Source organism: Lepisosteus platostomus, chromosome 7 (assembly GCF_059453375.1).
Source record: "Lepisosteus platostomus isolate fLepPlt1 chromosome 7, fLepPlt1.hap1, whole genome shotgun sequence".
Lineage (NCBI taxonomy): Eukaryota > Metazoa > Chordata > Actinopteri > Semionotiformes > Lepisosteidae > Lepisosteus > Lepisosteus platostomus.
In genome coordinates, this window is record NC_142617.1 from 13,626,981 (window position 1) to 13,771,159 (window position 144,179).

The window sequence follows — 144,179 nt, forward strand, 5'->3', positions numbered from 1 at the left end:
TTGTTTTACTTCAACGGGGCATAAAAACTTCCTTGCTTTTAACAGGGCGTTTCATAATTTCTAGCTACGAAAATGATTTAAAATGCGACACCTATCATTCAACTAGAGCTTAAAATATCGCAAGGAAAAATACACACCGGTATTCCATTTCTCCCTAAACATTGTAAGCTTCGAAGTCTTTAACTAACGTGATACCGGAGTCAACAAGCATACTTTTAGAATTTGATTAAAAGGGAATATAATATGGAATCGCGTATCTAAAGAATTTAATAACGGTATAATTATATTCATGTTGCAAAAGAACTGCAACGGACATAAAAACTCCCTTGCATGGTTTCATTACGACCAGAATCGGTCTTGAGATATTTTTAACTTGATTTACAGTATTTGAGAGGTATGTCTTAACACCGATACTACAGTGCTTAAGTACTGCTCACGTATATGTTTCTAGGTTTATATTATGCATTTCATACGGTCAAATTACTTTTGAGCAATAAGAAGCGAGAAACGGTATGCGTTTTACTTTCGTTTTGTGCTGGGACCCGTGGATTGATTAGAGATATCAAGTACATACAAGTCATTTTTTAAATGTTGTAGTTCGTCTTGAAAAAATGTTACGAGTACATCATCTATCAACAATTACACAGGTTCTGTTTCCATATTGCGGATTTTGGTTACGTAATATTATTTTCTAGATTTCACGTTGTGAATATGATGGGATGTCTAATGGGATGTTTCTAAAAATCCATCCTCTGTAAAACGTCTTCTCTAGTTGTCCTGCATATGTATTCGCTAATGAAGCTGTGTGTTCTGAGCCTAGATCTCTACATTTCTGTATGAACCAGCTTAGAGGGCTAAAGACAGCTTGTGTTTAAATTGAGTGTAAGGCAATTTATGCTTCTAAAGTCATGGTCAGCATTTATCTTTGCACTGTGCTGTAAACTTGTTCTGTGCCAAGTCACATTATTTTATAGCGTTTTTAAAGCGTTATCAAATACGGTGTTACTGTAGTTTACTGAGTCCCATGTCACATGGTCTGTGATTGAAACCTGTAAAACCGGTTTAATTCGTCACAGCCAGCACTCTTCAGGTGTGAGGGTCTTCTGCTCAGAATGAAACGATAAAATGTTTGTGTATATTCTAATGGTAGTGGGGGCGGGGTGTGTGGGAACAGGTTTGGTTGAAACATTTTCTCTGAAAGCATTTTCTTCTTGTAACCGATCTTGTTACAGCATGTTACAGTTTACTATTATTAACCATATTAATTTTAAGTTCTTAATGTAAAATCTTGTAAAAATATATTTTCATTGTTCAAATATACATTAAGTCTGACTATCATATAATAAGTTAAATACAAAACTAAAGAAAAAATTGGGTTAAATATAATTCAAAATATTTTGCTAACAATGTTAACTGTTTATGAATAATAAAATATATTAACTAAGGAGTAGGATGGCACAGTTGTTAGTATGTTTTTTGTTTTTTTTTAACCCAATCTCCGGGAAACCATTAGTACGATGGTGAATCGGAGATTCTCAACCCTTGCTGCGTACGACTGGAAAAGAATTCGTGATCGGATCAACGAAATGCTTTGTAGGAGGAGGCGGTCTTTTCCTCTTGTCTAACAGTCTGTCCACAAACAAAACATTCCTGTTAGACAAGAGGAATTGAAAAAAAAACAATGTTGTCAATGAAAACCGGTGTGTGTGTCTCTCCCTGCTGGATGTCCCTCTCACAAACTGCTGAATGAATAAAATAATTTTATTGAAAACGAGTTTGCGATTGTCTGGTCTTTAAATTCTGGAGATACGAGATTCCATATTATATTCCCTTTTAATCAAATTCTAAAAGTATGCTTGTTGACTCCGGTATCGCGTTAGTTAAAGACTTCGATGCTTAAAATGTTTAGGGAGAAATGGAATACTGGTGTGTATGTTTTCTTTAAAGTACCGAGACCAGCCATATACTGTATGTTTAAGTTCCAAAATTAATATAGTTTATGGGCTTCACACGCGTTGCAGTATGCTCAGGCACTAAGTAAAAGGAGATGCTTCGTATTGCTTGACTAATTTTAAAAACTAAGTTATAAATATAAAAATTGCAGGCGCTGCTCTGGTGCTTCGGCTCCTACACAGTGCCTGTCTGCCGTAAGCGTTACAATATACATACAGTACCCAACACTGCTTGTACCCATCTGTCATGCAAATAAAACACCTTGAATTGAATTGAATTGAGGGGAGAAGGGGGGGATACTAAAGCCAATACTGGCTCAATGGGCTTTGACGTGCTAATGCGTTGGTTTAACGGTCCGGGTGTGGCAGGCTTCCAATGTCAACTCGACTCGATTAGAAGACAATGAACGTATTTTAGCCCTAAATGAATTAATAGCAAACATGGTTTACATAAAATACATTTTTCCAAGAAAGTTTATAATAATACGATCTATAGTTGAAATCTGAGCCTACTTTAAAAATAAAGGAAAAGCATTTTCAGAGAGCAATCACGCTGTGTTTATGTAGAAAAAGTGATTAGGTTTATGAGCAATCTAATTACCTATTCGCTTAAAACGCTATATAAAATAAAGTTTATTTAGAGATGAATGATCAGTGTCGCAGTTTAAATAATGTGAGTCAGGAAACTAACACAGCGCCACCGGATTTAATAACGCAATAAAAACGCTATAAAATAATGTGACACAGTACAGCACAGTACAACAATACTGACCATGACTTTAGAAGCATAAATTACCTTACACTCAATTTAAACACAAGCTGTCTTTCTGTATGAACCTCTAAGCTGGTTCATACAGAAAATGTAGAAATGCATTAGCCTGATCATGATTAAAAAACACATAATTAAACACGCGTTTGCGATTTAAATCAGAACACGATTTAAATCAATATAAATGTTTATATTGTAACGCATACTGTCCAGCCTCCATTTCTCTATAAAAATTTACTGTTGCACACACACACACACAATAGAAGCAGGAACCGCTGTCAGAAGGGAAGATATATTCAAAATATCGCAAATATCGATCATGTTGCGATATTTTGAAATATAAAAGTCAATTGATTGTCCATAATATCGCTTACCTATTTTTTCGAAGAAATGTTTGTTAAAATAAAAGTCCAGCACCAGCTGGATTCGAACACACAACCAGCCAGTTGGTAGTCACGCACCTAGACCAGTAGGCTACAAGACAGCTCGCATGATCAGGTAGGCGAAACAGCCTTACACAGTCCTGCCGCAGTACACGGATATAATCATACCGTTATTAAATTCTTTAGATACGCGATTCCATATTATATTCCCTTTTAATCAAATTCTAAAAGTATGCTTGTTGACTCCGGTATCACGTTAGTTAAAGACTTCGAAGCTTACAATGTTTAGGGAGAAATGGAATACCGGTGTGTATTTTTTTCTTTAAAGTACCGAGACCAGCCATATACTGTATGTTTATGTTAAGATTTCCCTTCAGTGGTAAAATTAGATATGAATATTCAATACTTAAACGGGCACAGTTAAGACATTAAATATACATATACATATTGTATACAGTACAGTTTGCATACGGTAATATGTTTATGTTACGCGATTAAAAAATAAATAAAACTGGAAGGTCCAGCACCACCATTATGTTTATATGGTTGTTTTTGTTGGTTGGTTGTTATTATGGTTATTAATAATACGATCTATAGTTGAAATCTGAGCCTAAATAAAAAGAAAAAGCAAGTGATTAGGTTTATGAGCAATCTAATTACTTATTCGTTTAAAACGCTATATAAAATAAAGTTTATTATTAATTTGCTGGACAGAGCGGTGAACATTATTATGCATAAGACAAAGATAACGATCCTGATCAGTTTAGAAATCTGTGTACGCTGTAAGGTTTTTACTTCTATAACTTTTAAAATACACGTTTTGAATAGAAAGAAATCCTCTTCCTGGTAGTGTGTATAGCACGCCAGCACGTCTTTTTTCTCCAATCAGAGGGGTGTCAGATAGTGTCAGCCAATCACCATTCTGCGTTGGGTAGCAACGGGTGACTGTTCTCAGGCGGAAGATGTAAACAGCTTAATGTTCGTGTTAAATAATTTTTTTTTAATTCAATTAAACGGGCACAGTTAAGAGATCAAATATACATATACATACTGTATACAGTACAGTTTGCATACGGTAATATGTTTATGTTACGCGATTAAAAAATAAATAAATAAAAATGAAAAGTCCAACACCAGCTGGATTCGAACACACAACCAGCCAGTTGGTAGTCACACACCTAGACCAGTAGGCTACAAGACAGCTCGCATGATCAGGTAAGCGAAACAGCCTTACACAGTCCTGCCGCAGTACACGGATATAATCATACCGTTATTAAATTCTTTAGATACGCGATTCCATATTATATTCCCTTTTAATCAAATTCTAAAAGTATGCTTGTTGACTCCGGTATCACGTTAGTTAAAGACTTCGAAGCTTACAATGTTTAGGGAGAAATGGAATACCGGTGTGTATTTTTTTCTTTAAAGTACCGAGACCAGCCATATACTGTATGTTTACGTTCCAAAATTAATATCGTTTATGGCCTTCACACGCGTTACAGTATGCTCCTATTCGTTTTATGCTCAGCTACTAAGATTTCCCTTCAGTGGTAAAATTCAATATCTACAACGGGCACAGTAAAGACGTTTACAGTAAGTCTTTCTACGACAGACCAACGGACCACGAGTGCCCCTGTTGGTCAACCAATCACGCACCGCGGTATCGCGTGTCATCTTACCTGCGGTATCTGTACTGCGGTGTCTGTACCGCGCACTTTGAATGGCTGCATCTGTATATACTGAACATCCAAATATGTGAAACTCTATTTACAATGTTTTCTGAAAAATAGAGTATAATGATTTTGGATATTTGTTGATTTTCCTGACTGGCAGTGATACACTGTACAGTATTGGCTTTATTACATTAACACTAAATCAGCTCATTAATAAGAGAACATAGTAAGCACAGGTGATGGAAGTGATTTCATTTGTTGAATGTGAAGCTTTTGTAAAATTAAGAAGGAAACAGGAAATAAAAGGAACCCATGTGCTCTCTCCTTTCAGTAGAACAATTTCCTCATGCAATTGGTAATGAACTTGAACTTGAACTTTATTGCCATATGTAACCGGTACTGGTACAATGGAATTCTTACTTACAGAAAGTCTCTCGATTGTAAAACAAGTGAAAAAAACAAAACAAAGTGCAAACAGTGCATCAAGACAATGTACAAACAAACAATAGACAATGTGCAAGTAAACATGCAGACAGTTTGAATGTAAACAATACAGACGTGTAAACAATGACTGGAGACGTACAATAAATAAATTACAATGAGGTAGATGGTGATGGTGTAGGTGTCGTCCGAGGGGGATGGCTAAATGTGTTCGCCAGTCTCACTGCTTGTGGATAGAAGCTATTGAAGAATCTAGTGGTAAGTGTCCGTATGCTCTTATATCTCTTGCCTGAGGGCAGTGGGGTGAAGAGCTCATGCCCGGGGTGGTGACTGTCCTCTGTGATGGCCAGAATTCTACCATGGCAGCGGTCCTCATAGAGCTGTTTAATCTCGGTGAGACCGCAGCCGATGATCTTCTGGGCCATATTGACCATTCTCTGCAGTGCCTTTCTTTCTCGCGAAGAGGTGTTGCCATACCACACGGTGATCCCGTTGGTGAGGACGCTCTTGATAGTGCAGCGGTAGAAGTTCACCAACACATGTATTGGCATCCCCCATCGCTTGAGGCACCTCAAGAAATAAAGGCGCTGCTGAGCCTTCTTCATGATAGAGTCAGTGTTCACAGTCCAGGTTAGATCTTTAGAGATGTGAATTCCCAAAAACCTAAAGCTGGTGACTGTTTCCACTTCCGTTCCATCAATACTGAGTGGGCTGTGAGTGTGTGGCCTGTGTCTCCGAAAGTCCACTATTAGCTCTTTCGTTTTCTTTATGTTCAAGTCCAGGTTATTGCTATGACACCACCTAAGCAGCTGTACAACTTCATCCCTGTAAGTGGACTCGTCATCATCACTGATCAGTCCTATTATAGTGGTGTCATCGGCAAACTTGATGATGCCGTTATTGCTGTGTCTTGCTGTGCAGTCGTGAGTAAATAGGGAGTACAACCTTGGACTCAGACAGCAGCCTTGTGGGGTTCCAGTGCTCAGGGTGAGTGGTGTTGATGTTTTATTGCCTATCCGCACCACCTGTGGTCTCTCGATAAGAAAGTCCAGCAGCCAGTTGCAGACAGAGTTGCACAGACCTAATCCCCTGAGCTTTGTCACCAGTTGGCTGGGTATGATGGAATTGAATGCTGAACTGTAGTCCACAAACAGCATTCTCACATACGAGTTTTTAGTGATAATAATATGAGTAGATAATAATATGATAGTAATATGAGGGGTGGATGAAGTCAGTGCTCTTCATCCTTGAATAGAGACAAGATCACCCTTATGAATGTTAGTAAGTGTTGTGCACATTTACATAAAGTTAACATCTAAGAAAAGATCAATCAATAAGAATATCTTAGTGTGGTGGTCTGGGCATGACTGTTTAGTTAAGAACAAGGAGAAGAGTAGGAATCGAGATGATGCCACCTGGCTCATCTAGTCCACCAAGTCCAGCTTTGCATCTTACTGCCAACCACTCTTAATAATGTGAGTTTGAAATTGGAAGGTAAACCTATAAAGAGGCATGTTCCCTTGCTCTAAGTCCAGTAAACGGTTGGTGGGTTCCTCATCCTGTCCAGGCAAATCAAAAAATGAGAGAAAAAGCTTAAGGTCGAAGCTGGTGGGGTCAGGCCCAGGCTCACTCGTGTAAGCCACCTTCACCTCATCATTGGGAAAAGAAGATTGGCAGCACACATTATTTAACATTGTGTCAAAAAGAACTCTTGCACCCCTCTGGATCACTTGAATAAGGCTGAGGGGGCTGAAGATAAGGCTCTTGGCAGCATAATGCAGTGTTGGCATCAGCAGTGGGCGGACTTGAGGAAATGAGTGGGGGCCCTCATTGGCTTTTTTGCCTCGGTGTTGAGACCAAGGCGATTGTTGATAAAAATTAATATCTGTTGTAACAGCCTGCTGGTGTCTTCTAAGACTCCTAACAGCTCCATGGTGTGCTGGTCCTGCACCTGAAGTGCTGCCTCATGCCATGCCAGGAGTTGGGACAGCTCTCTGTCCTCAGCTGAGTTCTCCTTCTGTGGCTCTGTCATTCTGTAATGACGCTCCAAGAGAGCAACAAAAGAAAAAGGGAAGCCAAAATAGAACAGTAAAATACAAAAAATATACCCAACACTCAGGGCTGCAGAGTGGTAGAGGTAAGAACAGGGACAAGGAACAGGGAAAATGCTGTAATAAGTAAGCAAGCACAAAAATAAATTACGTAAATAAATAAATATTACGAGGTAGCAAACACACAATACCTCAGCTAATAACAGAGCCCTGAATGAAGGGAAAGGGAAGTATTTCAGGGAAATTAAACGAAGAAATAACAAGTAAATAATAGGTAAATTGGCCACCAGCTGTGAAAATCTGCCCGAGTGTGCTCCAACTGTGCCAGGAGGTGTGGGACTGATTACCGGTGCCTGCGTGGACATGGACAACAACATTCCAACTGGACAACACATATCGTCTAGATTCCTTTTCCAGGTGCATAGACTAGAGATACCAGAGACCAAGGCATGTGCTTGTCCAAGCTTTACCAGAAGAATGGGACTATACAGTAGTTCTTAAAACTTAACAATCTGGCATTGTGTAATGGTGAAAATGTGATCTGAGAATTTTAGGGTCCATTTACAGGCTAATCAGAACATCAGAATGGCTACAAACAAGAAATTGTACTGTTCATATTGTGAATAATCAAATTATTTATTTATAATCTCTTTCATTTTACTTAGACAATGTGTACACCCATATTGTTCACAATTTTATTCTAGGTCCAGTTTTTATATCATTATATATCATTTTAGTTGCATATCGTTACATTTTTGCATAAGTCCAAAGTGCCTATTACATTACGTTTTTCAGGTGTTTTGTTTTTCTGTTGTGTCATAAACTGTATGAAGGCTTTGTTGTTAGCAGACATTAATGATGAGTTAGAGAACTGTTTAAAAAATTGAGAGAGTAGTACTATAAATCATACAGCATTACCTTAATTGAGCTCTATTGTACTGTAATCCACCAGGGAGGTTTAGCACAGTATCAGTGTGCTGTAGTAATTAGTGAGTTATTCTGAAGCCTAAAGGGCTTCACTGTCACTAAAACATCACAAGAAATATTGAAAATATTTAAAGAAGATAAGATCTCACAGAAAATAAGAATTTACAGCAAAAACATTTAGGTAATTTGCAATAAGACAAAATAATTAAAGCCTATCAGTAGGGGCGATCAAATGGTTTTATTATTTTTAGGTTTAAAGCAATGACCTTGAAGGATAACTGACCTGGTATATAGACAAACAAACAAATATTCTAGAGTTAAAAAAAGGAAAATATGACAGTTTATGATATATATATTCAAAATGTACGTATAAACAAGAATACAATATACGTGTCAAAAAAGGCATTATAGAGTTAAATGCAATTACAGTATCAAAGAAAAAACATTGTAAATTGGCAGATAATTAGCTAAGCTTTATGTAAGAGGGTTTCAGGGAATCTCAACTGTCTAAGGTACTTGTTTGATGAATACTATCCTAGTGGGATTTTCTAAAAATACTGAGCTAATGAGATCTTGTCAACAACTTGATCTGAGTTAATTTTAGTTACCAATTCAAAGATATTAGAACTGTAGTGCTTTACTTCATTTTTGTATTCTTTAAAGGTTTCCATTCATTGAATTGAAAACAGGACTGTTTTTTTAGTTTTAATTTTGTTTTAATCAAACATAACTTAGAAAAATCTTTTTTTTTTCAAAGTTGCACTTACATACTGACACTTGGTAGATCAAACAGTTTTGTATAAGCTGTCTCTTTTCTGCATAACAAGTGTAGCCCCTCTACAAAATGTTTTCAAGGCAACTAAAAATGAACAATATAAGAAAGCATGTCTTCCTGTTTAATCATTTATTATTGTTCTTCTTTCTCTCCTTGAAAGTTATTAGTACATCCTGATAAAAACAAGATTTCACCAAGTGATTCATAATTATGAAGTCTTTTAATTAGTTTTGTAAGTTGCTGTATAGTATAAAGTTATTAAAAAATGTCGGCATACTTTGCAAACAAAACACGGATCCATCACAGAATTGTTTTTACCTTTATTATGTGTTTGAAATACTTTACAAACCTTACTGTATACTGAATGCATTGATATACTGTACAAGTACGGCATTCTACCACACTTAACTCACTTTTAGGTTAACAGTATATTATGTAGGCATGAATCTGGAGTAGTTTCAATTATAATATATGTCCGAACTGGGAGTTGAACCAGAAGTGTAAATTGGAATTGTAAACAAGTAAGAATGCTTCTACATATTATATATTTAGAAACAGGACACAATGAATTAACAAGATGAGCCCATTAATTAATTACATCTTGATTTTTTTAGAAGATTTCAATTTAAAAGACTATATATTTAGCCTCTTAGATTATATATTGGTTATACATCACTGTGCAGACTAGTTATTTAACATAGATTTTTAAAATGCAAACAGATATGGTAAATTAAACAGGACCACATAAAAATGGGCCCTCTATTCAGATGCAAATTCTAAACTCAGCACTTTCTCAATCAGCTGTGTGGTTGCAGGTCTCTTCTTCTACACCAAAAATCTACTACAAGACACTGATTTGTAACTTTGACTTAGCATATGCGTCTAAATATTGGTTGTCTGATGATGTTTTTATAAAGGACACCTTTGTTAACTACTTTCTAAAGGAAAAAAAAATCTTAGTTCCAGATTATGGTTTCGCTATGGGTTTTCTCGGAAAGGGTGTCAGATGCTTTAATTCCCTAAACGGAACAGTGAGCATCATTTGCCACTGTAGCTCCTGTTTGTATGGACAGACCAATCATGAAGAACACAAAATTAATCATAACAGGGTGACTTCTGTAATGTATACTTGTGCATATAAGAAAATATAACATTCAGGTCTAATGAATTTGATCAAATTTTCAAAACAGTGAATGAAATCACAGAAAATGTGTTAGACTATCAAAATTGAAACCTTACAGAATGTCTGCTCTTGAACTTTAACACCATGCAGTCTTTTCTTAGTCTACTGGAAATTTAAAAGTTCCGGATTAGCTTGCTAGAACAGAAAAAAGTTGTTGACTAAGAGACATTTTTCAATGTACAGTATGATGAGCAGTTAGATTGCCTCCAGATGTTGAAAAAGATTCCTTCCTATTTTATTGCACTCTCTTTCACAACACTTCATTTGTTCTCTTCTGCACAGAAATGCACAGAAACACAAAAAAACGTTCATTATTCTAGTAAAAATACAACATAGCATATGAAAAACCCAATGAATATTATGTATGTAACCAATAGGTTATTGATGTAAAAGCTAGACTGTTGTATTTTATTGGACATTATTATTGCCTTTTGTTGACACTGATTAAATTTGTAGTTTTAAATAGTACATGTTGCACTAAGCAGATTAAACATTATACCACATTTTCTGTGCTCATTCTTATGAGTTGTAATAATTATTTAATCAAAGAATGATCTTGTTATTTATCTACTGTATAGTCAAAAGTATCTTGTTCCTTTTATAAAGTTTTCTAATCGCTATCATTATCTCCTCAGTCTTTAATGTATAAATGATGGGATTCAACAGAGGAGGAATGACAGTGGCCAAGGAAGTGTTTATTATCCTGGCATTGGGGTGAATAGTGGCTGTAAATGCAACAAGGTAGGTGGCAGATATTGGAAGATAAAACACAGCCACTAAGATTAGATGAGAGGTGCATGTTTTCATTGCTTTTAAGCGTCCTTCCTTTGATGCAATTTTTAACAAAGCAAATATTATACACAAATAAGATAATGCAATCAGCACCAAAGGGGCAATAAAATATAATGCTGTACAGAATATAGCAATTATGTTATTTGGAGTATAATCATTACAAGCCATACGATATGTTGGTCCATGGTCACAAAAATAACTTTCTATCATAGTTGTTTTACAGAAAGATAGTCTTGTAATTAAAGCTACTAATGAAGTCATTATCCCTGCAGTGAGAATCCATATTATTGTTAGCATGATAAGCATTACAGTATTAGTGACAATGACTTGATATTTCAGGGGAAAACAAATAGCAGCAAATCTGTCATAAGCTAATACACATAGAGTAAGTGACTGCATTAAAGAAAAAAAATGCACAAAAAACATATAGGACAAACAGGCTGCATATGCAATAAACCGAGATTCAAACAGGAAGGTGTCAATCAATTTAGGAATAAGAGCTGTGCTTCCACACATGTCAACAACAGCTAAATTAAAAACAGCCATATATTTTGGGGTGTGAAGGCTTCGCTCCAAGAATATAATGAACATGATGAAAGAGTTTCCTAAAACAGTTAAAGCATACACAAGGCACAAGAAAATGTAATAGTACTTCACGTGTGGAATGTTAGAAAACCCACTGATGTAAAACATCTGAGGTCGAACAAACGTAGCATTTAGCAAAAATGTTGAATTCAGGGAGTTCATGGTAGACTTGCTTCTCTACTTCACTTTTCTGTGACCTGTGAGGAAAAAAATCTAATTCATTCAAGAAATGACCTTTTCCTTACAAGTAACTCTATTATACCTGATAGAGTCATGTCCTGATAGTCTTTTGTTTAGTTAAACTATTGCCTAGACATCTCATCCACTTTTCCCAGGGAAATGGCTAAAACAGCTGTGTTAGGAAACAATATTTAATATCATCTCACAAAAAGAACATGAAATTCAAAATCTATTAGAACAGAGAGGTGAACGCTTTTATAAACTTTACATAGACAGTCCAATTGAACATACACAAAAAAAACCCCAGAGAAGCCAAATTCAGACTTGACAACATTATCAATAATAAAACACAATTCCAAATACAGAGGCCAAGAATGAATATATTATATTATAATATTCTATATTAGCTTCATGTTAAACATCCTGGAAAGGAAGAGGGGAAAGTCATTGTAGTTCTATTAGTTTTGCAGCTTTGTACCACTATACTTCTAAAATATGTAATTGATTTGAACATCTTTTCACAGTTTAGTACAGCTAAAAAGAGTTCATAGCCTTCTTCTAAATTCATTATAAAATGAAATTAAACTATACATTGCATGGTATATGCGCTTACAGTGTTGTTCACGATTGCACTATGTCCATGAAACACCTGATCAAAGATTAGACTAACAAATGACATTTAGAGACAAACCCATTGTATGAAAGTCAGGGTCAATTTTACCTTCTAATGTGTTCATGCGTTTTTGTAATTACAGTAGAACCAGATATTGTCATTTCTTATTATAAATACTTTTTTGTTTCGAGTTAAAACATGTTTTTACTTGCTCAAACTGGATGACAGAATAATCTGCACATGAAACACTGGATTCATAGTAATAATTAAACAATTACTATATACATAAGTAAAAATTGTTGGTCAGGTTTAATATTAAAGTCTGTGTGCTTCTGCTTTGCAATTCTGTGAAATTTATATCTACCAACAAAAGGGTTTAGACAATGTATTTCTAATGTTAATGTTTTTTTGTTTTTTTTTACACTTGTTTTACAACCGAGAGACTTTCTGTAAGTAAGAATTCCATTGTACCAGCACCGGTTACATATGGCAATAAAGTTCAAGTCAAGTCATACAGTATAATGTAATAATAATTAATATGTTAAAATGCTGAATGAATAAGGATTTACAGTATATGTCACATTAATTTGCTTTATGTGTCTTTCATATACCTTTTCATATACTGTACATATATTGAGAAAATTAATAAAGTAATAAAAAGCTACATAGATTTAAAATATTTACTGTATAATACTCACCCAAGGGTTTACAGGGAAAAAATCTAGTTTTCTATCCAGGAACATATAATTATAATATTGTTAACTCACACTGCTTTTTATTTTTTTGAAATAACAATTTACCATAGCATGCTTCAAGTACAATTAACTGTGTGTTTCTGATTGCATTTGCAGCAACAGGCATTTATAAATGTGTAAACTACTGTATATGACGTTTTTCACTGCCATCTACAGGGGCCATACCAAGCACAATTAATTCCACAAAGAGTACACCTCAGAGATTTCACTAAGAAAGTAGTAGATAGTGTATGTTTTGTTTTTGGTTATATGAAAGTTACATCAAAGACTTAATGTTATTTAAAATTGATTATATTTAACATTGAAGATGTAGACAAATAACTCAGTATCAGTTATGCTCTTGTTCAAGTATTGTTGGATGAAGTGCTGCACAAAGCTAGGGAATTAATAGGCCTTAAAACATGTTTACAATCAATACTCCTGTAAGTATGACAGTCATCTCTACCAGTATGTGAGAAGATACTTGCAGAAACTGTCTATTAAAGGCATAAGAAAACTTGTCACTTCCAGTCCACATCAGTCATTTGCTCCTGCCAAAGCTTAATTTGGACCTGGGTTAAAGAATTAAGGATATATTCAGAAATCTTTTGTAAAGTTAAATTTCATGTAATAGCTTAAAAACAATTATGCCCAATTTAGAATTATGTCCAGTATAAATTAATAATATGTATTGTATATTATCCCTTTAATTTTATTGATAAAAAAACTCATGCATCTTAAGTTCTGTTTTACAGTGGCAACGTGAGTATAAGGCTCCAATCCTGGTCCTGGGGGGCTGGTTTGTCTGCAGATTTTCTTTCCATCTCATCTCTCAAGTTAAATTAGCTGCTTACTGGTTTAATGGACCAATTTCCAAGTTTCTCTGAGCAATTCAGATGCTAGTGCTTAAAAGATACATGGAAAACCTGTAGACACACCTTCCCTCCAGAATCAGAATCAGGCATTTCTGCCTTAGAGGATTCTAAAGTTTAGTTGTGTAGGAAACAGGTTGCTGGTTGGAAATTTAGAAAAAAACACAAACGGAAAAAAAGCAAAATGAAGAAAGCCTAGCAGAAGGGAGTTTCTGATTTCAAATGATGTCATTATTTTGAGAAGCAATAACTTGAGAAAAACTGGCTTGATAAATATATTACTATATAAATATACCTCTTCTCTCTTCTTTTGAATGTTGTGCTTTAAAATGTCTGTTCCCCACTCTACCATCATTGCCACGGTTTATAGACCACTCAAACGTAATGAAGCCTTTTTAGGTGAGTTTGTCAATTTACTTTAATTTCTATGCCACAGATTTAAGAGGATTCTTATTCTTAGGGAGTTTAATATACATATTGACGTATGGTCTTCCAGTTTAGCTAAGGATTTTCTAGCTCTGTTGGAATGCTGTGATCTACCCAGTTTGTTCTTAACCCAACACATACCAAAGGACACGCCCTTGATTTAATCATTGGAGACACCTTTTTTCCACCATCAACATCCTGCTAAAGCCAAACTGCCCTAATATTTTCTGTCTCTTCGCAACTTTGCAACACATTTTTAGATTTCCTTAGCTCCAAGATTGACACCATTTGGCATCACATTCTCTCCACAACACATCATTTCCATGCCTCTTCCCTGCTTGCCTAACTTTACTGGTTCCCTTCTCTCTAACTTCTCTCTACTTGACTCTGCATCCTTTTGTAAACTGGTTTGGCATATGAAATCCACCAGCTGTATACCCTGTACAGTATATCCCACCACTTTATTTCAGTCCTGTTTTATTTCTCTCTGCTCCATTGTCCTCAATATAATAAATGAATAAGGGTTTTACCAAAGGTCCTCAAAACTGCTGCCATTACCCCAATGTAAAAAAAAACAAACAGGGCTCTGGAAAATCTAAACAATTTTCGCCCCCATTTCCAACTTACCATTTCTTGCAAAAATTCTAGAACGTCACATTACAATTCAGTTAAATAATCACCTCATTGCAAATAGCTTTTTGATCTGATGTGGTTTCCGACAACTTCACACCACAGAAACCTAGTCAAAGTTACTAGCCTTCTTCTAATTGCTTCTGGTTCTGGTTCTCTTTCTATCCTCATTCTACCTAAGTGCTGCTTTTGACAATGTTAACCATGATATCCTAGTTTCACATCTTGAGACTTTGTTTGGAATTATTGACACTGCACTCAAATGGTTCAAATCTAAACAGGTTCAATAAAACAGACTCACAATCTAACTGCAAATTGTAAACTCAATACTTCCTCAGTCAGCTTGGTGGTTGAAAGACAATTGCTTCTACCTAAAGAAAAAATCAATCAAGCCATTAGTTTGTTGCAATAAATATATGAGATTATAAACTCATTCCCTATTGATAACTTCTTTTAAAGGATTAAAGGACACTTTTGTTAGCTACTGTTAATCCTGACAGTAAAGAAAAAAAATATTGTTTATATACAGTATTATGGTTTCACAATGGGTTTTCTTGAAAAGGGCATCAGATGCTTTCATTCCCTAAAGTGAGCGGTGAGCATCATTTGCCACTGCAGCTCTTGTTTATATGGACAGACCAGTCATGAAGAACAGAAAATGAACCATAACAGGGTGATTTCTGTAAAGTATACCGATGTACAAAGGAAAGAAAACATTCAGGTCTAATAAATTTAATAAAATAATATAAACATAGTAAATTAAATTACAGAAGATTTGACAGACGATCAAAATCGAAACCCTACAGAGTTTCTTTTTTTGAATATTTACACGGTCCCGGCAGTGTTGACGCATAGACCTGATCAACCTCTGCACAGACTGCTGTGGGATACTCCACCACTCTTCTTTTGCAGCTGAAGCCATTTGGCAAAGGTTGGATGTTCTAGATTGTTTCATTTTCATTGACACCAAGATAAGATTTGTACTTAAAAATAAAAAACACACTATCTGTGCAGTATTCCACATTTTGCATGAATATTTGCATTTGAGTTGGTATAAGTATTGCTTCCAAGAATGATCTTGTTATTTATTGTTATTTATAGTTGAAAATATCTTGTTTCTTTTGTAAAGCTTATTAATTGCTACCATTATCTCCTCAGTCTTTAATGTATAAATGATGGGGTTCAACAGAGGAGGAATGACAGTGGCCAAGGAAGTGTTTATTATCCTGGCATTGGGGTGAATAGTGGCTGTAAATGCAACAAGGTAGGTGGCAGATATTGGGAAATAAAACACAGCCACTAAGATTAGATGAGAGGTGCATGTTTTCATTGCTTTTAAGCGTCCTTCCATTGATGCAATTTTTATCAAAGCAAATATTATACACAAATAAGATAATGCAATCAGCACCAAAGGGGCAATAAAATATAATGCTGTACAGAATATAGCAATTATGTTATTTGGAGTATAATCATTACAAGCCGTACGATATGTTGGTCCATGGTCACAAAAATAACTTTCTATCATAGTTGTTTTACAGAAAGATAGTCTGGTAATAAAAATTATAGCTGTAGTCATTAGCCCTCCAGTGAGAATCCATACTACTGTTAACATCGCAAGCATTGCAGTGTTAGTTACAATAATGTGGTATTTTAGGGGAAAACATATAGCAACAAATCTGTCATAAGCTAATACAACCAGAGTAAGTGACTGAATAAAAGAAAAAAAATGCACAAAAAACATATAGGACAAACAGGCTTCATATGAAATAAACCGAGATTCAAACAGGAAGGTGTCAATCAATTTAGGAATAAGAGCTGTGCTGCCACACATGTCAACCACAGCTAAATTAAAAACAGCCATATATTTTGGGGTGTGAAGGCTTCGCTCCAAGAATATAATGAACATGATGAAAGAGTTTCCTAAAACAGTTAAAGCATACACAAGACACAAGAAAATGTAATAGTACTTCACATGTGGAATATTAGAAAACCCACTGATGTAAAACATCTGAGGTCGAACAAACGTAGCATTTAGCAAAAATGTTGAATTCAGGGAGTTCATGGTAGACTTGCTTCTCTACTTCACTTTTCTGTGACCTGTAATTATAAAGGTAGAATTTTATATAGTATTTTTTTTAAATATTTTGAAAGTAAAAATTGTTGTTGTGGCTTTACAGTCCAGAATGTGGTGTATTTATTTAGTATTTATATGCATACTAAGTATACTATAATAAATGTTTTATTTTTTGCTTAATTCCACACATACAGTATGTTACTTTGTGTTGTGTACAGATATATTGTACTTTGATACTTTGTTTTAATCCTAATGACCATTCAGTAAGTTTTGTGCCACATTCAGTTTAAGTAAACGTCTAAAAGACAGCATACAGTATATAATAATATTATATTGGCTTTATGTTAACCTCTCAAAGCACTAAAGGTACATTTCAGTCTCTCTATATTGAAAATGTGTCAAAAGCATTCAAGTAGCTTTTAAAAGCAGAAGATACTGTTAATTGTGATGCTTTGTTCCATAATGGATCTAAAATATGTAATTTTTTTAAACTCCTTTTCATAGTTTTGTATTGCTAAAACAGTGCATTAAGAATTTCATTATATATGTGTTGGAATATATCTCCATCAAACACCTGATTAAGGTTTAGACTTCTATTGACAAACAATGTGCAGATGTCAGGGCGGGTTATGTAGAACTTATCAAATTATTTTTTTATGTGATCATGAGTTTTTGTAATTAGAATAATTTCACAGTATGACCAGATATTGTACTAATCATGGTATGCTGAACATAAATATTTAGTTTTTTAAGCTTTTAAGTCTCTAAAAATTAGCCATTATATAAACTGTGTATAAAAGATTGGATTATTAGTAATAATTAAACAATTATTATACATATGTAAACATTGTTGGTTAATATCAAATTTGATAAAAATTGGATTTGTAATTCACTAACTTTTTCCACATTCTATGAATTTTATATCTGTTGTCAGAGAGAATTTAGACAATGCATTTCTAACAGTATGTTACATAACAATAATGGTGGAATAAGAAGTTAAAAAATGTAAAATGTTTATAACACTCACCCTGATATTTTTACAGGATTTCCAGTTTTCTCTCCAGGATCATGAAATTAGTTTATGGTTAATGCACACTGATTTTTTTTTAAATAACGATTTACCTTATCATGCTTTAAGCACAATAAATTATTTTGCTTGGCAGCAACAAGCTTCTTATATAGCAAATATCTACAGTATATGACGTTTTTCACTGCTATTAACAGGGGGCCATACCAAGAAGAATTATTTCCACAAAGACAGTACAGAACACCCCAGAGATTTCAGTAGGAGAGGAGATGATGTATGCTTTGCATGTAGTTGCATAAACATTTTTAAAGTAGTTTTGTTTTGCTTGAATTTGTTTTGTTTGCAAACAAGTAACTCAGCATCAGTTGTGGTCTTGTTCATGTATTGTAGTATGAAATGCTTGTAAAAAGGTCCTTTAAGATCACTTTATTAGCCATATACAATTTCTTGCATTAGGAATTTGTATTTTTTGCATACCCCAGCTTGCTCTCCATGAGACACACAGATAGGGAGAGAGAAGCCCAGGGTCAGAGTGCAGGGTCAGCCATTTATATGGCGCCCCTGGAGCAGTTGGGCTTTGCTCAGGAGCCCAACAGAGTAGGATTCCTCTGCCGGCCACGTGATTTGAACAGGCGACCTTCCAGCCACAGGCGCTGATCCTTAGCCACAGAGCCTCTGCTCTGCCCTTTGTTGAAACAATTGACCTTAAAACATGTTTGCACTCAAAATCCCTGTGGATATGACAAATATATGACAGTCTGACAATTAATTTTGCTTTTGCAAAATATAGGCGCACAGCATGAAGATTAAGACTATGGTTGTTTAAATCAGTATGCAACAGGAACAACTATGTCCATAAGATAATATTAATTTCCTAGCTATTTGCTGTCTGTTGTAGAGGCAGTCAACTGTGGCATGTTCATTCTATTGCAATATCTTTGGTTCTTAATTTTCCCAATGATCGTCACCACCTGACTTACTTAAACAATTAAGGATTAATTCAGTAATAAAAGTATCAAGGCTGAGTATCTATTAACTATGAACATTTGACACTTATCTATGTATATATACTGATGGAAAAAAGAAACACCTCCTTCTCTATACTCTGGCCCTCCTGTCTGCGTGGAACAGGCTGAAGAGTGACTGCGAAGAGAATCTGATGCCACTGCTGATGAGTCCATCACAGCCTCTGTCTGGCCCAAGCCAGTCGGGTGTGACATCTAAGAGGTGGGAGCAGAGGGCCTCTGACAGGTCGCCTTGCTCTTAGGCCAGCAGCAAGGAGCCTTACTGTCCTGTCACTGATGCAGGCGTTGTATCTGCTGGCAGTTTCAGCAGCAGAATGGGTCGCAGATCTGAAACGATCTCTCAGATCAGACCAGTCTGATGTGTCAGTCCTGCTCTGGTGTGGTCACTCGAGAGCGACCGGATCTTGGATGGTCATCTGTCCTACAAGTCTGCTGAAACCTTCTCTGCAGTCAGGACACAGTGGAGCGGCTTACTCCATAGTGTCTGGCAATGCTGGCACATGACATGCCTGCCTGCAGCATGCCAATGGCCGTCTCCCTTGCTTTTGGTGATATTCAAGGCATTATGGAATTCACATACAAATGACAAAGTGTGGCTTTTTCTTCGCAATGACCTAAGCCTTTTTAAAGGTGACCTGATCAGGCATTGTTCCACCTGGACCTCGTTGGGTAAAAGTGCACCCAACGAGCTTTCATGTGATTGGCAAGTTGCAATGCCTCACTGCACAAACTGTATTGCTGGTCAGACAAACAAATTGACAACTTTTTGTGAAAGTATATAAGTTATTACTATAGTATTCTCATTCCAGAAAATGTTGTGCTTCTTTTTTTCCATCAGTTTATTTAGAAATGGGATACAGTGAATTAACAAGACGAGTACATGAATTAATTCCATCTTAAGATTTAAAATTCAAGGACTATATATTTGGCCTCTTAGATTATACAGGTATATTGTTTATACATCACTCTGCAGACTAGTTATTTCACACAGATTTTTAAAATTCAAATACATACACTGTATGGTAAATTAAACAGGACCACAAAAAAATGGGCTCTCCATCCATCTACAAATTCTAAACTCAGTACTTCCTCAATCAGCTGTGTGGTTGCAAGTCTCTTCTTCTACACCAGAAAAAAAAATACTACAAGGCATTGATTTGTAACTTGGAGTTAACATATGAGTTTAAATATTGGTAGCCTGCTGATGATTTTTTAAAGGCTGCCTTTGTTAGCTAAACTCTGCAAGGAAAATAAATCTTAGTTCCAGATTATGGTTTCAATATGGGTTTTCTTGGATAGGGTGTCAGATGTTGTCATTCCCTAAATGGAGCAGTGAACTTTCTTTTTTCCATCAGTGTACTGTATATATCCCCCTTTTGTGCAGCATCATGGTGCAGTGGTTAGCAGGGCTGCTTTGCAGTACCAAGACCCTGGGTTTAATTCTGAAACTAGGGTGTTATCTGTGTGGAGTAAGTCCTTTGTAAGTCCTCCCCAGTGTTTGAGTGGGTTTACGCAACATGCTCTAGTTTTCGCCTACAGTTCAAAGAAATGTTGGTAGGTTAATTGGCTTCTGGGAAAATTTGAATTGATACAAGTGTACTGTATGTATGTGCACTACAATGGACAGGCATTCCATTCAGAGTTTGTACTGCCCTACTCCCATTGCTTATAAAGGTGGCACTGGCACCCCATGACCCTCTGTTGGATAAAACGATTATAAATGGATATATAACAATAGTACTAATACAACTGTATAATATATTACTATAACATTGTAATATATTCATAATAAAAAAAGTTCTGTTTTAGAGTTGCAGCTTTAGTGTGTTCCATATGTATGTCTACTGTACAGTGTGCAACTCACAACTGGTAATCCACCAACACCAAACAGGTGTGAGCCTGGCCAGTTCATGGATAGACGACCTCCTGGGAAAGTTAACGTTGCTGCTGAAAGAGGTGTTAATGGGAACAGTAGGGTGTTCAACCTGTGGTCTGTGTTCAACACTTTATTGTAAAAAAAGATGCACTTCTTCAGATGAGACATAAAACTGAAGTCCTGACTCCCATTAAAAATCTTAGAGCAGTTTTCAAAAAGCGTAAGGGTGTTACCTTGGTGTCCTAGCTAAATTTCCCCATGGACATTATACATCATGGATTCCTCCATGATGGGAAAGCCAATATAATAGTTGATGTTTGGTGAATATACTGGTGCACTTTGGCTGCCATTGCATCATCTAGGTGGGTGTTACACATTGGTAAAAGTGGAGGGGAGTCCCCTTACCTGTAAAGCTCTTTGAATGCAGTGTCAACAAAAGCACTATATACTGTACATTTAAGTAATTAAATAATTAAAATGACATCGGGTTAAAATCTGACTTTTCTTTACCAAATTACAGTGCAGTTTTGAGAAATAACAGTGTTATACATAGGGGGTTGTGAAAATGATGAATAATCATCAATATGTACAATTTACAATCAATATGTTAATAATCATAATCCTCAATTTGTAAATGATTTTGAGAAGAATATGCCTGAGCTGTTGGTATAGAGGCACATGCATTCTTTTTCTCTGGCACAGCTTTGGTGAATAGAGAATTAATTCAGGCACACTGAGTTAAACAAATATTTATTGACAAGGACAATACACACAATACAACACACATCATAACATACAACACAGAAGTTATATTGTTTACAAATTTACACACAAGGCATCTAACATGTCTAAATCCTCACCACCCAGAAAAAAGACCACTATGTAGCATTTAAACTCTTATACTGTAATGCCTACAGAGGCCAGAATAAAAGGCAATAAATCACCTCATAAATCAAACAGAATATGACCTAATGTTAAATCTCTCTCTGTAAACCCAAATACTACAAAATCAATTTTAAAATGCACTCAATAACTAGAAAAGGCCTGTGAGAGATTCCTTGCAGAGAAAATCCGAGTTAACAAAACAATATCCCTCTTAACAGGGTTTAAATACTTAACTGCAATCTGGTCTTTCTGGAAGATAAGGACAAGGAGCTCTCGTCTTCTGCATTTCTGTCCCCTTGTCATTCCATCTGTCTCTTTCTCATCTCTTTCTTTCCCTGCCTGTTTTAAACCGTCTTCCTCGACTGTTGATTGAAACTTAATCTTTTACTCAGAACATAGTTAACTAAGGTAAATCAAGGTAAACTTTATGATAACTTTGATTTATGAATCTCGTAAAAGCAAAGCAAACATCTCCTTGCTTTGAAACTGGAAATGGTGACACAGGCCAGGTGTTACCACATATCTAGATTCTTCAAGACACTTCAATAGTCACTTACAATATCTGTAACAATACAAACAGTTTTATTTCATTGGGATTTGACACACAATAAAAAAATCTGCTGCTCAGAATCTTCACGTAAAATTAAGATGAATATCAAGAAGAATAAGGAGTGCCTAACAAAATGAATATGTACAATATAGGCATGATCAACCAAAAAGTCCAGAATATGACAAAACACCAGGCTGGCACTATGGAATCCAATACAAAATCAATTGTATGTTTAGCCTGACTTTCTCTGTCTTAATAAGTGATGTTCCACATGGTTTACAATTTCTATCATCTCCCAATAATGAACATTTGCCAATCTACCACCTTTGTTGAGTGGATTTTCACAGGGAATGGATGCTTTACAACATACTGTATACATGTGAATTTATCATAGGTATTTTAAACATTAATGGAAGAAAAGTAAGAGAAAGGATAGATCCTAATCTTGCACACTTCTGCTCGCCTACCAATTTAAGTCTCACACACCTTCCTTCCATTCTCGTACAAATTCCCTGACTCAGTTCTTCTGGCTAGGCTAGTATTCCCTCAGCTAGGTGAGTTACAACGAATACATATCTTGTCTCTCTTTCAAATTCATTAGGATGGAACTACTGAAACATAAGAATTGCCTATAAGAAGGGTTATATAAAGAGGCTTCCATGAAGAACAATTCTACGAGCTACATGAGATCCTGCTAGTAAAAAAAAGGATACAAAGCCCTTCCTTGGAAAAATCAGTAAAAAGCCCTGCTAACTCATTTGGTGACTAACTGCTTTGCAGCTGCTTTGAAAAACTTAATATAGTCGCACAGAGGATGAAGTAATTCATTTCGGTTTGTACACTCTTGGGATAGTTCCTAGCAATTACATGAATTCAGTATTTTTACACTTTGTGTTTAAGTGTAAGCTACCAGTTTACAATAAACTGGATATACTAAAATATATTTACAACCACATATTATTTGGCTATTTGTACTGGCAACTATTCCAGTGTTTTCAAAATTATTCCACAAAAGTATTAACTTTCCATTACTTGGGAAAGTATCTTGTTTCTTTTACAAAACTTTTTAATTGCTTCCATTATCTCGTCTGTTTTTAAAGTATAAATTATAGGATTCAGCATTGGTGGAATGACAGTAGCTAGGGAAGTATTTATTATTCTAGCATTGGGATGAATAGTGGAACTTAATCCAGCTATGTAAGTAGCTGCTATTGGAAGGTAAAACACTGCTACTAGGATTAAATGGGACGTACATGTTTTCATTGCCTTTAAACGTCCTTCTAATGATGCAATCTTTAACAAGGCAAATATTATACACACATATGATAATGCAATCACCACTAATGGAGCACCAAAAAATATTGTTGTACAGAATATAGCCATTCTGTAATTTGGAGAATTGTCATTGCAAGCCAGACGAAACACTGGGCCATGATCACAAAAATAGCTGTTTATCACAGTTGATTTACAGAAGGACAGTCTGATAAATAGAAGGACAACTGTAATTAATATTGCTGCTGTGACAATCCACACTAGTGACAGAATTACAGTTATTGAATTGTTAGTCATAATGATATGATATTTAAGGGGGAAGCATATAGCAACAAACCTGTCATAGGCCAGTACAACCAAAGTAATTGACTGCATAGAAGAAAAGAAATGTACAAAAAACATATTGGCAAAGCAGGCCTCATATGTGATAAACTGAGAATCAAACAAAAAGGTTTCAATCATCTTAGGAATAAGAGCTGTGCTGCCACACAAGTCTACTACAGCCAAATTAAAAATAGCCACATATTTAGGGGTATGAAGACTTCTCTCCATAAATATTATGAACATGATGAAAGAGTTCCCTAAGACAGTAACAGCATAAACAAAGCACATGAAAATGTAATAGGACTTTGCATTAGGTAAGTCTGAAAACCCATTCACATAAAAGAACTGAGGTCGGACAAAAGTATCATTTGGAGAAAATGTTGCATTCAAGGAGCTCATGTCCAATGTTTTCTTCACAGTTGTTTTCTTTGTCCTGCAATTATAGAAGTCATTAACTTATCATTAAATGTTCCGCACCCTGAATGGCATTTACCAAGGTAGGTTTAGGAGACGAAATGTCATTATAGGGATCTATATGGTACTCTTTCCATTTCTCAAAAGCAAATTTCACCAACAGCAACATACAGTCCATCTGTATTCGTACTCTAGCATTAAGGCTTATTTGTAGTTCTTGAATTAAATTATTAGTAGAATACGTGGTAGACTTATTTAATATATATGACACATTGTTAATGACTATAAACTTTTGAAAAACTGATCTGAATGTAGAAAACATTGCACCTTTCAAAAGAAATAAGCTGATCTGCATTTAAATACAACTAGCCTTCTGCTTAAATATTCAAATTCATTAAATACCCAATGGTCAAGAGTAAATATAATTATAAATTATTAACAGAAAAACTGAATTAAACTTTTAAAACAATGCTTCCAACCAGTTAAAAAATAACAACCTATAGGAAACATACACTTCTTAAAGTATTTTAAGATGGTAGATTCAAGAGCTGCACATAATACACTTTGAGGGAGAAATGCCTAAAAAACGTTGTTTTAGATTTATTTCATATATGCCTTTTATTTAAATAATTTTTCATGTATGCCTTTTTACAGTTAATTGTGTAATTGGGTGGCATTATTTAAATGTATTTTGTTAATGATAAAATGCTAACAGATACGCCCGCAAATTGTATTTATCAAAAAAACTTCACAATCTAAAATGATTTATCTTGAGAAAAATCAGGCATGAGTTTAATTAATTCATAAATCCTGCAAATCTTGGAATGCCTTAGTTAGAATATCTTAGACTGCAAACCTTACTTTTCTTCATGTAATTATTTTTCTGTCTGAAAACATTTTTTCACATGAAAAACGTATTTTTTTATATTCTTTGCACATTTGCCAACATTATTCGTAACGTTTCTACAAATTCACGAAATTCGTGTTACTACTGAAACTAGAAAATATTTGTTGGCAATCCATTAGTGAATAAATTATTATAATGTTGTTTTTAATTTATTGTAAATACAAGAATACTAAATAAACATTTAATAATTTATGTCTTATACTTACCCAAGGGATATTAAGATTATTAACTTAGACTTTCAGGTTTCTTTGACATTTAACACAGTCTTCTGAAATAAAATTATTGTATTTGTACAATGAACCTTAACTTGGTAAAGTAGTTGTTTCCATGTTAGGAATCACAAATGTACACAAGAGTAGAGTGCCATCTTTTATAAATGTGGCTTTGTGACGTTTTCTGTTCCCAGCACCTGTGGGCATGATAGTCTGCACTCCAGAGGAAAAATGTCATTTCTTCATTGATCTGGGTTTAGTTTTTTTTAGAACATTAAAAAAATACTAAGAGTCTGCATGTATTTTTCTTGCTGTATTTCCAAGCTCAGTCATGAGATGTCATTAAAGTGCCATTCTAACTTCAGACTTTCTGAAAACATCCTATCTGAACAGAATATGTTCACAAGCAGTAGTTAAGCAGTTCACTGTAAAGCAGGGGTATTATGGGTGTTGAAGGCAAACAATATATTTTCACTGATTGCTCTGATGATCACATAGAGGTTATACCTGGATCTATTTGCTATCTGGAAGGATATAAAAGTGTGCACTGATTACTTTCATAACCAACTCATGGGCCACCAAGATTTCCTAAGACTGCAAGCTAGTCAGAGGGAGAAATAGTACCAGTACCTGTTCCAGTGCTTATAGGGAAAAGATGTTGCCATTTTTAAAATTAGATATATTTTTTAAAGAGAGCTAATATGATAACATCATTAAGGCTGTTGTTAAAATATACTGTAGATGAGGATAACATTAAAAGGAATCAATTTGTAAATGGATGTGCAAAGCTAACAAGCATTTAGGTTTATTGTACAGTACATTATAGTTATATCACTAAATGGCTTATGTGAATAAAGTGAATTTATATTCATTTATTTCTCCAAATGGTGTCATAATTGCAATAACAAAGCCTTCTGCTTGTGCAAACCAGCAGGGATCCAATTTTCTGTCAGATACCACATACAGACTTAATTACCACCTTGCTAAAATAAACTGGGACATTCAGAATCACTGGGACTGCTTTGTTGCTATACATCAATAACAAAAAATAAAAAATAGAATGTATGTTAATAATCAGGAAGTCATATTTTGAGTTGTGGATGTAATAATATTTTTTAAGATACCTAATGCAAGTTGATAGTATCCGGTCAGTTAAAGTGTATTGGAAAACCTCATTTAAGAAACTGATTAATAGGAATAAAAAGGATGATGTCAAGTAAATATTGTATAACTAATAAGTTCTGTATTTATCAAAAGGTAAAAAAGCTCTCCATATTCTCATACCATTTAATTAAAACATACTCTATACTTTACTAAATGTTATGTATTTTACTTTGAGTTATTTAAGCAAAGTATAATAATGTGTACTGTATTGCGCTATTTCTGTCATATTGTACTTTATACATATATAGTTTAATATCAAATAAAATGTAACATTTTATATATAAAAAATACATTTTGAAATGATCTTGCATTTTTTATATCTGGTGATAACTTCCCACACAGAGCAAATGATTTTAATTATTATGTGTATAAAAATAAATGAAAATATTGTTGATGACTTATTTGTTATGTATAATTCTGTTGAATTCTAAAAATAATACAATAAAATACTAACTACAAAATGCAGTTCCCAAATTAAAGCATTTAATGCATGACTTAAATGGATTTTATCATGTTAATGAATCTGAAAATACATTTTCAGAGTAATTTGTTTTCATTAAATAGAAAACATCCCATCATACAATAGAATACAGAAAAGAATTACTGAGTTAAGTAAACCTTCAATGATTGAAATATGCACAATCGACCCTACCAAAGTCTGAGAAAAGCTGCAGTCCACCTAGGAAAACATTATTAAAGAGGTGCTCACCACATTCCTCAAATGAGAATAAAAGAAGCTGGAGATGGCTTTCCATGTGTTGACATCTACCTTTATAACATCCAGACAAACGGGATGAAACACAGTATTTTATGTCAGGAGAGATGATAATTACTCATTCAAGCAATTGCTTGGCTTTTCTCAAAATGACTAATGAACTGTGTAGCAATAAGAAATTCATACTCCTGATCTTTAACTTTTTGTTTCATACTCGGTTCCTTTTGAATATTTTTTTAATTGATTCTTTAATCTCCTCTGTTTTTAATACATGAATAATAGGATTCAGCAGATATGGAATGGAGCGTGACAGTGAAGTACTTAGAATTCTAGCATTTGGATGAAGTGTGCTACTAGATGCTGCAAAGTATATTCCTAATATCGTTAGGTAGAAAACTGCCACCAACATTAGATGGGAAGTACAGGTATTGAATGCTTTCCAGCGTCCTTCTAGTGATGCAATTTTTAATAATGCATATAATATACAAGCATAAGATAATATAATCAGTACTAATGGTACAAAGAGTAATATTGCAATACTAATAAAAGCCATTATTGAATTAGGAAAATTGTCATTGCAAGCAAGACGATACACAGGCCCGTGATCACAGAAGGAGCTCTCTATCACAGTTGATTTACAAAAGGACAGTCTAGTAATTAAAACTACTAGAGTAATTATTATCGCTGTTGCAAAACACCATACTATGGTTATTATCACAATCATCCGATTGTTTGTGATGATGATGTGATAATTCAGTGGAAAACAAATAGCAACAAACCTGTCATAAGCTAGTATAACAAGAGTGAGAGACTGTATGGTAGGAAACAAAAAGGCAAAAAACATATTGGCCAAACAGGCTTCATATGTGATGAACCGAGAATCAAAGAGAAATGTCTCAATCATTTTAGGAATAATAGCTGTGCTGGCACACATGTCAGCTACAGCCAGATTCAAAAGAACCACATACTTAGGGGTGTGAAGACTTCGCTCCATGTATATAATGAATATAATGAAGGAGTTTTCTAATACACATATGACATAAACAAGGCTCAGGAATATATAATAATATCGTATATATGGCATATTAATAACGCCATTTATATAAAACCTCTGAGGCCGAACAAACAGAGAATAAAGTGGAACTGTTGAATTCAAGGAGCTCATGCCAGATTTGTGTCTTGCAGTTGCAGTTGTGTCTCCAGGACCTGTAAATATAAAATTAAATTTAGGTTAATAAAAACTGGGTCCAAATTGAAACCCTATATGTGTAGAATTTTCCCGGGTTTTTCAGTATTGTGGCTTGAATATTTCTTTCATGTTGAAGTTCCCAGATCCTCCTACTTTGAAGGGATATATGTTTAACAGAAAAATAGTCTATTCTTTAAGTGTGACCTCTAATTTTGCTTTAAAATACTAATTTCATGACAAATGTCAGCACAGAAATTTCAAGCCTATGGGTATGTTTTTTTGTTTCTATTGACGAAACAAATGAAAAACATTTTTTGAGGTGCATGGAGCACACTCACACCAGGCCACTTTTTCCTAGAAGCATCACAGCAAGAAATTAAGAACATACAAGCTCAACAAAAACGGGTTGTCCAGGAACTGAACCTAGGGCACCACCACAATAATAATAATAATAATAATAGTAGTGCTGATTTTGATGATGATGATTCAGTGTGGCTTCAGTGCATTTATACATTCAAAAGATAACTAACGTGGTGTCACAGTTCTTAATATTTTAAAGCAAAATCAGGCTACCTTATTGCGTTTCAGCATCTAAATTATTGTACCATTTCTATATGTGCGTATCGTGTTTCTGATTCTTTTCTTTCATGTGTTAAAATATATTTGTTTCTCACTAAAGTTGTAAATTCAGTGCATACTGTACCTAAGAAATTTGAAACATTCGATTTTATATATAGTACTCACCTTAACATGTGTGCAAATATTTCTGAAATTGGGAATCTTCCAGTAAGTTGGAAGCTATATGCATAAACTGTAATTGAGTACAGCCTTTTATAAATGAAGCTCTTTGATGTCTTTGCTATGAGCTGATGGGGGACTGTTGAATCATCTCTATGTCAACATTAATCATACAGTGCTCAAGAGAACTCAATTTCCCAATAGAAAAGCAAGTTGTGTGAAGGAGAAAGTTAGAATGTACAAAAGTAGAAATTAGGGGGAGAAGCCTTACAAAAGGGGCTATCATGTTTATAATGTTTATTTTGTACAACTTTACCTACATAAGACTTGACTGTATTAAAAGTTTATTGAGAGTAGATAGGTACAATGCCTAATTCTCACACTAAAAAGGAGAATTAGATATCAACAATTCATTATGTAGTAAACTATTGAGCAGTGTTCTTTTTATTAAGTATAATTTAGGTCATCCTTTATGCTGAACATGAAAGTAAAGGCTAATTTCACACAAATTAAAAAATGGCCAAGTAGTATTCAAAAGTGATAAACATTTCTTTATAAAAAGAGCTGTTTTGCTGTGCATGTCTCCTTATGTCAATTTAAAAGGAGCCGCATATGTGTGTGAAGACTATTTATTACTTATGTAATGAACATGAGAAAACTGTTCTCTAGACATACTGTAAACAAAGCACAGAGCATATAACAGTGCTTTACATATCGATTGTCAGAAAAGCTATTAATATGAAAGCATTGAGATAGAAGAAATCTATCAGAAGACCAGACTCTTTTGCTAATCATGTATCTGTTGCTGTCTCATTGAAGTGTAATTTAATTAGGCATTGTTCAGTGGCATCAGCACTTCCTTGTGGAGATGTTTTGTGTTTTAAAAGTTAACAGAGCATTTCATAATTTCTAATAATGAAAATTATTTAAACTGCGACACATCATTCAACCAGAGCTCAAAACATCACAAGGATCCTCAAGAGCACAACAAAGACTGTATTAATTAAAAGATACTTGTATCAGATACATTAGAATCCAAGCTTTTTTATCTAGGCTTTCTTATCGATGCTAAGAAAATGTATCACACAGTAAAAAGTCAAATTTCTGGGGCGTCAGTATACCAGAGATTATGGTACCGCTTCGGAAGGGTGTCAACTAGTCAGATTCCAGGACCGGAATTATCTGTTTTAAAATTGAGAATATGTAATCACGTATCTAAAGAAATTAATAATGATATTAATTTAAGGATCTAAATATCTAAATATATGTATCTATATAGCTGGTAGTATTACTGTTTTTCACTTTCTTTGTAAACACGTTTTGGTAACACTCGAATTGCAGGAGGATTCTGTTTTTTGGTCAGTTATGGTCTGTAGCTCAAATCCTGCTTAACTAAAAATTAGACACAAGAGGAGTATTATTGGACAATGTTTTGAGGCTCTAGCGGAATTTCTCTGAAAACTGAAGAGTTATAGAGGAGACAGGTTGTGTATCGCTTCTTTTGATACTTGTAAAAAAAACCATTCCAATGTTAATGCGACACGGAAGATAATGTGGTGTATTGGTCGCTAGTGAAAAGATTTTATCATTTAATCTCTTTACTGTGCACATTTTAATCCGATTATTATTGAATATTTATATGGAATTTTAACACTAAAGGGAAATTTTAGTAGTTAAGCATAAAACGCAGAGGAGCATAACGAAGGTCATAAAGGTCATAAACGATATTAATTTAGGAACATAAACATATTATGTAAACTGTATGTTGCTGTTATTGGTATTTTAAATAAAAAATACACACCAATACTCAATTTCTCCTACAGTATATTGACATTTTTTATATTTCAAAATAACACGTTCGTAATGTACTGTATGTACACAGGTTGAACTGTAGGGCGCAAATCCACCCGAACCCAAAAGCCCAACATATTAATGTGCGGTTTTCATCACTCTCTGTGGGAGTACTGGCTGTGACGAATTAAACCGGTTTCACAGGTATTTTCAAAGTAGAAGGCGGCGAGTCTTCCAGCGAAAGACACCTCCCCCCCTCCAAAACCCAATTTTTTTGCTTAAACTAGTAGTTCTTAAGTACAGTACAGTAAGTACTTATTGTACAGTACTTACGGTAGTGCTTCTCGCGTTAAGAAAGCTAGGTGTTAGCATAAACTATTAATAATCAATAATATTAAATTTAGCACTGTAATAAATTGTGTTAATAATAAATTCTATTCTACTCTGAGGGGGAGGAAGAATGCCCGTGGTCTTTTCACTGATAAACTTATGTCAAGCTTTTTTTTTTTTTAAAAGTCAATTGTGTGTCCATAATATTGCTATTTTGATATTGCTAATTGCTATTGCTACTGAGTCTCTGTGTAATGTAAATACATTTTGTCTCCAAATCCACCACCACTTGTATGAATCATAGCCCTGCCAAACGATGCAAATTCCGCTGCAATGGTTGTGTGCAGGAATTATTCAGTATGGCATCTCCATGTTCAAGTAAACACTGCTCTGTGTGCAAATGCAAATGCATTTTAAAAAAGTTTTTTTTTAAAAGGCGCTATATAAATATAAAGTTTATTATTATTAATATTGATGATATTCTTCCTCCCAGGACTTGTAAAATTGTTGTTGTTATTGTTGTTATCCCGTAAAGCACTTTGAGAAGCATACTGTCAAGCACAAGTGGTGGTGGATTTGGAGACAAAATGTATTTACATTGGGTTGCTGTAAGTGGAGCACTAATAAGCCCAAAGCTCTACTTATTATTTTACAAGAGAATGCACCTGACAAGCTGGACAGTATTCTTCTCAAAGCGCTTTACAGGATAACAACAACAATAACAACAACAATTTACAAGTTCTGGGAGGAAAAATATGATCAATATTAATAATAATAATAAACTTTATTTTATATAGCGCCTTTAAAGGTGGCTCCTCAAAGCGCTTTACAGGATAACAACCAATGAAACAACAGTGGCTGGGGGTTGAAAATACTTATGAAACTGGTTTGTTTACAATGTACTGTAGACACAGAGTGTTACACCAACACATTAGCATGTTAAAGCAATTCCATTGAGGAGCCCGGCGCGATAATTGTTTTGTTCCTTGATATCTGATCTGCAAGGCCATTTGGCTGCAGCGAATGTGAATTCTGTCTGAAAAAATAAAAGTATTTTAATCAAGATTCCCTTTTAAAATTAACGTGAAACAAAACAAAAACTAAAAATAAGATACAATCTACAGACATTCACAGCATATACATATCTTAAAACATTTACATATATTGTTAAATTATTACTAAATATTTACTTTAAGTTACTGAAACAGCCAGTTAATAAAATCGTTGCAATTTTGTTCTCGTTTGGAGGTGGGGATATTCTGACAACAATTGATTTAAAGACAATCTGTCAAAGTGCAATGAAATACAATATTATAGGGGTACCTTTAAAGCGGAGACGACGAAAATAAAGTTTATTATTAATTTGCTGGACAGAGAGGTGAACATTATTATGCAGAAGACAAAGATAACGATTTACATTGCACTGCCAGATTGTGAATCAATAAAAATATTTAATTAAACACAGGTTTGCGATTTAAATGGAAATGGGGGTGACGAGAACTCTTAATCTTCTTCTTCTTCTTTTTCACAGCCTTAGTCCCAGACTGTCCTGGGGTCAGCTGCTCTTCTCCACTTGTCTCTGTCGAGCGCATCTTCCTCACTCACTTCACATACCTCCATATCTTTTCTCACACAATCTATCCATCTCTTTCTAGGCCCGCCTCTTCCTCTGTTACCTTCCACCTCAAATTCCATTACCCTCTTTGTTACTTCTTCAACGTCCCTCCTCATGATATGTCCATACCACCGTAACCTCGCCTCTCGCATCTTCTCAACCACATCCTGTCACAGATTATTCCAGTTATTTCTCTCCACTTGTTCCATCCAGCTTTCACTCTTTGTTTTACTGCCTCCAGTGTTTCTCCTCCCTTTACCATTTTTGATCCAAGGTATTTAAAGCCATCAACTTGTTTCAGTTTTCCTCCATTTGTCTCCTCTTAATCTAAATAAAACTAAAATAAATAAAACAGATTTCGATAGTTAATAACCACTTTTTATGCGCAAAACATTTTTCTTCCTCCTGATCATCTTAGAAATCTGTGTACGCTGTAAGGTTTTTACTTCCTAATTAAATTTTTAAAATACGAGTTTCGAATAGAAGCAGCATATGCTGTTTTCTTCCTCCTATGTAGGACAGATCAGCAAGTTTTTTTTCCCCAGTCAGAGGGGTGTCAGATGGTGTCAGCCAATCACCATTCTGAAGCCTACCGTAATCTCTGGGAAGGGACACCCCAGAATTCTGTCGCATTTTCATTTTAGGAAATTATGAAACGCTCGGTTAAAAGCAAGGGAGATTTTCCATTATAGTGGACATAAAAACAAGAGTTTGCTGCGGCGTTATTGGAAACCCAATTTTAACACAAATCGCCGGCATTATATCCTAGAAGACACAGACTGGCGCCAGACCGGGAGAATGCCCGGAGCATTAAAGGGATTGGACAGTTTCCAAGTGCTTGTACAATCGATGGAAATGTTCAAATAAATGTGCAAAAAAAATAATGTATTCCTTTATCATATTGGCTAGCTAATGTCCTCTCTTTGCTAGTTACCTGTGGCTGTGTTTCTGTCTTGCATAGCAACAAGTGACTATATTCTCAGGCGGAGGAACGTAAACGGCTTAATTTTCATGTTAAATAATTTTTTTAATTAAAATTCATTCTATACAGCAATCGCATATTTGGGGACCGTTTCATAAGACTTTGATGCTTAAAATCTTTAGGGAGAAATGGAAGACTGGTGTGTATTTTCTTTAAACTACCAAGACCAGCCATATACAGTAAAGTTTACATACAGTAATATGTTTATGTTCCTAAATTAATATCGTTTATGACCTTCAGATGCGTGATGCTCCAGATGCATTATGCTCAGCTACTAAAATTTCCCTTTAGTGGTAAAATTCCATATAAATATTCAGTACTAAGCGGATTAAAACTTGCACAGTAAAGAGATTAAATGATTAAATCTTTTCACTACCGACCAATGCACCACGAGTGCCTCTGTCGGTCATTTTGGCCAGCCAATCACTTACTGCGGTAGACTGCGGTGGCTTGTGGGTAGTTGCCCACGGTACGGGTTTGTACCGTGAACTTTGAATGGCTGCATCTGTACTTTACTAAATGTAATGTATTGCACTATTTCTGTTAAATCGTACTTTCAACATATATAGTTTATTTGGATGTTTTAAGTATTTTCTAGCTCAGTAAAAAAAATAAAAAACACAGTTACGAAATATAATTCCAAGATAAGGTACTAAAAAATCATTGATTTTATAACTAAAAATTATTATAAATCTTTTAAAAATATCAAATAAAGTGTAAAATTTTGTAAAAAGACTATGTTTTTTTACGTTTTGCAATTAATTCTGACACAGAGCAAATGATTACCCATAATATGGCTACAGCATACATATTAATATTAAAAACCAGATGTGAAATTATCAGTTAAATAATTATGTGTGTAAAATAAATGAAAATATTGTTGATGATTTACCAAAATATTTGTTATGTATAATGCTGTTGCATTCTAAAAATAATTTAATAAAATACCAACTACAAAATGCAATTCCCACATTAAAGAATTTAATGCATGACTTAAATGGATTTTATCATGTTAATGAATCTGAAAATACATTTTCAGAGTAATTTATTTTCATTAAATAGAAAACATCCCATCATACAATAGAATACAGAAAAGAATTACTGAGTTAAGTAAACCTTCATTGATTGAAATAAATGAATGCAGTTTATCTTGCTGCTAATGCACAATCCACCCTACCAAAGTCTGAGAAAAGCTGCAGTCCACCTAGAAAAAACATTATTTAAGAGGTGCTCACCACATTCCTCAAATGAGAATAAAAGTAGCTGGATATTGCTTTCCACGTGTTGGCATCTAACTTTATAACACCCAGACAAATGGGATGAAATACATTGTCAAGAGAGATACTAATTACTCATTCAAGCAATTGCTTTGGCTTTTGTCAAAATTACTAATGAACTGTGTAATGTAGCAAGAAGAAATGTGTACTCCTCTTGATCTCTAACTTTTTGTTTCATACTCGGTTCCTTTTGAATATGTTTTTAATTGATTCTTTAATCTCCTCTGTTTTTAATGCATGAATAATAGGGTTCAGTAGATATTGAATGGAGCTTGACAGTGAAGTACTTAGAATTCTAGCATTTGGATGAAGTGTGCTGGTAACTGCTACAAAGTATATTCCTAATAGAGGTAGGTAGAAAACTGCCACCAACATTAGATGGGAAGTACAGGTATTGAATGCTTTCCAGCGTCCTTCTAGTGATGTGATTTTTAATAATACAAATAATATACAAACATAAGATAATATAATCAGTATTAATGGTACAAAGAGTAATATTGCAATACCAATAAAAGCCATTATTAAATTTGGAGAATTGTCATTGCAAGCAAGACGATGCACAGGTCCATAATCACAAAAGTAGCTCTCTATCACAGTTGATTTACAAAAGGACAGTCTAGTAATTAAAACTACTAGAGTAATTATTATCACTGTTGCAAAACCCCATACTATGGTTATTATCACAATCATTCGATTGTTTGTGATGATGATGTGATAATTCATTGGAAAACAAATAGCAACAAACCTGTCATAAGCTAGTATAACAAGAGTGAGAGACTGCATGGTAGGAAATAAAAAGGCAAAAAACATATTGGCCAAACAGGCTTCATATGTGATGAACCGAGAATCAAAGAGAAATGTCTCAATCATTTTAGGAATAAGAGCTGTGCTGGCACAAATGTCTGCTACAGCCAGATTAAAAAGAGTCACATACTTAGGGGTGTGAAGACTTCGCTCCATGTATATAATGAATATAATGAAGGAGTTTTCTAACACACATATGACATAAACAAGGCTCAGGAATATATAATAATATCGTATATACGGCATATTGATAATGCCATTGATATAAAACCCCTGAGGCCGGACAAACAGAGAATAAAGAGGAACTGTTGAATTCAAGGAACTCATGCCAGATTTGTGTCTTGCAGTTGTGTCTCCAGGACCTGTAAATATAAAATGAAACGGAGTTTAATAAAAAATGGGTCCAAATCAACACCCTATATATGTAGAATTTTACCAGATTTTTCAACATTGTGGCTTAAATATTTCTTTCATGTTGACATTCCCAGATCCTCCGACTTTGAAGAGACATATTATTTACATAAAAATAGTCTAAACTTTAAGTGTGACCTCAAATTTTCTTTAAAATACTAATTTCATGACCAATGTCAGCACAGAAATTTCAAGCTAATGGGTGTTTTGGATGTTTTTTGGTTTCTATTGCCGAAACAAATAAAAAAACATTTTTTGAAGTGCATGGAGCACACTCACACCAGGCCACTTTTTCCTATAAGCATCACAGCAAGAAAAAAGTAACATACAAACTCAACAAAAATGGCTGTCCAGGAACTGAACCTAGGGCACCACCACAATAATAATAATAATAATAATAATAATAATAATAATAATAATAATAGCGCTGATTTTGATGATGATTGAGTTTGGCTTTAATGCATTTATACTGTACATTCAAAAGATAACTAATGTGGTGTCACAGTTCTTAATATTTTAAGGCAAAATCAGGCTACATTATTGTGCTTCAGCATCTAAATTATTGCACCATTTCTATATGAGCGTATCATGTTTCTGATTCTTTTCTTTCACGTGTTAAAATACATTTGTTTCTTATTAAAGTTGTAAATTCAGTGCATACGGTACCTAAGAAATTTGAAACATTAGATTTTATATACAGTACTCACCTTAACATGTGTGCAAATATTTCTGAAATTGGGAATCTTCCATTAAGTTGGAAGCTATATGCATAAACTGTGATTGAGTACAGCCTTTTATAAATGAAGCTCTTTGATGTTTTTGTTATGAGCTGATGGGGGACTGTTGAATCATCTCTATGTCAACATTAATCATACAGTGCTCAAGAGAACTCAATTTCCCAATAGAAAAGCAAGTTTACTTATGTAATGAACATGAGAAAACTGTTCTCTAGACCAGCTAAGACATAAACAAAGCACAGAGCATATAACAGTGCTTTACATATTGATTGTCAGAAAAGCTATTAATATGAAAGCATTGAGATAGACGAAATCTATCCGAAGACCAGACTCTTTTGCTAATCATGTACTGTATCTGTTGCTGTCCCAATGAGGTGTAATTTAATTAGGCATTGTTCAGTGGCATCAGCACTTCCTTGTGGAGATGTGTTGTGCTTTGAAAGTTAAAAACATTTTACACCTTTTTTTACACATTTTAAACAATAGAAACAACAAAGTAACTTAGAAACTTTTTGTGTTACTCCCTCAGGCATGTCAAATATCATATTCACTTGCTTGTCTCATTACACATTAAGGCATTGTCTCCTACTTTCTAACAAGTAATGTTTGATATAAAGTAGAGAATGTTATTGTCATTTACTTTATTTATACAACCTAGGGCTATGTAAATACAGCCTATTTGAACTAAGAAAATAAAACATTTCATTTTTTTCTGTTGTTGTAATAAACTATAATTCATATAATGTACTGAAGTTCACTGGGTGTTACAAGGTGTATTGTACTTCATAGATGGATAAAGTTTCTCATGCAAATGTGCCTTTTTTGGCACTGACACAACTTATCACAATTGCTATTTTGTTAAATTGTTTCAGTCTAAGATAAATACTTATTTTCATTTGCACAGCAACTTAACTTACAGGTCTTATGACAAATAAGTTTCCATTAGCTCTTCAGCAGCCCACTGAAATGTACTGTACAGTATAGACAAATAACAAGTGAACTGCCAAATGTTGTAGCTTTCTTTTTCTTCATTTTGTTTTATGCACACCTTACTGTGGACTAACAAATGTCCACAACAGGCTAACAATCTCAGGAACAATTCCCAAATACTCCCACAGTTTTGGAGAACCAACAAAGTGCTGCAGAGACACAACAGGACAAAACATAAAGCTGTTATTGAGGCCAAAAAACTGACAAGTATATAATCATTTTTATAATACTTTATAAAAAAAACTTGCCATGTGTGCTTCATTTGATATGAGTATTCAAAACTATCTAATTAATGTGCTCATAAAATTAAATTATATTTTTATTTTAAGGAAACAAAGTGCACCATGTACATTTGAAACAGCCAAATCCACTTTAAATTTTATGGTTCCTCAAAAGTTATTAGTACCTTTTTATTTAAAACTGTATTTTTGCTTTAAAATTCTCCTCAGTTTTTAAACAATAAATGATCTGATTCAGCATCAGTGGATTTGTGGAAGACAAGGATATATTTAAAATTTGGGCTTTTGGAAATATGGTAGAAAATAATGCATTAATGTAGTCACATATTTGAAGGTAAATCAGAGTTACTAAGTCTAGATTGGAAGGTTTTCATTGTTTTTAAATACTCTTTCCATGATGTACAGTAACTTTCAACAGTTCAAATAACAATACACACATACTGTAAGATAATGCAATCAGATTCATTGGTATCAAAGGAAAACTGGAAAACATATTCATACATAAATGTGACATGGAGAATTATTTCAGGCTTTTTGATACACAGGTCCTAAAAGACAAAAATACCATTTAATCTCAATAGAGTTACAGAATGACAGTCTGGTAACTAAACCAACACATCATCCTCAAAAGTTCAGCAGTCAGAGTCCATATTACTGCCAGATTCAAAACCATCTGTCCACTAGAGATAATGCTCTAATAGCTTAATGGAAAGCATACAGTATAGCAACATACCTGTCAAAGGATAGTACAAGAGACAGTGACTGCATGAAAGTAAAAACATACACAAAAATCATACTGACCAAGCTGGCTTCATAATGTAGCGCTCTCAGGTTCACGTGGGTATGTGCCCTCTCCACTGCCGCCTCCTACCACTGGGGACTCGAACCCGGGCCTCTGGCATCAGTCAACAGGGACCCAGCCAGCTGAGCTAAAGGGAAATCTCCCATCAGCCTGGCGGCTGCGGTCCCTGCTATTCACGGGGAAGGGCGGTGACGTCACCGCTCTGGTAAGCCGGCTCGCACAACCTGCAATGTCGGCCTTATGCGTTACAATATCTTATGAACTAGGAATAAAAGAGAAAGGTCTCAATCATCTTATTAGTAAGGGCTGTGCTGCTACATATGTTATCTATGTTATCCACAGGCAAATCAAAACATGGCCACAAACTTTGGCGGATGAAGTCTTTGCTCCATGTACAGTATAGTACATAAAGAGCACAACGAAACAGTTTGCAACACAGTTACAGTACAAGTTTTCCCTAGTTCTCTTTGACAGATATAAATAAACAACAGAACATAGTAATGCTTTACATACAGTATGGTTGCTAATTTTACTTGTTCAGTTTCTATTTTAAAAGAAATTAATTGTAGGAATATCAAATATCAGTCAGGTGATCATTGTTTTGTACTCACCAAAGACATTTGGAGATTTACAAAGAATGAGGAAGAGAAAGTTATCCAAAGTGTTTTTTCAATGTTTAAATCAAAACTCTCTCAGCTTTTTGGATTTGTATGTCACAGGAATCCAGAGTTGTTTGTGAATCACAGTTCTGTGATGTTTTTAGTTTGTGATTTTTGCTTGAAATTTAGCTAAGGAATTTACCTACTATAGAAATATCATGCTCAGTGTTCTGTGTTCTGTTCTTAAAACACATCAGCATTAATAGCAGAATCAAGAAGGTAAAGAGGAACATGTTTGAGTTTCTACTTTGCTTTTAAAACATTGTTTTCATTCAAGGGTCTCATTAAATCTGAAATCTATTTTAACAAGTACATTTTGATGTAAACTTGAGAATTTTAGTGTATTTAAATCCACTTGATCATCTTGGAAGAATGCAGAATAGAGGGATGCAGTTTCACATGCTAAATTTTGCTATACAGTATTTATCACAATTAAAAAGTCTACAAATATCTACAATAACAAATGAATGAAACTTTCAAATCATTTAAAAATTAAATGATTAAACTAAGTTCTTTAGCATTTTATCTTGTTGTTTATGCACACTAGAGAAAAGCTATAGTGTTCCTAGAAAAAACATATCATGTTAAAGAGGTGCTCACCATGTTCCTAGAATGAGAATAAAAGCAACTGGAGACAGCTTTCTGTGTAGTGATATCTAACTATTATTACACCCAAACAAAAGGAATTAACCACAATGTTTTATAACAGACATGATAATACTTACTAATTCAAGCAACGGCTTTAGCTTTTGTCAGAATGAACTGTGTAGCAACAAGAAATTACTACTCCTCTTGATCTCTGACTTTTTGTTTCAATCTCAGCTCCTTTTGATTATTTTTTAAAATGATTCTATAATCTCCTCTGTTTTTAATACATAAATAATAGGGTTCAGTAGATATGGAATGGAGCTTGACAGTGAAGAACTTCTTCTAGCATTTGGATGAACCGTGCTGCTGGATGCTGTAATGTATGTCCCTAATATTGGTAGGTAGAAAACTGCTACCAACATTAGATGGGAAGTACAGGCATTGAATGCTTTCCAGCGTCTTTCTAGTGATGCGATTTTTAATAATGCATATAATATACAAGCATAAGATAATATAATCAGTACTAATGGTACAAAGAGTATCATAGCAATACTATAAAAAGCCATTATTAAATATGGAAAATTGTCATTGCAAGCAAGACGATACAGAGGTCCATGATCACAAAAGTAGCTGTCTATCACAGTTGATTTACAGAACGAGAGTCTGGTAATTAAAACTACTAGAGTCATTATTATCACTGTTGCAAAACCCCATACTATAGCTATTTTCACATGCTATATGGCCTCCTAATAATCATATCACAACCATGTTTCTACATTTTCTTTTCAAGGAGAATTCTTACTCTTGAAGCTTTCAAGTAATTCAGCTATTGCGGTCCTACTTTTTGAGCAGTTGGTGTGGGGGAATCTGCTGTCCCAGAAAGGCTCTAGTGTGCACACGATACATTGCTCAAGTAGTTGACAAGTATTGGAAAATAAAGCATAGTTGCTAAGATCAGGAGGGAAGTGCCAGTTTTCATTGCTTTTAAATACTTTCTACCTCAATTAAATTTTCAACAATGCAAAAACAATATACACATAAGATGATGCAATCAGATTTATTGCTATAAAAAGGAAAACTTAAATACATATTTGTGCATAAATATGACTTGGAGAATTATTACAGGCAATTTAATACACAACTCCATGGACAAAGAAATAGCGTTTTTATCACAATAGAGATACAGAATGACAATCTGGTAACTAAACCAACACCCATCCACAAAAGGGGAGCCGTCAGAATCCATACTACTGCAGGATTCAAAACCATCTTGCCTCTAGTAATGATCTAATAATTTAATGGAAAGCATATACAGTAGCGAAAAGCTGTCAAAGGGTAGTACAAGAGTTAGTGACTGCATGAAGTTCACTAACACAAAAATGATACTGAACAAGTTGGCTTCATATTGAATAGAGTAGGGTTCGAAGGGAAAGGTCTCAATCATTTTAGGATTAAAAGCTGTGCTTCTACCCATCTCAATATAATTGAGCCAAATTAAAACATGACCACATACTTTGGTGTATGAAGGCTTTGTTCCATGCACAGTGTTTAATGAGCATGATGAAAAAGGTTGCAACACAGTTACAGTGTAACAGTATTGTCTAGTTCTTTTGCACAATTACAAAATAAACAAAGAACAAGAAATATTCTAATACTTTACATACGTTAGCTATATTTACCAGATCTAATTCTGTTTAACAAGAAATGCAACTGTGGGAATTTCAAATATGAAGTCACTGCTGTTTTGTACTCACCAAGGTTTCCAACTTGTTTCTTAGCGGTTGAAGACAAAACTGTCAAAGCTCTTAATCATTTATTATGTCACTAGAATCCAGAGTCTTTTATTAATCGTGGCTCTGTGATGTTGCAAAAGTTGAAAAGGAACATGTTTGTGGTTCTGCTTTTAAAACATTTTATTATTTCACAGATCTTGTTAAATATGAAAACATTGGCTCCTACCTCTTTTATCAAGCACATTTTGATATAAACTACAGAATTTCATTGCATTTACTGTAAATCCACTTGTTCTTTTTAGAGATATGCAACATTTTGTAGAATTAAGAAAAATAAGTTTTCCCTGTTGTGTTAATCTAATTAGAATACAATTCAATAACTGAAGTGTACTATGTGTTACAGGGCACATGATGTGTCTCGTGAAAATTACTGACAATTCAAATTTGACAACAAATTAATATCACGATAAAAAATATCTACAATATACTGTAAAACAAATGAAACTTCAAAATAGCAACCAAAACTAAAAGATTAAATGAGATGATTCATCTTGGCTTTGATCAAAATAACGAATAAACTATGTAGCAGCAAGAAATGACTAAATCCTCAGCATCATGTTCGGTTCCTTTTTATTATTTTTTTAAATGATTCTTTGATCTCCTCTGTTTTTAAAGCATGAATAAAAGGGTTCAGTAGAGATGGAATGGAGCACGACAATGAAGTACTTAGAACTCTGATATCTGGATTAATTTTGCTGGTTATTGCTGCAAAGTATATTCCTAATATTGGTAGGTAGAAAACTGCCACCAACATTAGATGGGAAGTACAGGTATTGAATGCTTTCCTACGTTCTTCTTGTGATGCAATTTTTAATAATGCAAATAATATACAAATATAAGATAATATAATCAGTACTAATGGTACTAAGAGAACTGTTGTAATATTGAAAAATGCCATTACTAAATTTGGATATTTATCATTGCAAGCAAGATAATACACAGGTCCGTGATCACAAAAATAGCTCTCTATCAAAGTTGATTTACAAAAGGATAGTCTGGTAATTAAAACTACAGTTATAAGTATTATTGTTACTGCAACACCCCATACTGTGGTTATTATTACAATCATCCTATTGATTGTGATGATTATATGATAATTCAGTGGAAAACAGATAGCAACAAACCTGTCATAAGCTAGTATAACAAGAGTGAGAGACTGCATGGTAGGAAATAAAAAGGCAAAAAACATATTGGCCAAACAGGCTTCATACGTGATGAACCGAGCATCAAAGAGAAATGTCTCAATCATTTTAGGAATAATAGCTGTGCTGGTACACATGTCAGCCACAGCAAGATTAAAAAGAGCCACATACTTAGGGGTGTGAAGACTTCGCTCCATGGATGTAATAAATAAAATTAATGAGTTTCCCATCACAGATATAACATAAACAAGGCTTAAGAAAATAAAATAATATCGTACGTATGGCATATTGATAAAGCCATTGATATAAAATCCCTGAGGTTTAACAAAAAGGCTGTAGACAGGAGCTGCTGCGTTAAAGGAGTTCATGGTAAATGTGTGTCTTGCAATTCTTTTTCCAGGACCTGTAAATAAAAGATGAACTCCGGTTTAATAAAAAATGTGTCCAGATCTAAACCATATATCTTGATTTTTCAGGGCAAATTGATTTTTCAGGGCAAATAAAATATTGTGACTTGAATTTTCCTTGCATGTTGAAGGCGGGTTTTATTAAGAGACAGTCTAAAGGTTAAAAAAAACCTCTAGTTTCTCTTTAAAATACCAGTTGTATAACAAGTGTAAGCATTGACATTTCAAGCTATGTATTGATCTTATTGGACAAATGAAAAAAACCTTTTTTATGGTGCATGGAATAGCAATAAAATTTGAATGAATGGTATGCAGATTTGGCTATAAAGTCTGATCTACTTTACATCAATTTCCTAACTGCTTTATGTGGTATGTCTGTATTTGGAAAAGATAGGGTACATTATGTCTTTGATCTGTGGAAAGAAACTGGAGGAAACTGAGGATACCCACATGGAAAATATACTGTACCAGCTTCACGCAGATACCACCCAGGAAAAGCCCTAGCACTATGACAGAGTAATGCAATAATAATAATAATAATAATAATAATAATAATAATAATAATAATAATAATAATAATAATAGTAATGTGGTGCATTTACAGCACTGTCTATCTCTTTATGCATTAAAAACAAAATTGCTGTATTGTCGCAGTTTATTATTATTAAGACAATATCAGGCCAGCTGATTGTGCCTCAACATCTAAATCATTGTAGTTTCTTTATGATTTTCTCATGTATCACTTTCTTCTTGCACGTTAAATTATATTCTTTTAACTGACATTCTTAATAAGATTAAGAATTATTATTATTCTTAATAAGATGCCTATTGTACCTAAGATAGTTGAAACATTAGATTTCCAATACTCACCTTTAAATGTGGGTTAATATTTCTGAAAATGTGAATCTCCCAGTATGCTGGAAGCCAAAGCTATCTGCATGAACTTTGAAAAAGTACAGCCTTTTATGCATAATTTTTTTGGTTTCTTTGCTGTGCATGAGCTGTTGAGGGACGTGTTGAATATTCTGCTTGTTAACATTAATCATGCCCAAGAGAAATCAATTTCCCAGTAGAAATGCAACTCAGTGTGAAGGAGAAAGAATGTGAAAAAAATAGAAAATGGAGAGAGAAGCCTTACAGAAGCTGTTGTCATTTTAAAAATTGTTTGTGCACTGTGTGTGTGACTTTACTTATAAGACCTGGCTGTATTGAAAGTCTGTTAAGAATGAATACATGCAATGATTAATTCTCACACTAAAAAGGAGGCTTAGGTACAGTGTTAGTAGTTCATTCAATGGAGTAAAGTATTATTTTCTTTTTGTTTGGTGTCATTTAGGCTATCCTTTCTACTGAACATGTGAGTCCTAAGTGTGTACAGTATATCACAATTTTAGTGACTTGTGTTGTAGAACAGCATGATAAGTTTAAGGACTGATTTCCTGTTGCTCAGCATCTGAAACTCATTTAACAATACATCATGCATATGATTAGCATGTACAATCTATTGCACTCTTTACAGGCAATACTGTATGCAATCCAGTCTGTAAGATAATATAAGCAAACTGTTATAATCTCATCCAGAGTTTACTCTGCCTTTTTTATTTAACCTATGGCCTGGAAATACAAAGTGAAAAGAAGAAAGTGTTGTTGTAATAGGTTAATTGATATATTTTAAATAGCATTCACTTGGAATAGCAACACCCAAGAATGAAGTACACTAAAAGATTATGGAGTGTTTTGGTCAAATTTTTCTTAACCTTCATGGCTGAGGGCTGATCTCCTATCAATATGATGAGGAAGATAGGACCCCCGTGCAGAGTGAGGAGTGACCAAGAGGCAACTGCAGAGGTGGGAAGCAAAAATACATATGCGAAGGAGAGAAAGGGATGATGTACATTTAATATTTCCAATGGTTTTAGGTGATGAAATAAGGTTAGCAGTGATTGTGAATTACTGACCACTGAAACTTGCTCTTCTCATCCCTTCTGAACTTTTATTATAAACTCCATAAATTGTTTAAAAAAAAATTACTTCAGCTAAAAGTTCGAATTCGTTTTCATCTTAGGTTCAAAATCAACTGCCTGGTAGTGTTAATTTATTTAATATGCTATATACAGTATGCACTATATCTTATATAGAAAGAAAAGGGATCACATACTGTAGTGACATTTTTTAATTATTTAGTGTTTTTTTTTATTTCGTCCACTGTTCGAATCCATCTCCAGTAGCTAATTGGGCAGAATGTCATACTTTGATGAGATAACTTCTAAACACTACTTAAGAAATTACATTAACAATAAATAATTGTATGTGAGAAGGATAGGTCATTATTAATTGTGAAGAAATTAAAATATAGAATAGGGTGTAGAATCTGTAGGTCTGTACTTCACAATATTATTGCACCGTCAATATTAAATATTTTAACCATTAAGAAATCTATTAGTTTATTTTTAAAAGCAAAAATATAGATATATCAAATGGTATTATAAAGAGGAAATTAATACTCACCAAACATTATTTTCTTTTACAGCTCAAGGAATTAAAGATCTAATTTCTTTGAGGTGTGGATTATTGTTCATGCAGTTAACTCTGTATTAATTTCTCTTAAAAGAAATTCAACAACTTTGTCAATGGTGCAAATTGTCTGAGGCTTTTAATAAACATGTTCGTGTGAAGTTCTATTAACATATGGATGCACCTGTAGTGTGCTCTCTGAAGGCACCAGTTCTGTAGGGTTTGGGCATTTACTGGGACAATTACTAATTGTAGCAGTAAATCACAAAATGATTCTTTTGATGGCCGTAGAATCCAACCATGCGATATAACTCAAACAACTGTATCTGCAGCAAATAGGGAGAAAGGAGAATGTACGTGATTTTGGAACAATGCCAACGTTGTAAACACATAGAAATGCATGCTATGAACGCTGGTAATCTTGTGAGCACAGGAAAGCGTGAAAAATAACAGAAAAATATTTAAGAACTGTTCTAAGTTAATTTGAGAAAAATACACTGAGCGTCTCTGTGTTTCTCTCCCATGTGCATGAAATAAATATTTAAAATAAACACTGAAATAAAAACGGAACAGAAGCAGAGCGCCCTCTAGGTGTACAGGGCATGACAGAACCCCCTCTCCTCCCCTTCAAGTTTGGCTTTTGACACCAAAAAAGAGCTAAACAGCACTGGGGAAGGAAAAACCTCATTTACTGAAAGGAAACCTCCGGGAGCAAGAGTCCATGGCTGAGAGCTACCCCCTCCTCCGGGGCAAAAAAAACTTTATTGAGTAGAGGAAGGGGGGGCCAAACTGGGCTCCGGAGAAGCAAGACAAAAAACCAGAACGAACACGGAACAAATCACGTGCAACAAAAAATAAATCCTGATGGAATACCCCTTCGTGCCTCGCTCTGTGAAACTCCAGCTTTGACTCCCACTCGTCATACTGTGTTGATGCCTCATTCCATAGTATGCTAGATCCCCCTGTCTGCCTACGTGCTCAGCACTCCTTGACCCCTGTATGTGTGTTGACTGATGTTTCCCTGTTTTGTCTCCCTCTTTCCCAGCAGGTCTCATTGAAGAGTATACTGTACTTTTACATTTAAAGTGTAAACAGTATTCACAGTTATGGCATAAACAAACAACAAACAATTTACTTATATACTCAATAAATATATTTGGAAATCTAAAAGCCTGAGGATGGAAAATATTTCCAACTAGTTTTTTGGAGGCTACAGACAAAACAATTTTAGCTCTTTGGATCATGCATGTCACAAGAATGCAGAGTATTTTAGTGAAAAAATGGAGATGGTTCATACTGAAGTGCATATTGTATTACAGGGATACAGCTTCTTTCTGTGCTAATTTCTGACATATTTCTGACACACAGTATGTTTCCAAATGGTATTCAGAAAGTCCTTTAAAATTAGTAGACAAACAATGAGTAAAACTGTCCAGCACTGCAGTCTTTATTTTGTTTTAATCTGCTTTTGTTGAGAAAGACAATTCTTTGATACAATTGTAGGAAAGATGCTTCCCACAGATTTAAGGTATGTATAGACACAAAATGGCAAAAAGAAGTAAATCTGTTATAAGTCAAAAGAAATCACAAGAAATATAATCATTTAACATACCTGTGTTTTCAGATTGGCATGCTTCATTCTAGATAAATTATTCTAGATTCACATATTCATTCTAGATAATTTATACATCCATTTATAATAATAAACTAATGTTCAATATTTAACATTAATAACTTACATTTATTTGTATATTTTGACCTGTTGTAATACAATTTCATGTGACTATGTCTTTATATGGTACACATGCTTAGAAACAATCACAGAAACATTCATTTTATTACTGAATCAAGTATGTATACCATGTTTATTTAACATCACAAATTGCATGAAATATAAATATCAGTACTAAAAATGAATTAGAATAATTTCATTGTAATGTTTCTCAAAAAGCTGCTGATATCTTGTTTCTATTTTAAAGCCTTTTAACTGCTTCCAAAATCTCCTCGGTTTTTAATGTGTAAATGATGGGGTTCAGCATTGGTGGAATAGTAGAAGATAAGGATGTATTTAATATTCTGGCATCTGGATGAATGGTAAATAGTATCGCAGCAAGGTAGGTTCCACATATAGGAAGATAAAACACTAAGATTAGATGGGAGGTGCAAGTTTTCATTGCTCTTAAACGCTCTTCTCCTGATGCAATTTTCAACAACGCAAACACAATACACATATAGGATAGTGCAATCAGAATTAATGGTATAAAGAGGACAATTGAAATACAAATTTGTGCATAAATATGATTTGGAGAATTGCTGTTACAAGCTAATTGATACACAGGCCCATGATCACAAAAATAGCTGTTTATGACAATAGATTTACAGAATGACAGTCTTGTAACTAAACCTACAGCTATTAGCATAAGGCCAGCTGTAATAATCCATATTATTGATAGAATCAAAACCATCTTTCCATTAGTGATAATACTGTGATAATTTAATGGAAAGCATATAGCAACAAATCTATCGTAGGAAAGTGCAAGAAGAGTTAGTGACTGCAGGAAAGTAAACAAATGTACAAAAAACATACTGGCCAAGCAGGCTTCATATGTTATGAACTGAGAATTAAATAAGAAAGTCCCAATCATTTTAGGAATAAGAGCTGTGCTGCCACCCATATCAACTACAGCTAAATTAAACACTGCCAAATATTTAGGGGTGTGAAGGTTTTGGTCCATAAATAAAATGAACATGATGAAAGAGTTTGCTATTACAGTTACTATATAAACAAAAGACAAGAAAATGAAGTAGAACTTAACATGTGGAATGTTAGAAAAGCCATTGATGTAAAAGAACTGAGGTCGAACAAATGTGGAATTTGTTGAAGCAGTTGAATTCAGGGAGCTCATGACAAACGTCTTTCTTGATGAGACTTTTTTTCTGACCTAAAAATACAAATCTCATTATCCTTTTCAAATATTGAAATATTTCAAGTATTTTTTTTATTTATCCATTTAGGCCAAGAATTATGGTGGCCCGAAAGCGCAGTTCACACTAGTAAAAGGGAATTGGCACTTTAAAATGGAAATGCACTCTAGAAAAGGGAGTGCACATTAGAAAAAGACCAGTAATTACAGAATTGCATGATCATTATTCCCTCATCTTTGTTTAAGTGGATGGTGTTAATAACTTCTGGAACAACTACACAGGAACTGCAAAAACAAAACAAACTTTCCATACATCCTCCACAAACAGGGCAATACATGGTGACCTATCATTAAGAATAGTACTGTTATTTGGTTTTGCAAAGGATGGTTAATAGTTTATTTAAATATATAGAGCACTACATTCAGTTCACTTTCATGTGTGTGATAACACGAATGCAATATAACATGATACCAGAGCTGTGAAATTATATTTCAATGACTGGTTTAGCTAGCTATAAAAATCATCCATTTAAGATGTAAAACTGAGTTAAACAGGTTTTTGAATCAGTCTCACTGAGTGAATTTAACCAGTTCACCCCATTTTCATGAAATACATCTGCATGAAGCAAGGGTAGTCCTGTCAACACTATTATACCTACAACCACTAACTAGCTAGCACTACATGCCTGAAGATCGTTTATGCTAACTAGCTAAAGTAGCTAAGAGAAGAATGTTTGGAATTTCAATCCCAAATTTAAAAACACTTTCAAATACATTTCTAGTGTTTTTTTCCGTTTTCCTAGTGTGAACACCTCTTTATAGTATGTGCTCCTTTTCTATAGTGTGCACTCCTTTTAATTGTGTGCATTCCCTTTTCCTAGTGTGCACATCTTTTTATAGTGCGCATTCTTTTTTATAGTGTGCTGTTTTTCTAGAATGTCTGTTTTCCATTTTCTAGTGTACTTTCAGATTTTCTAGTGTGCACTTCTTTTTAGTCTGCTGTCCCTTTTTCTAGTATGTGCTGCACTTCAGGGACACCTTATAGAATGTCTAGGATTGTCACCTCTGCATGCCTCTCATGAAATTTTAGCAGAATTGCAAGTTAAATCATATGAAATGTAAGGTAAGTTATATACACATATACTGTACCATGATTTAAGTTATCTGTGTTGTAGAGCAGCAACATAAAGTTAAGGACTGACTTCCTGCTGTGCAATATACAGTATGAAATTAACTTAACAACACATTATGCATAGGATTAACAAGTGCACTCTGCTGCGGTCTTTATAGACAATATATAGTCCGTTGCGTGCAATCAAGGACTAACAGAGGTACAGCTTTTTTGGCTAGTATTGACAAAAAGATAAAATATTTGTATTATGTAAGACTGCTATTCCTTGCACTGTGAAATGAGTGTTTCATAATAATTTATTTATGATATATGTGATTTTGTTTTTAAACCTTGGTAAATATTATATTTTTTTAATTTATTTAAAATACAGCAAAATATAAACATATCTATATATGCATCCAAAGTATAAATGTAATACTCACCCAATTTAAAAAAAAAATTCCTATACAGTACTGTTTGTGTCTATAATTCCTTAACTGATTCCTCAGAACTCCAAATTCTGACAATGGTACAAATTGTCTGACTTTTATAAGCATGTTGTTTTGCATTTCAATTAACATGGGGATGCACCCTAGAACTCCACTGTGTGATATTAACAATATTCCACAGAGATAAGGCTGATTTACCAGTGGGATGCTTTGGAGGTTTTTGCAAATAATTAGTGGAAAGTCTGTAGAATGTCAAACCCAAAATTAAAAGACACCTGTAGAATGAATGAAAAAGCATGGCTTTACTATAGAGCTTTTTGAGGAATATAAGGAGAAATACTGGCAAATATTCTGTAGTATACGTTAACAAGGCCAGGCATGCACTGTCAGCTCAGTCCCTCAGGTTCGTAACTCCGACAGAAGTTCAGGTGGGAACCGAATTGGGTACCCAGGCACCCTTTGGATCAACTTGGAGAGATATCCTTGGTTCGCACTCATCTCCTGGACCCCAGGAGACTCCTGGTCAGCACAGCAGAGAACATAGGAATCCTCCTATTAACTCAGGCTAAGGGGTGTCTCTCCCTAGGAAGAAAAGAAGAAGGCTCTGCTGGGGCACTGGAAGGAAAAATAGAAAAGTTACCAAGACAGCCCTAAAAGAAAGGATCAGAAAAGAAAAGTAGAGAATGGTTGTCCTGAAGAGTAGGCAAAAAAGCAGGAGAGTTGAGGGCAGTTGAAGAGAAAACCAGTGAACAGAACCCCCTACAAGACAGGAATGGGGCTGCTAGTATGAGGGAAAATGCCTGCACAGAGAGAGCACTGAGGTCCTGGATGATGGATTCCTCAGGGTCCTCAGCATTAAATAGAGAAACAGAGCAATAGAATAATTACATGCAAGCCCGGTAAAACCATGAGCCCTCATGAGAATGCAATGGTTTCCCAAGGCAACAGTGGGCTAAGAGACTCCCAGGACAGCTGTCATAACATGAACATGATGGAAGTGTCATGATCAATCCTGAAGGGCATGTCATACTCACATGGCAACTGGCCTGACCTCCACTTACCTGTCACTCAGCAGCAGTTGCCATGTATATGAATCTGACAGGAGATTTGGACCACCTGGAGACTATTTATGACTATACTAGTTCAGGTGGGTAGCTGCGTCAGCATGCGTAGGCTGCAAAGGAACAAGTAATAGGTTTATTCCATGCTGAAAAAAAGAAGAAAGAAAACACAACGTTTCGGCCGTCTTCAGATGTGAGAGAGACAAGGCAGTAGGCAAAGGTAATGTAGCGGGAGAACTAAGGCTGGGAGGGAGGAGGAGTGAGAGGCGGGATCAGGGGACAGAAAGAGAGGCCAATCAAGATGTGTGAAGTAAGAATAGGTATAGAGAGGTGTGAAATGAAACTTCCAATGAATGGAGAAAATTTAGAAGAAGAGTAGTCTGTCGTTAAGAGAATTGGGAAGGTGTGATCCTAGCTGCAGGATAAGTTTAGTTTCGGTAGTCTTTCTGATGTATGAATACGGAAAACCATCTTTGAGAACACAGACAGAGAGATTAGAGTGGTCGTGGTTGACAGAGGTGAAATGAGAAACAATGGGCTTGGAGAGATCTTTAATTTTCACAGCCCTGACTAGTTCTCTGAAGCGGTCTCCGAGTCTCCTTCCTGTTTCTCCAATGTAGATGGCTGGGCATTTACTGCAAGAGATACAGTAAATAAGGTTTCTGGAGATACAAGATGCCATCTGGGTGATCCGGAATTGTCCTGAGGGGCCTTGAATGAGTGTGGTGTTGGATGTATACTTGCAGGTGATACAGCGAGCTCTGTTGCAAGGGAAAGTGCCTGGTGTGGATGGTTGCTGAGGGTGGTCAAGAGAGCTGTGAACAACAAGGTTGCGCAGATTAGGTGATTGGCGATATGAGATGATGGGGCAGTCAGAAAAGAGGGCCCCAATGGAGGGATCATCCTTTAGGATGGAAAAGTTGTCGTTAATAGTCCTGGGGATAGGAAGTGTGTTAGGGTGGTAGGGAAACACCAAAGGAATGCGGTTGTTACAGCGGGAGTTCCTGACTGGGTTGATGGTCCAAGGGGTGTTTTTGGCAATAACATTGCTGGGGTATTCTCTGTTGATGAAAAAGGAGTAAATTTTGGGGTCTTGGTTCTGGAAGTCGTTGTCGTCGCTGCATAATCGTCGTAGCCGAAGGAACTGTGAAAAAGGGAGAGATTTTTTAGTGTGTTTGGGGTGAAATGAGCTATCTTCACAGGAGATAGCTGTGTGAATCCGTGGGTTTGTTATAAACCAAAGTGGAGAGTCGGGGGTAGTTGATGGAGAAGTTGATGTCTAGAAATGGAAGAGTAATGGAAGATATGTTAAACGTATATTTGAGGGACGGGTGGAAGTTGGTGAAATGGTGCAGGAAGCACTCAAGCTGATTGTTGGAGCATGAGGCGGCACCGACGCAGTCATCAATATATCGTTTGTAGAGGTCAGGGACATAGCCAGTGTAGGAAGCGAAGAAGCGTTCTTCTTCCCAGCCGACAAAAATGTTGGCATAGCTGGGTCCCATTCTGGTGCCCATGGCAACTCCACTCACCTGTTGGTAAAAAAGATTATTGAAAGAGAATGCGTTCAGTGTGAGGACCAATTCTGCAAGGCATACCAGGGTGTGGGTGTGTGGATCAAGCACTGTGCGTTTGTCCAGCGTGTGCTTGAGGGCTGTAAGGCCGTCATTATGGGGAATGACGGTGTAAAGAGATGTGATGTCCATGGTAAAAATGTAGCATTCAGTGCCCTGAAATTGGAACTTATTAAAAAGTTGGAGCGCGTAGTTGGTGTCTTTGATGTATGAGGATAGACCTTCAACCAGCGATCTCATGAGGCTGTCGAGAAAGGCTGAGATGTAAGTAGCTGAACAGTTACATGCTGATACGATGGGGCGTCCAGGGATGTCCGGTTTGTGGATTTTGGGGAGGAGGTAAAATTGAGATACCTGCGAATATTCAATGATGAGCCGGTTTGCCTCCTGGGGGAGCTCATTACTGTTGATAAGAAAGGAAATGGCGGATACCTCTTCCTTTTGGTAGTCATTGGTAGGGTCCTGTTGGAGAGGGAGGTAGGCAGAAGTGTCACTTAGTTGTCTAGAGGCTTCAAAGATATATAGATCCTTACGCCACACCACAACAGCGACTCCTTTGTCCGCTGGTTTGATGACAATATCATCCCTGTTGCAGAGAGACTGGAGTGCCTGATTTTCTTGGGTGAGGTTGGACCTGTGTTTACTGGGTATAGACAGTGCCTTGGGAGCTTGATTGGTGCATTGGTTAATGAAATAATTGACTGGTGGAAAACAGCCAGAGGGGGGAGTCCAACAGCTCTGTTTGGGATTGATGTTGTTAATGACATCAATAACCAGGTTGTTATCAGCTGCCTGTGAAGAGGAATCATCAGCAAAATGTGCTAAGGTCGACATTGGTCTGGGGGATGTCCAGATTCCTGGGAACTGGTACAAAACTGAGGCCTTTGCTGAGGCAGGATCGCTCATCCTGTGAAAGAGAAAGGTCAGAAGGTATAGTGACAACAAGGTTAGGATTGGTGAAGGTGTTAGGGGTGTTGATGGTTTTCTTCTGTAGAAGATGACTGAGTTTTTTGTCCTTCTCTGTAGTGAGAAACTGGTAGAGTTTAGAGTTGAGAGATCTAATGAGGTTAGATATGAAGGGAAGATGATGTTGAGCTGTCAGACGTAGAAATTCCTTAGCCTCTTTGATATTGTTGTCGTAAAGGATAATCTGTTTTCTGAGGGAGAAAATGGTAGAGAGCATTAGTTTCCAAGAAAATTGTTTTAGAAGTTTCTGAGTGCTAATCTGGGTGGTATCAGAGTCAAAAGAAAAGGTATTAAATTTCAGGCGAAATCCTTTAGGGATTATATTATATCGACGACATTTGTAAAGGAATAGAAGGTGGTTAGAAAGCCTGGTCTTGGAACAGATAGCTGTGAAGAGATAGAATGCTGGTTTAGTGAGAGAAGCAGACAAGTGGCCCAGGGAGGAAGAAAAGGTATGACGAAGAGATCTATATTTATGACTATGCCTGCTTCAGGTGGTTCAGAATATTTGAACTCTTTTTTTGGTGCTCTGCCATAGAGTTTCATGATTTTAATTTAGTTAAAATACAGGAAAATATAAACATATTTATATATACATGAAAAGTATTAATGTAATACTCACCAAATTTGTTTTTATTTTCCTATATAGCATGTGTCTTTGGAAAAAAAAGTGTGAAATCATGTTGTATTTAAAACCTTAACTGATTCCTCAGAAATCAAATTTCTGACAATGTTACCACTTGTCTGACTTTTATAAGCATGTTGTTTTGCAGGTCAATTAACATGGGGATGCACACTAGAACTGCCCCTGCAGTGATGTCAACAGTATTCCACATAGATAAGGCTGATTTACTGACGGGATGCTTTGGAAGTATTTGCAAGAAAATTAGTGAAAGTACGTTGAATGTCAAACCGAGAATTAAAAGTCACCTGAAGAATGAATTCAAAAGCATGGCTCTACTACAGATGCAGCCATTCAAAGTGCGCGGCACAGACACGTACCACGGGTAATTGGCTACGTCCTCGCGCATCCTGATGCGCAATACCGCGGTACGTGATTGGTTGACCGACAGGGGCACTCGAGGTGCATTGGTCGGTCATAAAAAGATTTCAATGTCTTTATTGTACCCGTTTTAGTATTGAATATTTTTATGGAATTTTACCACTGAAGGGAAATCTTAGTAGCTGAGCATAAAAAGAATAGGAGCATAACCCCTGTGAAGGTCGTAGACGATATTAATTTTGGAACATAAACATGCAGTATTACAGTATATGGCTGGTCTCGGTACTGTAAAGAAAAAATACACACCGGTATTCCATTTCTCCCTAAACATTTTAAACATCGAAGTCTTTAACTAACATGTGAAATAGCGTATATAAAAAGTGGTAGTTTTAAGCTTTTCTGCTAATATAATATGGAATCGTGTATCTAAAGAAATTAATAACGATATAATTATATTCATATATTGCAAAACAGTAATGCCATATAGTCACTCGTTGCTACGCAACGCAGAAACACAGCCACAGGTAACTAGCAAAGAGAGGACATTAGCTAGACAATATGATAAAGGAATAAATGATTTTTTAATTTCTTTTGCACATTTTTTTTAACATTTCCATCGATTGTACAAGCACTTGGAAACTGTCCGATCCCTAGTTCGTCTGCATTTTTTATGCTCCGGTCATTCTCCCGGTCTGGTGCCGGTCTGTGTCTTCTAGGATATAATGCCGGCGATTTGTGTTAAAATTGGATTTCCAATAATACAGCAGCAAATTCTTGTTTTTATGTCCACTATAATGGACAATCTCCCTTGCTTTTAACCGAGCGTTTCATAATTTCTTAAAATGAAAATGAGACAGAATTCTGGGGTGTCCCTATACCAGAGATTATGGTAGGCTTCAGAATGGTGATTGGCTGACACCATCTGACACCCCTCTGATTGGAGAAAAAAAAACTTGCTGATCTGTTCTACATAGCAGGAAGAAAACAGCATATGCTGCTTCTATTCGAAACTCGTATTTTAAAAATTTTAATTAAGAAGTAAAAACCTTACAGCGTACACAGATTTCTAAACTGATCAGGAGGAAGAAAAATCACCTATGTTTTGTGCATAAAAAGTGGTTATTAACTATCGAAACCTGTTTTATTTATTTTATTTTTATTTAGATTAAGAGTTCCCGTCACCCTCATTTCCATTTATTTTATATAGCACCTTTAAAGGTGGCTCCTCAAAGCGCATTACAGGATAACAACCGATGAAACAACAGTGGCTGGGGGTTGAAAATACCTGTGATACCGTTTGATTCACAAACAATGGACTGTAGACACAGAGACTCAGTAGCAATTGCAATAAGCAATATCAAAATAGCAATATTATGGACAAACAAATGACTTTTTAAAAAACAAAACTTTTTTTTTGACAGCTGGTTTTTGTTGACAGCTTGACACAAGTTTATCAGTGAAAAGACCACGGGCATTCTTCCTCCCCCCTACATTCTCAGAGTAGAATATAATTTATTATTAGCAGAATTTATTATAGTGTTACATTTAATATTATTGATTACTAATAGTTTATGCTAACACCTAGCTTTCTTAACGCGAGAAGTACTACCGTAAGTACTGTACAGTAAGTACTTACTTTACTTACTGTACAGTACTTAAGAACTACTAGTTTAAGCAAAAAAAGGGTTTTGGAGGGGGGGAGGTGTCCTTCGCTGGAAGACTCGCCGCCTTCTACGTTGAAAATACCTGTGAAACCGGTTTAATTCATCACAGCCAGCACTCCTGCAGAGAGATGAAAACCGCGCAGTGCCAGACGAATTCACATTAATATGTTGGGCTTTTGGGTTCGGGTGGATTTGCGCCCTACAGTTCAACCTGCAGTACCGCTATGTACTGTACATACAGTACATTACGAACGTGTTATTTTGAAATATAAAAAATGTCAATATACTGTAGGAGAAATTGAGTATTGGTGTGTATTTTTTCTTTAAAATACCAATAACAGCAACATACAGTTTAAATAATATGTTTATGTTCTTACAGATGCAGCCATTCAAAATGGGTGAGGTATTTCGCGGCATACCCCGGTGGGCGTTTCGCGGTATCACGCGGTATCACGTGGTTAATCGCGCGTCATTTGATGCTCTGCCGGAAACTATCCGGCGTCACCTTGTAAAACCGCCAGGGGGAGCTTAACCTCTCATGTACAGCATTTGAGCCTTTAATTCTGAACTGTGTATTACAGCATGTTAATCATCAGTCATTAAAATGTTGGTATATTTTATGAAAGCAAGATTGCTCAGTTGGACAAAAGTACACAACCTACCTTTATTAGAAATATTTATGCATCAAAGCCTTTACTGAAGATATTACTAATAGTATTAATAATGGATGGCTTTGGACAAGCTGTATACTCAAAGTATAATTTCTTTAGCACATTTGTACAAGCACTTGGAATCTGTCCAAGCCATACTTTGTCAGGCATTTTGTTTTCAAAACAAAAACTTCAACGGGCATAAAAACTTCCTTGCTTTTAACAGGGCGTTTCATAATTTCTAACCATGAAAATTATTTAAAATGCAACACTTACCATTCAACTAGAGCTCAAAATATCACAAGGATCCTCAAGAGCACAGCAAAGAGTGTATTAAAAGACACTTGTATTTATCAACGCTTTCTTTTCCGTATACCAGATTTTATGGAACCACTTCAGAAGGGTGTCAGCCAGTCAGATTCCAGGAATCGGTACTTTAAAGGAAAAATTCACACCGGTATTCCATTTCTCCCTAACGATTTTAAGCATCGAAGTATTTAACTAGCATGTGAAATAGCGTGTGAAAAAGTGTTAGTTTTAAGCTTTTCTGCCAATATAATATGGAATCGCGTATCTAAAGATTTTAATAACGGTATGATTATATTCGTGTACTGCGACAGGGCTGTGTAGGGCTGTTTCGCCTCCCTGTTCATGCGAGTTGTCTTGTAGCCTACTGGTCTACGTGCGTGACTAACAATGCACAGCTTGTGTGTTCAAATCCAGCTGGTGCTGGACTTTTCTTTTAACAAACATTTCTTCGAAAAAATTGAATACCGATATTATGGACAATCAATTGACTTTTATATTTCAAAATATCGCAACATGATCGATTCTAAGTCATTTTTGATAACAATGAATAGTCACCTTCTTCCCTTCTGAAAGCGGTTCCTGCTTCTATTGTGTGTGTGTGTGCAACAGAGTAAATTTTTATAGAGAAATGGAGGCTGGACAGTATGCGTTACAATATAAACATTTATATTGATTTAAATCGTGTTCTGATTTAAATCGCAAACGCGTGTTTAATTATGTGTTTTTTAATCATAATCAGGCTAATGCATTTCTACATTTTCTGTATGAACCAGCTTAGAGATTCATACAGAAAGACAGCTTGTGTTTAAATTGAGTGTAAGGTAATTTATGCTTCTAAAGTCATGGTCAGCATTTATTATTGTACTGTGCTGTAAACTTTTTCTGTGCCTAGTCACATTATTTTATAGTGTTTTTATTGCGTTATTAAATCCGGTGGCGCTGTGTGTTAGTTTCCTGACTCCCATGTCACATGGTCTGTGATTGAATCCCATGGAACTATGACTTTATTTCTTAACAAACATTTCTTTGAAAAAATGAAACGTTTCCCTTGGTCAGAGATTAAATAAAACCTCACTCACACCAAACAAATTTATATTTCTAAATATCACAACATGATTGAATTTAAGTCTTTTTAATAACAATGAATAGTCACCTATGCGTTACAAAATATACATTTATATTGATTTGAATCGCGTTTTGATTTAAATCGTAAACGCGTGTTTAAATATATGTGTTTAAAGGCGATATACTGTATAAAAGCGCTGATTCCAATGGAGTGCATTCCGCCGGGGATTCAAAAAATTTATTTTAAATAGGCTGATAAAGCTTAGACTACTGTAACTGTATTCTAGCCTGTATTACAACAGAACATTGGACAATGCAACGTAAATTGCAAAAATGCACTTGGAATCTGTCCAAGCCCTCCTACAAAAATTATTTAAACTGCGACACTGATCATTCATCTCTAAATAAACTTTATTTTATATAGCGTTTTAAGCGAATAGGTATTAGATTGCTCATAAATCTAATCGCTTTTTCTACATAAACACAGCGTGATTGCTCTCTGAAAATGCTTTTCCTTTATATTTAGGCTCAGATTTCAACTATAGATCGTATTATTATAAACTTTCTTGGAAAAATGTATTTTATGTAAACCATGTTTGCTATTAATTCATTTAGGGCTAAAATACGTTCATTGTCTTCTAATCGAGTCGAGTTGACATTGGAAGCTTGCCACACCCGGACTGTTAAACTAACGCATTAGCACGTCAAAGCCCATTGAGGGTATTGAGCCAGTATTGGCTTTAGTATTCCCCCCCTCTCCCCTCAATTCAATTAAATTCAAGGTGTTTTATTTGCATGACAGATGGGTACAAGCAGTGTTGGGTATGTATATTGTAACGCTTACGGCCGACAGGCACTGTGTAAGAGCCGGCGTACCAGAGCAGCGCACCGAGGGAGCATCTGCATTTATAACTTAGTTTTTATTTTAAATTAGTCAAGCAATATGAAGCAACTCCTTTTACTTTTAAGTCCCTTAAATACTTTGAGCACAGCTTTCTCACCACTTAAGATTTGCTTTTGATACCATCCTTACACAAAGCAGAAGGGAATCAGAAGGGAAATCTTAGTGCCTGAGCATAAAAAGAACAGGAGCATACTGCAACGCGTGTGAAGTCCATAAATGATATTAATTTTGGAACTTAAACATACAGTATATGGCTGGTCTCGGTACTTTAAAGAAAACATACACACCAGTATTCCATTTCTCCTTAAACATTATAAGCATCGAAGTCTTTAACTAACGTGATACCGGAATCAACAAGCATACTTTTAGAATTTGATTAAAAGGGAATATAATTACCTTATATTACCTTATATTATTATATTACCAATTACCTGCGGTACGTGTCTGTACCACGCACTTTGAATGGCTGCATCTGTAAATTAATATCGTTTATGACCTTTAGAACCTTCGTTATGCTCCTCTGCGTTTTATGCTTAGCTACTCAAATTTCCCTTTAGTGGTAAAATTCCATATAAATATTCAATACTAAGCGGATTAAAATGTGCACAGTAAAGAGATTAAATGATTACATCTTTTCACTAATGACCAATACACCACATTATCTTCCGTGTCGCATTAACATTGGAATGTTTTTTTTACAAGTGTCAAAAGAAGTGATACACAACCTGTCTCCTCTATAACTCTTCAGTTTACAGAGAAATTCCGCCGGAGCCTCACAACATTGTCCAATAATACTCTAGGATTTGAGCTACAGACCATAACAGACCAAAAAACAGAATCCACCTACGATTCGGGTGTTAACAAAACATGTTTACAAAGAAAGTGAAATACAGTTATACTACCAGCTATATAGATACATAGATTTAGATATTTAGATCCTTAAATTAATATAATTATTAATTTATTTCGTTACGTGATTATATATTCTCGATCATAAAACAGATAATTCCGGTCCTGGAATCTGACTGACTGACACTTTTCTGAAGCGGTACCATAATCTCTGGTATACGGACGCCCCTGAAATTTGACTTTTTACTGTGTGATACATTTTAAAGACTACTTCTTAGCATAGATAAGAAAGCGTAGATAAAAAAGCTTGGATTCTCATGTATCTGCTACAAGTATCTTTAAAAAAGTCTTTGTTGTGCTCTTGAGGATCCTTGTGATATTTTGAGCTCTGGTTGAATGATAAGTGTCGCAGTTTAAATAATTTTCATTGTTAGAAATTATGAAACGCTCTGTTAAAAGCAAGGTTTTTATGTCTGTTATACTAAAAGAAAATGCCCGACGAACTAGGGATTGGACAGTTTTTCAGTGCTTGTACAATCGATGGAAATGTTCACTTTGAGTTTACAGCTTGTCCAAGGTCATTCATTATTAATACTATTAATAATATCTTCGGTAAAGGCTTTGATGCATAAAATATTTCTGCATAATTAAAATATTTAAGATAAAGGTAGGTTGTGTACTTTTGCCCAACTGAGCGATCTTGCTTTCATAAAATATACCAACTTTTTAATGACTGATGATTAACATGCTGTAATACACAGTTTAAATTTAAAAGCTCAAATGCTGTACATGAGAGGTTAAGCTTTATTGGCTCCTCCTATCAGTTTTATAAGGTGATTCGGGATACTTTTTGGCATGATGTCAAATGACGCGTTACACCGCGTGATACTGTGTTTTGATGCAAAACGGCCACCGCGGTGTACCGCGAAATACCCCACGCAATTTGAATGGCTGCATCTGTATACAGCTTTTTGAGGGAGAATACTATAAGGAGAAATGCTGGCAAATATTTTGTAGTTTAACCATTGTAAAAGACCTAGTGTCAGGCCTACAGATTACCGTACATAGCTGCTAACACGTTTAATGACTTCTCCAAAGGAATTTAAATGCTTTAGAAATCTGAAAGAAATTCTTAAATCCACAGGCCTAATGGTGTGTGAATTAAAACATATACAGTGTATACCCAGTATTTCTGTACTTTTCTATTTCTATTATGAAGTAAAAATTGAATAAGTGACTTGTATTACAGGACACAAAGAGCACACAGGGAAAAAGAACTTGAGTGGTGCCAGAGGGAAGAGAAAGTTATCCAAACTGTTTTTTCAATGTTTAAATCAAAACACTCTCAGCTTTTTGGATTTGTATGTCACAGGAATCCAGAGATGTTTGTTAATCACGGTTCTGTGATGTTTTTAGTTTGTGATTTTAGCTTGAAATTTAGCTAAGAAATTAAGCTAGAAATATCATGCTCAGTGTTCTGTGTTCTGTTCTTAAAACACATCAGCATTAATAGCAGAATCAAAACGGTAAAGAGGAACATGTTTGAGTTTCTACTATGCTTTTAAAACATTGTTTTCATTCAAGGGTCTCATTAAATCTGAAATCTAGTTTATCAAGTACATTTTGATGTAAACTTGAGAATTTTAGTGTATTTAAATCCACTTGATCATCTTGGAAGAATGCAGAATAGAGGGAAGAGGTTTCACATGCTAAATTTTGCTATACAGTATTTATCACAAATAAAAAGTCTACAAATATCTACAATAACAAATGAATGAAACTTTCAAATTATTTAAAAATTAAATGATTAAACTAAGTTCTTTAGCATTTTATCTTGTTGTTTATGTATACTCCAACCTACCAGAGATTGAGAAAAGCTAAAGTGTTCCTAGAAAAAACATATCATGTTAAAGAGGTGCTCACCATGTTCCTAAAATGAAAATAAAAGCAACTGGAGACAGCTTTCTGTGTAGTGCTATCTAACTATTACACCCAAACAAAAGGAATGAACCACAATGTTTTATATCAGACATGATAATACTTACTAATTCAAGCAACTGCTTTAGCTTTTGTCAGAATGAACTGTGTAGCAACAAGAAATTACTACTCCTCTTGATCTCTAACATTTTGTTTCAGTCTCAGCTCCTTTTGATTATTTTTTAAAATGATTCTATAATCTCCTCTGTTTTTAATACATAAATAATAGGGTTCAGTAGATATGGAATGGAGCTTGACAGTGAAGAACTTAGAATTCTAGCATTTGGATGAAGTGTGCTGCTAGATGCTGTAATGTATGTCCCTAATATTGGTAGGTAGAAAACTGCTACCAACATTAGATGGGAAGTACAGGCATTGAATGCTTTCCAGTGTCTTTCTAGTGATGCGATTTTTAATAATGCATATAATATACAAGCATAAGATAATATAATCAGTACTAATGGTACAAAGAGTATCATAGCAATACTATAAAAAGCCATTATTAAATATGGAAAATTGTCATTGCAAGCAAGACGATACAGAGGTCCATGATCACAAAAGTAGCTGTCTATCACAGTTGATTTACAAAACGAGAGTCTGGTAATTAAAACTACTAGAGTCATTATTATCACTGTTGCAAAACCCCATACTATAGCTATTTTCACAATCATGCGATTGTTTGTGATGATGATATGATTATTAGGAGGCCATGATTAGTAAGGGCCAATGGGAAATTTGGCCAGGACGCCGGGGTTACACTCATACTCTTTTCAATGACCACAGTTTTATGTTTAATCTGAAGGACGGCGCCTGTTTACAGTATAGTGTCCCCATCACTATACTGGGGCATTAGTACCCACATGGACCACAGGGTGAGCACCCCCTGCTGGCCCCACTAACACCTTTAGTTTTTCCCAGGAGGTCTCCCATCCAGGTACTGACCAGGCTCACACCTGCTTAGCTTCAGTGGGTCGCCAGTTGTGAGTTGCAGGGTGATATGGTTGCTGGCATCTCATATACTGTTGTGCATGTCTTCTTATGTCAATTTAAAAAGCCACATTCCGTACATTGATGTGTGAAGACTTTACTTTTATTATGTACATGTACAGTATATAAAGAAATCTGTTCTCTATCCACAGAGAATATAACAGTGCTTCACATATTGATTGTCAGAAAATCCATTCATATAAAGCATTGAGATTGAAGAAATGTATCTGGAGAGCCTGTACATTTAACTTTTGACTCTGCTTTAACACATTTGCAGAAAATGTCAATAGGGTTATCAATTAAGCAAACTGTAGGCATGAGAAAATGACATCATTTGCATACAAGATATACATGATTAATTTTTGATGATGCAGAGGTACTGTATTACAAACACATTTCTAATATTGCATTATAAGTTTCTTGATTTCTAACCTTATCTCTTTTCACATTTGCATTTCAATTTAAAAAATACAAATGTAGAAATTTGAAAGAACACTCTAATCATTTGAATATAGTTAAAGGTAATGTCATCCAAATACAAACAGGTTACAATGCATGGGGGTGGGAAATCTATCTCTCCCATTTGTTTTTTAAAAATCTCTCTCTGCCTTTCAGATCATGAATTTACCGTAGCAAAAGACACAAAAAGAGTACTGTATCTGTAGTTTTTTGCAGTACCATTGAAGTGTAATTGCAATCAGTGGCATCAGCTCTTTCTTATGGAGATGTGTTGTATTTTTAAAGTAAAAAACATTTTACACCTTTTTATTTTTTACAATATACACAGAAATGAAAAGGTAAAGTAAAAAGTGTTTGTGTTGCTCCCTCAGGCATGTGAATATCTTATTCATTTGCCGATCTCATTACACATTTATACATTGTCTCCTACAGTACATTTTAATTATGTTTGATGTAAAGTAAAGAATGTCAGTATATTTAAATGTATTCATACAACTTAGAGCTATGTAAAATACTTCCCATTAGAGCTAAGAAAATATTTTCTATTTTTTCTGCTGTTGTAATAAACTACAATTGAATTACTGAAGTTCAAGATGTATTACATGGATAAATGTTCTCGTGCAAATGTGTATCACCGATATAACTTTTCACAAACTCTATTTAGATTTTGATCATTTCAATTTGCATGCTTATTTCCACTTACACAACAACTACATTATGACATTTTTTTCCCATTAGCTCTTCGGTAAGACCATTGAAATATGAATAGACAAATAACAATTTGAACTATCTAGTGTTGTAGTTTTATTTTTCTTCATTTTGTTTCATGTAGTCCTAACCATACCAACTGCAATTCCTGATATTCATTGTTTTTGATAACCCCTTATTTGTAACAATATTTTGCACACTTGATGTATCCATAATATTTTTGATAATGCACAGGTACAGTATGACAAACTGAATTAGAAGTTGCTTGTGTTCTAACCTTAGCTCTTTTAACTAAATAAATACAAATGTAGAATGCCAAAGAACAAACAAATAAACTTTGTACATTAGCCAAATATAATTAGAGGTTATATCTCCCAAATATTCAGTACTAACAGGTTACAAAGCATAGAGATGTAATTCTCCATTTTTAGAGATTAATACACTGCTCACACAGATGGAGGCAATGATTTCCAAGTGCTCCACAGGGAGGGGTAATAAGAAAGGGGATATTCAGCATTCCGCTCCCTACCCACATATTCTTACACTGTGCCTTAGCCCCTGTCTTGTCTTTTAGCAGCTTCTCCTCTAACACTGCACTTTATAAAAAGGGGTCACCCATAACAGTCACTCTCTTAGCAGCACACCCTGAGCCTCAATGCTTCACGTACTGTTTCACTAGGCCTTTCTACAAGCCCTGGACTTTCTTGATTACTCCACCCCCCTGCTCTTTTCTCAACTTGGTCTGCATTTTTGTTGACCCATGCCAACGCATCTGACACATCCCTCACTTCTAACAACACAAACATGTTTCTACATTTTCTTTTCAAGGAGAAGTCTCACTCTTGAAGCTTTCAAGTAATACAGCTATTGCGGTCCTACTTTTTGAGCAGTTGGTGTGGGGGAATCTGCTGTCCCAGAAAGGCTCTAGTGTGCACACGATACATTGCTCAAGTAGTTGACAAGTATTGGAAAATAAAGCATAGTTGCTAAGATCAGGAGGGAAGTGCCAGTTTTCATTGCTTTTAAATACTTTCTACCTCAATTAAATTTTCAACAATGCAAATACAATATACACATAAGATGATGCAATCAGATTTATTGCTATAAAAAGGACAACTTAAATACATATTTGTGCATACATATGACTTGGAGAATTATTACAGGCAATTTAATACACAACTCCATGGACAAAGAAATAGCGTTTTTATCACAATAGAGATACAGAATGACAATCTGGTAACTAAACCAACACCAATCCACAAAAGGGGAGCCGTCAGAATCCATACTACTGCAGGATTCAAAACCATCTTGCCTCTAGTGGTAATGATCTAATAATTTAATGGAAAGCATATACAGTAGCAAAAAGCTGTCAAAGGGTAGTACAAGAGTTAGTGACTGCATGAAGTTCACTAACACAAAAATGATACTGAACAAGTTGGCTTCATATTGAATAGAGTAGGATTCGAAGGGAAAGGTCTCAATCATTTTAGGATTAAAAGCTGTGCTTCTACCCATCTCAATATAATTGAGCCAAATTAAAACATGACCACATACTTTAGTGTATGAAGGCTTTGTTCCATGCACAGTGATAATGAGCATGATGAAAAAGGTTGCAACACAGTTACAGTGTAACAGTATTGTCTAGTTCTTTTGCACAATTACAAAATAAACAAAGAACAAGAAATATTCTAATACTTTACATACGTTAGCTATATTTACCAGTTCCAATTCTGTTTAACAAGAAATGCAACTGTGGGAATTTCAAATATGAAGTCACTGCTGTTTTGTACTCACCAAGGTTTCCAGCTTGTTTCTTAGCGGTTGAAGACAAAACTGTCTCAGCTCTTAATTTTTTATTATATGTCACAAGAATCCAGAGTCTTTTATTAATCGTGGCTCTGTGATGTTGCAAAATCAAGAAGTTAAAGAGGAACATGTTTGTGGTTCTGCTTTTAAAACATTTTATTCATTCACAGATCTTGTTAAATATGAAAACATTGGCTCCTACCTCTTTTATCAAGCACATTTTGATATAAACTAGAGAATTTCATTGCATTTACTGTAAAACCACTTGTTCTTTTTAGAGATATGCAAAATTTCGTAGAATTAAGAAAAATAAGTTTTCCCTGTTGTGTTAATCTAATTAGAATACAATTCAATAACTGAAGTGTACTATGTGTTACAGGGCACATGATGTGTCTCATGAAAATTACTGACAATTCAAAATTGACAACAAATTAATATCATGATAAAAAATATCTACAATATAAAACAAATGAAACTTCAAAATACCAGCCAAAACTAAAAGATTAAATGAAATGATTCATCTTGGCTTTGATCAAAATAACTAATAAACTATGTAGCAGCAAGAAATGACTAAATCCTCAGCATCATGTTTGGTTCCTTTTTATTATTTTTTTAAATGATTCTTTAATCTCCTCTGTTTTTAAAGCATGAATAAAAGGGTTCAGTAGAGATGGAATTGAGCATGACAGTGAAGTACTTAGAACTCTGATATCTGGATTAATTTTGCTGGTTATTGTTGCAAAGTATATTCCTAATATTGGTAGGTAGAAAACTGCCACCAACATTAGATGGGAAGTACAGGTATTGAATGCTTTCCTACGTTCTTCTAGCGATGCAATTTTTAATAATGCGAATAATATACAAATATAAGATAATATAATCAGTACTAATGGTACTAAGAGAACTGTTGTAATATTGAAAAATGCCATTACTAAATTTGGATATTTATCATTGCAAGCAAGATAATACACAGGTCCGTGATCACAAAAATAGCTCTCTATCACAGTTGATTTACAAAAGGACAGTCTGGTAATTAAAACTACAGTTATAAGTATTATTGTTACAGCAACACTCCATACTGTGGTTATTATTACAATCATCCTATTGATTGTGACGATGATATGATAATTCAGTGGAAAACAGATAGCAACAAACCTGTCATAAGCTAGTATAACAAGAGTGAGAGACTGCATGGTAGGAAATAAAAAGGCAAAAAACATATTGGCCAAACAGGCTTCATATGTGATGAACCGAGCATCAAAGAGAAACGTCTCAATCATTTTAGGAATAATAGCTGTGCTGGTACACATGTCAGCCACAGCAAGATTAAAAAGAGCCACATACTTAGGGGTGTGAAGACTTCGCTCCATGGATATAATAAATAAAATTAATGAGTTTCCCATCACAGATATAACATAAACAAGGCTTAAGAAAATAAAATAATATCGTATGTATGGCATATTGATAAAGCCATTGATATAAAATCCCTGAGGTTTAACAAAAAGGCTGTAGACAGGAGCTGCTGCGTTAAAGGAGTTCATGGTAAATGTGTGTCTTGCAATTCTTTTTCCAGGACCTGTAAATAAAAGATGAACTCCGGTTTAATAAAAAATGTGTCCAAATCTAAACCATACTGTATATCTTGTAGAATTTACCCTGATTTTTCAGGGCAAATAAAATATTGTGACTTGAATTTTCCTTGCATGTTGAAGGCGGGTTTTATTAAAAGACAGTCTAAAGGTTAAAAAAAACCTCTAGTTTCTCTTTAAAATACCAGTTGTATAACAAGTGTAAGCATTGAAATTTCAAGCTATGTATTGATCTTATTGGACAAATGAAAAAAAACTTTTTTTATGGTGCATGGAATAGCAATAAAATTTGAATGAATGGTATGCAGATTTGGCTATAAAGTCTGATCTACTTTACATCAATTTCCTAACCGCTTTATGTGGTATGTCTTTATTTGGAAAAGATAGGGTACATTATGTCTTTGAGCTGTGGAAAGAAACTGGAGGAAACTGAGGATACCCACATGGAAAATATACTGTACCAGCTTCACGCAGATACCACCCAGGAAAAGCCCTAGCACTATGACAGAGTAATGCAATAATAATAATAATAATAATAATAATAATAATAATAATAATAATAGTAATGTGGTGCATTTACAGCACTGTCTATCTCTTTATGCATTAAAAACAAAATTGCTGTATTGTCGCAGTTTATTATTATTAAGACAATATCAGGCCAGCTGATTGTGCCTCAACATCTAAATCATTGTAGTTTCTTTATGATTTTCTCATGTATCATTTTCTTCTTGCACGTTAAATTATATTCTTTTAACTGACATTCTTAATAAGATGCCTATTGTACCTAAGATAGTTGAAACATTAGATTTCCAATACTCACCTTTAAATGTGGGTTAATATTTCTGAAAATGTGAATCTCCCAGTATGCTGGAAGCCAAAGCAATCTGCATGAAAAAGTAACAGCCTTTTATGCATACATTTTTTGGTTTCTTTGCTGTGCATGAGCTGTTGAGGGACGTGTTGAATATTCTGCTTGTTAACATTAATCATGCCCAAGAGAAGTCAATTTCCCAGTAGAAATGCAACTCAGTGTGAAGGAGAAAGAATGTGAAAAAAATAGAAAATGGAGAGAGAAGCCTTACAGAAGCTGTTGTCATTTTAAAAATTGTTTGTGCACTGTGTGTGTGACTTTACTTATAAGACCTGGCTGTATTGAAAGTCTGTTAAGAATGAATACATGCAATGATTAATTCTCACACTAAAAAGGAGGCTTAGGTACAGTGTTAGTAGTTCATTAAATGGAGTAAAGTATTATTTTCTTTTTGTTTGGTGTTATTTAGGCTATCCTTTCTACTGAACATGTGAGTCCTAAGTGTGTACAGTATATCACAATTTTAGTGACTTGTGTAGTAGAACAGCATGATAAGTTTAAGGACTGATTTCCTGTTGCTCAGCATCTGAAACTGATTTAACAATACATCATGCCTATGATTAGCATGTACAATCTATTGCACTCTTTACAGGCAATACTGTATGCAATCCAGTCTGTAATATAATAAAAGCAAACTGGTATAATCTCATCCAGAGTTTACTCTGCCTTTTTTATTTAACCTATGGCCTGGAAATACAAAGTGACAAGAACAAAGTGTTGTTGTAATAGGTTAATTGATATATTTTAAATAGCATTCACTTGGAATAGCAACACCCAAGAATGAAGTACACTGAAAAGATTATGGAGTGTTTAGGTCAAAATTTGTCTTAACCCTCTTGGCTGAGGGCTGATCTCCTACCAATATGATGAGGAAGCTAGGACCCCCGTGCAGAGTGAGGAGTGACCGAGAGGCAGCTGCAGAGGTGGGAAGCAAAAAGACATATGCGAAGGAGAGAAAGGGATGATGTACATTTAATATTTCTAATGGTTTTAGGTGATGAAATAAGGTTAGCAGTGATTGTGAATTACTGACCACTGAAACTGGCAGTTCTCATCCCTTCTGAACTTTTATTATAAACTCCATAAATAGTTTAAAAAAACAAACTACTTTAGCTAAAATGTCTAATTCGTTTTCATCTTAGGTTCAAAATCAACTGCCTGGTAGTGTTAATTTATTTAATATGCTATATACAGTATGCACTATATCTTATATAGAAAGAAAAGGGATCACATACTGTAGTGACATTTTTTAATTAGCGTTTTTTTTTTTATTTCGTCCACTGTTCGAATCCATCTCCAGTAGCTAATTGGGCAGAATGTCATACTTAGATGAGATAACTTCTAAACACTATTTAAGAAATTACATTAACAGTAAATAATTGTATGTGAGAAGGATAGGTCATTATTAATTGTGAAGAAATTAAAATATAGAATAGGGTGTAGAATCTGTAGGTCTGTACTTCACAATATTATTGCACCCTCAATATTAAATATTTTAACCATTAAGAAATCTATTAGTTTATTTTTAAAAGCAAAAATATAGATATATCAAATGGTATTATAAAGAGGAAATTAATACTCACCAAACATTATTTTCTTTTACAGTTCAAGGAATTAAAGATCTAATTTCTTTGAGGTGTGGATTATTGTTCATGCAGTTAACTCTGTATTAATTTCTCTTAAAAGAAATTCAACAACTTTGTCAATGGTGCAAATTGTCTGAGGCTTTTAATAAACATGTTCATGTGAAGTTCTATTAACATATGGATGCACCCAAGAACTGCCCCAGTGGTGACACTAGTGGTATTCCGGAGAGATAAAGTTAACTACTGATGGGATGTTATGAAAGTGTTTGTAAGACAATTAATGAAAGTGTAGCCTCCGTGTTTGTGTCGTGGATGATGTCGGTATAGAAACCTAAGCCCTCAGGCCACGGTCGTGGGGCAAACTGGTGCTAGACGGGTCTCAGGACATCTGTTACCTCATTGCTGACCCAGGAGCAGAGCAGACACAGGAAGTAAATCGGCTTCACAACAAGACACACCAGAAAGACATGAATAATCACAGAGAACTAGGAAGAGGACAGAAGCAGAGCGCCCTCTAGGTGTACAGGGCATGACAGTACCCCCTCTCCTCCCCTTCAAGTTTGGCTCTTGACGCCAAAAAAGAGCTAAACAGCACTGGGGAAGGAAAAACCTCATTTACTGAAAGGAAACCTCCGGGAGTCCATGGCTGAGAGCTACCCCCTCCTCCGGGGCAAAAAAAAACTTTATTGAGTAGAGGAAGGGGGGGCCGAACTTTGCTCCGGAGAAGCGAGACAAAAAACCAGACCGAACACGGAAAAAATCACGTGCAACAAAAAATAAACCCTGATGGAATACCCCTTTGTGCCTCGCTCTGTGAAACTCCAGCTTTGACTCCCACTCGTCATACTGTGTTGATGCCCCATTCCATAGTATGCTAGATCCCCCTGTCTGCCTACGTGCTCAGCACTCCTTGACCCCTGTATGTGTGTTGACTGATGTTTCCCTGTTTTGTCTCCCTCTTGCCCAGCAGGTCTCATTGAAGAGTATACTGTACTTTTACATTTAAAGTGTAAACAGTATTCACAGTTATGGCATAAACAAAGAACAAACAATTTACTAATGTACTCATTAAATATATTTGGAAATCTAAAAGCCTGAGGATGGAAAATATTTCCAACTAGTTTTTTGGAGGCTACAGACAAAACACTTTTAGCTCTTTGGATCATGTATGTCACAAGAATGCAGAGTATTTTAGTGAAAAAATTGAGATGGTTCATACTGAAGTGCATATTGTATTACAGGGATACAGCTTCTTGTGCTAATTTCTGACATATTGCTGACACACAGTTTCCAAATGCTATTCCTTTAAAATTAGTAGACAAACAATGAGTAAAACTGTCCAGCACTGCAGTCTTTATTTTGTTTTAATCTGCTTTTGTTGAGAAAGACAATTCTTTGATACAATTGTAGGAAAGATGCTCCCCACAGATTTAAGGTATGTATAGACACAAAATGGCAAAAAGAAGTTAATCTGTTATAAGTCAAAAGAAATCACAATATAATCATTTAACATACCTGTGTTTTCAGATTGGCATGCTTCATTCTAGATAAATTATTCTAGATTCACATATTCATTCTAGATAATTTATACATCCATTTATAATAATAAACTAATGTTCAATATTAACATTAATAACTTACATTTATTTGTATATTTTGACCTGTTGTAATACAATTTCATGTGACTATGTCTATATATGGTACACATGCTTAGAAACAAACACAGAAACATTCATTTTATTAATGAATCAAGGAGGTGTACCATGTTTATTTAAAATCACAAATTGCATGAAATATAAATATCAGTACTAAAAATGAATTAGAATAAAATTTCATTGTAATGTTTCTCAAAAAGCTGCTGATATCTTGTTTCTATTGTAAAGCCTTTTAACTGCTTCCAAAATCTCCTCGGTTTTTAAAGTGTAAATGATGGGGTTCAGCATTGGTGGAATAGTAGAAGATAAGGATGTATTTAATATTCTGGCATCTGGATGAATGGTAGATAGTATCGCAGCAAGGTAGGTTCCACATATAGGAAGATAAAACACTGCCACTAAGATTAGATGGGAGGTGCAAGTTTTCATTGCTCTTAAACGCTCTTCTCCTGATGCAATTTTCAACAACGCAAACACAATACACATATAGGATAGTGCAATCAGAATTAATGGTATAAAGAGGACAATTGAAATACAAATTTGTGCAAAAATATGATTTGGAGAATTGCTGTTACAAGCTAATTGATACACAGGCCCATGATCACAAAAATAGCTGTTTATGACAATAGATTTACAGAATGACAGTCTTGTAACTAAACCTACAGCTATTAGCATAAGGCCAGCTGTCATAATCCATATTATTGTCAGAATCAAAACCATCTTTCCATTAGTGATAATACTGTGATAATTTAATGGAAAGCATATAGCAACAAATCTATCGTAGGAAAGTGCAAGAAGAGTTAGTGACTGCATGAAAGTAAACAAATGTACAAAAAACATACTGGCCAAGCAGGCTTCATATGTTATGAACTGAGAATTAAATAAGAAAGTCTCAATCATTTTAGGAATAAGAGCTGTGCTGCCACCCATATCAACTACAGCTAAATTAAACACTGCCAAATATTTAGGGTTGTGAAGGTTTTGGTCCATAAATAAAATGAACATGATGAAAGAGTTTGCTATTACAGTTACTATATAAACAAAACACAAGAAAATGAAGTAGAACTTAACATGTGGAATGTTAGAAAAGCCATTGATGTAAAAGAACTGAGGTCGAACAAACGTGGAATTTGTTGAAGCAGTTGAATTCAGGGAGCTCATGACAAACGTCTTTCTTGATGAGACTTTTTTTCTGACCTAAAAATACAAATCTCATTATCCTTTTCAAATATTCAAATATTTCAAGTATTTTTTTTTATCCATTAAGGCCAAGAATTATGGTGGCCCCAAAGTGCAGTTCACACTAGTAAAAGGGAATTGGCACTTTAAAATGGAAATGCACTCCAGAAAAGGGAGTGCACATTTGAAAAAGACCAGTAATTACAGAATTGCATGATCATTCTTCCCTCATCTTTGTTTAAGTGGATGGTGTTTAATAACTTCTGGAACAACTACACAGGAACTGCAGAAACAAAACAAACTTTCCATACATCCTCCACAAACAGGGCAATACATGGTGACCTATCATTAAGAATAGTACTGTTATTTGGTTTTGCAAAGTATGGTTAATAGTTTATTTAAATATATAGAGCACTACAATCAGTTCACTTTCATGTGTGTGATAACATAAATGCAATATAACATGATACCAGAGCTGTGAAATTATATTTCAATGACTGGTTTAGCTAGCTATAAAAATCATCCATTTAAGACGTAAAACTGAGTTAAAGAGGATTTTGAATCAGCCTCACTGAGTGAATTTAACCAGTTCACCACATTTTCATGAAATACACCTGCATGAAGCAAGGGTATTCCTGTCAACACTATTATACCTACAACCACTAACTAGCTAGCACTACATGCCTGAAGATCGTTTATGCTAACTAGCTAAAGTTGCTAAGAGAAGAATGTTTGGAATTTCAATCCCAAATTTAAAAACACTTTCAAATACATTTCTAGTGTTTTTTTCCTTTTTCCTAGTGTGAACACCTCTTTATAGTATGTGCTCCTTTTCTATAGTGTGCACTCCTTTTAATAGTGTGCATTCCCTTTTTCTAGTGTGCACATCTTTTTATAGTGCGCTTTTTTTTTTCTAATGTGTGCTGTTTTTCTAGAATGTCTGTTTTCCATTTTCTAGTGTACTTTCAGATTTTCTAGTGTGCACTTCTTTTTAGTCTGCTGTCCCTTTTTCTAGTATGTGCTGCACTTCAGGGACACCTTATAGAATGTCTAGGATTGTCACCTCTGCATGCCTCTCATGAAATTGTAGCAGAATTGCAAGTTAAATCATATGAAATGTAAGGTAAGTTATATACACATATACTGTACCATGATTTAAGTTATCTGTGTTGTAGACCAGCAACATAAAGTTAAGGAGTGACTTCCTGCTGTGCAGTATATGAAATTAACTTAACAACACATTATGCATAGGATTAACACGTGCACTCTGCTGCGGTCTTTATAGACAATATATAGTCCGTTGCGTGCAATCAAGGACTAACAGAGGTACAGCTTTTTTGGCTAGTATTGACAAAAAGATAAAATATTTGTATTATGTAAGACTGCTATTCCTTGCACTGTGAAATGAGTGTTTCATAATAATTTATTTATGATATATGTGATTTTGTTTTTAAACCTTGGTAAATATTATATTTTTTTAATTTATTTAAAATACAGCAAAATATAAACATATCTATATATGCATCCAAAGTATAAATGTAATACTCACCCAATTTTTTAAAAAAAATTCCTATACAGTACTGTTTGTGTCTATGGAAAAAAACTGTGAAATCATGTTGTATTTAATTCCTTAACTGATTGCTCAGAAATCCAAATTCTGACAATGGTACAAATTGTCTGACTTTTATAAGCATGTTGTTTTGCATTTCAATTAACATGGGGATGCACCCTAGAACTCAGCTGCGTGATATTAACAATATTCCACAGAGATAAGGCTGATTTAACAGTGGGATGCTTTGGAGGTTTTTGCAAATAATTAGTGGAAAGTCTGTAGAATGTCAAACCCAAAATTAAAAGACACCTGTAGAATGAATGAAAAAGCATGGCTTTACTATAGAGCTTTTTGAGGAATATAAGGAGAAATACTGGCAAATATTCTGTAGTATAAGTTAACAAGGCCAGGCATGCACTGTCAGCTCAGTCTCTCAGGTTCGTAACTCCGACAGAAGTGTCCAGGTGGGAACCGAATTGGGTACCCAGGCACCCTTTGGATCAACTTGGAGAGATATCCTTGGTTCCCACTCATCTCCTGGACCCCAGGAGACTCCTGGTCAGCACAGCAGAGAACATAGGAATCCTCCTATAAACTCAGGCTAAGGGGTGTCTCTCACTAAGCATTGGAGTAGATTCCTAATGCCTGGCTCCCTAGGAAGAAAAGAAGAAGGCTCTGCTGGGGCACTGGAAGGAAAAAATAGAAAAGTTACCAAGACACCCCTAAAAGAAAGGATCAGAAAAGAAAAGAAGAGAATGGTTGTCCTGAAGAGTAGGCAAAAAAGCAGGTGAAGTTGAGGGCAGTTGAAGAGAAAACCAGTGAACAGAACCCCCTACAAGACAGGAATGGGGCTGCTAGTACAGATGCAGCCATTCAAAATGGGTGAGGTATTTCGCGGCATACCCCGGTGGGCGTGTCGCGGTATCACGCAGTTCACGTGTGTCACGTGACTAACTATCCGCCATCGCCTTGTAAAATCGCCAGGGGGAGCTTAACCTCTCATGTACAGCATTTGAGCCTTTAATTTTGAACTGTGTATTACAGCATGTTAATCATCAGTCATTAAAATGTTGGTATATTTTATGAAAGCAAGATTGCTCAGTTGGACAAAAGTACACAACCTACCTTTATCAGAAATATTTATGCATCAAAGCCTTTACTGAAGATATTACTAATAGTATTAATAATGGATGACTTTGGACAAGCTGTATACTCAAAGTATAATTTCTTTAGCACATTTGTACAAGCACTTGGAATCTGTCCAAGTCATACTTTGTCAGGCATTTTGTTTTACTTCAACGGGCATAAAAACTTCCTTGCTTTTAACAGGGCGTTTCATAATTTCTAGCTACGAAAATGATTTAAAATGCGACACCTATCATTCAACTAGAGCTTAAAATATCACAAGGAAAAATACACACCGGTATTCCATTTCTCCCTAAACATTGTAAGCTTCAAGTCTTTAACTAACGTGATACCGGAGTCAACAAGCATACTTTTAGAATTTGATTAAAAGGGAATATAATATGGAATCGCGTATCTAAAGAATTTAATAACGGTATGATTATATCCGTGTACTGCGACAGGGCTGTGTAGGGCTGTTTCGCCTGCCTGATCATGCGAGCTGTCTTGTAGCCTACTGGTCTAGGTACGTGACTACCAACTGGCAGGTTGTGTGTTGAATCCAGCTGGTGCTGGACTTTTCTTTTAACAAACATTTCTTCGAAAAATAGGTAAGCGATATTATGGACAATCAATTGACTTTTATATTTCAAAATATCGCAACATGATCGATATTTGCGATATTTTGAACATATCTTCCCTTCTGACAGCGGTTCCTGCTTCTATTGTGTGTGTGTGTGCAACAGAGTAAATTTTTATAGAGAAATGGAGGCTGGACAGTATGCGTTACAATATAAACATTTATATTGATTTAAATCGTGTTCTGATTTAAATCGCAAACGCGTGTTTAATTATGTGTTTTTTAATCATAATCAGGCTAATGCATTTCTACATTTTCTGTATGAACCAGCTTAGAGGTTCATACAGAAAGACAGCTTGTGTTTAAATTGAGTGTAAGGTAATTTATGCTTCTAAAGTCATGGTCAGTATTTATTATTGTACTGTGCTGTAAACGTTTTCTGTGCCTAGTCACATTATTTTATAGCGTTTTTATTGCGTTATTAAATCCGGTGGCGCTGTGTTAGTTTCCTGACTCACATTATTTAATCTGCGACACTGATCATTCATCTCTAAATAAACTGTATTTTATATAGCGTTTTAAGCGAATAGGTAATTAGATTGCTCATAAACCTAATCGCTTTTTCTACATAAACACAGTGTGATTGCTCTCTGAAAATGCTTTTCCTTTATTTTTAAAGTAGGCTCAGATTTCAACTATAGATCGTATTATTATAAACTTTCTTGGAAAAATGTATTTTATGTAAACCATGTTTGCTATTAATTCATTTAGGGCTAAAATACATTCATTGTCTTCCAATCGAGTTGACATTGGAAGCCTGCCACACCCGGACTGTTAAACCAACGCATTAGCATGTCAAAGCCCATTGAGCCAGTATTGGCTTTAGTATTCCCCCCTTCTCCCCTCAATTCAATTCAATTCAAGGTGTTTTATTTGCATGACAGATGGGTACAAGCAGTGTTGGGTATGTATATTGTAACGCTTACGGCAGACAGGCACTGTGTAAGAGCCGACGCACCAGAGCAGCGCACCGAGGGAGCGTCTGCATTTATAACTTAGTTTTTAAAATTAGTCAAGCAATACGAAGCATCTCCTTTTACTTAGTGCCTGAGCATACTGCAACGCGTGTGAAGTCCATAAACGATATTAATTTTGGAACTTAAACATACAGTATATGGCTGGTCTCGTTACTTTAAAGAAAACATACACACCAGTATTCCATTTCTCCCTAAACATTTTAAGCATCGAAGTCTTTAACTAACGCGATACCGGAGTCAACAAGCATACTTTTAGAATTTGATTAAAAGGGAATATAATATGGAATCTCAAGAATTTAAAGACCAGACAATCGCAAACTCGTTTTCAATAAAATTATTTTATTCATTCAGCAGTTTGTGAGAGGGACATCCAGCAGGGAGAGACACACACACCGGTTTTCATTGACAAAATTGTTTTTTTTCAATTCCTCTTGTCTAACAGGAATGTTTTGTTTGTGGACAGACTGTTAGACAAGAGGAAAAGACCGCCTCCTCCTACGAAGCATTTCGTTGATCCGATCACGAATTATTTTCCAGTCGTACGCAGCAAGGGTTGAGAATCTCCGATTCACCATCGTACTAATGGTTTCCCGGAGATTGCAAGGCAAGGCACTTTTGCCTCTGGACCCATCGAAATTTACAGACGTGGTCCACCCCCCAGTAAATTTCAAAAGTCACAAGATTTCGAAACACGAGGGCGGCGTAGCAGTCGGCTCTTGCTTTCCCGTCTATGCCGATGCACTGCAAGTACAACCCCCCCTCCATCTCCTGGGTGATGGGTAGCAGTTGGACATCTGGGAGAATTATTCGTCCCACTGGCGTCTGTGAATTCCGCTGTGCTTCCTGGGGGGAGATAGGCGGCGGGGACAGCATCAACAGATTCCTGCGCGGTGGTGAACTGAGAGGCCGGGATGGAGTGTCCTGAGGCGGTGTGTGCTCTGTGGGGGGCAGAGCTTCCGCCAGGCATTGCAACCTGCGCGGCGGGGAGAGGCACTTTTCGGGAGACAGCTGCTCAACTGTTTGACTGCTGGAACATACTGTCTCCTTCCTCTGCATTTTCAGGAGTGTCTCTAGCCTCCCAATCCTCCCCAGTAATGCATCGTACTGCTCCCGCTGCTGCGGAAATGTCTCCATACAGGTGCTGCTTCTACAGGTTGGCACCCTGGCCAGTGGCCGAGAGCAGAGACCCACGGCCTGTGGCAAAATAACATAATTCATGTAAGAAATAAAGTCACACAGTAGTATTCATCAGTCGCGGAACAGAAGTCAAAATAAACTTTTCTTTTTTTCCGTCTTACCGCTTTCTTTTTTACTGTCCTGGTGGTAGATCGTTTCACCCGTGCGGTGTTTTCTTGAAGAACAGGCTATGAAGAAATAATTATAATTGAATTTAAAATTCAAAACGGCAATAATACCTTGTAAATAGGATTAGCATGTACAATCTGTTGCACTCTTTATAGGCAATATTCCAATGAAGTTAGGATAGCAAAATGGTAAAATTTGTGGTTCATTGCGTGCAAGTCAAAGGCTAACAGGTAGAGCTTTCATGGCTACTATTGACAAAAAGTTAAAATATTTGTATTATGTAAGACTGCTATTCCTTGCACTGTGAAATGAGTGTTTGATAATGATTTATTTGTGACATATTTGATTTTGTTTATAAACCTTGTTAAAAATAATATAGATTTTAAATTTAGTTAAAATACAGGAAAATATTAACATATCTATATATGCATCAAAAGTATTAATGTAATACTCACCTAATTTGTTTTTATTTTCCTATATAGCATGTGTCTATGGAAAAAAAGTGTGAAATCATGTTGAATTTAACACCTTAACTGATGCCTCAGAAATCACATTTCTGACAATGGTACCAATTGTCTGATTTTTATAAGCATGTTGTTGTGCAGGTCAATTAACATGGGGATGCACACTAGAACTGCCCCTGCAGTGATGTTAACAGTATTCCACAGAGGTAAGGCTGATTTACTGACGGGATGCTTTGGAAGTATTTGCAAGAAAATTAGTGAAAGTATGTTGAATGTCAAACCCAGAATTAAAAGTCATCTGAAGAATGAATTCAAAAGCATGGCTTTACTATACAGCTTTTTGAGGGAGAATACTATAAGGAGAAATGCTGGCAAATATTTTGTAGTTTAACCTTTGTAACAGACCTAGTGTCAGGCCTACAGATTACCATACATAACTGTTAACAAGTTTAATGACTTCTCCAAAGGAATTTAAATGCTTTAGAAATCTCAAAGAAATTCTAAAATCCATAGGCCTAATGGTGTGTGAATTAAAACATATATACCCAGTATTTCTATACTTTTCTATTTTTATTACAAAGTACACATTGAATAAGTGACTTGTATTACAGGGCACAAAGAGCACACAGGGAAAAAGAACTTGAGTGGTGCCAGAGGAAAGAAAAGAACCAAACCAAACGGATGTAGCTAATACAGTGAGGACTAACCTAACTAACCCAAATAAAAATAAAATAAAATAGGGCGTCTTCATGCGCCCTAACTTCCCCACAGTGAACTAACCAGAACCAAAATACATGAGTGGCACACGCCCCTAACCTAGTGTGTCTAGATAGAAAACAAAACTACATGTGCACAATGTAACACGACGACCTTACCTTTACCTTTTCCCCTGGTGTACAGCAAGTTCACATTTATCAATAACACGACACGAGTGAACCAATTGCACGATTATGGAAAAATGGATAATACTGAAGAAAATACACGAGCAAGGATTAGGGTAACAAAATGAGCACAAGCAAGGTAAAAAGGAAAGTAACAAGTGCGGGCAAAATAATAACAAAACACAGGTAATCAAAACAAACAAACGAACGAAGCCGAACCTAACAACGAACAAACACAAACACTAGCGAGCAAATGCAAACACGAGCGAAAAAGCTAACCGAAGATGAGCTGAAAGCTGACCAAAGTTGTATGGAAAAGATAATGGAGTCTAACCTTTTCTGGTATTTAAACTGTAGATCTTGGGTTCTGATTGGCTGGGAGTAGAGATCATAATGACATCACAGCTGCAGCAATGGTGTAATGATGGACCAATTGGGGGGGGGGGTACCTGAATACAGGAAGCAGGAAAAAAAACAAAACATACAGACACACACAGGGATGTAACACTACGATACTAGACTTTAATAGAAAATGTATTGGTACCACACTTGTCCAGAAATACATATCAATCAGTTGCAAAATGATTGATTTACAAAGAACTGCAAAGATTGAGCTACCATAGCTATTTTCCCCAGTGTCTGCACAGACCATCAATGGCTACACCAAATGGATGCTGTGCTCCACTGTGTGCTGGAGTAAACAAATCACTTTTTCTTCAACATAGCAACTTCTGGGTTGGTATAAGGATCATTTGCAAATCACTAAAAGTCAATTTTAAGAGGAATGGCTGACTGAGTTTAAAGCAATTGGCAGAAGGTTTTTTGGCAAAACAAAAAAACATTTGAAGCAAGGAATGAGTAGAAAGCTCAGGATGTATGCTTGAAAAGGTGATGCAGCGTAAAGAAGATACTGGAATGTAAAGTCTTAAAGAGAAGAACTCGTGTTAGAGGTCCTCAGTTTCGGAAAAGTGTGATTGCATAAAATGGTATGGGTAGCAGGGAACCCAAGCTGTTGTTTAAAGAATAGTTTAAAGACAGAAGACTAGGTGAAACATCTGGGTAGTTTCACTATATACTGAAATTGAAAGGTATTTTTTAATGTGTCATATGGCTATACTGTATGTCTGGGAAGGAGGTCCAGTGTTGCACAGGGGAGTGAACATTGCAAAGGAGGGTCCCAGATTTGGCACAGACTGAGCTGTAGCCCAATTGGGGGCAGCTGAGCAAACATGAATGGCTGGGAGTAGCGCTGTGCTAAAGAGGGAGATATGAAAAGGGAAGGATAGTTCAAATTGCTCAGTCTTGAAGATATGAAGGATACCCGATGAAAGTGAGAAGACAAATCACTATTATTGTGATAATATTGTGTCACTATTATAAAAAGAAAGGGGCCAGTCAAGAATTATATAAGCAATTCTGTGCACCTGAACTAATTCAGGTTTTTCATAGTAAAGGGGTAAGTACTTATGCAATTAACAAGTTTTGCAACAACCATATTTAACTTCATTCCCTCATGAATATGTTCAGTTTGAGCATTCAAGTTTTGATTTAAATAATTTACTTAAAATGTATACATTACATTGTAAATCAATGGGTTGTATGCTTTTGCAAGGCACTGTATTGTGCGTACCAATATAATTAAAACTACAATTAAAAGTCATATGCAATATTATTACACAGTACAAAATCAGCATTAGATATACCAAATATAGAATACAGTATGTGTGGTGAGATATTACAATGTGATACACCTCCTCAGAAAAAATTTAAGCAGACTATAAATTAGCATCTGATCTCACATAGAGCGTAGTGTGAAAAGGCTTTATAGACATTGCATGATGCAAACAGATAATGTGTATATTAATTGTACATTTATATTATATACTAATATAGCAATTGTACAACTTTAATAATGCAATATATTTAATCTCCTAAGCATCAAATAATGTTTCATAGAAATGGAATACAAAGGTTTGTACTACACAGGGCATGAGCTATTTTATAATTATCTAGATACTGTACTTATTAAACTCTACTTCACCTATAATAATTAATGATTAATCATTAAAGAATAATTCATTATTTAAATAATAATTAAGCAACAGGTTCGTTCACAGAAATTACAGCCTTTTTGCTCCATCTAACCTGTGTTGTCACTACCAAATTGGACAAGATACAGTATACAACATATTGAAACATTACTTATTATTCTTCTGTTAGTTCAATAAAATCATTTAAAATTGGTAGCAGTGATGGTCTTGTTTCTTTTATAAAGTTTTTTTATTGCTGTCATAATCTCCTCTGTTTTGATCGTGTAAATGATGGGATTCAGCATTGGTGGAATGGTGGAAGACAGGGATGTACTTATTATTCTGGTATTTGGGTGAAGAGTGGACATGATTGCAGCAATATATGTGGCTGATATTGGAAGATAGAAAATGGTTACTAAGAGTAGGTGAGAGGTGCAGGTTTTCATGGCTTTCAGGCGTTGCTCACCTGATGCAATTTTCAGCAAAGCAAAAATAATGCAAACATAAGATAACAGAATTAGAACAAGTGGTGCAAAAAGCAAAACTGTGATAGCAATTTTTGCCATTATGTAACTTGGGAAGTTATTATTACAGGCCATACGATACATAGGTCCATGATCACAAAAATAGCTGTCAATCACAATGGTTTTACAGAATGAGAGTGTGGTAATGAAACCCACAGATGTAATCACTAGACCTGATGTGAGAAACCATACAACAGCAAAAATCACAGCCATTTGGGAATTAGTGATGACAATGTGATATTTCAGGGGAAAGCAAATAGCAACAAATCTGTCATAGGCCAATACAACTAGAGTAAGTGACTCTAGGAAAAAAAAGAACTGTACAAAAAACATATTGGCTATACAAGCTTCATATGTGATGAACTGAGAATCAAAGACAAAGGTTTCTATCATCTTAGGAATAAGTGCTGTGCTGCCACACATATCAACTACAGCCAAATTAAAAACCGCCATATACTTTGGTGTGTGAAGACTTTGCTCTATGTATATGATGAACAAAATGAAGGCATTTGCTAGTACTGTTACAGCATAAACAAAACACAAGAAAACATAGTAGTACTGTGCGTGGGGAATGCCAGAAAACCCATTAATATAAAAAAACTGAGGCCGAACAAGCGTGGCATTTGCAGACATCACTGAATTTAAGGTGCTCATGGTAGACTTCTTTCTTCTCTCTGTCCTTCTTTGTCTGTAATAACAAAAGTCATAACCATATTAATTGTTAAAATAAATCAAAGAAAATGTGCCTATAGCATGACTGTCCAACCTTTTTTCAGGTAAGAAGGAATTTCAACCACAACATTACAGTTCAAACCCCAAAATGTGTTTAATTTATTATGTAAGGAAAGAGATTTCTAACTATTAAGTTGTAAGGACATACTGTATAGTTACAAATTTGAGGACAGCATTTCGCCTATCCAGTGCTTTTGGTAGTTAGTAGTTAATCAAAGGATCCAGTCATTTAAGAATAATCTACACAAACACTAATCTAAATCAAAATGTTGATTATCCCCTACATAATAAAGATTAAGTTATTTATTAAGCTCTAATGGGCTGAGAAGCTATAGTATCTTTGGAGTGTTACAGTAGTTCTGTATAATATTAGGATCCAAGTGTACTGTATGTAAGATTTAGTTAGATTTCACTGCTTTGCAGTGTACTAAATTCTAAATGTATTTATTTTAAATTTTATTAATTGTAATATTGTGCATTTTGCAGATGTTATTCACACGCATAACAATGACAGTGTCAGTAATTGTTGTATTACAATATAAATCAAATATGTTTTATAGATCATGTTAAAAGGTTTTGCCATTTATTGAGCTTTGAATATAAAAAATCATTTCCTATAACAAGTCAAATTATAATGTCCTAAACATGAAATTCAAATAATTTGAAAAAATGTTCACCATAGATACTGTATATAACAGAAGTAAAAATACATTCTAACAAATTGTTACATACTGTAACTGCATAACAGAACAATTACCTTTTCCTGCATATTAATTACTTCATTGACATTATAATCAGTATTGTATTGTGTGCATTTTAATCAATATATAACAAAACTGTATTCTGTGCTTTATTATTGTTGTTGTTGCCACTTCTAATAGCCTTAACAAAAATAACCGGCAAAATTTTAGACTTCTCTATGGGCACAGTAAATAGAAAATCTACTGTAACTTTCATTAGTACCTAACAACTAAGAGATACAGCATGTTTTCTAAACGATATTGTATATTCTTTCAATTAATTTAAACACTAATATAATATTATTTCGGTATAACCTTTTTCAAAATGTAATTACAGGTCATAAAATATTTTATAAATTAAATAAAGAAAATCCAATACTCACCTAAAATGCCAGTAGCACATATAAAAAGATGATGAAACTGAAGTACACTGTGGTAAAAGAAACAAACATCACTTGTGTCTTCATTTGGGTTTTGTTGAAAAATATATACATCTTGTGCTTTAACACTAACAAATAACAAAGGTACTAATACTCACTACAGTATAATTCTATAGAGCTTTCTGTGATGTTCTCTATAATGTCGTATTTAATGCTCACCGTGTTCTTGTAATTTCCTATTTGGTTCTCATAAAAGAAAGAAAATATTAAAACATGTTTAAGTATTGTAAATGACTGTGCATCAAAGCATACAAGTAGGTACAATTGGTGAGAAACGAGTTCCTTTTATAAAGAAAATGTTGTATCAACACAATCAACTTGGGAATGTGTTAGGCAGCAGTCTGTACTGCTGCTCTGCCTGTGCTCCACAGAGAGGTAAACATGACTCATTTAATTATATGGCACTGTGTGCAATACTAGAAATAAAACCTATGCTTCATTGCTTGTTTATCAAGCTAGATCAAATACCAAAAAATATAACCTTTAGAAAGGAAAAGACACTGCTGAACTTACTGCTTTATAAACTTTAACAGTTTCTGTGTATAATGTACTTAACAACTGTGCAAGCAAATATTAGTACTTATTATATCAGCTTAACAGGAGGCTAAATTAGATTGATGATTGATGAGATTCATGAGAACGTTTAATATATCTGTTATAATAATAATAATAATGATATAATACATTTCTGCAATGGACTAGTGCCTTGTTCAGGGTGTACCCTGAATTGCGTCCATTGTGTTCCAAATGTCCAACATGCCTGCAACATTGAATTGGATGATGTGATTAGAAAAAGGATGATGGAATTAATATATCTGAAATAATGGCAACATATTTACATTAATAATGTATTTATGGCTGTCATCGCCTGATAATGTCCTTCTATCTGGAAACACATAAACAGTTACACCATACTGTACATGTAATATTTTGTCTATTGATTGTTTCATGGAGAAAACATATTTAAGCAGAATAGCACAGAGACATTTAACATCTGATGAGAACTGGTGGTATTTGTCTGTTTTTTGGATCACCATGACCATTATAGATTTAAAAACTTTTTCAAAACCCGTAGAGTTTTAATTGCATCTGTTTGTCTATCAAGACCCTCTGGCACACAGCCCAAAATTTCAAGGTCAGGTCTAAGTCATGTCATAAGCATAAGTGTGCCCCTCCCATCAAGCATATCTCTTATCTGACTCTTTTGTCACCATCAGCATAAAAATAAAAATACCCAGTATCACACACTAATTATTTGCTGCTAATATCTCATTATGTTTGAGGGTACTATACAGTCTCTTTTCATACCTGTCTCCCCTGTTGTCTGTGAATATTTCACCAATAGCTACGATTCTGCTTGTAACCTACCTACCTGTTTATCAACTGTACCTGACTGTATTAAGTAATTTAACTAATTTAAATACCATACTAGGAATAATTGATATCAATTTTAAAAGATGCATGCAACTAACTAATTTCCTAAGGAGCATTTATCCATTTATTTTTATTTTCTCCAGTGAAAGACTCGCTCACAATTTTAAGCCAGAAAGACTAGAGCTAATCAGGAAGCTCATCTCATTAGAATTTTATTTAACCTTTCAAAAGAAAATCAAAAGTAATCAAACAGTAATCACCTAACTATAAATAGAGGTCACATAGCTATATAGCTACGTTCTGATCACAATCACATGCTATTGCTGAATTGCTGAACACAAGTTAGATTTGGGAGTTATAGAATTTGTGCAGCATGGTTTACATTAAGGGTGTTGTTGAATAGCTTCACAAAATTAAAGTTATAATCTTCTTCTTTTTTATTAAATGCATCTATGTTAAACAACTTATATGCATATACAGTAATTACGGTACAGACTATACATATTTCAGTCTACTGCCCCCAGTATTTAAATAAACATGATTTAACTATTATTTCCAACAATTTAATTCACAGAATTATCTCTAAAGTCACATATGCTTGTTTTAACAATAGACATTGCAATATAACAGTCTTTCATTTGGTGAATTAAATTCTAAATAAAACATCTGGAAGACCATGACAAAGGGATTGTATACACACATAATTTAAGAAACACCCAAAACACTGAAGTAAATTTCTTGATTGATGGCATTATGTGTGTCAGCTTTGATTGGGTCTGTTTGGATATTCGAGGTTCATATTGTACATTTCTTAGAGATTCGTAGAGATATCTCTAAAAATCGTAGACTGTTAATTGTATTAATCTATAAAAGCAGTAGAGTTTATTCTTCTATAATGCAGTTATGAAGAAAAGTGGTTTAAAGTGGGAGTTAGAAATAATAGCTATTATGCAGTTGCTCATTCAATTTAATAAATATAATGCTAAAACAGGAATAGTGCTGAACAATTAATGTTATCATTTGAAGAAATTTATGATTTTAACCACCTATTGGCAAATTAACACAATGATATTCCCTTTGTAAAAGTAAAAATAACAAAGAACATAAAGATTCATTTCAATTTGCAATGAAACATCTCCAAATACAAAATCATGTATATTAAATCACACAATAAAATTGGTATTAGTTTCTATTTATGTATTTATTATTATTCAATATATCGTATTAATATGATAGCTTTTACAGAAAAGAAATAGGGTCCATGTTACAGTACATACAACACCTGTAAAGCAGAAATAAAAGCAGGAGATCAAGGTTTCTGTGAAAGATAAAAAGTCAGCAGGGAGACGAAGATGAATAATTATACTCTAGTAGAGTAACACTTCCAGAGGGCACTGGAGAGAGACCTCTGACCGTAGCAAGTACAAAACACTGAACATGAGAAAAATTGCAGACAAAGTAGTGTTCAGCAGTTGAATGTTGCCCAACATTTACATTTACATTACCCCTTCCTTTATTTGTGTTGGCCCTGTGTGCTGACTGAGTCGATCAGGTGGAGTAATTCAGCAAAAAAAACGCTGCAGCTTCTGTGCACGACAATACTGAGTGTGCTGAAAGCCGAGAGAAAAAAAAGTTCCCCTTTGCTCTCTAAGCCATAGTGCAGTGCTTAATTTTTGTGACCTCTTGAGATCTATTGTGTTGGTTGCGTATTTGATATTGTGGTGCTCTGTGGTAGAACTGTGGTTTCGTACTTAAAAGTAATACTCTTAAAAAAGTTTTTCCTGAGGTAAAATGATGGCTGTTAAGACATCTGAATTAGAGTTGCTCATAAGCTCTCTCTCTAGCAATGACAATCCTGACTACTGAGACAGTATTGAGAAATAGAATTTTGACAAACCAGCTCATTGTGGGAGGTTCTGTGAATGCAATGCAGATTGTATCTAATTTCACTTTGAACCTCGCTAAACAGCTTGAATTGACTTTGTTCGAGTTATCGAAGTTCCAAAAGCTTCAGGGTAAACTTGAGAGATATAGGTCTGAGCAAGTTGAGTTGTTAGACATAATCAATGTGAAAGCCAACAAGAGGTTTCAGCGAAAATAGAGGACTTGTCTGTTGAGAAAGCTGTCGCTGAGAAGGCCTAGCCCGCATGGAAAAGAAAGGTAATTGGAGAGTTTATACGAACATAACCATAAAATACATGAGGACTTGTTGCGTGTCGGTGAGGATAAAGACTTGCTTGGACAGGAACTGGATGCTGCCCTGCGTGGAGCACAGCAATTACAGTGCAGGCGTTCCTTACCGTGAAGTAGTACGGAGTGCTCGTTCAAGCTAAGGGCTCTGCCTGAGAGAGTTCTCCCGGCCATGATCTGTAACTGGGTCATTGTCAGGTAGAACGCCGAGCCCCAAATGAGACGCTAGTGCGAGTCAATTAATGCGTAGGCCCCCCAACCATGATCTCTGCCATCTCTCCATCAGTGGAGAAGCTAAGAAAATAAACCTCCACTCGCTGAGACCACTAGCGAAGGAAATAGAGAGATTCGAGCCCACCGTGTCAGGGAATAATGTCGAGAGTTACATCGATCAGCTCAGGTACACACTGCAGTTTATGCCAGACACTACGGAACAGGAGAAAGCATTGCTGGTGAAAAAAACTACCAGCAGAGCCGTACATGAGTGAATGGTTATAATAATAATAATTGCTTACACTTTATATTACGCATTTCTGGACACTCCACTCAAAGTGCTTTACAGTTAATGGGGACTCTCTTTCACCACCACCACCAATGTGCAGCATCCACCTAGATGATGCGATGACAGCCATGGTGCACCAGAAGGCCAGAAGGTGGTTAGGCAGACAAAAGAGATCTGTAATGACTTTGCGGAGCGGTGATCCAAGACTAGGGTGCGTTTATTCACCATCACGTTAAGCACGAGAGAGCCGAGTCCCCTTGCGAATATTACGAGAGACTTAGACGCACATATTATAGACACGCAGGACGAAATTATAAGGGTTGCAAAGAGAATACAAATCTCAAATTTTACGCTTGTGTGCAAAAGGTCAGAATGTAGACGCAAGACCTGTTTAGGGAGCTTAGTGCCAATGTAGCCAGTCTAGCCGTGGGACAAATCCCAACCCACTTGATCCCACTCTTCTCAGTAGAGGAGCATGTGATGTTAACCACCCCACAGCTCGTAGGGCATCCAGAAGACGATCAAAGTTGGTATTCGATTCCATATCTTGAGATGGGTATGTCTACAAAAGCTATCCATTGGCTGTGTCTAAATGATCCACCACTGAAGGGTGTAAAGCTACTATAATGAGAAGAGGGAGGTTAATGAAACCCATGGAGAGCAAGTGGGAAGTAAATGGCTGGTCAGCTACCAAAATGCAGTTGCCCAAATCAAACAGTTCCCGAGGAGGCAATAGTGCATCTTGGTGACTTAACACTGTACCATCTAGAACCAGAATGATATGAGACCAAACTTGAGGTTGTGGATGCCTTCAGGGGCCACACTGTTGAATTGGATGGTAAAATCCAAGAGACAGTAAGCCTTGAAGAGGTACAGGTAGTTGAGTTTGCTTTTAATGGAACAGACCTCCAAACCACCCTGGTAGGTGCCCAACACAGTTTTTATGGTTCATGAGGGGGGCTGGAAACAGGAACCGTTGTTATTCTAACGTTGCTGCTGGGTAGCTGGATCATGACTTGCAGTGTACTCTGGATGCTGTACTCTCAAATAAAGACGTTGCAGGGTAGAGTGAATGAGTCAAAGGGAGTGGTAGCATGTCAAAGAAAGGAAGTAACCTCTCCCAAATATTCACCTACTATAGAGGTATCAGATAGTGACAGTGAACTTACTGGTGTGTCAAGACTAGACTGAGATGATGTCTCCTACTTTATTTATACATGCTCCTGGTACTATGATAAACTGATGCTTAGTTTCTCATGTGAGTGTGACTTATCGTCTGTACTAGCGGATGTTATTTATAATGTTTGTTTACAATGCTGGTTTTTGCATGAATTCTCGAGACATAATGTGGATATTGAAGGTTAATACCTTAATAATACAATGGACATCACATAACCCTGTGTTTTGGTCTAAAGACAACAACGTATCAGGACCTCATGACCTTCCAAAAGGGGGGTATATAGCGGCAATACTTATTAATAATGCTGGAATTAAGTTTGCTGTCCCCCCTGCCAGTCTGTCTCCCTCAACTCTTTGGTGCTGGACACAGAAAGGTCATTCCATGTGGTTCAGATTTAAGGTGTTTTTCTGTCTGATAGAGTTTTCTGACAGCTCCCAGGGCTAAGATTCTCCAGCCACCTTAATGAGTGGTCATCTCTGGCGCTTTTCTGTTTGGGAGATTCCAAGGGAGAGTCTCATCCCAAGTTGTTTACAACCCTAAGGTCAGAGAGCATTCTAACCAATCCTCCACCTTGATCAGCCAATCGGGAACTGGTAGAGCAGGGTAACCTCACATTGAATTCACGCAGAACTTACAACCAATGAACGACCGCAGTTCCTCCAGATAAAAGAGGCAGCACAGGGCTCAGAGGGCATGCCTGCAGGAAGTTCTCAGACTCAGCTCGGACAATCATATGATGGCCAGTTTAAGATTCGAGACCGGAGGTCACCCGCGAGTAACCAAAGGATCCTCCTGAGGTTAGCCCAGCAGCAAGCCTCGTGAACCGCTGATAACCCACAGTGAGTGCTCGCCTGATCAATGAGTGAACTTTGGTTGGAACTGTCGACAGCTGAATCTCGGTATTCAGGACTAGCACTACATCGGGAATGAATCAGTCTTCTTCCCGTCTAAAGAGTGTGACTTGCTCAGACCTGCAGTCACTTTTAATTTCCACAAACTCTGCTAGTTCAGCCAGGACTCACTAGCCAGGTCCACAGAGAGGCACCGCCAGTGCGTTGCAGCAGGAATCTCTAACTCCTTCTCCCACACCTCCAGCCGCACCAGGACTGGCTGGCACCGGGCCAGAGGACGCCAATTGGACGCAACAACAGCCGGTTGCTGTTCCTTTGTGTCCGTGGGAGATCTGAATGCACATAAATTGCATCAGTGTTCAACTTCTACATTGCAGCTTGAGAATTCACTTGTTACCTCAATCCCAGTTGATGTCAATTTAATTAATATGAGTGATGTTCTTGCTGTTGAGTATCTAGTGTAGAAGTTGTAATCAAAAACCTCATTAAAGAAACGGTATAAATGAATGGTATACTCAATGTATGTATCTCTTGGTATTTGTAAGTCTTTGTGATTAAATACAGATCAGCCATTCAAAATGAGCAAGGTACGCTGCGTTAAAACGTGGTGGACATTGCGCAACATACAGCTTCATACCACAACGTATCACATATTTTTTTAATTAGGATAATAGTACCTTGTAAAACTGCCAGGTGGAGCAAAAAAAGGTTAGTGTCTTATGCACAGGATTTGATCTGTCGCCAGAAAACGTCCGGTTTCAAATCCTGGTCACTGCTGACAATCTTTCCAATTAAGAATTTAAGTTGTATACTGTTTAGGCTTTTAATAATTTTAAACTGTGTATTACAGCATGTTAAACATTAGATATTAAAAAGTCTGTATATTTTTTAAAAGCAAGATTGTTCAGTTGGACAAAAGTACACAACCTTCCACCTTCATCATAAATACTTTATGCATCAGATTCTTTAACTTGGTAACTTACAGTGGGTTCTGTTTTTAACGTGCTTGTTCTAACATTATTAAGCTTATATTCTGTACTTCATAAAAAGTTATGACATTTTTTCCTTTTCTAAGAATACATAGTAAGAACACCACTTGCTGTTATTGTAAAAAGATCAATGTTGGAGTGATTTAACATCACTTGATAGTTTTATTAATATGGAATCGTGTAACTAAGTAGCTGGCGTTTCACAGGTGGACATTTCGGAAACATTTTGACATCTGTTTCTTTTTAAAAAACTTTTATTGTCCTTTAAGTGGTAATGGACAAAGCACTGCACCCAATGGTTTAAAGCGCCATCAGAGTATTACTTTCAGTTTCATTCTTATATAGCGAATACATAAAAATAGTCCACCATTAAAGCTTGTTGTTGCCTCTGGCATGAATATGTGTATCTGGATGAATTAAGTAATGGTTTTGTGATTAAAGATTTCTTCGCAAAATTATTTAAGTTAAACAAAGTAGGGAAGAAGGGTTATTTTTACAATTGGCACCCTGAGATGATTTAATTCCCCTCATTTAGTGATTTAATTCGCCTCATTTAGCTGAAACGGTTAAAGAAATCATACAGTAGTTATATGTACTGGAAGGCGGTCTGTTTTATTAACCCCTGTGTTGTACTGTGGTTAGACGTGGATAATGTAATCCCCATTAAACAATGTGCTTATCGTGCAAATCCTGCTAAACTAGAAGCATTGCAAAAGGTGATAAACTACATTATTTACTGGGGCGCAGTTGAGTTCAAAGAAGGAAGTCTGTGAAGCCCTCCTGTTTATTGGTACTGTACCAAACATTGATGAGATGTCACGGTTCTGTACAGATTACAGAAAAGTGAACGCAGAAACTCCACCAGACATCATATGTACTGTTTAATCATAGTCAAGGACCGATGCGCTGTTCCCTTTTGTAACAGGGTTACTCCATGGAAATTAGACACAAGAAGAATATTATTGGACTATGTTGTGTGGTTCTGACAGAATTTCTCTGTAAACTGAAGAGTTATAGAGGAGACAGGTTGTGTATTGTCTCTTTTTACACTTGTAAGAACATTCCAATGTTAATGCAACACGGAAGATATTATTAATAATCTTTGAAATCTGAAGCTGTTAACTCTACTTCACACCTGCATGTCAAGCTCACTGTTTCAAAATAAAAAAAAAACATCAAACCTTTGATTGGACAAAGAACATCATGATTCTTTCGCAAGGATGATTATTTCTGGCTGCTGCAATTTTTTTACCCTTTGCAATGGCTGGATAGTTAACACTTCCCAATTGCTTTATCATTCTGTGGGGGGAAGCTCTCCTTGACAGCTGACACTCCTCCATATGCTTAAGTGAAAAATTAATAAAAATGCTATTGTAAACATCATATTTACCATTTGCTTAAAATAAAATCGGTGGTAAATTTCTCTAAAGCTTTCTCAATCAAGAACAAGAATTCACATAGGGATCTGTACAAGCATGCGTAGGCTGCAAAAGTTCAGCTTAAGAGGGAAGAAAAAGCATTCAGAGAAAACAATGTTTCAGGTGTGAAGAATACAGAGGCTTAATTCAATTGCAGCCTAAACCTTTCTCCACACACCCTGCCCCCGTTGCGATTGGAATATACATAAAAAAGGCACTTAAAACTTTACAGTACATGGTCAGGTATTACCATTTTGTGACTTACTGCTACAATTAATAATTGTCCAAGTAAATGCATGAAACCCCTATATCTATATATTGGCATCTATATTTAATGGTGTGCCAAAGTGTACAAATCACAGTATAATTCATGTTAGCACCAAGAGATTCCTGGAACTTAAAGGCAAAATAAACAAATAATCAACCCCAGAAGTACATACTTTAAAATCGTACAATAATATTTATAATGTATTAAATTTATTTTGAAAAATGTAAAAAAAAGTTGTGCTTAAAATGCATAGGAATAGTGTCCACAGTACAGTATTACACAGTTTTGAAGTTGAAAAAATGTTTCTATTAAATGTACATAGCACAGAGATGAAACTGAAGACAAAATCAACTATAGTCTGGTAGAGTCACACTGGTAGAGTGACAGTACCACAGAGCATTGAAAAAAGAATAGCAGAATAAGAAAAGAATTAGCACAAAAGGAGAGTCTTGATGGGTGATGACAGATTGAGACTAGTAGGAGACAGTGAGAAGGATAATAAAATAAATCATGTGTAAGTTTGTAGAATAGGTGTAAAGCTAGAACAGTACAAGGAGAAAAGTTCAGGCAGATACAGCTGAATAAATAAAGTGCAACAAAGAAGCCAGAAACAGAATAGAGAAACAGTGAAGGTGCTGCATGACAATGAACAAAGAACAAAATAAAGAAATGCACAAAACTGTTAAAATAATAGTTACATGCAGCTACGTTCAAAGAAATGAGCTACAAGTCAATACAAAACTTAAAAATATTATGAGTTTAATTAATTTCTCATTGTATTTCGTGTACAATTACATGGTTTCATATTCAATTCCTTCAAAATGTATACAGTATATTAATCCTACTTATACATTCCTGAAGATATTTCACTAATGTCTTATATTCAAACTCTACAAATTCTGTTAATTGATTCTACTTACTTTAGGTTTAATTGTCCTGTTACTTTTGTGAAGCCTTTTCACTACTTTCATTACCTCCTCCATCTTGATTGTGTAAATAATGGGGTTCATCATTGGTGGAATGGTGGAAGATAAGGATGTACTTATTATCCTGATATTTTGGTCAACAGTAGTAATGTTTGTTGCAATGTAGATGGCAGATATCGGAAGGTAAAACATTGCCACCAAGATTAAATGGGAGGTGCATGTTTTCATTGCTTTTATGCTTTCCTCCAATGAAGCGATTTTTAGCACTGCCATGATTATACACACATAGGTAGAGAGAATAAGAGTCAAAGGTGCAGCGAGCAATACTGTAATACTGATCTGGGTAATTACATAATTGGGAAAATTATCATTGCAGGACATACGATACACAGGTCCATGATCACAGAAATAACTGTTTATCACAATAGATTTGCAGAATGATAATCTGGTAATGAAACCTACACCTACAATTACTACCCCAGCTGCTAGAATCCATATTCCACCTAACATTTTACCCATTCCAGCAGTAGTAATGATGATATGATATTTCAGAGGAAAGCAAATAGCAACAAATCTGTCATATGCCAATAATACAAGGGTAAATGACTGCGGAAACTGAAATAAATGTACAAAAAACATATTGGCTAAGCAGGCTTCATATGTTATTAAAGGAAAATCAAACAGAAAAGCCTCGATCATTTTAGGAATAAGAGCTGTGCTGCCACACATGTCAACTGCAGCTAAATGAAAAACAGCAACATACTTTGGGGTGTGAAGACTTTGTTCTATGTAAATAATAAACATAATGAAAGAGTTTATTAATAGCGTTACAGTGAAAACAAAACACATGAAAATGTAATAGTATTTCACATAAGGAATATTAGAAAGTCCATTGATATAAAAGAACTGAGGTCGAACTAATGAAACATTTGGAGGAATTATTGAATTCAAGGAACTCATGAGGCTGGTTTTTCCCAGTTGTTGTCTCTGTCCTGTAATTAAAAAGTCGTTATTGCACTGCATTTTAAAAGTTTTTCTTTCTGTACTATAATTTACAACATGCAAGAATTTCAACTCCAGTAGTACAGAATACAGTCAAAAAAGATTAAATCTTGGTGTTATTTTTGCTCCATGTAAATAATAAGCATGAATGTAATAATGGTTCACATGAGGAATGTTAGAAAATCATTGATACAAAGGAAAGGAGGTCAATCAAATTAAAGATTTTGAGGAACTGTTGAATTGAAAGAGATCATGTTAGTTTCTTTACACTTGTCTTGTTCTGTCCTGTAAGTAAAAGGATTTAAAACTCAATATTACAAAAATGGAGAAGACACAATTTGGGTTTTCTTTTATTTTATGATGTTTGGAAAGACTTGAATTGGAGGTCTTAATAACAAAAAATTGAGATTTGGTTGAATTACAGTATTTAAGTTATTAAATGGACATTTGGAATTATAGGTGTGGATTAATCTTATGTTAAGGGTGTAACTGTAGGTTTAATTTCCGTCTGAGCAGTATATTAAATTATTTTAAACAACATACATTACTTAGCGTACTAGTATTTGAGATGTTATCAATCGATTAAATGTGGTAGTTACATAAAGAGAATACAGTATAAACCTATTGCTTTCCTTGGAAATTAACTTAAATGATCTTAAATGAATTATCATATACCTGACAGAAATAAAGCCAAGCACCACCTTGTGCATTACCCATTCTCAGAAAGAAATAATGAAAACAATATAACGTTATTGTGAGTTTCAGTATTGGGACTGTAATAACAATGGTTTTGCAAGAAAAGGTAAATAGTTTCACAATGGAGTAGAGTGCAGTGAGATAATCCAGTAGAAGTCCAAATTGATTCTATAATTATAATCTTTTTACATAAAAAATAAAACACATATTAACATTTTGTATAATTACTGAATGTAATAAGACTGTAAATCTTTGTAGGAAATGACTATGTATTTTATATGTCTTGTTCAGTAAACAAATATATTGATGTTATGAATTTAATCGTGTAAGGAAAGCAAGCACATGTTATACTCACCAAAAAACTTCTTATTCATATGAAAAGGAAGAGGGAGATGAAATGTAGCTTTGAAAGACAAAAGCAGCAGTTGTGGCATAATTTGAATTCCTTAAAATGTTTCCATCTTGTTTTCTGACAATTTTCTTTTTCATGTGCAACACTATAATGACTCCACTGTTATATTGCTTAGATAGATAGAGAAATAGAGCACATGAAATTAGAATAAAGTCAGTATTTAAAGTCATCAACAAATCAAGTCATTAACAAATACTGTTTTTTTAAATGTAAAAAACAACAATAAAATCACTTCAGATACATAGAATTATTATATGCATACAGATGCAGTCATTCAAAGTGCGCGGTACACACACGTACCGGAGGTAATTGGCTACGGCGTCGCGCATTGTGACGCACGATGACGCGCGGTACCGCGGTACGTGATTGGTTGACCGACAGGGGCACTCGTGGTCCGTTGGTCTGTCGTAGAAAGATTTACAGTAAACGTCTTTACTGTGCCCGTTGTAGTATTGAATATTTATATGGAATTTTACCACTGAAGGGAAATCTTAGTGCCTAAGCATAAAAAGAATAGGAGCATACTGCAACGCGTGTGAAGGCCATAAACGATATTAATTTTGGAACTTAAACATACAGTATATGGCTGGTCTCGGTACTTTAAAGAAAACATACACACCAGTATTCCATTTCTCTCTAAACATTTTAAGCATCGAAGTATTTAACTAACGTGATACCGGAGTCAACAAGCATACTTTTAGAATTTGATTAAAAGGGAATATAATATGGAATCACGTATCTCAAGAAATTAATAACGATATGATTATATTCGTGTACTGCTACAGGGCTGTGTAGGGCTGTTTCGCCTCTCTCTTCATGCGACTTCCTTTGTAGCCCACTGGTCTACGTGCCTGATTACCAACACATGGGTTGTGTGTTCAAATCCAGCTGGTGCTGGACTTTTCTTTTAACAAACATTTCTTCGAAAAAATAGAATAGCAATATTATGGACAATCAATTGACTTTTATATTTCAAAATATCACAACATGATCGATTCTAAGTCATTTTTGATAGCAATGAATAGTCGCTTTCTTCCCTTCTGACAACGGTCCCTGCGTCCGCTTCCTGCTTCTATTGTGTGTGTGGGGGGGGGGATTCCTTCAGATCTCCCTTCAGATTTAAAAGGTTATTAATCATATCTTCGGTGTCGCATCTTACAAGTGCAGCTGATCTTTTGCTGCCTGGGTGGGTCAACTATCACAAAGCTTTAGAGAACCTAACATTTCTATTATCAACAAATTGTAAATTTGTAATAGAGTAAATTTTTATAGAGAAATGGAGGCTGGACAGTATGCGTTACAATATAAACATTTGTATTGATTTAAATCGTGTTTTGATTTAAATCACAAACGCGTGTTTAATTATATGTGTTTTTTTTATCATAATCAGATTAATGCAACATAAATTGATACATTATCTTTCTCTTCTAAGTATCTTAGTAAACTTTCAGCATAGCTTTCTACCCGTTTAGATTTATTTTTCTTGGGATTTTGGGATCAAACGTGGAAGGATTAGATTGTAATCGTTTTTATTTTTCAAATACGTTTTAGAAAAGTGTAATCTATACCTGCCCAGACTGTACGCCTTCCTAAACCCCGCCCTGACCACTTTCACTCCTGTCCTGCTCTTCCCCGCACACACCAGCCAGTCCACTCTTCGGCCTCTGCCCGAGACAAATGTATATTTTGATATTTACACCCGGCGCGGCACCGAGGGAGCGTCTGCATTTATAACTTAGATTTTAAAATTAGTCAAACAATATGAAGCATCTCCTTTTACTTTTAAGTCCCTTAAATACATTGAGCACAGCTTTCTCACCACTTAGATTACTTTTTGATACCATCCTTACACAAAGCAGAAACTTCTTGTATTTTCCGATGACATACAGTACAAGTGGAAAGATTACAGATTTTAATCGTCTTTAATTTTGTTACGTTATACGTTTTAGGAACGTTTCATCTATACAAACACCACAAAACTATTCTCGATTGTATTTCTGAATGTTATGTTACACCTACAGTAGTTCACTGCTTTAAATACATCGAATTAAGAAAGTTAGGTGTAGCACTTTAGATCTTTTTTTCTGAACCGGGGAAAATCTGATCATGTTTCTCTATAACAATAATAAAAGACATTATTTTACATATCACCTTTAAAAGTAGCATCTCAAAGCAATAAAGAAGATGGAAAAACAGTTAAAAGGGACCAAAGTAAATACCAGAAAACGCAAACGCGTTTTTAATAAAATGCTTTTATTCATTCAGCAGAGAGTGAGAGGGACATCCAGCAGAGAGAGACACACACACCGTTTTCCATCGACAAAAGTCTGCATTTTCAGGAGTGTCTCTACCCTCCCAATCCTCCCCAGTAATGCGTCGTACTGCTCCCGCTGCTGCCGAAAAGTCTCCACACAGGTGCCTTTTGCCGAAGTCGGGAGACATTAGAGGCTTGCCACACCCGGACTGTTAAACCAACGCATTAGCACGTCAAAGCCCACTGAGGAGCCGGGCGCAATAACTGTTTTGTCCCTTGATTTACTGATCTGCATTAATTACAGAAATTCCTGCTCTTTGCAGACGACCTGGTCCTGCTGTCGCCCACAGAACAGAGGCTGCCGCAGAACCTGGTGCTGCTGGAGCAGCACTGTCAGACCTGAGTGCTGACAGTCAATCTGGACAAGACCAGAGTTATGGTTTTCCAGAAAAAAAACCAGACCCCCATTAGTCTTCCTGAGATCGTCGGATAATGAACGAATACAAGCATCTTATTAAAAACGCGTTTGCGTTTGTCTGGGTATTTACTTTGTAATCTGTTGTTTACATCTACTGTATTGTTTTGAGATGCCACTTTTAAAGGTGATATGTAAAATAAAGTTTTTTATTATTGTTATAGAGAAAAATGATCAGATTCTCCCTGGTTCAGAAAAAAGACAATTAAAATCTGTAATCTTTCCACTTGTATGTCATCGGAAAATACAAGAAGTTTCTGCTTTGTGCTAAGACATTAACGAGTACAACACCCCTCTCTGCGGGAGTGCTGGCTGTGACGAATTAAACCAGTTTCACAGGTATTTTCAAAGTAGGAAGTACAGTACTTACTAGTTAAGAAAGCTAGGCTCCTCAATTAAATCGCTTTAACATGCTAATGCATTGGTGTAACAGTCCGGGCGTGGCAAGCTTCCAATGTCAACTCGACCCGTCTCTCAAGCTCTTTATAGGCATTAATCAAATGAAGTTTGGATAGCAAAATGGTAAAATTTGTAGTCTATTCCATGCAAATCAAAGACTAACAGAGGTACAGCTTTCATGGCTAGTATTGACAAAAGGTTAAAATATTTGTATTATGTAAGACTGCTATTCCTTGCACTGTGAAATGAGTGTTTGATGATGATTTATTTGTGATCTATTTGATTTTGTTTTTAAACCTTAGTAAAAATAATATATATTTTTGATTCAGTTAAAATACAGGAAAATATAAACATATCTATATATGCATAAAAAAGTATAAATGTAATACTCACCCAATTTGTTTTTTTATTTTCCTATACAATACTGTTTGTTTCTATGGAAAAAAGTGTGAAATCATGTTGAATTTAACTCCTTAACTGATTCCTCAGAAATCAAATTTCTGACAATGGTACAAATTGTCTGATTTTTATAAGCATGTTACTATGCAGTTCAATTAACATGGGGATGCACCCTAGAACTGCCCCTGCAGTGATGTTAACAGTATTCCACAGAGATAAGGCTGATTTACCAATGGGATGCTTTGAAAGTATTTGCAAGAAAATTAGTGAAAGTAGGTTGAATGTCAAACCCAGAATTAAAAGTCATCTGGAGAATAAAATCAAAAACATGGCTTAACTATACAGCTTTTTGAAGTAGAAAACTATAAGAAGAAATGCTGGAAAATATTCTGTAGTTTAATCAATATAACAGACCTAGTGTCAGGCCTAGAGATTACCGTACGTAGCTGCTAACAAGTTTAATGACTTCTCCAAAGGAAAAAAAGTGCCTTAGAAATCTAAAAAAAGTTATAAAATCCACAGGCCTAATGGCATGAGACTTACAAAATATATACCCAGTATTTCTGTACTTTATCTATTACAAAGTAAAAAAGTGAATACAGTAAGTGACTGGTATGTACTACAGGACATAAAGAACACAGAGAATAAAACCTTGAGTGGTGCCAGAGGAAAGAAAAAAACCAAACCAAACGGATGTAGCTAATACAGTGAGGACTAACCTAACTAACCCAAATAAAAATAAAATAAAATAGGGCATCTTCATGCGCCCTAACTTCCCCACAGTGAACTAACGAGAACCAAAATACACATGCCCCTAACCTAGTGTATCTAGACAGAAAACAAACCTACATGTGCACAATGTAACCCGACGACCTTACCTTTACCTTTTCTCCTGGTGTACAATAAGTTCACAGTTATCAATAACGTGACACGAGTGAACCAATTGCACGATTATGGGAAAATTGGTAATACTGAAGAAAATACACGAGCAAGGTATAGGGTAACAAAACGAGCACAAGCAGGGTAAAAAGGAAAGTAACAGGTGCGGGCAAGATAATAACAAAACACAGGTAATCAAAACAAACAAACGAATGAAGCGGAAGCTAAAATGAACTAACACAAACCCTAGTGAGTAAATGCGAACACAAGCCGAAAAGCTAACCAAAAGATGAGCCGAAAGCTGACCGAAGCCAAGAGCTGACCGAAGTTGAGCTGAAAGCTGAACGAAGTTGAATGGAAAAGCAAATGGAGTCTAACCTTTTCTGTTATTTAAACTGTAGATCTTCGGTTCTAATTGGCCGGGTGTAGAGATGATAATGATGTCACTGCTGCAGCAATGGTGTAATGATGGACCAACTCGGGGGGTACCTGAATACAGGAAGTGGAAGAAAAAACAAAACATACAGACACACACAGGGACATAATACTACAATACTAGACTTTAATAGAACATTTATTATCATTTTCAAATATTCATTTAAGTAAAACATACAGACACACACAGGGACATAACACTAGGATATCAGACCTTAATAGAAAATGTAGTCGTACTACACTTGTCCAGAAATACAGCATCAATCAATTGCATAGTGATTGACTTACAAAGAGTTGTAAACATTGAACAACCATACAATAACTGCTATCCCCAGTGTCTGCACAGACCATCGATGGGTACACCAAAGGGTACTTTTCTGGCTTTGTTTCATTACTCTTCCCTTAAATCAGCCATATCTGCAGGATGCTGTGGTCCACTGTGTGCTTTAGTAAACAAATCACTTTTCTTCAACATAGCAACTTCTGGGTTGGTGTAAGGATCATTGGCAAATCACTAAAAGTCAATTTTAAGAGGAATGGTTAACTGAGTTTAAAGTAATTGCCAGAAGGTTTTTTGGCAAAAAAAAAGATTTGAAGCAAGGGATGAGTAGAAAGCTCAGGATGTGATGCTTCAGAAGGTGATGCAGCATAAAGAAGATACTGGAATGTAAAGTCTTAAAGAGAAGAACTCGTGTTAGAGGTCCTCAGTTTCGGAAAAGTGTGATTGCATAAAATGGTATGGGCAGCAGGGAACCCAAGCTGCTGTGTAAAGAATAGGTTTAAGATAGAAGACCAGGTGAAACATCTAGGTAGTTTCATTATATACTGAAATTGAAAGGTATTTTTTTAATGCATCCTATGGCTATACTGTATGTCTGGGAAGGAGGCCCATTAATGCACAGAGGAGTGAACATGTAGAAGGAGGGTCCCAGATTTGGCACAGACTGAGCTGTAGCCCAATTGGGGGCAGCTGAGCAAACATGAATGGCTGGGCGTAGCGCTGTGCTAAAGAGGGAGATATGAAAAGGGAAGGATAGTTCAAATTGCTCAGTCTTTAGGCAGATATGAAGGATATCCGATGAAGGTGAGAAGACAAATCACTATTATTGATTTAATATTGACATTAGGGATAATATTGTGTCACTATTATAAAAAGACAGAGGCCAGTCAAGAATTATCTAAGTAATTCTGTGCACCTGAACTAGTAAAGGGGTAAGTACTTATGTAATTAACAAGTTTTGCAAAGGCCAAATTTAACTCCTTTCCCTCATGAATGTGTTCAGTTTGGGCATTCAAGTTTTGATTTAAATAGTTTACTTAAAATGTATGCATTACATTGTAAGTCAACATAATGGGACATAATTTGAAAGGGTTGTATGCTTTTGCAAAGCACTGTGTCACAGTCTCCTCCTTGCAGAGTTTAGAGGTGTAGATAGAAGATAACAATAACGATGGCACAGCCACAATTGCAAAGTTGTGCAATGTTGTTTATTATGAGGAACTACGTTCCCAAAGTCCACACCCAAAAAAAAACAAAGTGAAAACCACAAACTAACCAGAAAATAAACAACACAAAGCTACAATACAAAATATATATACATTAATTACTGTACAAAAAAAACCACAAGATTGTTGCAGGCAGCTCCAATTCCACCCCCACAATCCACTTTCTCTTAACTCCCCCCTCCTAACTTGAAGAGCTCCTTTTCTAGCTTAAACTCCTCCCCCTAGAATATTCCACTATAAAGCACAAAAAATAATTTGACAAAATAATAATCAGAATTCTGATATAAACATTTCTACATCAAATACACAATTAAACAATGAACATATTATCCAAAATAAAATATCATACTCCTTTTATGTACATAACTGTTGTTTGAGCAAATACTACCCCCTTTTAATGGTATCTTCGTACAATTCAATCCACGCATGCGCAATCCTGAAACAGGCACTACTAAACCAGCCCCTGTTGCCATGCCAAAGTTTGGGTCCTATAGATTTGTAAGGCAAACCATTTTACCAGTGAGAAATCCAAACAGCTTATTTATTTGAGATGCTTGAGTTGATTACCAATTCAGTTCATTTCACTTCTAAAACAAAGGAAAACAGGTGTTTGGTTTAAGTTAATGATTACATTTGATAGTACATGGAACAAGCTTACTTTACTCTGTGTGTGCTCCCACAGAGCAAGCAAAGCTATCCCTGTAATTCCAGACTAGTGTGTTTATATTGAAAACCAGCATTATTGCCTTTGTTTAGATAGTGAAATGTTTACGTATGTGTGTATGTGTTCATGTGGCTACCTCACGAGTGCCAGGTGATCTGGAAACGGAGTTTCCAGTCACACACTGTGTATTGTATACCAATATAATTAAAAGTACAATTAAAAGTAATATGCAATATATTAAATAGTAAGAAATCAGCATAAGATATACCAAATATAGAATACAATATGTGTGATGAGATATTACAATGTGATACACCTCCTCAGAAAAAATTTAAGCAGACTTTCAATTAGCATCTAATCTCACATAGAGCGTAGTTTTAAAAAGCCATATAGACATTGCATGATGCAAACAGATAATATGTATATTAATTATACATTTATATTATATACTAATATAACCATTGTAAGTGCCGAGCACACGGTGGCACGGACAGAGATGCGACTGAGCCCGCGGGGTCGACGGCTGCGAGGGTGGCCCAAGAAGCGGTGGATGGATCGGATCACAGAAGACGTGGAAAGTGAACGTCACCCCGGAAGACACCTATGACCGCGCCAAATAGTGACGTGCGTGCCGACAAGTGGAACCTGCCGATGCGGGATTAACGCTAAAATGAAGAAGACTAATATAACCATTGTACAACTTTAATTATGCAATATATTTAATCTCTTAAGCATCAATAATAATGTTTTATAGAAATTGAATACAAAGGTTTGTACTACACAGGGCATGAGCTATTTTATAATTATCTAGATACTGTACTTATTAAACTCTACTTCACCTATAATAATTAATTATTAATCATTAAAGAATAATTCATTATTTAAATAATAATTAAGCAACAGGTTCGTTCACAGAAATTACAGCCTTTGTGTTCCATCTAATCTGTGTTGTCATTACTAAATTGGACAAGATACAGTATACAACATATTGAAACATTACTTATTCTTTTGTTAGTTCCATAAAATCATTTATAATTGGTAGCAGTGATGGTCTTGTTTCTTTTATAAAGTTTTTTAATTGCTGTCATAACCTCCTCTGTTTTGATTGTGTAAATGATGGGATTCAGCATTGGTGGAATGGTGGAAGACAGGGATGTACTTATTATTCTGGTATTTGGGTGAAGAGTGGACATGATTGCAGCAATATATGTGGCTGATATTGGAAGATAGAAAACTGTAACTAAGAGTAGGTGAGAGGTGCAGGTTTTCATGGCTTTCAGGCGTTGCTCACCTGATGCAATTTTCAGCAAAGCAAATATAATGCAAACATAAGATAACAGAATTAGAACAAGTGGTGCAAAAAGCAAAACTGTGATAGCAATTTTTGCCATTATGTAACTTGGGAAGTTATTATTACAGGCCATACGATACATAGGTCCATGATCACAAAAATAGCTGTCAATCACAATGGTTTTACAGAATGAGAGTGTGGTAATTAAACCCACAGATGTAATCACTAAACCTGATGTGAGAAACCATACAACAGCAAGAATCACAGCCATTTGGCAATTAGTGATGACAATGTGATATTTCAGGGGAAAGCAAATAGCAACAAATCTGTCATAGGCCAATACAACTAGAGTAAGTGACTCTAGGAAAGTAAAGAGATGTACAAAAAACATATTGGCTACACAAGCTTCATATGTGATGAACTGAGAATCAAAGACAAAGGTTTCTATCATCTTAGGAATAAGTGCTGTGCTGCCACACATATCAACTACAGCCAAATTAAAAACAGCCATATACTTTGGTGTGTGAAGACTTTGCTCTATGTATATGATGAACAAAATGAAGGAATTTGCTAGTACTGTTACAGCATAAACAAAACACAAGAAAACATAGTAGTACTGTGCGTGGGGAATGCCAGAAAACCCATTAATATAAAAAAACTGAGGCCGAACAAACGTGGCATTTGCAGACATCACTGAATTTAAGGTGCTCATGGTAGACTTCTTTCTTCTCTCTGTCCTTCTTTGTCTGTAATAACAAAAGTCATAACCATATTAATTGTTAAAATAAATCAAATAAAAATGTGCCTATAGCATGACTGTCCAACCTTTTTTCAGGTGAGAAGGAATTTCAACCACAACATTACAGTTCAAACCCCAAAATGTATTTAATTTTTTATGTAAGGAAAGAGATTTCTAACTATTAAGTTGTAAGGACATACTGTATAGTTACAAATTTGAGGACAGCATTTCGCCTATCCAGTGCTTTTGGTAGTTAGTAGTTAATCAAAGGATCCAGTCCTTTCCAGTCATTTAAGAATAATCTACACAAACACTAATCTAAATCAAAATGTTGATTATCCCCTACATAATAAAGATTAAGTTATTTATTATGCTCTAATGGGCTGAGAAGCTATAGTATCTTTGGAGTGTTGTTTATTTTAAATTTTATTAATTGTAATATTGTGCATTTTGCAGATGTTATTCACACGCATAACAATGACAGTGTCAGTAATTGTTGTATTACAATATAAATCAAATATGTTTTATAGATCATGTTAAAAGGTTTTGCCATTTATTGAGCTTTGAATATAAAAAAATCATTTCCTATAACAAGTCAAATTATAACGTCCTAAACATGAAATTCAAATAATTTGAAAAAATGTTCACCATAGATACTGTATATAACAGAAGTAAAAATACATTCTAACAAATTGTTACATACTGTAACTGCATAATAGAACAATTACCTTTTCCTGCAAATTATTACTTCATTGACATTATAATCAGTATTGTATTGTGTGCATTTTAATCAATATATAACATATAAACAAAACTGTATTCGGTGCTTTATTATTGTTGTTGTTGCCACTTCTAATAGCCTTAACAAAAATAACCTGCAAAATTTTAGACTTCTCTATGGGCACATTAAATAGAAAATCTACTGTAACTTTCATTAGTACCTAACAACTAAGAGATACAGCATGTTTTCTAAATGATATTGTATATTCTTTCAATTAATTTAAACACTAATATAATATTATTTCGGTATAACCTTTTTCAAAATGTAATTACAGGTCATAAAATATTTTATAAATTAAAAAACAAAAATCCATTACTCACCAAAAATGCCAGTAGCACATATAAAAAGATGATGAAACTGAAGTACTGTGGTAAAAGAAACAAATATCACTTGTGTCTTCATTTGGGTTTTGTTGAAAAATATATACATCTTGTGCTTTAACATAAGCATTTTTTTTCTTATGGGTACACATACAGAAACAATTGAGCTTTAAAAGTTCCTCAACTGTAAAGTTTATTTTTAATAAAGAAATGCAATTCATTTCACTGAATAAATAGAAATATAACACTAACAAATAACAAAGGTACTTATACTCACTACAGTATAATTCTATAGAGCTTTCTGTGATGTTCTCTATAATGTTGTATTTAATGCTCACCGTGTTCTTGTAATTTCCTATTTGGTTCGCATGAAAGAAAGAAAATATTAAAACATGTTTAAGTATTGTAAATGACTGTGCATCAAAGCATACAAGTACGATTGGTGAGAAACTAGTTCCTTTTATAAAGAAAATGTTGTATCAACACAATCAACTTGGGAATGTGTTAGGCAGCAGTCTGTACTGTTGCTCTGCCTGTGCTCCACAGAGAGGTAAACATGACTCATTTAATTATATGGCACTGTGTACAATACTTGATTGCTTGTTTATCAAACTAGATCAAATACCAAAAAATATGACACTGCTGAACTTACCGCTTTATAAACTTTAACAGTTTCTGTGTATAATGAACTTAACGACTGTGTAAGCAAATATTAGTACTTATTATAGAAGCTTTTAGATTGATTGTTTCATGGAGAAAACGTATTTAAGCAGAATAGCACAGAGACATTTAACATCTGATGAGAACTGGTGGTATTTGTCAGTTTTTTGGATCACCATGACCATTATAGATATAAAAACTTTTTCAAAACCCGTATAGTTTTAATTGCATCTGTTTGTCTATCAAGACCCTCTGGCACACAGCCCAAACATTTCAAGGTCAGGTCTGAGTCATGTCATAAGCATGTTCTAGCTCATCCACGCTTTTGTCAGTGCCCCTCCCCACAAGCATATCTCTTATCTGACTTTTTGTCGCCATCAGCATAAAAAGAAAAATACTCAGTATCACACATTAATTATTTCCTGCTAATATCTCATTATGTTTGAGGGTACTATGCAATCTCCTTTCATACCTGTCTGCCCTGTTGTCTGTGAATATTTCACCAATAGCTACGATTCTGCTTGTAACCTACCTACCTGTTTATCAACTGTACCTGACTGTATTATGTAATTTAACTAATTTAAATACCATACTAGGAATAATTGATATAAATTTAAAAAGATGCATGCAACTGACTAATGTCCAAAGGAGCATATATCTGTAAAAATATACTCCTCCATCTCTCCATCTTATCCCCCCACCCCACACCCACACACACATATGAATTACATTCAATTCTATACATTTGTGTCAAAGAAAAATCGGTCTGGTGTCGTGTTTCATACACTGCACTGTGAGAAACTCAACATCAGACTTCAAGCTCTATTTTCTGCTTTTCTGTTCATTTGGATTGTGGTCAGGTGGAGTTATTGTTGGGGTCATCTGTGTCTGTGGAGGTAGAAAGGTTTCTTCCTTGGCATGGACAAGAACTTAGGAAAAAATGAGAGGTATGGGGTTATTGTTTGTTATTCACATTGTTGTTGTTGTTTTGTTCTTCTTCCAGACACAGTAAGGAGATGTGGCAGAAGAGTTATGATATAAACAAAGGAAAATAAATTAGAGAGGTGTTTTCCATGCACTGTTTGAAAAGTCACTGCTATAAAAAGAACTGAGGTTGAACATAAAAGTTCAGGGTCAGTTAAAAGTTCAGAGAACACGTCTTTCTTCACCATAGTTTTCTTTTATCTGTAATGAAAATATCAATTCTCTATTTTTTAGTGATATTACAAAAAACAGTGTTATTCTACAGTTTGCTCATTTTTTTATTTTCTCCAGTGAAAGATTTGCTCACAATTTTAAGCTAGAAAGACTAGAGCTAAGCAGGATGCTCATCTAAGTAGAATTTTATTTAACCTTTGAAAAGGAACTCAAAAGTAATCAAACAGTAATCACCTAACTATATATAGAGGTCACATACCTATATAGCTACATTATGATCACAATCACATGCTATTGCTGAATTACTGAACACAAGTTAGATTTGGGAGTTATAGAATTTGTGCAGCATGGTTTACATTAAGGGTGTTGTTGAATAGCTTCACAAAATTAAAGTTATAATCGACTTCTTTATTAAATGCATGTACTGTATGTTAAACAACTTAACAGTATTACTTTACTATATACAGTAATTACGGTACAGACTATACATATTTCAATCTACTGCCCCCAGTATTTCAATAAAACATGATTTAACTATTATTTCCAACAATTTAATTCACAGAATTATCTCTAAAGTCAAATATGCTTGTCTTAACAATAGACATTGCAATATTACAAATAGTCTTTCATTTGGTGAATTAAATTCCAAATAAAATGTCTGGAAGACCATTACAAAGGGATTGTATACTTCATATTTTAGTGTGTGTTATTAATTTTCTAGGCTTAGGAAACGACAGTTCTACATCCACACATAATTTAAGAAACACCCAAAACACTGAAGTAAATTTCTTGATTGATGGCATTATGTGTGTCAGCTTTGATTGGGTCTGTTTGGATATTCGAGGTTCATATTGTACATTTCTTAGAGATTCGTAGAGATATCTCTAAAAATCGTAGACTGTTAATTGTATTAATCTATAAAAGCAGTAGAGTTTATTCTTCTATAATGCAGTTATGAAGAAAAGTGGTTTAAAGTGGGAGTTAGAAATAATAGCTATTATGCAGTTGCTCATTCAATTTAATAAATATAATGCTAAAACAGGAATAGTGCTGAACAATTAATGTTATCATTTGAAGATATTTATGATTTCAACCACCTATTGGCAAATTAACACAATGATATTCCCTTTGTAAAAGTAAAAATAACAAAGAACATAAAGATTCATTTCAATTTGCAATGAAACATCTCCAAATACAAAATCATGTATATTAAATCACACAATAAAATTGGTATTAGTTTCTATTTATGTATTTATTATTATTCAATATATCGTATTAATATGATAGCTTTTACAGAAAAGAAATAGGGTCCATGTTACAGTACATACAACACCTGTAAAGCAGAAATAAAAGCAGGAGATCAAGGTTTCTGTGAAAGATAAAAAGTCAGCAGGGAGACGAAGATGAATAATTATACTCTAGTAGAGTAACACTTCCAGAGGGCACTGGAGAGAGACCTCTGACCGTAGCAAGTACAAAACACTGAACATGAGAAAAATTGCAGACAATGTAGTGTTCAGCAGTTGAATGTTGCCCAACATTTACATTTACATTACCCCTTCCTTTATTTGTGTTGGCCCTGTGTGCGGACTGAGTCGATCAGGTGGAGTAATTCAGCAAAAAAAACGCTGCAGCTTCTGTGCACGACAATACTGAGTGTGCTGAAAGCCGAGAGAAAAAAAAGTTCCCCCTTGCTCTCTAAGCCATAGTGCAGTGCTTAATTTTTGTGACCTCTTGAGATCTATTGTGTTGGTTGCGTATTTGATATTGTGGTGCTCTGTGGTAGAACTGTGGTTTCGTACTTAAAAGTAATACTCTTAAAAAGGTTTTTCCTGAGGAAAAATGATGGCTGTTAAGACATCTGAATTAGAGTTGCTCATAAGCTCTCTCTCTAGCAATGACAATCCTGACTACTGAGACAGTATTGAGAAATAGAATTTTGACAAACCAGCTCATTGTGGGAGGTTCTGTGAATGCAATGCAGATTGTATCTAATTTCACTTTGAACCTCGCTAAACAGCTTGAATTGACTTTGCTCGAGTTATCGAAGTTCCAAAAGCTTCAGGGTAAACTTGAGAGATATAGGTCTGAGCAAGTTGAGTTGTTAGACATAATCAATGTGAAAGCCAACAAGAGGTTTCAGCGAAAATAGAGGACTTGTCTGTTGAGAAAGCTGTCGCTGAGAAGGCCTAGCCCGCATGGAAAAGAAAGGTAATTGGAGAGTTTATACGAACGTAACCATAAAATACATGAGGACTTGTTGCGTGTCGGTGAAGATAAAGACTTGCTTGGACAGGAACTGGATGCTGCCCTGCGTGGAGCACAGCAATTACAGTGCAGGCGTTCCTTACCGTGAAGTAGTACGGAGTGCTCGCTCAAGCTAAGGGCTCTGCCTGAGAGAGTTCTCCCGGCCAGGATCTGTAACTGGGTCATTGTCGGGTAGAACGCCGAGCCCCAAATGAGACGCTAGTGCGAGTCAATTAATGCGTAGGCCCCCCAACCATGATCTCTGCCATCTCTCCATCAGTGGAGAAGCTAAGAAAATAAACCTCCACTCGCTGAGACCACTAGCGAAGGAAATAGAGAGATTTGAGCCCACCGTGTCAGGGAATAATGTCGAGAGTTACATCGATCAGCTCAGGTACACACTGCAGTTTATGCCAGACACTACGGAACAGGAGAAAGCGTTGCTGGTGAGAGAAATTACCAGCAGAGCCGTACATGAGTGAATGGTTATAATAATAATAATTGCTTACACTTTATATTACGCATTTCTGGACACTCCACTCAAAGTGCTTTACAGTTAATGGAGACTCCCTTCCACCACCACCACCAATGTGCAGCATCCACCTAGATGATGCGATGGCAGCCATGGTGCACCAGAACGCCAGAAGGTGGTTAGGCAGACAAAAGAGGTCTGTAATGACTTTGAGGAGCGGTGATCCAAGACTAGGGTGCGTTTATTCACCATCACGTTAAGCACGAGAGAGCCGAGTCCCCTTGCTAATATTACGAGAGACTTAGACGCACATATTATAGACACGCAGGACGAAATTATAAGGGTTGCAAAGAGAATGCAAATCTCAAATTTTACGCTTGTGTACAAAAGGTCAGAATGTAGACGCAAGACCTGTTTAGGGAGATTAGTGCCACTGTAGCCAGTCTAGCCGTGGGACAAATCCCAACCCACTTGATCCCACTCTTCTCAGTAGAGGTGCATGTGACGTTAACCACCCCACAGCTCGTAGGGCATCCAGAAGACGATCAAAGTTGGTATTCGATTCCATATCTTGAGATGGGTATGTCTACATAAGCTATCCATTGGCTGTGTCTAAATGATCCACCACTGAAGGGTGTAAAGCTACTATAATGAGAAGAGGGAGGTTAATGAAACCCATGGAGAGCAAGTGGGAAGTAAATGGCTGGTCAGCTACCAAAATGCAGCTGCCCAAATCAAACAGTTCCCGAGAAGGCCATAGTGCATCTTGGTGACTTAACACTGTACCATCTAGAACCAGAATGATATGAGACCAAACTTGAGGTTGTGGATGCCTTCAGGGGCCACACTGTTGAATTGGATGGTAAAATCCAAGAGACAGTAAGCCTTGAAGAGGTACAGGTAGTTGAGTTTGCTTTTAATGGAACAGACCTCCAAACCACCCTGGTAGGTGCCCAACACAGTTTTTATGGTTCATTAGGGGGACTGGAAACAGGAACCGTTGTTATTCTAACGTTGCTGCTGGGTAGCTGGATCATGACTTGCAGTGTACTCTGGATGCTGTACTCTCAAATAAAGACGTTGCAGGGTAGAGTGAATGAGTCAAAGGGAGTGGTAGCATGTCAAAGAAAGGAAGTAACCTCTCCCAAATATTCGCCTACTATAGAGGTATCAGATAGTGACAGTGAACTTACTGATGTGTCAAGACTAGACTGAGATAATGTCTCCTACTTTATTTATACATGCTCCTGGTACTATGATAAACTGATGCTTAGTTTCTCATGTGAGTGTGACTTATTGTCTGTACTAGCGGATGTTATTTATAATGTTTGTTTACAATGCTGGTTTTTGCATGAATTCTCGAGACACAATGTGGATATTCCTTAAAAATACAATGGACATCACATAACCCTGTGTTTTGGTCTAAAGACAACAACGTATCAGGACCTCATGACCTTCCAAAAGGGGGGTATATAGCGGCAATACTTATTAATAATGCTGGAATTAAGTTTGCTGTCCCCCCTGCCAGTCTGTCTCCCTCAACTCTTTGGTGCTGGACACAGAAAGGTCATTCCATGTGGTTCAGATTTAAGGTGTTTTTCTGTCTGATAGAGTTTTCTGACAGCTCCCAGGGCTAAGATTCTCCAGCCACCTTAATGAGTGGTCATCTCTGGCGCTTTTCTGTTTGGGAGATTCCAAGGGAGAGTCTCATCCCAAGTTGTTTACAACCCTAAGGTCAGAGAGCATTGTAACCCATCCTCCACCTTGATCAGCCAATCAGGAACTGGTAGAGCAGGGTAACCTCACATTGAATTCACGCAGAACTTACAACCAATGAACGACCGAAGTTCCTCCAGATAAAAGAGGCAGCACAGGGCCCAGAAGGCATGCCTCCAGGAAGTTCTCAGACTCAGCTCGGACAATCATATGATGGCCAGTTTGTCTGAGTGCCAGGATTTTACTTTGTTTTAAGAGTCGAGACCGGAGGTCACCCGCGAGTAACCAAAGGATCCTCCCGAGGTTAGCCCAGCAGCAAGCCTCGTGAACCGCTGATAACCCACAGTGAGTGCTCGCCTGATCAATGAGTGAACTTTGTTTGGAACTGTCGACAGCTGAATCTCGGTATTCAGGACTAGCACTACATCTGGAATGAATCAGTCTTCTTCCCGTCTAAAGAGTGTGACTTGCTCAGACCTGCAGTCACTTTTCATTTCCACAAACTCTGCTAGTTCAGCCAGGACTCGCTAGCCAGGTCCACAGAGAGGCACCGCCAGCGCGTTGCAGTAGGAATCTCTAACTCCTTCTCCCACACCTCCAGACGCACCAGGCTGGCACCGGGCCAGAGGACGCCGATTGGACGCAACAACAGCCGGTTGCTGTTCCTTTGTGTCCGTGGGAGATCTGAATGTACATAAATTGCATGAGTGTTCAACTTCTACATTGCAGCTTGAGAATTCACTTGTTACCTCAATCCCAGTTGATGTCAATTTAATTAATATGAGTGATGTTCTTGCTGTTGAGTATCTAGTGTAGAAGTTGTAATCAAAAACCTCACTAAAGAAACGGTATAAATGAATGGTATACTCAATGTATGTATCTCTTGGTATTTGTAAGTCTTCGTGACTAAATACAGATCAGCCATTCAAAATGAGCAAGATACGCCGCGTTAAAACACGGTGGACATTGGGCAACATACAGCTTCATACCACAACGTATCACATATTTTTTTAATTAGGATAATAGTACCTTGTAAAACTGCCAGGTGGAGCAAAAAAAGGTTAGCGTCTTATGCACAGGATTTGATCTGTCGCCAGAAAACTTCCGGTTTCAAATCCTGGTCACTGCTGACAATCTTTCCAATTAAGAATTTAAGTTGTATACTGTTTAGGCTTTTAATAATTTTAAACTGTGTATTACAGCATGTTAAACATTAGATATTAAAAAGTCTGTATATTTTTTAAAAGCAAGATTGCTCAGTTGGACAAAAGTACACAACCTTCCACCTTCATCATAAATATTTTATGCATCAGAGTCTTTAACTTGGTAACTTAGAGTGGGTTCTGTTTTTAACGTGCTTGTTCTAACATTATTAAGCTTATATTCTGTACTTCATAAAAAGTTATGACATTTTTTCCTTTTCTAAGAATACATAGTAAGAACACCACTTGCTGTTATTGTAAAAAGATCAATGTTTGAGTGATTTAACATCACTTGATAGTTTTATTAATATGGAATCGTGTAACTAAGTAGCTAGCGTATCACAGGTGGACATTTCGGAAACATTTTGACATCTGTTTCTTTTTAAAAAACTTTTATTGTCCTTTAAGTGGTAATGGACAAAGCACTGCACCCAATGGTTCAAAGCGCCATCAGAGTATTACTTTTGGTTTCATTCTTATATAGCGAATACATAAAAATAGTCCACCATTAAAGCTTGTTGTTGCCTCTGGCATGAATTTGTGTATCTGGGTGAGTTAAGTAATGGTTTTGTGATTAAAGATTTCTTCGCAAAATTCTTTAAGTTAAACAAAGTAGGGAAGAAGGGTTATTTTTACAATTGGCACCCTGAGATTCTGACTGATTTAATTCCCCTCATTTAGCTGAAATGGTTAAAGAAATCATGCAGTAGTCACAGTATATGTATTGGAAGGCGGTCTGTTTTATTAACCCCTCTGTCATTGCATTGCAAAAGGTGATAAACTACATTATTTACTGGGGCGCAGTTGAGTTCAAAGAAGGAAGTCTGTGAAGCCCTCTGATGTCTCATCAATGTTTATTGGTACCAAACATTGATGAGACATCACGGTTCTGTACAGATTACAGAAAAGTGAACGCAGAAACTCCACCAGACATTATATGTACTGTTTAATCATAGTCAAGGACCGATGCGCTGTTCCCTTTTGTAACAGGGTTACTCCATGGAAATTAGACACAAGAAGAGTATTATTGGACTATGTTGTGTGGTTCTGACAGAATTTATCTGTAAACTGAAGAGTTACAGAGGAGACAGGTTGTGTATTGTCTCTTTTTACACTTGTAAGAACATTCCAATGTTAATGCAACACGGAAGATATTATTAATAATCTTTCAAATCTGAAGCTGTTAACTCTACTTCACACCTGCATGTCAAGCTCATGGTTTCAAAATAAATAAAAAAAACATAAAACCTTTGATTGGATGAGAACATCATGATTGTTTCGCAAGAATGTGAAAGGTAACAATTTGTTACAGTTACTATCAGGAGAAAAAAAAGTTTATTTTTTAGTTATTTGTGGTTGCTGCAATTTTTTTACCCTTTGCAATAGCTGGATAGTTAACACTTCCCAATTGCTTTATCAGTCTGTGGGGGGAAGCTCTCCTTGACAGCTGACACTCCTCCATATGCTTAAGTGAAAAATTAATAAAAATGCTATTGTAAACGTCATATTTACAATTTGCTTAAAATAAAATCGGTTGTAAGTTTCTCTAAAGCTTTCTCAATCAAGAACGAGAATTCACGTAGGGAGCTGTATGAGCATGCGTAGGCTGCAAAAGTTCAGCTTAAGAGGGAAGAAAAAGCATTCAGAGAAACAATGTTTCAGGTGTGAAGAATACAGAGCCCCAATTCAATTGCAGCCTAAACCTTTCTCCACACACCCTGCCCCCGTTGCGATTGGAATATACATAAACAAAGCACTGAAAGCTTTACAGTAGATGATCAGGTGTTACGTAGGGATGGTAGATCATTCTGGCTTTATGAACTCACACCTGTGATTTGATTAATTCAAAATACGTTTTTTTTTTAAATTGAACCAGGTACTAGATCTTGTTTATATAAAAGTTATATCACTGGGCAGTGGTGGACGGTTAGTGGATGGTGTGCTATTTTGTCAGCAAACTGCTAATCTGCTTAACACCTGTAGAAAACATGATTTTATTTCTGTACGTAATGCGTGTTGTGTTTACAAAATTAAAGTGTTTCAAATGTTTAATTACGACGTAAAAATAACTTACAGCTTACACTAAGACTCAAAGACTCTACGTGCATAAAAAGTGTTTTTAACTGATTTATATATAGTCTTTTCATGTTGATTTAATTGTCCTTTCAGTTAGATTGCATAATTATTATCGAATCCTTTAACTCGTTCACCTGTGATTATTTTGGAAATATTTTGACATGTTTCTTTTAACTCGGAATTTGTAATGTTGGCCGCTTTGAATGAGTAAACTTTGATCCAGTACAAATAAATGTATTTCCCACAAGCTATACTGTAGTGGCTTTAAAATTATACAACATTGTGCTGTTTGCATGTGGTACGTCTTTGTTCAAGTTTTAAAACCACAGCATGGAAAATGAGTGTTAAGAAAAAACAGGACATTTGATTGCTGGTTGCCTTATGTTAAACAGCAACAATGACAACAGAACATGCTAAAATGCTTTCCCATCCCCCAGAACTGGCAGAACTGTCTATTCTACATTACATTACACAGCTGGGTGTAACACGCCTAACCTTTTTGAGAAGTAGAGCTGTGTTACATGAAGTGGCTGCAATGGAATATACAAGTAGGTAAAAGTAAATTCCAAGCTGGAAAGAAAAGACACAATGTGTCTCCTCCATAAATCTTCAGTTTACAGACTGTCCAAAGTCATTTATTATTAATAATATCTTCCGTATCACATTAAATTTGGAACGTTTTTATTTTACGTGTAAATCCACCTATTTTCAAATCACTTTATCCAGGACAGGTAACAGTTTCACCAATAATATTTGGTAACATTTTTTACGATTTTGACAGACTTCACAATGCTTTGACTGATGCTTAAAAATGCAACAAGGCGTACTCTGGTAAGAGCAAAGGACATCCTTCCGCCTGTGAAAAGATTTGCATATGTACTTTGTGAAAACAGGAAATACAGAGGGGGTTTCAGAAATACCAAAAAAATTAATATAGTTTCCATAATGTTTACTATTGTAGTTTTTAAAAGAAATGTGTATTTGTTAAAAGAAAGATCAGGCTGTGATGGGGTTCGAACCCCAACCTCCAGCATGTGAGTCACAGGCAAAAGCCGTTACACCACTACATTGCTTGATAACGTAAGCTATAACTGTAAAGGACAGTTGAAATGTTTCCAAGTAATCACGGGTGAATGAATCAAATTGATGCAGATGTTTACAGAGAAAATGGACTACGGTAATAATTTGAGCTATATAAAAATAAATAAATCCTTAATTTCTTTAGATATGCGATTCCACATTATATTCCCTATTAATCAAATTCTACAAAGAAGGTTTTTTTTACTGCGATAAGCAGTGCAAGTCTTCATAGAAAAGATTAAAACATTTAACTTTTTAAAAAATATATAAACTTAATACAGTCAGAAAAAGCACATAAAAACTCTTCCAAAATAACCACAGTAAGTAACCAAATGAAAGATTTTGATGCTTAAAATGTTTATGAATAAAGTGGAATACTGGTGTGTTTTTTTTATTTAAACTACCAATACCTGCCATATATAGCTTACATAATATTTCAGGTGGGTAGCTGCATCAGCATGCATAGGCTGCAAAGGAAGAAGTAATAGGTTTATTCCATGCTGAAAAGAGAAGAAAGAAAACACAATGTTTCGACTTGGAGCCTTCGTCAGGTGTGAGGTCTCACACCTGAAGAAGGCTCCGCACTCAAAACGTGTTTTCTTTCTTCTCTTTTCAGCATGGAATAAACCTATTACTTGTTCGCTTACAAAATATGTTTATATTCCTAAATTAATATCATTTATGACGTTCAGAGACATTATGCTCCTGTTTTTTTGTGCTCAGCTGCCAACATTTCCCTTTAGTTGTAAAATGCCATATTAATATTCAATATTAATTGGATTTAAACATGCACAGTAAAGAGATTAAATGAAGCAATCGTTTCACTAACAACCAATGCACCATGAGTGCTGCCTGTCGGTCATTTTGGCCAGCCAATCACGTACTGTGGTATAACACCCTAATCTGCAGATAATATCACGCAGTACGGGGATTTACTGCGCATTTTGAATGGCACATTTTATGTAGTAATAAATGTATTCTCGTGTATTAGTATCCGTGTGCGTGTGTTGCTGAGTTCTTCCGCAAGGTCGATTTTCTAATAGCCATCGAAGAATCATTTTGTGACTTACTGCTACAATTAATAATTGTCCAAGTAAATGCATGAAACCCCTATATCTATATATTGGCATCTATATTTAATGGTGTGCCAAAGTTTACAAATCACAGTTTAATTCATGTTAGAATCAACCGCAGAAGTACATACTTTAAAATAGTACAATAATATTTATAATATATTAAATTTATTTTGAAAAATGTAAAAAAAAGTTGTGCTTAAAATGAATAGGAATAGTGTCCACAGTACAGTATGACACACTTTTGAAGTTGAAAAAATGTTTCTATGAAATGTACATAGCACAGAGATGAAACTGAAGACAAAATCAACTATAGTCTGGTAGAGTCACACTGGTAGAGTGACAGTACCAAAGAGCATTGAAAAAAGAATAGCAGAATAAGAAAAGAATTAGCACAAAAGGAGAGTCTCGATGGGTGATGACAGATTGAGACTAGTAGGAGAGAAGACAGTAAGAAGAACAAAATAAGTAATGTGTAGGTTTGTAGAATAGGTGTAAAGCTTAAACAGTACAAGGAGAAAGGTTCAGGCAGATACAGCTGAATAAATAAAGTGCAACAAAGAAGCCAAAACAGAATAGAGAAACAGTGAGGGTGCTGCATGACAATGAACAAAGAACAAAATAAAGAAATGTACAAAACTGTTAAAATAATAGCTATATGCAGCTACGTTCAAAGGAATGAGCTACAAGTCAATACAAAACTTAAAAATAATATGAGTTTCATTCATTTCTCATTGTATTTCATGTACAATTACATGGTTTCATATTCAATTCCTTCAAAATGTATACAGTATATTAATCCTATTTATACATTCCTGAAGATATTTCACTAATGTCTTATATTCAAACTCTACAAATTCTGTTAATTGATTCTACTTACTTTAGGTTTAATTGTCTTGTTTCTTTTGTGAAGCCTTTTCACTACTTTCATTACCTCCTCTGTCTTGATTGTGTAGATGATGGGGTTCATCATTGGTGGAATGGTGGAAGATAAGGATGTACTTATTATCCTGATATTTGGGTCAACAGTGGTAATGTTTGCTGCAATGTAGATGGCAGATATCGGAAGGTAAAACATTGCCACCAAGATTAAATGGGAGGTGCAGGTTTTCATTGCTTTTATGCGTTCCTCCAATGAAGCGATTTTTAGCACTGCCAAAATTATACACGCATAGGTAGAGAGAATAAGAGTCAAAGGTGCAGCGAGCAATACTATAATACTGATCTGGGTAATTACATAATTGGGAAAATTGTCATTGCAGGACATACGATACACAGGTCCATGATCACAGAAATAACTGTTTATCACAATAGATTTGCAGAATGATAATCTGGTAATGAAACCTACACCTACAATTACTACCCCAGCTGCTAGAATCCATATTCCACCTAACATTTTACCCATTCCAGCAGTAGTAAGGATTAAATGATATTTCAGAGGAAAGCAAATAGCAACAAATCTATCATATGCCAATAAAACAACGGTAAATGACTGCAGAAATTGAAATAAATGTACAAAAAACATATTGGCTAAGCAGGCTTCATATGTGATTAAAGGAAAATCAAACAGAAAAGCCTCGATCATTTTAGGAATGAGAGCTGTGCTGCCACACGTGTCAACTGCAGCTAAATGAAAAACAGCCATATACTTTGGGGTGTGAAGACTTTGTTCTATGTAAATAATAAACATAATGAAAGAGTTTCCTAATAGTGTTACAGTGAAAACAAAACACAAGAAAATGTAATAGTATTTCACATAAGGAATATTAGAAAGTCCATTGATATAAAAGAACTGAGGTCGAACTAATGAAACATTTGGAGGAAGTGTTGAATTCAAGGAACTCATGAGGCTGGTTTTTCCCAGTTGTTGTCTCTGTCCTGTAATTGAAAAGTCATTATTGCATTGCATTTTAAAAGTTTTTCTTTCTGTACTATAATTTACAACATGCAAGAATTTCAACTGCAGTAGTACAGAATGCAGTCAAAATAGATTAAATTTCGGTGTTATTTTTGCTCCATGTAAATAATAAGCATGAATGTAATAATGGTTCACATGAGATATGTTAGAAAATCATTGATACAAAGGAAAGGAGGTCAATCAAATTAAAGATTTTGAGGAACTGTTGAATTCAAAGAGATCATGTTAGTTTCTTTACAATTGTCTTGTTCTGTCCTGTAAGTAAAAGGATTTAAAACTCAATATTACAAAAATGGAGAAGACACAATTTGGGTTTTCTTTTATTTTATGATGTTTGGAAAGACTTGACAATTTGAGGTCTTAATAACAAAAAAATTGAGAATTGGTTGAATTACAGTATTTAAGTTATTAAATGGACATTTGGAATTATAGGTGTGGATTAATCTTATGTTAAGGGTGTAACTGTAGGTTTAATTTCCGTCTGAGCAGTATATTAAATTATTTTAAACAACATACATTACTTAGCGTACTAGTATTTGAGATTTTATCAATCGATTAAATGTGGTAGTTACATTTAAGAGAATACAGTATAAACCTATTGCTTTCCTTGGAAATTAACTTAAATGATCTTAAATGAATTATCATATACCTGACAGAAATAAAGCCAAGCACCACCTTGTGCATTACCCATTCTCAGAAAGTAATAATGAAAACAATATAACGTTATTGTGAGTTTCAGTGTTGGGACTGTAATAACAATGGTTTCGCAAGTAAAGGTAAATAGTTTCACAATGTAGTAGAGTGCAGTGAGATAATCCAGTAGAAGTCCAAATTGATTCTATAATTATAATCTTTCTGCATAAAAAATAAAGCACATATTAACATTATGAATGTAATAAGACTGTAAATCTTTGTAGGAAATGACTATGTATTTTATATTTCTTGTTCAGTAAACAAATATATTGATGTTATGAATTTAATCCTGTAAGGAAAGCAAGCACATGTTATACTCACCAAAAAACTTCTTATTCATATGAAAAGGAAGAGGGAGATGAAATGTAGCTTTGAAAGACAAAAGCAGCACTTGTGGCATCATTTGAATTCCTTAAAATGTTTCCATCTTGTTTTCTGACTATTTTCTTTTTCATGTGCAACACTATAATGCCTCCACTGTTATATTGCTTAAATAGAAATAGAGAAATAGAGCACATGAAATTAAAATAAAGTCATTAACAAATACTATTTTTTAAAATGTAAAAAAAAACAATAAAATCACTTCAGATACATAGAATTATTATATACATATACAACTAAAAAATAGCTGCGGAGTGCTATATAATGTGCTGTGCCATTTAAATGTCTTACTTAATAAAGAAATTGTAAAATATTTGCATATAATACCTGATACAGTAAAAGAGAACACTAGTAAAAATGACAAAAAACCTAAGGCATTTTATAAATAAGATCCTGCAGAGTGCAATTATCATGGGAATGCACTTTTTCAACAGTGTTACTGTGGGACTCATCAGTTACACTCATAAGGGCATTTCAGAGAGAGAACCATGATTTGTTAATTATAAGGAGATGTTCGTAAACATAGTAGAGTAAGTATTTTTCTTATTCCAGACCAGCTATAAACACGTACACACTTGTACAGTACCTTTCACAGTTCAGGTTCAGTTCAGGTGTCTGTGTAGTAGAAATCTCTTTTTTTCATATGCATATTGAAGAACGGTTTGCAACCAACAAACTCTCTGAACAGTAAAATAATTAGTCTTTTATACCATAAAAGAAAAAAACAAGTTCCTGAGACACATTCTGAACGAATGATAAGACAACATAAAGAGCGAGCTGGGTATGCGAAAAGATGAATTCCTAATACAAGAAATTGTATAGGGCTAATAAAGTGATGTTATTATGTTGTTGTTGTTATGTTCTGGGCGCACAGCCAGCTTACCTAATACATGCCTTTTATCTTACACAGACAGGCAGCATATTTACAGATGCAGCCATTAAAAATGCACAATACAAACCCGTACCACATGCAATTACCCACAGGTCACTGTGTTGTACCGCAGTACGTGATTGGCTGGCCAAAATGACCGACAGGGGCATTTGTGTTGCATTGGTTGTTAGTGAAAAGATTTAATCTTTTAATCTCTTTACTGTGTATGTTTTAATCCGCTTTGTATTGAATATTTATATGGAATTTTAAAACTAAAGGGAAATTTTAGTAGCTGAGCATAAAAAGAAGAGGAGCATAACACATCTGATGGTCATAAACGATATTCATTTAGGAAAAAAAACATATTATGTTAAATGTATATGGCTGGAATTGGTAGTTTAAAGACAAAATACACACCAGTATTCTACTTTCTTTCTAGACATTTTAAACATCAAAGTCTTCCATGTGGTTATTTTGGAAACGATTTTACGTGCTCCTTCTGACTATATTAAGTTTATATACTTTGTAAAAAGTTATAATGTTTTAACCTTTTCCTCAAATATGCACGTTATTGCAGTAAACAAAAGCATACTTTTAGAATTTGATTAATAGGGAATATAATATGGAATCGACTATCTAAATAAATTAATAATGATATAATTATTTTCATGTACTGTAGCTCAAATTATCACAGTAGTACACTCTCTTTGGATTTGTCTGCTTCAATTTCACTCCTTTCCACGTGATTACATCTGTGGCATGATGGCTTAAGCATGTGCCTTATATGCCTGAGTTCAGGGGTACGAGCCCAGCTATCACCATGAGTTTTCTTTTAACAAATTAACATTTCTTTGAAAAACTAAAATAGCAAATATTATGGACACTATATTGACTTTTTGTATATTTCTAAATATCACATGTTCGAATCTAAGTCATTAATTTATAACAACAAATAACGTCAAACTACTACTACTGTCATTTAACTGATAATAAATATTATTGACACTATATTGAATCTGTTGGTATTTCTAAATATCATAAAACGTTCAAAGTTAAGAGATTACCATTTTACATGAATACTTGCGCTCGTTATCGCAGTAAAAGAAACTCATTTTTAGAATTTAATTATTGGGGAATATAATATGGAATTATGTATCTAAAGAAATTAATAACTATATTAATTTAAGGATATAAATATATGTATTTATATAGCTGGTAGTATTATTGTATTCCACATTCTTTGTAAACACGTTTTATTTTTAATTTGACTCATTCACGCATGATGAATTGTGAGTGGTAGATGGAGACAAGACGGAGGTTTCTTGTCAAAACAACATTCCCCAGAATGCAGTGGGAAATTGGTGTTTTACTCCTGATTGTAGCTGTAACAAATTGTCATAGTCATGTCAAATTTCACATCCTTGCGAAACAATCATGACGTTCTCATACAATCTAAGTTTTGATGTTTTTTTTATTTTGAAACTATGATCTTGACATGCAGGTGTGAAGTAGAGTTAACATCCTCAGATTTAAAAGGTTATTAATAATGTCTTCAGTGTCACATTAACATTGAAATCTTCTTCCAAGTGTAATAGAGGCGATACACAACGTGTCTCCTCTATAAATGTTCAGTTTACAGACCATCCAAGATCATTTATTATGAATAATATCTTCCATATCGCATTAAAATTGGAACGCTTTTCACAGGTGTAAATCCACCTGTTTTCTATCCGCTTTATCCAGAACAGGTATACGTTTCACCCCACCCCCTTCCCTCTGCCTGTCTGACCTTTTTTAACCTTTTTTTATGTGCCCGAATCACAGCAGGTGAGAAAGAGACAGAAAAAAGTGAATCCTGTTTTTTTATGGTCTTTAGCTCAAATCCTGCTTAATTAAAAATTATACACAAGAAGAGTATTATTGGACAATGTTGTGAGGCTTTGGCAAAATTTCTCAATTAAATATAAATTTCTCTAAGAGTTATAGAGGAGACACGTTGTGAATCACCTCTTTTTACACTTGTAAAAAAGAACATTCCAATGTTAATGCGGCACGGAAGATATTATTAATAATGTAGCGCTTTCAGACTCATGTGGGTATGCGCCCTACTGTACCAGCTGGGGGATCGAACCAGCCCGTCACCCAACAGAGAGCCAGCCAGTATTATTAACCCTAATACCTGTAATGTCGGCCATACGGTGTACGTGTTAGTGAAGCTGAATGTTTAGCCTTTGTCACTAATGAAACCACTAAATAAAGACATAAATATTGAAATCCCTACATTACAAACTCCAAGCGTTTCGTTTTGTCTATTGATACAATATCGACAGCAGTGCAGTTACAAGGAACATGTCAAAATGTTTCCAAAATAACCAAAATTTAACAATTTGAGGGTTTTTTATAATTATAGAGAAATCATAACAATGACCCTGTGTTGGTTCATGTTATTCATGTTTACCCAACCGAAAGAAGGACAAATTGTTAGACATGAAAACACCTTATTTTTTCATTGACAAAAAGTAACGCTACACTCTTTTGTTAAACTGGATTATTTTGTTTCTGCACAGACTGTTAAACCAGAGGAAAAGAGCGCCTCTTTCTTTGTAGCATTTTGTTGATCTGGAAAATAAGGAAAGGATTCACAACCCTTTGGAAAGGTGAGAGGACCTGCCTATTGTATAAAACACTTAGTTGCAGCATTTGTGGGTGTTGTGCTTAAAAAGCTATTGAGTCATGAAGAAGACCCCACTATCTAAGTGAATTGCATGTCTAATGGTGCGGTATTAAAAAAAATAAAGGTGTAGCAGAGCTAGTGCAGTGACGTCAGCTGCCTGGGAGGTCTCCTTTAGCTCACGCGGTTGGTGCCCTGTTGCATTACGCCAGAGACCCGGGTTCTCACCCCAGGTGTGCAGGACAGAATGGGTGGCAGGGGGCTTGACCCCGCGGGGAATCACAACGATCACAATGATTCCGTGACTTGGGCGGGAGTGTGGGAGTGTCCTTCGCCTTCACCGAGACGAAGTTCAGCAGGGGAGGGTGTAGTGGAGCTAGTGCGGTGATGTCAGCTCCCTCACTGCGCGTACCAGGGACCTCAGTTGCCTGGGCTGAGGGAGGTCTCCTTTAGCTCACGGGATTGGTGCCATGTTGCGTTACGTTGGAGACCCGGGTTCGCTCCCCAGGTGTGCGGGACGGAATGGGTGGTGGGCATGAACCAGCGCGGAACCGCGATGATCACAAAAGCATGAGAAAAAGATATTCAGAACGCAAAGCTGTGTCAGTCTTCTGTGTAAAAAATCAGTTTGAACATCAAGTGTGCTGTTTTTAATAAGCTGCTGAGTAAATAGGAATTTTCCTACTGTCGGCAGTATTGCGTATTTAGTTGACCCTTACCTGAATGAAAACAGGACGTAAAGAATTAGCTCAATGATAGTTTTATGTGGAGCCTGTGAAATTTTCACAAGTCAAGATCTTTAAAATGCGTTTGGTTTGAAGGCTTTATGTGTTTCCCTTGCGAAGATATGGACAAAAGAATATTTGTGTGTGTTGCATTGCTCTATTTTATGCTGTGACAGGAGAATGCACACTGTATAAATTATTGTTGCAGCTGGGCTTCGAGCTTTGAGTCGCCTACTTACTTCTTTGACTAGCTTGCAGAGAAAGTCATTGCCCTGATTTTTGTCTGTCACTATTATAGAACATTATTTATTACTGTGAATTTTTTAGGGGGCATTTATAATATAATAGAGAGTCCGCATTACCCCCATTTTGATTTAAATTGCAAATGCGTGTTTAATAAAATGCTTTATTCACAATCTGACAATGCAAGACAGAACAAAAGTATCTATGAAATCACATTCCCCCACTGCGCTCAACAATCTTACAGATCAGCTAATCAAAGAAGAAAACAATTATCTGCTGTCTGCTGCTGAGGCTGGGAGAGAAAATCATGCCTGGCTTTTCAATGGAATTGCATGAACTTGCTAATGCATCTAACACATTTCCTGGCATATTGTGTTAATTCTCAGTATTTTATATTGTGTTCGATTCAAGGAAAGAAGCATTTCCCAGATATTAGCTTATCGGTATAGTACACGTTTATCTGTACCATTTGTCATGACAGACAACTTACTGCACTATAGCTTTGGTAAGGAGACGGACTATGGTCAAAATCAAGAAGACTGTCTCACACCAAATAATGAAGATGAAAAGAAATGGGAAGTCAGCAAGAGACATTGTACAGCATTTGGCTTCCATGGACATCTTTGTTTGTGAAAGCACAGTGAGACAACATTATAAAGGGGAGAGGAGGGAAAGAGAATCTAAACCGAAGGTAAATAACTTTGTAAAAATATTTTATTACATGTGAATACAAAAACACACATTATTTTTATAACAAACTAACTGTTGATCCTATAGTGCGAGCCATTGACAAACTGACGGAAGAAAATGATGCTCAAATTCAAAGACAGCTGTGGACTGACCTTGGTGTGAATGTGAGTCTGACATCGATAAGAATTGGCTTGCAAAGTGCGAAGGGTAAGCTAATACAGCGGGCTTCATCTGAAATACCCAATTATAGTGCATAATACAAGGAATTATTGCTGTATTGAATTATACATTCTATTATAAATATTACTTTGCAGCCTGTTCTTCATGAAAACACTGTACAGATGCAGCCATTCAAAGTGCGCGGTACAGACACGTACCGGAGGTAATTGGCTACGGCGTCGCGCATCGTGACGCAAGATGACGCGGGGTACCGCGGTACGTGATTGGTTGACCGACAGGGGCACTCGTGGTCCGTTGGTCTGTCGTAGAAAGATTTACAGTAAACGTCTTTACTGTGCCCGTTGTAGTATGGAATATTCATATGGAATTTTACCACTGAAGGGAAATCTTAGTAGCTGAGCATAAAAAGAATAGGAGCATACTGCAACGCATGTGAAGGCCATAAACTATATTAATTTTAGAACATAAACATACAGTATATGGCTGGTCTCGGTACTTTAAAGAAAACATACACAAAACATGGTTTCATTATGACCAGAATCGGTCTTGAGATATTTTTAACTTGATTTACAGTATTTGAGAGGTATGTCTTGACACCGATACTACGTAAATACTGCTCACGTATATGTTTCTAGGTTTATATTATGCATTTCATACGGTCAAACAGGTTCTGTTTCCATATTGCGGATTTTGGTAACGTAATATTATTTTCTAATTTCATGTTGTGAATATATGATTTGGGCAAACAGAGACGCAAAGAAGTACATTATGGGTTGTTGTTTTTTTTTTGCAGTTTTATCTAGAACAAGCGATGCTTAAACCTTTGTCTGATTCTTGTGAAACTATCCACACGACAGTTACCTAGGAGTTGACTTCAGTGATGTCACTGATGGGATGTTTCTAAAAATCCATCCACTGTAAAACGTCTTCAGATACAGGGTACCTCATAATTTTAATGAAATCAAATGTGTACTGTACGTGTAAAACTGAAGCTGACCTAACAACCATCCCCTTTTCTGCAGAGCGTGTTTAATTGTACTGTTTCACAGGTATTTTCAAAGTAGGAAGTACAGTGTTAACTAGTTAAGAAAGCTAGGCTCCTCAATGAAATCGCTTTAACATGCTAATGCGTTGGTGTAACAGTCCGGGTGTGGCAAGCTTCCAATGTCAACTCGACTCGATTGGAAGACAATGAACGTATTCTAGCCCTAAATGAATTAATAGCAAACATGGTTTACATAAAAGACATTTTTACAAGAAAGTTTATAATAATACGATCTATAATTGAAATCTGAGCCTAAATATAAAGAAAAAGCATTTTCAGAGAGCAATCATACTGTGTTTATGTAGAAAAAGCGATTAGGTTTATGAGCAATCTAATTACCTATTCACTTAAAACGCTATATAAAATAAAGTTTATTTAAAGATGAATGATAAGTGTCGCAGTTTAAATAATTTTCGTAGTAGGGCTTGGACAGATTCCAAGTGCATTTTTGCAATTTACATTGCATTGTCCAATGTGCTGCTGTAATACAGTTTAGAATACAGTAAGTCTAAACTGTATCAGCTTTATTTATGGGTTGCAATTTAGAAAAAGTCAAAAACCGCACTCAAAATGCAATTTAGAGCTTTCTGGCAAGAGGAGACACCCAAATTATAATGTAACATGCCACTGTTTGTGCATGAACAAAGTTATACTGCAATTTTCCTTAGATACGCGATTAAAAAAAAAAAAATTTGAATCCCCGGAGGAACACATTCCATAAGAATCAGCGCTTTTATACAGTATATCGCCTTTAAACACATATATTTAAACACGCGTTTACGATTCAAATCAATATAAATGTTTATTTTGTAACGCATAGGTGACTATTCATTGTTATTAAAAAGACTTAAATTCGATCATGTTGTGATATTTAGAAATATAAATTTGTTTGGTGCGAGTGAGGTTTTATTTAATCTCTGACCAAGGGAAACATTTCATTTTTTCAAAGAAATGTTTGTTAAAAAATAAAGTCATAGTTCCATGGGATTCAATCACAGACCGTGTGACATGGGAGTCAGGAACCTAACCCACAGCGCCACCGGCGCGGTCACATGCTGAGTGCTGAAAAAGCATTACAGAAACATTATCGACAGATTTGATAAAGCTATAAAATAATGTAATTAGGCACAGAACAAGTTTACAGCACAGTACAAAAATAAATGCTGACCATGACTTTAGAAGCATAAATTACCTTACACTCAATTTAAACACAAGCTGTCTTTAGCCCTCTAAGCTGGTTCATACAGAAATGTAGAGAACCAGGCTCAGAACACACAGCTTCATTAGCGAATACATATGCGGGACAACTGGAGAAGATGTTTTACAGTGGATGGATTTTTAGAAACATCCCATCAGTGACATCACTGAAGTCAACTCCTAGGTAACTGTCGTGTGGATAGTTTCACAAGAATCAGACAAAGGTTTAAGCATCGCTTGTTCTAGATAAAACTGCAAAAAAAAAACAACAACCCATAATGTACTTCTTTGCGTCTCTGTTTGCCCAAATCATATATTCACAACATGAAATTAGAAAATAATATTACGTTACCAAAATCCGCAATATGGAAACAGAACCTGTGTAATTGTTGACAGATGATGTACTCGTAACATTTTTACAAGACGAACTACAACATTTAAAAAATGACTTGTATGTACTTGATATCTCTAATCAATCCACTGCACTGCATTAATACAAAACGAAAACGAAAACGCCCTGGGCATACCATTTCGCGCTTCTTATCAGTTGCTCAAAAGTAATTTGACCGGATGAAATGCATAATATAAACCTAGAAACATATACGTGAGCAGTATTTACGTAGTATCTGTGTTAAGACATACCTCTCAAATACTGTAAATCAAGTTAAAAATATCTCAAGACCGATTCTGGTCATAATGAAACCATGTTTTGTGTATGTTTTCTTTAAAGTACCAAGACCAGCCATATACTGTATGTTTATGTTCTAAAATTAATATAGTTTATGGCCTTCACATGCGTTGCAGTATGCTCCTATTCTTTTTATGCTCAGCTACTAAGATTTCCCTTCAGTGGTAAAATTCCAGATGAATATTCCATACTACAACGGGCACAGTTAAGGCATTAAATATACATATACATACTGTATACAGTACAGTTTGCATACGGTAATATGTTTATGTTCCTAAATCAATCTCTTTTATGAGCATGTGAAAGGCATGGTGAATCGATTCTCAAAAATTACTGTACTTTGTATGATTGGAAACAAATGCGTGATTGCGAAATGCTGTGGTGTTACTTTTACAAAGACGGTCAATGAAAAAAAGAATGTGGACCAGGGCAATACTTTGAGTTTACACTTACAGCTTGTCCAAGGTCATTCATTATTAATACTATTAGTAATGTCTTCGTTAAAGACTTTGATGGCGACAGCTCAAACATGAGAGGTTGAGCTTTATTAGCTCCACCTTGCGGAAATTCCGGACACTATTATTTTGCTAGCGGTATTTACCGGTAACTCGCGGTATTTACCGGTAACTCGTGGTAGACTGCGTACAGCGTACCGGAAAATAATGCGGTATTGCCCGCGCATTTTGAATGGCTGCATCTGTACATGTGAAACGATCTTTGAAGACTACCAGGACAGTAAAAAAAAAGCAGTAAGATGGAAAGTTTATTTTGATGTTATTTCTTACATGTATTCTGATATTTTGCCACATGCTGTGGGTCTCTGGTCTCGGCCACTGGCCAGGGTGCCAATCTCTAAAAGCAGCATCTGTGTGAAGACTTTTCAGCAGCAGCGAGAGCAGTACGACTCATTGCTGGTGAGGATTGGGAGGTTGGAGACACTCCTAAAGATGCAGAACCCAGAGACAGAATGTATTTTGGCAGTCAAACGCTAGTTCAGCTGTTTCCAAACAGACCTTCATCTCCTGATAAGTGCCTCTCCCCACCGTGCAGGTTGCTGTGCCTGGAGGAATACGTATCTCCACACAGCCCTCCGCCTCCAGCAGAGCAAACACCACCTCAGGACATTCCATCCCGGCCTCTCTGCTCACCTCCGCCCAGGAATTGGCTGGTGCTGTCCCCGCTGTCTCCCCACAGGAAGCACCATCTACACAGCTCTTCACAGATGCCAATGCAACGTACAGTTCTCCCAGATTTCCAACTTTTGGCCATCAGTCAAGAGGAGGAGGAGGGATTGTACGTGTAGTGTATCGGCATAGATGGAAAAGCCAGACCTGACCGCTGCACTGCACTTCTGTTTCGTAATTTTATGAGTTTTGAATTTGACTGGGGGTGGACCACATCCGTAAATTTTGATGGGTCCAGAGGCTAAAGGGCCTTGCCTTGCAATCTCCAGGAAACCATTTTAGGCATGGTGAATCGGAGATTCTCAAAACTTACTTTGTATGATTGGAAATGAATACATTATCGGATCAACTAAATGCTTTGAAGAAAAAGGCGTTCTTTTCCTCTGGTTTAACAGTCTGTGCAGCAACAAAAAAATACGTTTAAACAAGAGAGTGTGGTGTTACTTTTTGTCAATGAAAAAATAAAGTATTTTCATTTCGAATCAAGTGTCTTTCTTTCGGTTTCGGCATGATTAGCATGAAACAACATTGGGTCATTGTTATGATTTCTCTATTATTATCAAGTAAACTTGTGGTTACTTTAGAAGCATTTTGACATGTTCCTTTTAACTACCTTTCTGTCGTTATTGTAGCAAAAGACAAAATGAAACACTTGGAGTTTGTAATGTAGGGTGCTCTAGAATCAAATTCAAGAAAGTATGCGTTTTTTTACTGCTAGTGCAAATATCCATAGCAAAGGTTAAAACATTATAACTTTTTGTGAAGTACATAAACTTATAGTCAGAAGGAGCACGTAAAAACTTTTCCAAAATAACCACAGTATGTAACCGAATGAAAGACTCTGATGCTTAAAATGTTTAGAAAGAAAGTGGAATACTGGTGTGTATTTTTTATTTAAATTACCAATACCAGCCATATACAGTTTACATAATATGTTTATGTTCCCAAATGAATAACCTTCAGACACGTTATGATAGTCTTCTTTTTATGCTCAGCTACTAAAATGTAACTTTAGTTGTAAAATTCCATATTAATATTCAATGTTAAAATGATTAAAATATGCACAGCAAAGAGATTAAATGATTAAATTGTTTCACTAAGAACCAATGCACCACAAGTGTCGGACATTTTGGCAAGTCAGTCACATATTGCGGTACAACACAGTGAACTGAAGATAATTTTGCACAGTACGGGGTTGTTCCTAGCATTTTTAATGGCTGCATTTGTACTAACGTACTCAACAAATATATTTGGAAATTTAAAAGCATGAGGATGGAAAAGATTAACAACTAGTTTTTTGGAGGCTAAAGACAAAACTCTTTCAGCTCTTTGGATCATGTATGTCACAAGAATGCAGAGTATTTTATGAAAAAAAACAGAGATGGTTTGCACTGAAGTGCACTACAGTATGTGTTGCAGGGATACAGCTTCTTGTGCTAATTAAGACATATTTCTGACATACAGTATATTTCCAAAAGCTGTCCAGAAAGTCTTTTTAAATTAGTAGACAAACAATGAGAAAAACTGTCCAGCACTGTAGTCTTCTTTATTTTGTTTTAATCTGCTTTTGTTCAGAAAGACAATTCTTTGATACAATTTTAGGAAAAAAGGTTCCCCACAGATTTAAGGTATGTACATAATGTAAAATGGCAAAAAGTAAATCTGTTATAAGTCAAAACAAAGCACAATAAATATAATCATTTAAAATAGCTGTGTTTTCAGAATGGCATGCTTCATTCTAGATAATTTATACTGTACATCACATCTATTTATAATAATAAACTACTGTTCAATATTTAACATGAATAACTTACATTTATTTGTATATTTTGACCTATTGTAATACAATTTCATGTGACTATGTCTATATATGATACATATGCTTAGAAACAAACACAGAAACATTCATTTTATTAATGATTCAAAGAGGTGTACTGTGTTTATTTAAAATCACAAATTACATGAAATATTAATATCAGTACTAAAAAATAATTAGATTAAATTTTAATTGTAGTGCTTCTCAAAAAGCTGCTGATAACTTGTTTCTATTGTAAAGCCTTTTAAATGCTTCCAAAATCTCCTCGGTTTTTAATGTGTAAATGATGGGGTTCAGCATTGGTGGAATGGTAGAAGACAAGGATGTATTTAATATTCTGGCATCTGGATGAATGGCAGATAGTATCACAGCAAGGTATGTTCCACATATAGGAAGATAAAACACTGCCACTAAGATTAGATGGGAGGTGCAGGTTTTCGTTGCTCTTAAACGCTCTTCTCCTGATGCAATTTTCAACAACGCAAACACAATACACATATAGGATAGTGCAATCAGAATTAATGGTATAAAGAGGACAATTGAAATACAAATTTGTGCAAAAATATGATTTGGAGAATTGCTGTTACAAGCTAATTGATACACAGGCCCATGATCACAAAAATAGCTGTTTATGACAATAGATTTACAGAATGACAGTCTTGTAACTAAACCTACAGCTGTTAGCACAAGGCCAGCTGTCATAATCCATATTATAACCAGAACCAAAACCATCTTTCCATTAGTGATAATACTGTGGTAATTTAATGGAAAGCATATAGCAACAAATCTATCATAGGCAAGTGCAACAAGAGTTAGTGACTGCATGAAATTAAAAAAATGTACAAAAAACATACTGGCCAAGCAGGCTTCATATGTTATGAACTGAGAATTAAATAAGAAGGTCTCAATCATTTTAGGAATAAGAGCTGTGCTGCCACCCATATCAACTACAGCTAAATTAAACACTGCCAAATATTTAGGGGTGTGAAGGTTTTGGTCTATAAATATAATGAACATGATGAAAGAGTTTGCTATTACAGTTACTGTATAAACAAAACACAAGAAAATGAAGTAGAACTTAACATGTGGATTGTTAGAAAAGCCATTGATGTAAAAGAACTGAGGTCGAACAAACGTGGAATTTGTTGAAACAGTTGAATTCAGGGAGCTCATGACAAACGTCTTTCTTGATGAGACTTTTTTCTGACCTGAAAATACAAATCTCATTATCCTTTTCAAATATTCATATAAGTATTGTTTTTTATTTATTCATCTAGGCCAAGAATTATGGTGACCCCAAAGTGCAGTTCACACTAGTAAAAGGGAATTGACACTTTAAAAAGCAAATGCATTCTAGAAAAGAAAGCGCACACTAGAAAAAGAACACCAATTACTGAATTCCATGATCATTCTTCCCTCATCTTTGTCTAAGCGGATGATGTCTAAGTAACTTCTGGAGAAACTACGTGATTCGCCACAGGAACTGCAGAAACAAAACAAACTTTCCAAACATCCTCCACAACCTGGAAAATACATGAGACCTATCGTGTTTGGAGTTTCTGACACTGCACTTAAATGGTTTAAATCTTACCTCACTGATCGCTGTCACTTTGTCTCTCTCAATGGGTACAGGTCTGAAATTGGTCTTGTCAAGTCTGGTTTCCCCCAGGGCTCAATACTGAGCCCCTTGCTCTTCAGCATTTACATGTTCCCACTTGGTCAGCTTTTAAGATCACAAGGCCTCAGCTTTCATTTTTACGCTGACAATACTCAAATATACATCCATACCAAACCCGACACTGATGTGGCTGTCTCTATTCTATCTAATTACATCTCTGACATAAAAATTTGGATGACTCAAAACTTCCTTCATCTTAACTGTGACAAGACTGAAGTCATGCTTATTGGTACCCCCCATCAACTTCGTAAAGCCAGTCCTGTAACCCTATCTGTAGATGGCCCTGTACTTGAACTTCAATCAAAATTGAAAAACCTTGGGGTTATATTCGATTCTGGCTTAACATTCGACCCACATGTACAGCATACTGTCAAAACATCTTTTTTTCAGTTTAGAAATATTGCAAGACTACGCCCTATGCTATCATTAGCTGTGGCTGAAAAGCTGATCAACATATTTGTATTCTCTCCAATTGACTACTGCAATGCTCTGCTCGCTGGGGTATCTCAATCTACTCTGAACAAACTGGAGTATGTCCAAAATTCAGCAGCCAGAATCCTGACCAGGTCTAGTGCAAGTGTTCACATTACTCCTATCCTGGAGTTCTTGCACTGGCTTCCGGTCAAATTCCGCGTAGACTTTAAAATCCTCATGCTCATCTATAAGGCTCTACATGGCTTGGCACCTCAATACCTGTCTGAACTATTATCACCCTACTCCCCACCTCGCAACCTCCTTTCTTCAAATTCTGCCCTCCTTACTGTCCCCAAAGCCCGTCTACATTGTATGGGCGACAGGACCTTCTCCTGCTATGCCCCCAAGCTCTGGAACTCTTTGCCCAAGGATATCAGAGAGTCACCTTCTCTAAACTCCTTCAAATCCAGACTCAAAACCTTCTTCTTCAGAAAAGCCTTTACTTAACTGGTTCCATTCTTCACCCCTCTGCTCTTCTTAGTACCACCTTCCACGGTCTCCTCTATTGTTATTGTTGTATTGTTGTAAATGTAATTGTGTCTTATCTTGTGTATTCTTCTTATTTATTGTTGTAGTCTTCTTATTTATTGTTATTGTCATCCAATAATAATAATACTATTATTATTATTATTATTATTATTATTATTATTATTATTATTATTATTATTATTATTATTACGAATAGTACTTTTATTTGGTTATGCAAAGGATGGCTATATACAGTATATAGAGCTACAGTGTGCATTCAGTTCACTTTCATGTGTGTGATAACACCAATGCAATATAACATGATACCAGAACTGTGAAATTATATTTCAATGACTGCTCTAGCTAGCTATAAACATCATCCATTTAAGACGTATAGCTGAGTTAAACAGGCTTTTGAATCAGACCCACTGAGTGAATTTAACCAGTTCAACACTGAAATTTTCATTAAATACGCCTACATGAAGCAAGGGTAGTCCTGTCAACCAGTAGCTAGCAGTGAAGATCGTTTATACTATCTAGCTACAGTTGCTAACAGAAGAATGTTTGGAATTTCAATCCCAAATTTATAAACACTTAAACATTCAAACAGTCCTTACATTCAACACGATAGTGTCAGATTTGCATAGGAAATGAAAAGGAGAAAATTTTAAAAGTTAGCTAAATAAAAACCCTCAAAGTAACATGAAAAATATTTGACACATTTCGCCAGCTGTCACTCTCTTTTAATTATTGACTTTAATTATTTACCTTTGTATAGTGTGTGTTCCATTTTTCTAGAATGCTCTCCATTTTCCACTGTGCTTTCAGTTTTTCTAGTGTGCACTCCTTTTTAGTGTGCTTTCACTTTTTCTAGTATGTGCTGCACTTCAGGGACACTTTATAGAATGTCTTAGATTGTCACCACTGAATGCCTCTCATGAAATTCTAACTCAATGGCAAGCTAAATCAAATGAAATGCAAGCTATACAGTACCATAACAGAGCACATCCAAAGGATAAACTGCCTCAGCTGTCATTAAATAAAACAAAAGCCATTGTACCTAGATACACTAAATACACCTGAAGAAGGCTCCACGGCTCCACGGCCGAAACGTTGTGTTCTCTTTCTTCTTTTTTTCAGCATGGAATAAACCTATTACTTGTTCCTTTGCAGCCTACGCATGCTGACGCAGCTACCCACCTGAAACACTAAATACATACTGTACAGTATATAACAGATATTTTGCTGAAGGACTGGTATACCACAACAGATTTTGTTCCAGGTCTGTATACCATAATTTAAGTTATCTGTGTTGTAGAGCAGCAAGATAAAGTTAAGGACTGACTTCCTGATGTGCAGTATATTAAATTAATTTAACAACACATTACGCATAGAATTAGCATGTGTAGTCTCTCACGGTCTTTATAGGCATTATTCCAATGAAGTTTGGATAGCAAAATGGTAAAATTTGTAGTCCATTGTGTGCAAATCAAAGACTAACAGAGGTACAGCGGTACAAGGTTAAAATATTTGTTTTACGTAAGACTGCTATTCCTTGCACTATTCCTTGCACTGTGAAATGAGTGTTTGATGATGATTTATTTGTGATCTATTTGATTTTGTTTTTAAACCTTGAGAAAAATATTAAATATTTTTAATTCAGTTAAAATACAGGAAAATATAAACATATCTATATATGCATAAAAAAGTATAAATGTAATACTCACCCAATTTGTTTTTTTATTTTCCTATACAGTACTGTTTGTGTCTATGGGAAAAAGTTTGAAATCATGTTGTATTTAACTCCTTAACTGATTCATCAGAAATCAAATTTCTGACAATGGTACAAATTGTCTGACTTATAAAAGCATGTTGTTGTGCAGTTCAATTAACATGGGGATGCACCCTAGAACTGCCCCTGCAGTGATGTTAACAGTATTCCACAGAGATAAGGCTGATTTACTGACGGGATGCTTTGAAAGTATTTGCAAGAAAATTAGTGAAAGTGTGTTGAATGTCAAACCCAAAATTCAAAGTCACCTGGAGAATAAAATCAAAAACATGGCTTTACTATACAGCTTTTTGAAGGAGAAAACTATAAGGAGAAATGCTGGCAAATATTCTGTAGTTTAATCATTGTAACAGACCTAGCGTCAGGCCTACAGATTACCGTACATAGCTGCTAACAAGTTTAATGACTTCTCCAAAGGAAAAAAGGTGCTTTAGAAATCTCAAAGAAATTCTAAAATCCACAGGCCTAATGGCATGAGAATTACAAAATATATACCCAGTATTTCTGTACTTTATCTATTACAAAGTAAAAAGGTGAATACAGTAAGGGACTGGTATGTATTACAGGACATAAAGAACATAAAGAATAAAACCCTGAGTGGTGCCAGAGGAAAGAAAAAAACAAAACCAAACAGATCTAGCTAATACAGTGAGGACTAACCTAACTAACCCAAATAAAAATAAAATCAAATAGGGCGTCTTCATGCGCCCTAACTTCCTCACAGTGAACTAACCAGAACCAAAATACATGAGTGGCACACGCCCCTAACCTAGTGTGTCTAGACAGAAAACAAACCTATATGTGCACAATGCAACCCGACGACCTTACCTTTACCTTTTCTCCTGGTGTACACTAAGTTCACAGTTATCAATAACATGACACGAGTGAACCAATTGCATGATTATGGGAAAATGGGTAATACTGAAGAAAATACACGAGAAAGGAATAGGGTAACAAAATAAGCACAAGTAGGGTAAAAAGGAAAGTAACAAGTGTGGTCAAGATAATAACAAAACACAGGTAATCAAAACAAACAAACGAATGAAGCGGAAGCTAAAACGAACTAACACGAACACTAGTGAGCAAATGCGAACACGACCCGAAAAGCTAAATGAAGATGAGCCGAAAGCTGACCGAAGTTGAGCTGAAAGCTGAACGAAGTTGAATGGAAAAGCAAATGGAGTCTAACCTTTTCTGTTATTTAAACTGTAGATCTTCGGTTCTGATTGGCCGGGTGTAGAGATGATAATGATGTCACAGCTGCAGCAATGGTGTAATGATGGACCAACTGGGGGGGTACCTGAATACAGGAAGTGGAAGAAAAAACAAAACATACAGACACACACAGGGACATAACACTACAATACTAGACTTTAATAGAAAATGTATTATCCTTTTCAAATATTAATTTAAGTAAAACATACAGACACACACAGGGACATAACACTAGGATATCAGACCTTAATAGAAAATGTAGTCGTACTACACTTGTCCAGAAATACATACAGCATCAATCAATTGCATAGCGATTGACTTACAAATAGTTGCAAACATTGAGCTACCATAACTACTATCCCCAGTGTCTGCACAGACCATCAATGGCTACACCAAAGGGTACTTTTCCGGCTTTGTTTCATTACTCTTCCCTTAAATCAGCCATATCTGCAGGATGCTATGGTCCACTGTGTGCTTTAGTAAACAAATCACTTTTTCTTCAACATAGCAACTTTTGGGTTGGTGTAAGGATCATTGGCAAATCACTAAAAGTCAATTTTAAGAGAAATGGTTAACTGAGTTTAAAGTAATTGCCAGAAGGTTTTTTGGCAAAAAAAAAGATTTGAAGCAATGAATGAGTAGAAAGCTCAGGATGTGATGGTTCAGAAGGTGATGCAGCATAAAGAAGATACTGGAATGTAAAGTCTTAAAGAGAAGAACTCGTGTTAGAGGTCCTCAGTTTTGGAAAAGTGTGATTGCATAAAATGGTATGGGCAGCAGGGAACCCAAGCTGCTGTGTAAAGAATAGGTTTAAGATAGAAGACCAGGTGAAACATCTGGGTAGTTTCATTATATACTGAAATTGAAAGGTATTTTTTTAATGCATCCTATGGCTATACTGTATGTCTGGGAAGGAGGCCCATTGATGCACAGAGGAGTGAACATGTAGAAGGAGGGTCCCAGATTTGGCACAGACTGAGCTGTAGCCCAATTGGGGGAAGCTGAGCAAACATGAATGGCTGGGAGTAGCGCTGTGCTAAAGAGGGAAATATGAAAAGGGAAGGATAGTTCAAATTGCTCAGTCTTTAGGCAGATATGAAGGATACCCGATGAAGGTAAGAAGACAAATCACTATTACTGATTTAATATTGATATTAGTGATAATATTGTGTCACTATTATAAAAAGATAGGGACCAGTCAAGAATTGTCTAAGTAATTCTGTGCACCTAATTAGTAAAGGGGTAAGTACTTATGCAATTAACAAGTTTTGCAAAGACCATATTTAACTCCTTTCCCTCATGAATGTGTTCAGTTTTAGCATTCAAGTTTTGATTTAAATAGTTCACTTAAAATGTATGCATTACATTGTAAGTCAACAAAATGGAACATAATTTGAAAGGGTTGTATGCTTGTGCATGGCACTGTATATTGTATACCATTATAATTAATAGTACAATTAAAAGTGATGTGCAATATATTACACAGTAAGAAATCAGCATAAGATATACCAAATATAGAATACAGTATGTGTGGTGAGATATTACAATGTGATACACCTCCTCAGAAAAAATTTAAGCAGACTTTCAATTAGCATCTAATCTCACATAGAGCGTAGTTTGAAAAAGCCATATAGACATTGCATGATGCAAACAGATAATATGTATATTAATTTTACACTAATATAACCATTGTAAGTGGTGAGCACACGGTGGCACGGACAGAGATGCGACTGAGCCCGCAGGGTCGACGGCTGCGAGGGCAGCCCAAGAAGCGGTGGATGGATCGGATCACAGAAGACGTGGAAAGTGAACGTCACCCCGGAAGACACCTATGACCGCGCCAAATGGAGACGGGCGTGCCGACAAGCGGACCCTGCCGATGCAGGATTAACGCTAGGATGAAGAAGACTAATATAACCATTGTACAACTTTAATGATGCAACATATTTAATCTCCTAAGCATCAAATAATGTTTTACACAAATGGACTACAAAGGTTTCTACAATACAGTGCATGCGATTTTTTATAACTATCTACTTATTAAACTCTGCTTCACCTATAATAATTGATAATTAATCATTAAAGAATAATTAATTATTTACTTAATAATAAAGGAACAGGTTAGTTCACAGAAATTGCAGTCTTTGTGTTCCATCTAATCTGTGTTGTCATTACTAAATTGGACAAGATACAGTATACAACATATTGAAACATTACTTATTATTCTCCTGTTAGTTCAATAAAATCAATTATAATTGGTAGCAGTAATGGTCTTGTTTCTTTTATAAAGTTTTTTAATTGCTGTCATAATCTCCTCTGTTTTGATTGTGTAAATGATGGGATTCAGCATTGGTGGAATGGTGGAAGACAGGGATGTACTTATTATTCTGGTATTTGGGTGAAGAGTGGACATGATTGCAGCAATATATGTGGCTGATATTGGAATATAGAAAACTGTTACTAAGAGTAGGTGAGAGGTGCAGGTTTTCATGGCTTTCAGGCGTTGCTCACCTGATGCAATTTTCAGCAAAGCAAATATAATGCAAACATAAGATAACAGAATTAGAACAAGTGGTGCAAAAATAAAAACTGTGATAACAATTTTTGCCATAATGTAACTTGGGAAATTATTATTACAGGCCATACGATACATAGGTCCATGATCACAATAATAGCTGTCAATCACAATGGTTTTACAGAATGAAAGTGTGGTGATTAAACCCACTAATATAATCATTAGACCTAATGTGAAAAACCATACACCAGCGAGAATCAAAGCCATTTGGGAATTAGTGTTGACAATGTCATATTTCAGGGGAAAGCAAATAGCAACAAATCTGTCATAGGCCAATACAGCTAGAGAAAGTGACTCTAGGAAAATAAAGAACTGTACAAAAAACATATTGGCTATACAAGCTTCATATGTGATGAACTGAGAATCAAAGACAAAGGTTTCTATCATTTTAGGAATAAGTGCTGTGCTGCCACACATATCAACTACAGCCAAATTAAAAACAGCCATATACTTTGGTGTGTGAAGACTTTTCTCTATGTATATGATGAACAAAATGAAGGAATTTGCTAATACTGTTACAGCATAAACAAAACACAAGAAAACATAGTAGTACTTTGTGTGGGGAATTCCAGAAAACCCATTAATATAAAAAAACCGAGGCCGAACAAGTGTGGCATTTTCAAACATCATTGAATCAAAGGTGCTAATGGTACACTTCTTTCTTCTCTCTGTCCTTCTTTGTCTGTAATAACAAAAGGCATTACCATATTAATTCTTAAAATAAATCAGAGAAAATGTGCCTATAGCATGACTGTCCAACTTTTTCTCAGGTGAGAAGGAATTTCAACCACAGAATTACAGAACAAACCTCAAAATGTAATTTAATTTCTTATGTAAGGAAAGACATTTCTAACTAAAAATGTAAGAACATATAGTTCCAAATTTGAGGACATCATTCGGCCCATCCAGTGATGTTGGTAGTTAGTTAATCCAAGGATCCAGTCATTTAAGTATAATCTACACCAGTGGTTCTCAAACTTTTTGGACCAAGTACCACCCCTGATCAAACCAAAGCATCCAAGTACCACCTACAAGTCATCTTCTCATAGGAACCCCAGAAATTCTCAATGACCAACATGAGCACACGTTGCGCGCACACACTCACATACACATATAATAAATATTATAATAAAAAACTGTATTTGATAAAGCGCCTTTAAAGGTGGCTTCTCAAAGTGCTTTACAGAAAAAAAACAGGTATAACAACAAATAAAAATAAACAATAAAAAAGCACCATTTCAGTGAGAGGGATGACCCTGTTTAGTCGAGCAAAGCAGATGTAAATTCATTTTTCGAGCCTTGATACAATTCACAACCGAGTCTAACAGATTTTAAATCGTCAGGCATTCACAGTGGATGCTGCAATGCATCCATTAATTTCTGGAGCACCCTCTCTAATTCGTGCAACTACACAACTGTGTCGGCTTGTCATTGCTCTAGCACCGTCTGTACGAACTCCGATACATTTTATCCAGCCGATGACATTATTTTTGATAAATTCATTCATAAGCTGAAATATGTGCTCTCCTGTAGTTCCCGTTGGTATCGGCTTACAGACAAAAAAAGTCCTCATGGGACGTACCCTCAAACTCGTATTTAACATAAACGAGCAAATTCGCCAAATTGACTACAGACTCATCTAATTGCAGTGAAAAACATCTGCTCATCTTAACGCGCTCTATCAGCGTACTTTTGATATCATCCACCATTTCAATAATTCTATGAGTGTCTTTCAGAGGGGGCAGCAGGTCAAGCTGTTTAGCAGCTTTTTCTCCACATATAATACGTGTCAGCTTTTTTGCCAACGGTTAATACGGTTCTTCAAAAATAGTGTGGGGCTTACCTGCTATAGCAATCCGCAAGCTTGCATTTTCCCCCGTTTCCGTTTCAGGAGTCTGTCTCAGAAGTTAAAAGAAGTTTTAATTTCATGTGCATGGGAGCGAAACACAGAGACGCTCTGTGTATTTTTCTCAAATTAACTTAGAACAGTTCTTAAATATTTTTCTGTTATCTATAATGCTTTCCTGTGGTCACAAGATTACCAGCGTTCCTAGAATGCATTTTTATGCATTCCTGTGTTTACAACATTGGCTTTGTTCCAAAATCACGCACATTCACCTACCTCTCTATTTGCTGGAGATAAGTTTTTTTAAATACAATTGGTCACTTACATTTGTAGCACACATTCCTATAGAATGGTACAGAATTACATTGTAGCTCTTGTGTCCACTCAAGTATTAGCGCAAGCTGTATCATAGTACGCAGGCTGCATAGTCGACACGTATTAAAATAGAAAATATGAAAACCCATCCCGATTTTTCAGTGCACACAACAAAGTTCCAGGGTCATATGGTGTACCACCTGGCGGCACTCCGTGTACCACTCCTGGTACGTGTACCACAGTTTGAGAACCACTGATCTACACTAACACTAATCTATTACCCCCTACATAATAATGATTAAGTTATTGATTAAGCTATAATGGGCTGAGAAGCTATCGTATCTTTGGAGTGTTACAGTAGGTCTGTATAATATTAGGATACAAGTGTATGTAAGATTTAGTTAGATTTCCTGCTTTGCAGTGTACTAAATTCTATATGTATTTATTATAAGTTTTATAAATTGTAATATTGACATTTTAATTAATGAAATAGAACTTAAACATAACTTTTCTTTAAAATCAACTCAACTCTTTAAAATCAAATCAATAAAGTATTTGTCGTGTGCATTTTGCAGATGTTATTCACATGCATAACAATGACAGTGTCAGTAATTGTTGTATTACAATATAAATCAAATATGTTTTATAGATCATGTTAAAAGTTTTGCCATTTATTGAGCTTTGAATA

General features: G+C 35.5%; 15 protein-coding genes and 1 pseudogene across 15 annotated transcripts; all 16 read right to left on the minus strand.

Annotated features, from left to right (window-relative positions):
• Positions 1–10,721: 10,721 nt before the first annotated feature.
• On the minus strand, positions 10,722–11,702 carry LOC148658295 (olfactory receptor 1E16-like). The gene has a single exon (XM_088641928.1). It carries the CDS (start codon positions 11,691–11,693, stop codon positions 10,722–10,724), a length of 972 nt encoding a protein of 323 aa, XP_088498054.1. The 5' UTR covers positions 11,694–11,702.
• A 3,460-nt stretch (positions 11,703–15,162) lies between these two features.
• LOC148658296 (olfactory receptor 51F2-like) lies at positions 15,163–17,063 on the minus strand. Its single transcript, XM_088640192.1, has 2 exons — positions 16,131–17,063; positions 15,163–15,198 (listed from the first exon to the last, which is right to left on the minus strand). The coding sequence occupies exons 1-2, from the start codon at positions 17,046–17,048 to the stop codon at positions 15,163–15,165; spliced, it is 954 nt and encodes a 317-aa protein (XP_088496318.1). The 5' UTR covers positions 17,049–17,063.
• Positions 17,064–20,254: 3,191 nt separating this feature from the next.
• Positions 20,255–24,427, minus strand: LOC148658297 (olfactory receptor 1M1-like). Its single transcript, XM_088640252.1, has 2 exons — positions 23,468–24,427; positions 20,255–20,299 (listed from the first exon to the last, which is right to left on the minus strand). The coding sequence occupies exons 1-2, from the start codon at positions 24,416–24,418 to the stop codon at positions 20,255–20,257; spliced, it is 996 nt and encodes a 331-aa protein (XP_088496378.1). The 5' UTR covers positions 24,419–24,427.
• A 3,212-nt stretch (positions 24,428–27,639) lies between these two features.
• LOC148658298 (olfactory receptor 1-like) lies at positions 27,640–28,596 on the minus strand. Its single transcript, XM_088641929.1, has one exon. The coding sequence runs from the start codon at positions 28,594–28,596 to the stop codon at positions 27,640–27,642; it is 957 nt and encodes a 318-aa protein (XP_088498055.1).
• Positions 28,597–35,527: 6,931 nt separating this feature from the next.
• Positions 35,528–36,484, minus strand: LOC148658299 (olfactory receptor 1-like). The gene has a single exon (XM_088641930.1). It carries the CDS (start codon positions 36,482–36,484, stop codon positions 35,528–35,530), a length of 957 nt encoding a protein of 318 aa, XP_088498056.1.
• A 6,445-nt stretch (positions 36,485–42,929) lies between these two features.
• On the minus strand, positions 42,930–43,886 carry LOC148658300 (olfactory receptor 1500-like). The gene has a single exon (XM_088641931.1). It carries the CDS (start codon positions 43,884–43,886, stop codon positions 42,930–42,932), a length of 957 nt encoding a protein of 318 aa, XP_088498057.1.
• A 4,526-nt stretch (positions 43,887–48,412) lies between these two features.
• Positions 48,413–49,354, minus strand: LOC148658301 (olfactory receptor 51F2-like). Its single transcript, XM_088641932.1, has one exon. The coding sequence runs from the start codon at positions 49,343–49,345 to the stop codon at positions 48,413–48,415; it is 933 nt and encodes a 310-aa protein (XP_088498058.1). The 5' UTR covers positions 49,346–49,354.
• Positions 49,355–51,322: 1,968 nt separating this feature from the next.
• LOC148658302 (uncharacterized) lies at positions 51,323–54,741 on the minus strand (annotated as a pseudogene).
• Positions 54,742–67,489: 12,748 nt separating this feature from the next.
• On the minus strand, positions 67,490–68,446 carry LOC148658303 (olfactory receptor 1500-like). The gene has a single exon (XM_088641933.1). It carries the CDS (start codon positions 68,444–68,446, stop codon positions 67,490–67,492), a length of 957 nt encoding a protein of 318 aa, XP_088498059.1.
• Positions 68,447–72,798: 4,352 nt separating this feature from the next.
• On the minus strand, positions 72,799–73,776 carry LOC148658304 (olfactory receptor 51F2-like). The gene has a single exon (XM_088640391.1). It carries the CDS (start codon positions 73,765–73,767, stop codon positions 72,799–72,801), a length of 969 nt encoding a protein of 322 aa, XP_088496517.1. The 5' UTR covers positions 73,768–73,776.
• Positions 73,777–82,631: 8,855 nt separating this feature from the next.
• LOC148658305 (olfactory receptor 51F2-like) lies at positions 82,632–83,953 on the minus strand. The gene has a single exon (XM_088641934.1). It carries the CDS (start codon positions 83,932–83,934, stop codon positions 82,957–82,959), a length of 978 nt encoding a protein of 325 aa, XP_088498060.1. The 5' UTR covers positions 83,935–83,953; the 3' UTR covers positions 82,632–82,956.
• Positions 83,954–94,866: 10,913 nt separating this feature from the next.
• On the minus strand, positions 94,867–95,850 carry LOC148658306 (olfactory receptor 51F2-like). The gene has a single exon (XM_088640425.1). The coding sequence runs from the start codon at positions 95,848–95,850 to the stop codon at positions 94,867–94,869; it is 984 nt and encodes a 327-aa protein (XP_088496551.1).
• Positions 95,851–104,950: 9,100 nt separating this feature from the next.
• LOC148658307 (olfactory receptor 51F2-like) lies at positions 104,951–106,033 on the minus strand. Its single transcript, XM_088641935.1, has one exon. The coding sequence runs from the start codon at positions 106,012–106,014 to the stop codon at positions 105,037–105,039; it is 978 nt and encodes a 325-aa protein (XP_088498061.1). The 5' UTR covers positions 106,015–106,033; the 3' UTR covers positions 104,951–105,036.
• Positions 106,034–113,903: 7,870 nt separating this feature from the next.
• Positions 113,904–120,672, minus strand: LOC148658308 (olfactory receptor 51F2-like). Its single transcript, XM_088640477.1, has 2 exons — positions 119,703–120,672; positions 113,904–114,079 (listed from the first exon to the last, which is right to left on the minus strand). The coding sequence occupies exons 1-2, from the start codon at positions 120,670–120,672 to the stop codon at positions 113,904–113,906; spliced, it is 1,146 nt and encodes a 381-aa protein (XP_088496603.1).
• Positions 120,673–133,332: 12,660 nt separating this feature from the next.
• On the minus strand, positions 133,333–134,310 carry LOC148658309 (olfactory receptor 1M1-like). Its single transcript, XM_088640561.1, has one exon. It carries the CDS (start codon positions 134,299–134,301, stop codon positions 133,333–133,335), a length of 969 nt encoding a protein of 322 aa, XP_088496687.1. The 5' UTR covers positions 134,302–134,310.
• A 6,690-nt stretch (positions 134,311–141,000) lies between these two features.
• On the minus strand, positions 141,001–141,972 carry LOC148658310 (olfactory receptor 51F2-like). The gene has a single exon (XM_088640652.1). The coding sequence runs from the start codon at positions 141,958–141,960 to the stop codon at positions 141,001–141,003; it is 960 nt and encodes a 319-aa protein (XP_088496778.1). The 5' UTR covers positions 141,961–141,972.
• Positions 141,973–144,179: the final 2,207 nt, after the last annotated feature.

What these genes read in the sequence shown, in the direction of transcription:
- LOC148658305 (XM_088641934.1), bottom strand. Translation starts at nt 83,934, where the DNA reads ATGAGCACCTTAAATTCAGTGATGTCTGCAAATGCCACGCTTGTTCGG.
- LOC148658301 (XM_088641932.1), bottom strand. Translation starts at nt 49,345, where the DNA reads ATGAGCTCCCTGAATTCAACTGCTTCAACAAATTCCACATTTGTTCGA.
- LOC148658306 (XM_088640425.1), bottom strand. Translation starts at nt 95,850, where the DNA reads ATGAGTTCCTTGAATTCAATAATTCCTCCAAATGTTTCATTAGTTCGA.
- LOC148658303 (XM_088641933.1), bottom strand. Translation starts at nt 68,446, where the DNA reads ATGAACTCCTTTAACGCAGCAGCTCCTGTCTACAGCCTTTTTGTTAAA.
- LOC148658296 (XM_088640192.1), bottom strand. Translation starts at nt 17,048, where the DNA reads ATGAACTCCCTGAATTCAACATTTTTGCTAAATGCTACGTTTGTTCGA. An exon ending in TAAAGACTGAGGAGATAATG is followed by an intron (nt 15,199 to 16,130) that starts GTAGCAATTAAT and finishes ATGTGAAACTAG; the next exon opens with GATATCATGGTTAACATTGT.
- LOC148658298 (XM_088641929.1), bottom strand. Translation starts at nt 28,596, where the DNA reads ATGAGCTCCTTGAATTCAACAGTTCCACTTTATTCTCTGTTTGTTCGG.
- LOC148658295 (XM_088641928.1), bottom strand. Translation starts at nt 11,693, where the DNA reads ATGAACTCCCTGAATTCAACATTTTTGCTAAATGCTACGTTTGTTCGA.
- LOC148658297 (XM_088640252.1), bottom strand. Translation starts at nt 24,418, where the DNA reads ATGAGCTCCTTGAATGCAACATTTTCTCCAAATGATACTTTTGTCCGA. An exon ending in AGTTTTGTAAAAGAAACAAG is followed by an intron (nt 20,300 to 23,467) that starts ATACTTTCCCAA and finishes GGCTACCAATAT; the next exon opens with TTAAACTCATATGTTAACTC.
- LOC148658308 (XM_088640477.1), bottom strand. Translation starts at nt 120,672, where the DNA reads ATGAGTTCCTTGAATTCAACACTTCCTCCAAATGTTTCATTAGTTCGA. An exon ending in GACAATTAAACCTAAAGTAA is followed by an intron (nt 114,080 to 119,702) that starts GTAGAATCAATT and finishes ATGTACATTCAG; the next exon opens with ATCTCCCACGGACACAAAGG.
- LOC148658299 (XM_088641930.1), bottom strand. Translation starts at nt 36,484, where the DNA reads ATGAGTTCCTTGAATTCAACAGTTCCTCTTTATTCTCTGTTTGTCCGG.
- LOC148658304 (XM_088640391.1), bottom strand. Translation starts at nt 73,767, where the DNA reads ATGAGCTCCCTGAATTCAACTGCTTCAACAAATTCCACGTTTGTTCGA.
- LOC148658300 (XM_088641931.1), bottom strand. Translation starts at nt 43,886, where the DNA reads ATGAACTCCTTTAACGCAGCAGCTCCTGTCTACAGCCTTTTTGTTAAA.
- LOC148658307 (XM_088641935.1), bottom strand. Translation starts at nt 106,014, where the DNA reads ATGAGCACCTTAAATTCAGTGATGTCTGCAAATGCCACGTTTGTTCGG.
- LOC148658309 (XM_088640561.1), bottom strand. Translation starts at nt 134,301, where the DNA reads ATGAGCTCCCTGAATTCAACTGTTTCAACAAATTCCACGTTTGTTCGA.
- LOC148658310 (XM_088640652.1), bottom strand. Translation starts at nt 141,960, where the DNA reads ATGATGTTTGAAAATGCCACACTTGTTCGGCCTCGGTTTTTTTATATT.